This window comes from Dermacentor andersoni, chromosome 9 (genome assembly GCF_023375885.2).
Source record: "Dermacentor andersoni chromosome 9, qqDerAnde1_hic_scaffold, whole genome shotgun sequence".
Taxonomy (NCBI): Eukaryota; Metazoa; Arthropoda; class Arachnida; order Ixodida; family Ixodidae; genus Dermacentor; species Dermacentor andersoni.
Window position 1 is genome coordinate 51430336 of NC_092822.1, and position 105404 is coordinate 51535739.

General features: G+C 44.7%; 4 protein-coding genes across 4 annotated transcripts; all 4 read right to left on the minus strand.

Moving 5' to 3' along the window:
* Positions 1–2579: 2579 nt before the first annotated feature.
* LOC129383952 (uncharacterized) lies at positions 2580–18794 on the minus strand. Its single transcript, XM_055068992.1, has 4 exons — positions 18550–18794; positions 12425–12609; positions 10561–10736; positions 2580–3148 (listed from the first exon to the last, which is right to left on the minus strand). Exons 1-4 carry the CDS (start codon positions 18637–18639, stop codon positions 2760–2762), a joined length of 840 nt encoding a protein of 279 aa, XP_054924967.1. The 5' UTR covers positions 18640–18794; the 3' UTR covers positions 2580–2759.
* Positions 18795–28015: 9221 nt separating this feature from the next.
* On the minus strand, positions 28016–36451 carry LOC129383953 (uncharacterized). The gene is made up of 5 exons (XM_055068993.1): positions 36273–36451; positions 32823–32953; positions 31802–31974; positions 28804–29072; positions 28016–28702 (listed from the first exon to the last, which is right to left on the minus strand). Exons 1-5 carry the CDS (start codon positions 36288–36290, stop codon positions 28592–28594), a joined length of 702 nt encoding a protein of 233 aa, XP_054924968.1. The 5' UTR covers positions 36291–36451; the 3' UTR covers positions 28016–28591.
* A 5165-nt stretch (positions 36452–41616) lies between these two features.
* LOC129383954 (uncharacterized) lies at positions 41617–49294 on the minus strand. The gene is made up of 4 exons (XM_055068994.1): positions 49047–49294; positions 45661–45842; positions 44656–44828; positions 41617–42222 (listed from the first exon to the last, which is right to left on the minus strand). Exons 1-4 carry the CDS (start codon positions 49134–49136, stop codon positions 42041–42043), a joined length of 627 nt encoding a protein of 208 aa, XP_054924969.1. The 5' UTR covers positions 49137–49294; the 3' UTR covers positions 41617–42040.
* A 32722-nt stretch (positions 49295–82016) lies between these two features.
* On the minus strand, positions 82017–97233 carry LOC126528604 (uncharacterized). Its single transcript, XM_050176457.3, has 5 exons — positions 97101–97233; positions 95729–95882; positions 89799–90016; positions 85435–85721; positions 82017–82516 (listed from the first exon to the last, which is right to left on the minus strand). Exons 1-5 carry the CDS (start codon positions 97116–97118, stop codon positions 82213–82215), a joined length of 981 nt encoding a protein of 326 aa, XP_050032414.2. The 5' UTR covers positions 97119–97233; the 3' UTR covers positions 82017–82212.
* Between the last annotated feature and the right edge of the window lie 8171 nt (positions 97234–105404).

The window sequence follows — 105404 nt, forward strand, 5'->3', positions numbered from 1 at the left end:
TGCGTCTGTGCCACTAGCAGGACAGAGAATGGCGCTTTGGGTGACGGTCGAACCATCATGATTGGGCGCTGAGGGTGAATTCATTGTTTCCCCCGTAGCCAATAAATTAATTACACCGTAACAGTAAAACCGCGTTGCATTTTCTTTGAAAAGCAATTTTGTGATTTCTGCAAATGTATACACAAAGAAATGTATTGTGTAAGATGTACCCACATGTGCAATATGAAAGGGTACAAACCAACTTTCAGTAGCATGTCATCACCAGAGTTGCAGTTTGTGCGCGTTGGTAACACATAAGAATGCTCAAAAACGCTCACTGGAAAAGGTACATGTATATTATACACACAGCCGACTTTGTGTGTCAAGCGCCAGTGTGCGTGCGTGTGGGTGAGCGTGTGCGTTGCAGAGCATTGCACTGTAATTCAATTTTTGACCGCCAGAAAGCACGTATTGACGATCTCAAAGTAGTACTCTTTTGTAGCTGTCCCACATGCTGCCTTAAGAGAAAGCTTTAGCTCGGGGCGAACTGCGATTTCCCAATTGAAATACATGGAAAATGCATAAGTGATCTTATCTGACTACAGAAAGAACCGACCTTAATATAATTTATTCAGTATGACAGAAAAAGTGAAAATATAAATCTAAGCGCCAGAACTTTAAGGACCTAAAATTTTGTGAACACTACACCAACGAAATGTGATAGACTTACAGCTCACGTGGACATTTCACCGTGTTTACGAAGGGTTTGCAAAGTTCTACTCCTAAACCTTTGGCATATTAGAGAGTGGTGTACAGTAAATATTCTTTTTCGGCTTTAGGTGTATTATAAAGCGCAGTTTATGAAATTATAACATTGTTCTTTTACTACTGAGTTTGGCGTGCTAACATGAATCAAGTTTTAGAAGCCTTTCAAGCTTTAAGAACCCAAACAAAGTGGCGCTTTGACTAAACACTACACCGAATACAGTTACTAGAGCTAAACCTTATTTTTTTTAAATGCAACAAACCTCATCAAAATAGGCGCAGTAGTGGCCGAGAAGAACGATTTCTCTGATGTTTGTAGGGAGGAGCCACCGAATGAAAGCTGCCGCTTAAGAACAGTTATTCATACTATAGGTGACGGATATAAATACCATTCTGTTGAATATCAAGCATGACATTATATAAGCTGAGAAGCTCAGTGCGTCGAAGCGTTCAGTTTATTTGGAAATTACGCAGGCTTCATTTACCTTTTTTATTCTTTATTCAATGATTTACCCGCATAGCCCAACTGCACTACAGAAGAGGGGTTACAAAGTCGAAAAAAAAAAACCATCTTCATGACTCGATAGGTGATTCCGTTCGCAAATGGAACGAAAAAAAATTAATTAGCATACATATTAGTTCTAGTACGGTACTCTAAAATCTTGAAACGATGATCAGTACGTGCAGAGACATAATGAGGCTTATGCAAGTTTGTTTGCTTTCGAATGTCGGTTTTACGGTGAAATTTCTGATAAGAGTTTCAATCGTAATTTTTTTCGACGAAAGGGAGGAATTTCCCAAACTATTTCATTTTTCATATTGGTACAGCTATGAGTTCTCGAGTGCCAGCGCAACACAAACCTTGCTGCTCTGTTCTCAATTTTTTAAAGTTTATCATTTAGCGTTTGTTGCCAAGGGTCCTACACGGCACAAGCATATTCGGACATTGGTCGAACGTACGTTAGGTAAGCAGTTAATTTCAAACAAGATAGTCTGTGTCTCAGATTTCACCTTAAGTTTAAGGTCCTGGTGGCCTTAGCAACTACTGTTTCAATGTGAGCATTACATAAACAATCGGCTGGGAATGTCACACCTAAGTATTTGTACTGTAATTTTTGCTTCACTGCATTATTGCTGCTGACAGACTCCGAGGTTAGCCTATGTTTTTTTTACTTGTAAATTAGCATGAACGCATTCTTTAGTATTGTAGTTCATTTTCCATCTTGAGCAGCATTCAAGAACACATGATAAGTCACTTTGCAACAGAGCAACGTCATCTTATTTTCTAATTTTCCTATTTAAGACACAGTCATCGGCAAACATCCGTATACTAGAACCAATTCTTGAACAAATGTCATTTATTTATGTTAAGAATATATGTATTCTATAGTATAGGCTGTGTTACACCGAGAAAACAAAAGACGTGGGCACAGAAGCCACTTGAAGCACGCATCATTGGTTCCTAAAGCAACTGTGCTGACTTTTTTTCCTTCGCCATCACGCTGTAGAGAACATTTTGGCAGCTTTGCACACTAGAATTAGCATCGGCTTCCACCATCGCACATAAACCGTCTTCCTTCGCAGGCCTCATTCGTACCCAATGCTATCTTCTTATCTGTATATTTAGCCCTTCTAAATGGCATCAATGCTTCATAATTAGAATCCGAAATCGACCGAACCAGAACGAACTATGATTCTTGGACCAAATATATTCGTCATTCATTTAAGGGAACTGACACCATTATGGCTAACTCAAATTTGTGCCCATCGGTTTACGCTATCTCAATATTTCGTTTATGAACTACATCGAGACGGTAGTTTCGTGCGTCGCACTCATTTATTTGTCGAGAACGCAACCACAGGTCCTGGTCACCGCTATGCAATTTTCGTTTTTGGCTTTGTCTGGCCGCCTTACGCGTAAGTATCGACGCGAGTCCAACAGCCACAGAAGGTCACTGCTGGTCATCTCGCGGAAACGACTGAACCGTCTCCAGCACCTGCGCTGCCTCTTCCGGTTAGCGCCCATCAATTTGGTTTCTGGAAGGAAGAAGACGCGTTGTCGAAATCGTCGCAGCTCCGCGACAGCGGGGTGAGCTGGGGGAAACAGCGTCCGCGTCGTCCATGGGTTGTTCGTACACGCTCTCGGGCTCGTCCGAATCAATGTCCACCAAGCGAGCATCGCCAGGATGCTGGGGTCCGATGGTCGACCTGTCGTCGTGGTCTACGAGGGTGACGATTGTTGCACCGGCGTCCCTGTCCGTCCAGTCTGGCTCGCTCTGGGGGCGTGGAGGGTTGGCGCTGTAAGCCACCCTTTCGAGGACCCATGGCTGGAACTTGGCGCGGACCCAGCGCTGAATCAGTCTCGCAGCGACTGGCTTTGTCATGACGCGACCCTCGGCAATCCCTACGCGGAACAGAAAGAAACCGAGTGAACGTTGAACAGTGTGACTGTGATATTCCTATTTGATGCATTGTTAACTTGGGAGCGAAGCTAGTACATTTCTCGTATAAGCTTGTGCTGATAGAGAGAAAAATCCAGTGTTTGTTCATACATGTTATTCGGCACTATGGATACAAAACACCCACACACAAAGCGGTGCGCTACATCCAACTGTAGGTTTACAGCAACAGCTCGGCCTCTTTAGCTTTAGCTCGGGTGCTCCTGTCTAAATACATGTACAAAGAGAATTCTTTTTGCTTGGCAACCACTGCACCAAATTTGACGAGCTTTGTTGCATTTAAAATAAAAACGTAAATTCTAGTGACTGCTGGTTTCGATTTTTAATTTAGGTGGTCACTTCTTTATTAAAGATTGACCAAAATCGCAAATTTTCCGAAAACGAAACTATCAAGTTTAAAGCTCGGCAACTCAACAACGAAAAATTATATCACAATTCTGTGAATTGCATATAACAGTGCCTCTACATCGGACAAAATTGATATGTTACACACGAATAGAAAAAAAAAATAAGTATTATAGAAGTACGGCTTTTGCAGAACCCTTGTATATAACGTAACCTATTCAAGTAAGAAACAAATTGACATATCGAATTTGTCCGCTTTCAATGGTCTAATGGATGCCGTCTACAGAACCGCGATATCTATTCTTGATGCACAGCTAATAATTTGTAAACTTCGTGCTTCTATTTTTTCGAACTTTCGAATATTTCAAAATATTTTAAACGATGTTCAGGCCCTAAATCGAAATTCCGCTTCCAACAGACACTGTATTTTAACTTCCTCTCTCAAATGCAACAAATTTCATTAAAGCGATCCAGGTGTTATCTCAGAAAAGCGTTTCTGCGTTTTACGTGTATTTCAATAGGCGCATAGGTGTTGGGCCCGAGCTAAAGCTTGCTCTTAAAGAACTTGTCTAGGGATCAAATACATGAATAATAACTAAATTGTCATTGCCAAAGATGCTGCAAACGAATTCTTGAATGCTACGCACTGTCAGTACAAGTAAACTATGTATTTTTTCATAAAACAATATACTCGTCTGTGCCAAAAATGTGCCCAACATAACTGATATCAACGCTTCCATGTTTTTTGTTTATTTAATAAGTAAAGAAAATATCACACGAAGTTTAGAACTATATCAGTTCGATATCAGCAAAGCAGTGCATGCCGCTGATATAAAAATGTAAAGGCCATGAAATGAACAAGTTGAGGACGATTATGTTAATGAAACTTCGTCATTCAAAGTCCTTGTTTGCATTCTTGTACACTTGCAACGGCCAGTGAAAAATGTCAATGACGCTGTCATTTGTTCTAATGCATTACGCAGGAGCAGCTTTCAGCGTTCGTGTATCGTGAGTAATACCACCGAAATTATAATCGCAATAGAGAGCACGTATAGAAAGCCTGACTTCTGCAAAATATACGAGGGTGAGTCAAATGAAAGTAAGCCAATGCGAATATATGACAAACGGGGTACTTTATTTAAAAGTAGCTTCCATGAGTATCCCATTGACTAACAAGCTTCCATGAGTATCCCATTGGTCCCATTGACTAACGAGTCGCCTGATTCCAGTCTCATAAAGCTCCTTCGGTTGCCGCTTCAAAAAGTATGCAACTGACTCTTTCACGTCATCGTCCGACGCGAATCTGCTTCTCTTGAGCTGTTTTTTCGGTTGCCCCAAAATGTGGAAGTCGCAAGGCGACGGGTCTAACATGTATGGCGGATGTTGCAGCGTTTGCGCTTGAACTTTTACAGTTTTGTGTTAACCACATCAGCGACTTGGGGACGGGCACTGTCGTTGAACAAGATGACCCCATTTGTCAATTTTCCAGCAGTTTGTTCTTTATTGCGACATGCAACCGGTCCAGCGTATCGCAATATCGGAAACAATTGATAGTCTCTCTAGATTAAGCAAATTCTATCAGTAATGGCCCCTGACGATCGAAAAAAAAAAGTCAACAGCACCTTTCCGGCGGAAATGATAGCCTTTGCTTTCTTTGGCGGTGGTGAATTCGAATGTTTCCACTGTAGGCTTTGCCGTCGTGTTTCAGGCTCGTAGTAGTGACATGATGGTTAGTCCACGATCACAATCGCAAACAAGAAATCGTCACCCTCATTGTGATACCGGATCAGATGAGTAAAGGCAGCGCCAAACTTCTCCGTCTTCTGGCGATTGTTCAAAACCTTTGGCATCCATGGCGCACCCAAGAGCCGATATTCGAGATGTTCATGAATTACGGCGTGAACCGAACCGTGACTGATGTTCACACGCTCTGCCAGTTCATCGATGCTCGTCCTCCGTTCTTGTCTCATCAGCTCATCAACCTTTGCAATTTGTTAGGGGTGATTGCACGATGGCTATGGCCCGATCTCGGATCGTCTTTGCAACTTTCACGTCCTTCTGTAAACCGTTTGCTCCAACGCTTCACAGTGGCCAATGAAATGCAATGTTCAATGTACACAGCAGCCATACGGCGACTAATTTCTTTTCGGGAAACACCTTCAGCTGTCAAAAAGCTCACGGCACCACGCTGCTCAACTTCTGGAGCGTCCATTACGTCATGCAACAATGTTCAACCCAGTGTACGAGAGCATTAAATAACATTTATCCTCACACCTGCGTGTCACTTTTGTAAATGAGAGGTGCCTGTGTTCTACGCGCATGCCTCGCAGATAACGAACCGAACCATTATTGCGCGGGTGCGTAGGCTCACTTTCATTTGACTCGCCCTCGTGCATTAGAAATACGAAGATACAATAGAATATACAGATGCAAAGATAGAGCTTGATAAAGGGCAAAAAAGAGTCACTGGAAGCAAAGTTCACTGCACGTATACACAAAAGCTCGCAACAATATATTTAAATATATGTATAGGTCTCCAATAAATCTACGTATCTAAGAAAAAGTCACTGTATATAATGTGTCAAACAAGGCAAATAAACATGTTGTGAAATCCCAGATTCACAGAATCCTAGATCCCGTCCCCATTCTATCCACTCCCCCCGATGTATCTCGTGCGACGGAAGACGGCGCGCTTGCTCCTCCCTTTTCTCCCTTGCGCAAACAAGACTGAGCTGCCATCGTCGGCTCACCCATTTCCCCCTCACGCTTTCACTCGCACATACAGCATGCGGCGCGTGGTCACAATGTTATCACCCTTGGACTTTATGCGGAACATGAGGGCGACGGCGACGACAGGAATGCTCCTGGAGTGTCCATATAATTGCTGTCGCATTAATGTAATTAGAGTCTCCGGCAACTGAAGCGTCCCATGGCCCATTACTTTCCGCAAAAGAAGTAACAAAACCGAACTTTCACCATGCGACAATTCGCTGCGCCGCAACAATGTATTTCTTTTTTTTTCCTTTCGTGGGGCAGAGGCACCGAAATGAAGAAACGGAAAGTATGTTGCCCACAATCGAATGCCTACTTTGGACACCTAATGTGGCTACCAAAGGAATATCGAAAAAAACGCGAGACGCTTGGTCCACCAAAAACCATGTGTATAGTGCTCGTTATCCTAAACTGGCGAGACAAGACTTTCTGGAGAGGTTGCGCTCAAGCGAACGCGGTGCAATCCGTCAAGTACGCGCAGTGATGGTGGCGAGCGACCATTGTTTCTTTTTCTCGTCTGCTAGCTAGAAAGCGTCCTAAACTCTGCTAGGCGAAAATGCATTCTGCCAGAGAAAACCGAATGCGCACCGAAGTGCGCCGCGCAGTAGTCGGGGCAACACGAGAAAAATGGATGCGCTCTGGCTGGCTCTGGCAGCCTGTGAGTAGCAGTACAAAAACATTGAAGAGGCTCAATGTGTCCTCGCGAATAGAAGTCAAAGTAGAAAAAAAAAATAAGAACGTAGTTGCCTTGGCTGGCTTTAGTGTCTTGACATGGATGCTTTGGCGCAGGTGTAAAAGAAACTGTTGGTATTGTTTTTTATGTGACATGATGGCGCGAATGAACCACCACAACGCTTCGTCTCATGGGACCTCGCTGCGTGCATTGTCAACTTATCTGATAGTGTGTTGATTTGGCTTGTCTCGTTGTATATTCCGTTGTAAGACTGGAAAAGTCAATGCACCTTTGGCGTCAAATATTTATAGGAACATTAAACCGACAAATTTCCGCAATTGAAAATCTAAAGCATCGCATTTGGAAATGTCAATGCACCTTTCGCATCAAAAGGTTATGACAACGTTATACCCATGAAGTTTCGGAATTAACATCCACGCAGTCCGTAGATTCCGGGGCCTCCACGATATGTCGCGACGAGCCCGTTCGCCATCGAAACGTCCTTGAAACTTTGTGCTCGGAGGGGGCTGCTTGCGTTATATGACTCCCGGTGCATGGGCGTTGCCACGAAATCCAGCCCGAGTTCACAATTTCGGCGCTGAAATGTCTTTTCGAGCGTGCAAAAGACATTCTAGACAAAATGCACAATGATTTCCGACGCCGCGGGTTGCTTTGGTCGGCGGTGCATGGACTGCACGAAAAAATTTCGGGGGGCGGGCTGAAGGCCCATAAGCCCCCCCCCCCCCCTGGCTACGCCCCTGGTGCATGCGTGTGCGTCTAACCACCTGAATGTGCCGCGTCGGGACTGCTCGCCAAGAGATAAGACACCGCCTACACAAAACAAGCGTGTATACTGAGGTATTTGAGAATCCGTGTAAGCAAAACAGAGAATTTCAATTACATGTGCTGTTTGCAATCTGAGGTGACACGATGCAGCTTACTGGGCGTTCTCATATCTGCTCCGAGTACGAATTCTTCGCTGTACAATGAGCATTTTGGAATTGCGTGTTAAGTCTCATGTTTTGCAGTAATTCAACTTTTTCCCACTCATTGCCCGCCGCTTGAATGCCATAAAGGTGCCGTGCGTAATGGGATAAGTAAACAAATAAATAAATACATAAACAAAATTGTGCGACTCACGCACATATATTGAGGTAAAGTTTGTGCATATAATCCTATATTTGTGTGTGTGTAGAACATTTCACTCTTACGTATATTTAAAATCATTCGCTTTCAGGATGTACATTTTTCAAAAACTGAAAGGTCACCCGGTTACATTTTCAAAGAGACGTCTATTTAGTTTCTAAACCAAGTATCTAGTTTTGTCTGTAATTGTATTTAGGTGGTTTCGCTTAAACCATGAATGAACTCTCTATAGCTTCTTCTTCATTTGATCTTCGATCTCTTTTAAACTGTCGCCCCATAGGCTACTTACTGAGTAGAGGACACAACACCATCTATCACGACCCGTTGCTGTCGGTGGCCTTTAAGAAGCTGGTGAATTTTGCCTCGGGAACCATAGTCATGAAGAGTAGTTAACAATGTGTTGTGGTTAAGGGAATCGAAGGCCTTTCTCATGTCGAGGAAATCTTACACAGCAATGATATTGTTGTTCAGCACTTTGTTAACTTGTTGGGTTAGTACCAGAACTGCAGATGTGGATCTGTGTGACCGGAAACCATGCTGGTTTGGGCAAATTATACTATATTTCGATGCAAACGATGTAATCTGTGCTGAGAGTGTTCTTTTTTTCGAATGTTGTGTTAATCACACTTAATACAGATATCGGTTTGTAACTTGACGAACTTGAACTGTCTCCGTCCTTGTATGCAGGCACGACTTTGCCCAAATTATGTTCCTTTGGGTACATACCACACTCGTGTCAGTTATAGAACGAGCGCAACACGGGGGCAGCCAGAATGTCTATATTATTTTTTTTAATTATTTTACTGAAACATTGTCACGATATATATCATTTCTGTTTCAGACATGGCAAAACTAACAAAGACGGGTCTTGAGGGGCGCGTGAAATTCGAAGCGTCAGGAAACCCTGCATCAAAAGAGCGCGGGACGCCTGCAAAATAGTTGTTAAATCGATCCACGGTGTCTTGAGTTATAACATCAAGCAGTACACGTCTGCCCGAGTCAAGCACAACTGCCGCTTGTACTATCTCCGAAGCTCTTTTGGTGTTGCCCTCAGCCTCTTCGATGAGCATTGTCTTCCTTTTTTTTCGTTTCCTCGTCAAGGAAACTGACCTATTCCTTTTACGTTAGAATTGGTTTAAGTAACACATCGTTTCTATGCCGCTTCCATTTGTGGTGCAAGCAGTCTTTTTATTTCAATATTTCCAGAATACTGGGTGTCATCCAAGGACAGAGTGGGTTGGTATATTTACTGTTTTCTGTGGTAATGCTTTCTGATACAGCATATTTCAGAGAGGCTACGAAATTGCTAAATTCTATATTAGCATCCTCATCATACATAGCACAAAAATAAATTTGACTTATTTTGTCTCGTTGTCTCTTTCACTCAACCTTTGTAGACACTCTTCCCCTGGAAGGCCTAGTATTGAGCGGCTCAATTCTGATGGCAACAAAAATGTGCAATTGGTGTGCTACCGGAACGGAAAGCACACAAGCATACACACCATTGTCAACGTTGCAGAGGGCATGATCAATAAGGGCACTTGACGTGTTAGAGATACGTGCAAGCTCAGTTATTACCTTGTGCAAATTAAACGATTTTTAGGAGAAGCGTGTATTCATTCCAGGTATCGAAGGAAAAGTGAATATTAGAGTCCACGACAACTACGATATAACTGCACTCCACGCAGGAAGATCTCATAAGCACGGACTTAGATTTCTTCAGAAACGTTTTGATCGATGAACAGGGCCGGCGGTGCACAACAACACTGGCTGTCCTTCTTAGAATCTTGATAAATAGTGATTCTATAGTTCCATTAGTAATAGATGCATCAACCATGATATTGCACACAACATTGTCCCTTGCCAACAAAGCAACTGCACCCCCTCGCACACGCGAGTTCCGTAGTTATCGATAACAGCTTAAAACCCTGCGTACTGACTGTTTCAACAGCCTTCAATCACGTTTCACTCACAGCAATAATGCCGAAGGCAGCACCTAGTAGGTGACCAGATTGTTTAGGTCCTTACGCCGACTTCGCACATCGCAATGAAAAACCCAAAAATCGAGACTTATCAGGCTGCACGCAAAAACTACAGACCCTAACTTATATTGTCGGACTCATTACCCCTTTGTTTAAATTAGTATGCTGGTTGCGACGTTCGTGTGTGCCTATACTATTATCTACTTATCGTATTACACTCATTGGTGTTACGCGATAACTTTAATGTTCGCCTTAAGTTTCTGATACTACGAGCGTCCGCTGCTCCTTCTGCTGAAAAAGAAAGAGGGCTGTGGCGGCGTAAAGCTGTCTCGGACAACTTCTTCTTTTTCTGCAGCTCCTCTGTCTGGTAAACGAGCTGCTGCAAGTAAGTGATCTGATTAGACACTGGCATCACCGGTTGTACATGAGCGATTCTTACTCCTTGTGAAGCAGTGATCGGCGTCGTGCCTGGTGCCACACAGACGACGAGGGCGGCTCCGTCTAGCCAGCGTAAAGCGCGTTTCCTTCTCGACGGTGGTTGGTCGAGTGAGGCAGCGAGGTGGGGCACTGGCGATCCTGGTTTTCTCTGAGCGCCCACCTTTGTCTGTGCGCCACCTGTAGGGATTATTTATTTATTTATTTATTTATTTATTTATTTATTTATTTATTTATTTATTTATTTATTTATTTATTTATTCAACCTTCATAGCCAACACGGATCAGAAGTGGAGAGTGCTCAGCTGCACGGTTAAAAAGCTACTAGGAAATGAAGAAAATGTTCCTAAATCTAGAACGTTAACCGAATGCATAGCTTGAAGACCAGAAGTTATGGCAGTTCATAACGTGTGGAAAACGACAGTCGCTAACGTGATCACAAATGTTTCGTATGAAAGAGGGACCATTCTGGCTAATTTTTGACGTCGAAAGTGATGGGGATCAGCGTTAGCGGCCATTCAGTAATCTAATCAGTGAAACGAACGAACGCGATCTCTGGAGCCTCATTTGAAACAGGACATTTATTGCAGAATTATGAACCTGCACTGGAAGAGACCATTCGACGCAAAGCTTTCAGCGCGCCTGGCAGTAGAGCGGCTCTGCCGGCGTGGAACTTGTAAGTTACGTATCCCATGTATCAGTCGCACACTTCTTTGTGTGTCTGCTGTGTCCAATTTATTAGCACGAAATAATTATAAGAAATCCTTGAGCAATATTCATTGGTTAGGGCGTTCGAATAAATAACCCATGGGGATCTTACGAAACACAACTCCTGCGTATACACGTAAATGCTGGAATTTATGTTTGAGCAGGCAATACTGAATACATTCAACTGGCGAGGCGCAGAAATTAGGCAAAAATACAAAAAAACATTGTTTGGCAGCTTTATTTATTTGTTTATTCTTTCTACGTACTGCAGCCCCACTTTTTGGGCCTTTTTGACACACACAAAAAATATCGCACAAATGAACATAAACCAAAATGTGAAAAAACACAACAATGTACATTCAATAGTGGAAAAACATACAGCACAGGGATAAGCAATATTACGATAATTTCAGAAAGAAGGTTCTAAGGCTAGCATTCAACACGGCTGAACTGAAGAGAACAATAATTTAACTCGTAGTATGCCTTGGCAAACAATCCACGACAAATCGCAGGAAAACATCCCTGTACTGTCCATAAATCAGAAGAATAAGAATGGGCTGCGGTGCGTTTGGCAGGCATTCTCAGATCATGAACAGCAGGTTGCCATTATCCCTCAAGAGAAAAGTGTATAATAGGTGTGTCTTACCAGTACTCACCTACGCGGCAGAAACCTGGAGGTATACGAAAAGGGTTCTACTTAAATTGAGGACGACGCAACGAGCTATGGAAAGAAGAATGATGGGTGTAACGTTAAGGGATAAGAAAAGAGCAGATTGGGTGAGGGAACAAGCGCGAGTGAATGGCATCTTAGTTGAAATCAAGAAAAATAATTGGGCTTGGGCAGGACATGTAATGAGGAGGGAAGATAACCGATGGTCATTAAGGGTTACGGACTGGATTCCAAGGGAAGGGAAGTGTAGACGGGGGTGGCAGAAAGTTAGGTGGGCGGATGAGATTAAGAAGTTTGCAGGGGCGACATGGCCACAATTAGTACATGACCGGGGTTCTTAGAGAAGTATGGGAGAGGCCTTTGCCATGCAGTTGGCGTAACCAGGCTCATGATGATGATGACTGTCCATAATTGCTATGGTGACTGAACGAATGGGCAGCCATGTATTGTTCAGTTGAACTTCGTGCGAAACTCCATGGACCAAACGTACCTTCGAAGCACCAAACTCAGCAGCATCGGTACGAGAAGCAGGAAGATGGGCGACGACAGGTCCAGCCGGATCCAGGGGAGAAGGTGCCGCGCGCAGTCACCCAGCCAACGCAGGGACTCGATGCTGATCAGATCGTGCTTCAAACTGGCATGAAACTCGTATACAAGGTCTCTAATTTCAGACGTCTGCGCATGAAGAAACAAATGGAAAACAAAGAACGAAGTGTCCAAATTGCCCTGTAAATGTTTTTCTATAAGGCTGTTGGAAACGCCCGCCTTGAAAGCATAGTTTCCTAAAAGATTACTTGAAAGGACTATGGCAAGGCGACCGTTATGGTAGAAACAAAACAATGGTTAATATATGAACATGCTTACGCTGTTGCATTAGCCGTTCTTGTGGCGTTATTCATCATCAAATCAAATCAAATGAAGTTTATTCTTTACAAAAAAAGGAAACGGTCACATTTTTGTTTTACACTTGAGGGTCCCAGTGTCGAAGACTCTGACCGGGACCCTCGGTGGGTAAATGTAAGAAAAAAATTGCATAGGTGGCAGGGCAGAAATAAAATTTACGAAATGTACACTGAGAGAAACAAAGAGATGAAGTGCAACAACGAAAACGTGATTAGGACTATAATGTAGAGTACTACTATCAAAAAATAGAAACAAGATCGGCGTACAACAGAACCTTTCAATTATGTAAAGAAGGAACAGAACGAAATAGCAAAAAATATAATCGGCAGACCCAAATGAATATAAAGTAAAAATATCAGTTTGCTAAAAATATACATTTAAAAAATTTAAACAGGCATAAAAAGAAGCATTTATAAACAAAACGTCTAAAGGCAACGGCTAGCATGTAAATAGCAAAAGATAGGGGGAACTGTGATAAGAACAAATAAATAAAACATTCGGAGCCATAATTGCGTCAATGCGTCAAAAGGAAATCTTTAAGGGATTTTTTGAAGGCATAGAATGAAGTGAGCGATTTTATGTTTGATGCTAAGCGATTCTATGAATATACGCCAGCAAAAGATGATGTTAGTTTATCGTAATTGGTACGAACACAAGGCAGTAAGAAATTTCTGTTTAAGGCAAACGTAGTTCTATTTTAGTTATATAAATCATTTAGGTCAACGAATTCGTAAAGCAATTAGTTGTTAAGTAACTTGAAAAATAAGATTGTTAAGTTATGTCGATGCAAGTTCACGGTGCTACAATAAGGTTTTGACGGAGCAAAATGGATGCATTTGACTGGCGACCACGGCTGGCAATGATACGACTGGCTTGATTTTGTAAATGCTGAACTGCTGACAGGTGACAATTGTACGTGTTACCCGAGGCAGCGATTCCATTGTTAATATGAGTATGAATAAAAGCAAAGTGATGTGATAAGAGAGCTTTGTGTGAAAAGGCGCGTGCTTTTACTAAAGCGCGAATGCCAAATGCCGTTCTTTTTCCTAATATTCTCAATGCTGAAGTCAAGTTTGAGGTTAGCATCGAGGAAAACACTGAAGAATAGATCCAAGTCACCGGCTGGAATTTGACTAGCACGAAGTGTTAACGCTAGTGGAAAAGTTAGGACTCTGTGACCACTATTGAATATTACGTATTTAGTTTTCTCGGGATTAATAATTAGGTAATTACTGCGACACCAATCTGTAACGTCAGTTAGCGCAGCATTTAACTTTGATGTAATGAGATTAACGACGCGTCTGATAATGATAAGGTGGTGTCGTCGGCGTATAAAACGCAGTATGATGAATGTAAAAGATTGGGTAGGTCATTAATGTAACTAATAAACAGTAATGGACCGAGAATGAACCCCTGGGGTGCAACAATGTTAATTATTTTAGTTTGAGAAAGGGCACCCGCTACAGAAACCACGTACTGCCTGTCCAACAAATAGTTTTTAATAGAGTTAAGGCGAGACCAGTAATACCGTATGCTTCAAGTTTGGTGATCAAAATGCTGTCATTATTCGTGTCAAAAGCTATGGTAAAATCTAAAAAGACTGCGCCAACGAATTTACCACAATCTATAGATTTCTTAATAATATCGGTTATAGAGAGCAATGCTAAGCAAGTAGAACATCCGGAACGGAAAACGAACTGACAGGGATTATCTATATAAATTATTTCAAGGTAGTTACCTAAACGTTTAACTAATAAATGTTCAATAATTATACTTCAAGAGGAAAAAATAGATATTGGTCAGTAGTTAGAAATTAGGTCTTTTGCACCCCTCTTAAATACGGGAATAAGCTTAGCCTTCTTTAGACATAGAGGAGAAGTGCCGGATTCGAAAGTGCGAGTAGTTATGACACATATCGGTTATGAAATAATATTAGCAACCAACTTTAAATGATGTATGAAAATGTTATCTAAACCCAGGCTTGTGTTTTTCAGGCTACATTTTGTTAAATACACTTCTCGAGCAGTAACTGGGGAAAGAAAAAATGAGTGAGGTTATCTAGACAAGGTTGGCTGAGTGACTGTGTTGTTAGTTATTTGTGACAGAGCAAAATAATTGCTAAAGGCATTTGCAACATGAGTGGGCTCTTGGTATGTTTTACCATTCAATTTAATTTTAGAACATTGTTCAGGTACAGAAGATTTATGCATAAATTCGTTCAGACGCTTCCATTGCTTTTTTGGATTATTGCTGTGTTTATTAAATTCATTGTCATAATAGGGCCTCTTGGCCTGTTTAAGTAGCGTGTTAAGAATATAACAATATTTATTTCGAACGCAGGGCCAAATTAGAGTTGAAAGGTTGCCGTTTAGTTTTTCTGTATAGGCTTTTTTTTCCTTAAGATGGTCAGTAATGCGGAGGTCATCCACGGCTTGCAGGCAAACTTATATTTATTCTTACACCTAACAGTCCGAGTGCTTATTGAAACGGCATGTAAAAAAAACGTAGACAATTTATCAACGGCTACTACCGGATCTTCCAACAAATTGACCTGTATCCAATTAGTATTCGTAATGGTATAAACAAATGTATCTTGGTTATATATTCATGCTTTACCCTTTATATTTCCCAAGCAGCCATATATTTATATAACATATTTTTATATGTTATATACGTGAATATATTTTATACATTTATACGTGAATAATTGTAATTATTGCAGACTGTTGTATCTTAAACGCAATATCTTCTTCAATGTTATCAATTTGCAAGGTTACAAATCTGTTTAAAGTCCTAGGAACCACGTTTAGACAAATCAAAATACTGCCCATAAGCAGGCTGAATCATCATGGTTGGCAGCAGATACCGTAGAGAATAGCGCCAGCTTTCCTCTCCAACCATTTTCGAAAGGAATTCTGTGCTTTACGCTGCCTTGCTTAAGCATGTTTGTCACCGCAGCTTGTCGGTCATGTTGGAGCAACAAGGTTACCTAACGGATGATTTTCACAATTTTCAGAACGTTTCGCATGAAGGGTGTCAGGGTCTATACTATGCAAAAATATGCGAAACCTTGCAATAAACGAAGAAAACTCCCAACGATAGCAGTGCATAATGTAACACGCGCTGTGTCACGCTAAAATGTGCTTGGTAAGAACACCACTTCATCACTGAGGTCCTGAGACCAATGATGTACTGGACAATTTTTGGTATATCATGAGTGTAATTTGGAAATTGTAATGGCAAAGCCCTTTAGCCTTCTGCGAATGTCTTCGTCTTTTCTTCCTAATTCAGCCAAATGGCTGCAGTATTTCAGGATATTGGATGATAACAATTGCGCGCAAGCGCAAGACTGATAGAGAAAATATATTGGTGTCGTATGGTGTGATCAAAGCTCATTGTCAATTACATACTTGCGCATATAATACGGCCTTCTGTGACTCAAATATGTGAGTGTGCATGGAATGACACACGGCCACCGAATCTGTGTAAAAGTTCCCGTCTTTGAAACCTGTGCAAAGGTTCCGATCTTTGAAAGTTTCTTGTGGCAGTAACGTGGAGAGGAATGCCCGGCCTGGGAGCTTGCAGTCTGCGGGCGTTTGGTGCGTCGTCACACCACGACACGAGCAAGAAGGGGTCACAAACTTTCCTACTTGCACTTATGCGGGGAAAGGTGGATCCCTTTCGTAAACTGCTTAGTCACTGCCTTATTTCGTTTTCGGCTCAATTTAAACAGTAAACTTGGGCTGTACTTGTGCCGGCCACAGTAATATTCGCCAGAGTTATAAGCAAAAGAGAAATCTCCACAGTTACTGTACATGACCTATGAAAACGTACAGGTAAAATATCCACACAAAACGTCTTGGTAAATAATACTAACTTGTTCTAAAGGGGGTAATTTTCTCTTAGGACGCAGCGTAGTAACACCTGCAGTACCTTTAGATGGAACAACATATGCGTTTCGAATACTAGGGGACATTTCAAAACAGTTTCGTGGCGTCCTAACCTATCGCACAAGTCTCTTCAATAAAAGTAAATGCTGCGCTCTCTTGACATTGCGAGAACACCTTAAAGCGAAAGATAGTGCGAGCAAAAGTACCGTACACTTGCTCATTCTGCCGACAGCGTGGAATGCGTTCTCTGGCCGTCAATGGTGCGGCCACGTTCCTGGTAAGGCCAATTTTAGCCCGCCTGGCCAAGTTCACTAAACGTTGACGGTGAGCCTAATGTACGCGAGGTATAGCGAGACTACCACCCACAAGTTGGCTGGAACAGCGGGGCCAGACGCTTTCCACGTTTCTGCTCAGCGCATCTAGCTTTCGTAGATCAACTCGGGCCATCAGAGCTATCAGCTTGGAGCACTACCCCCTTTCCCATCTCTGTCACTTTTCGGCACCTACTGGTCCTTCCCCACTTTAAAGACCGATGTTCAGTTGTTAGCTGCACACTAGACATGTACGGTGTGGTCTATCCTCTCCTCTGGCAAGTAATCTCCCTGTATCTCCCTCTTTCTTCAAGCGAAACAAGAGCTGCCTCGAACGCCTTGAGATACTATCTTAGTGGAACAAACCGTAACAACCAGCGCACATTTATTGGCTAACTGTGAGGTTTTTCATGAATAAGGACTTGCGAGACCGTTTATATCAGCAGTATACTTTCACATACACTTAACGATCACTTTCAGTTGCTTAAGATCAGAAGTGCCACAAATGTCATGCATTTCGTTCAGTGTACAGTATTGTAGCATAGCTGTAGGCCTATACCAAAAAATTAAAATTATATCATGGGGTTTTAGGTGCCTAAACCATGGTCTGATGATGAGTAAAGTCGTAGGGGTGGACTACAGAATAATTTGGACCACCTGAGGTTTTTAACGTGCCCCTAAATCTAAGTAGACGGGTATTCGTGTCTTTCGCCCCCATCGAAATGCGGCCGCCGTGGCCGCGATTCAATCCCGCGACCTTGTGCTTAGGGGCCAAACACCACACCAACTAAGCAACCATGGAGGGTGAGGTCTATACTAGCTCACTTCAGCTCAACAAGGTTAAAAGGTCCCACGGGTCCTTATCTATCGCCTTTGAGACGTGACAGCCAAAGCCTTGTAAATGCTACTGCAGTTCGCCTTAATCCACCTTAAAAGACCTTAATGCACCCTATTTTACATAATTTTCCTTAGTACACCTAAATCCACCCTATTCCAACATAATCCTGCTTCATCAACCTTAATCCACCCTTATCCTCCTCAATACTCCTCAATACATTTTAATCCACCCTAATTCACCTTAATCCACCCTAATCCAGCTTAATCCAGTCAATAATCAAGCATTAACTTAGCTAATCATTAATCATCTCTTGTACACGTCTGGATATGCTTTGGTTTGCTTTTAGCCGTCCTTGGGTCAAGTGATATTTTCTACACCTCACAACGCGACCTTGAAACAGATCTAAAGCTTTCGCCTTAAAATTAGTGGCATGAAGAGACAGCGAGTATCCGACAACGACTGCCTGATAAAAAACCACCCTTCTAGGATATCAGCAGCCTTGTGTGGCCGCCCCTTTTTTTAGACGTCGAAGTCACTGCAGCATACAGAACATTTGGTAGTGCGTATGACTTGACGGTTAACGCAGAGAGGTATGTAACTACCGGTCCCCACGCACCAACTTCAGTTAAATACTTAAATAACGTGTAGCTACTTAGATATTTTATATACGCACCACAGAAATTGTCTTGTAATTCGTTGTCAGAGTTTGTGTTGCCTCCTGCAGCGCTGTTAGTGCGTTCGCGATTAGGTCAAACGCCGCCATTCCTGTTGCCTCGTTTCTTACGTAGAGTTTGGTTCTCGGTAGGACTTCCCGTTCGGGTCCCTGCAGCAGAGCACTTCTTTCCGTGTGTCCAGTACGACGGTCGGCAGCAAAATTTTGTTTATCTTAGTCCGTTGGCATCACGTACACATGAACGGCGCCAGCACGCCTTCTCTTCTACTTCTTCTACTTCAAGCCCAGTAAAAGAAGTACTATTTAAATTTTCTCAGTGTTTTTTCTACTCACTATGAAAACCAAACATTATTACTACAGGTTCTATATTATACCCCTAAACTTGATATTCACAATTAGTAATAAATTATTGTCTCAATCTTAATTTATGAAATGAAATTTAAGCTTTCTTCCCTCTTTGCATAATGCTGCCCGATTCATCGCCGGTCCGCCGTAGTGGGTTAACCCCTTACCAATGGGAACTAAAGCAAGCCAAATTAATTTCAAGCGCAAGCTCTATTGTTCAAGGAATACTCTGTTTAATGCGATTAGCATTCTTCGACAGCTTCGGCCATTTTGGAACCAGCCTATCCATCCATCTGTCCATCCGTCCATCCATCCGTCCATCCGTCCATCCATCCATCCATCCATCCATCCATCCATCCATCCATCCATCCGTCCATCCGTCCATCCATCCATCCATCCATCCATCCATCCATCCACCAACCCACCCATCCACTTACAAAGACCTAGTGGCCCAAGTTAATTGTCGACCAGGTTGGGCCACTAGGCATGTACTTGTCACCATGGTGCCGTCATGGTCATTCTATTGTTCTTTGCAGCTTCGTCGTCTGACCAAATACATAACGTTTCACTCACTCACTCAATCACTCGCCATCTGAATGTCATCATGCCATGGTCCTCTCACCTTCTACGCCGACCCTGTGGTCCAAGTTGTCTGATAGCTTCAGTAACTTCTATTCCGGCGTGGACGTGATGCCGTCGTGGGCCTTTCACCTTCGTCATTCCAAGTTTCTATTCCAGCACTCGTTATGCCGTCATCCTCACGCCATCGTCGTCGTACTGTCGTCCTTCAATCGCGATTAAACCGCTGTTTTCAGGCGGTTAATATCACACATCCGTTGTCAGACCGTCGTTGTAAAGTGCTCGTAATGACAGTCTTCATGATTCAGTCGTCATAACGCCTGTTTCATCATACTCTCGTCTTCGTCCTATTGTCCTGACACTGGTGTCATGCCATATTCGTCATTGCGTCATCGTTTTGTAGCCGTTTTCATGCAATGGTTGCCACACCGTGGTCTTACAGCCGTCGCGGTCATTCCAACGTTGTCATCCTAGATTAAACGACTGATTCCTTTCATGCGGTCGTCGTCAGCCATCGTCGTCACACAGTTGTCGTCATACAATTGTCATGTGTTGTCATCATGCTGTCGTTTTACCAGCTCGTCACTTCAGTAATGTCATCCCATTATCTTCATGCCGTCGTCGTCGTTCCGTCGTCGTCATACCGTCTTCGTCGTTCCCTCGACGTCGTTCCTCGTTCATTCTGTAGTAATCACGCTGCTGTCCTTAAATCTTGATTGCGTTGCCGTAGTCATGCCATCGTCCTGATGGCGTCGTCCTCCAACAGCCACTATCACGCATCCGCTGTGATATGGTCCTCTTCACGCCGTCGTCGTCATTCATTCGTCGTCCTATCATTGTTCTCGTGTCATCGTCAGGCTTTCGTCGTTATACCATCGTCATCATTTAAGAATTGACACATTATTCTTATCGTGCCATTGTCGTTATACCGCCTTTATTGTTCCATAGAGGTTATTCCTTCTTCGTGATTCCATTGCCGTCACTGCGTCGGTGTCGTACAGTCGCCGTTATGCCGCCATGTTCATGGGCGAACTTGGAAAGCGAGTACCTTAGCAAAGCACGACGATATCGGAGTATGTCGCATGTAACGGAAGCAGCGAAACTGTGAGCATGGCAACTTCACATGTTAAAAAGCCGTGGCTTCTGGAATACGGTTTGTCACTATGCGTTGCTCGAATCGTAAATAAATTGCCGTCGACAGTCATGCTGAAGTGAGTTATGCCACGGAAGAGCGCAGTTATAATCACTAATTCTTTCCACCCCCCCCCCTTTTTTTTTCGCACAATTAAAGAGCTTACCTTACCCATGTGGTTTTTAGCGGTATTCTTTTCAGTCGTCTCTTCAACAGTTGACACTTTCTTTTCTGATAGAAATATTTGAGGTTGAAGCGAATGTTGGTGTTGACGAGAGCTGACAGGCGTAATGAACTCTTTGCAAAAGCCATCGACGGCGCTATCGGAGAAGAAGAGAGAGAGAGAAGTTTAATGATGCCGAGAGGTCGGCCTGAGGTATATTCCTCTAGCCAGCTACTCGGCATTGGGGGAAGGGGAAGAGGGAAAGAAAGAGGGAAGAAACAGGTGCATGATGGGTGACGATGACGATAGAAGGAAGATGTAGAACATATGGCAAGCAATTTGGCATGCTCAAAGTCTGCAATCCAGGCCCCTAATTTTTAAAAAGTTCAGTAATGCCTGGATGGCATCGAGGAAGAAGTTTGCTCTTTTGCAAAATTTCTTCGTTTAATTATCAGCCAGAAAATGCAGATTGCTCGGGGGCAGAAACCTTGTTGTTTTTGCCTATTTTCATCGAAAATATACACTGGCGGAGTCCTGCAACCTCTCGAGTTCTATCCTTGCCTTTTTCGAGGACATTGCCACGTGTGCGGGCGTCAGCGAAACAGAAATTCCTGCTTCGGCCGTCCTCCGTTAGTGGCGCTCAACTCGGCCCTTGACGACTCCGGCAGGTTGCATAAACACGTCCGTTGAATCGATGCGCGTGAGTCACTCTCGAACTGCAGCAGAAATTTCTCTTTCGTTAACGCCCGCCCAGATGGCAATGTCCTCGAAAAGGGCAAGTATAGAGCTCGAGAGGTTGTAGGGCTCCAGCAGGAAGAGGAAAGAAGTTGTCATAGATAAACACAAATTTCGGTAGCGGCGCCAGCCCTCCACCATGCAGCCCAACGAGGGGACGCTGCATGGCCTTAAACACACAGGTCCTGCACGCACCAGCTGTACGACACTACTATAAACAAATATGGTGTAACCAAGATTGGATAGCTACACAAGGTTAATCTTTGCTGGCCCAGGAAATTGCAAGTAAAACGAAATAAAAATAAAACAGGAAATATTGAAAGTAAGGGAGAAAGACAAAGTTTGGAGAGCAGCGTGGGAAATGGGCCTTTAAGGTCCAAACTCCCGACATCGGCTCAACCTACGGGATCCACCTTTCCCCAGGCACGGCTATGCCACGGACGGCTACACGTGGGACAGTCCACGCCTCGTGTGCTCGGCTACGTGGTGTGGAAACACACCAAATGCCTGCTGACGCAAACGCCCCAAGGGGTGGGGGCGACTGCAATTACTGCTGAGCTTGCGTGCTCGTCTGAACGGAATTTATGTGTGTGTATGACAACTTCTTTCCCATCCCTTACTAATCATCCTCAAAAATGAGGATGCACCGAAAGAGTATTTAACTTTCTTGGCCTTCAAAATTAGAATTTCCTACAATTTCATGTCGTACGTTTAGAAAAACAGAGAAAGCACCATGAATAGCCTCTCCTCATTTAGTTTCCTAATCACTAACTTAGGCTCTTGGCCCAGGTTACAAAGTTTGCAAGCTAGCAAGCGGATATTTCCTTCTGGAACTCCTCGATAAGAAGCAATATGAGAGGCTGCCCAACTTTGTGTCTCTTGCGGGACGTTCCAGTGAGTGTAACCCAGCATCGTGCAAGGCAACATCACCCATGGTGTTGTATCCGATGGTGATCTGATGGTGTTGGCAAATGCTGAACTACAAGAGGGCTGCAGTGAGCAGAAAGTGATCAATTTAAAGCGAATAAAGGTGAGGCCTGATGGTAAGTAATTAAATACCAGGCATCTTATTCTGACATTCGGTTCAATTGTGCTGCCCCTTACAATCGAGGCAGGCTATACCAAGATCTGGGTCGGACCATATATTCCCAATCTCCTCCGATGCTTCAAATGCCAAAGGTTCGGCCACAGTTCTCAGAACTGCAGAGAACGGCTAACCTGCGCCAAATGTAGCGACCATAAACATGTGCCTGAATCACATGAGAATGCTCCACTTTTTGTCAATTGTGATGGTGAGCACGCCGCGTGCTCGCGGTCCTGCCCATGGTGAAAAATATCAAAAGAAATAGGGGCAATCAAAGTCGAAGAGAACATCTCGTATAAGAAGGCACGAAAGTGGGTATCATTCCTGCCGAAGAATATCTTTGCCGAAGTGCCGCGTCAGGGGGCGGCGCCAGAACGGCCGCCGGCAGCTGTCCGACCCGCATGCAGTGAATCGGCTGTGACGCCATCAGCACGCACCCTCCCCCTCCCCCCTCCCCCGGGTCCACAGTGGCTAGAGCCGCTTTGCCGCCCCAGTAGAAGGGGCCATCAACCTCTGGGCTGGTGGACTCAAGGGTCTCGTCTCTAAAGACGATGCCTTCTCATCAAACGCAGTACTCCCAAGAGCGCATGTATACCGCGACCCGAAAGAGGCGATGCACACATCAATCAGCTAGACGGCGCCGCCAGTGCATAAGGAGTGGTGAGACTCGCGATTCCTCCAAAAAAAGGCAAAACTCGCGTCATGCACTTGGTAAAAGCCCCGTGCGCTAATCTTCGTCTCTTAACTGACAGCATAAAACACTTTTCTCATAATGGAGGCACAAATGCTACGATGGAATGTCAGACGACTTCTTCATAACCTCGGCGATATTACGGAACTCCTACACAAATGTAATCCAAAGTTGATGCGTGTTCAAGAGACACATCTAAAACCTAGACACATGAACTTTCTTCGTCACTACACTGTGTATCGTAAAGACCGTGGCAAGGCGAATGGCGGTGTAGCAACTGTCGCGGACAAGTAAGTAGCTTCTCAACAAGTTGCCCTTAAGACGCCTATATAGGCAGTGTCAGTTCGGGCCATTCTTTTCAACAAATTGGTAATTGTATGTTTCATTTATATACTCCCGAATCATCATCTCGTGAAAACAGACTTCTATAACTCTACTGATTACCTTCCCAAGCCCTACATACTCGTGCGGGATCTTAACGCCCACAAGACGATGAGGGGAGGCTCAGGATGCGTTGTGAAAGGTTGATTCATAGACGACTTTTTAGTAGACTCTGGCGCATGCCTCTTCACTAACGAGGAGCCAGCGTATTAGAATCTTCATCATAATTATTATTCATCAATACACTTGTCTATTGAGTCTGCTTCCCTATTTCCCGACTTGGAAAGAAATGTGGTAAAAAATTCCTTCAGAAATGACCACTTTCCAATAACCCTAAGATTATAAAACAAGATGAGTCAATTCCTGATGTCCCCAGGTGGAAACTAGCCTGTGCCGATTGGAAAAATTTGAACGAATCGACTTTTTCATCACCAAATTTTATGAACATATGTAGTATAGATGATGCAGTAGCGTATTTTACCCTTTTTACTATTGACGCTGCAGATGAATTCAATTCGGAAACAAGTGGTAGCCCATACAAAAATGAAGAATTCCTCGATGGAATAAAGAATACAAGCAGGCGCACCAGAAACAGCATAGAGGATGGGGCATACTCAGTCGGTCTAGTCTAATCTAGTTCAAAGAAATTAAATTCCAGTGAAGGCTGACGCGACATCAAGCTAGGAGAACGAGCTGGGAGAGTTATTTCACGCATAAATTCCTACACGCAGAAAGCAAATGTTCGGAATGAGCTTAATAGGCTTCGTGAGCAGCAAGCCCATCCGTACCCCTGGTCGATGATCAAGGCAACACCTTGAAAGAGCAGACAAGCACCCTTGAAGAGCACTTTAAGCGCTTATCTAGTTCAATTAATTATTTTAGGTTGTTTCTTAAATATAAAAATATAGCGGAACGTATGGCACCAGATCGGAAATGCAAACCGAATGAATCTGATGACCGTCCTTTTAGGGTTGCCGAGCTTTGAGCCTCATTGAACGCGTGTCAGTGCTCTGCAGACTAAGCTGACAGGATGGAATACGGCGTAATATATCACTTGCACAAAGACACACAAATAACACTACTTGCACTCTTTAACAACATGTGGGCCTCCAATTACCTCTCTTCGACATGGAGGGAGGCTATTGCAATTCTAATACTTAAACAAGGTAAACGTCCACCTTCAGTTAATAGTTACCGTCTGATAGCACTTACAAGTAGTGCTTGCCAGCTATTCGAGAAGATGATAAATCGTCATTTGATACACTTCGTCGTCTCTACCAAAATCCTTGCCCCGTATGAATGTGGTTTCAGGGAAAAGTGTCCTACAACCGACCATCTGGTACGCATGGAGTCAAATATCCGCGAAACTTTCATTCACAAGCAGTAGTTTTTGTCTGTGTTTCCTGACATGGAAAATGCGTACGACACGACATGGCCCTACGGGATATTGCGAGATTTGTCGGAGATCGGTGTACACGGAAACATGCTTAACGTTGTAGAAAGCTATTTGTCTAACCGCGTATTCATAATTATAATCGCTGATGCCAGGCCGTTTCTTCAGGAAAATGGAGTGCCGCAGGGTGGTGTACTAAGCCGTACTCTCTTTATTGTAAAACATAATTCATTGTGCTCATCAATTCGACATACGATATCTTATTCGGTATACAATCATGATGTACAAATAGGTTTCAAATGGTGTATTCTCTCAATTTAGGAGCGGCAGGTTCAGTTTGACCTGAACATGGTGTCGTAATGAGCTAATCAAAATGGGTTCAAGTTAAATCCGCAGAAAAACTCCTGCGCCCTATTTAGAAGGAGAAGCGGCTTGGTTCCAGATGCTAATATTTCATTCGATAGGCAACGCATACATAAGAGCACAAATTTTTGGGTGTCATACCTCACTAATAATTGTCCTTCATATCCCACATCAATTACATTAACAAGAAATGTCGAAAAACAGTGAATATTCTAAACGTTATTTTTTACATGGCGTAGGAAGTGTCTGTCCATATCGTCTGGACCTGTCCATACTGTCTGGATTATGGGGCTGTGGTCGATCACTGTGCGGCACCGAATGCTCTAAAGGTGCTGGACGCTGTTCATCATTTAGGGACCCGCTTTTCCATAGGCTCGTTGAGGACCAGTCTCATACCAAGTCTCTACGTGGGATCAAAAGAGTGGTCACTTGAACTTCAAAGCTCATATTCTTACAAGCACGGGGAAAGGGGGTTTATTTAGGCGTGCGAGAGCAGGAACGGCAGGCTACGAACAACAGGAATGGCCGCTGCACAGTCTTCCTTTTCCTCTTTCCTTCTCTTCTTGAACCCCGCGTTCCTTTTACGCGCTTGGACGTAACAATATTCTAGTTTTACGTATTTCCCGAAAGTGCATTCGAACAACGAACATCCTAGCTGCGCAAGCGTAAATGAAATGACGTGTACTACACAGTTTAAAATCGCGCCACATTCAGAGAACACTTCTCGCTGCGTGTTAGGACACTTAGTGAAGAAGCATGCGTCTCGCTCCTAGAACACGATCAGAAGACCCTGGCATGGACGCTGACGCCATGGCACTGGGAGGTCGTAGAATGTGACACGTCATTTGTAGACGTCTCGAAGCACGCGCCACACGAGCACATTCGATTGCACTTTTTAGAACGCTGAGCGACGTATTCATGCACGGGTTTTTCCACAGATGCATCAAATTCACATGAAGGCGTGTTCGACGCCCCACTTGGAGCATCACTTTCGGAACCAGACGTCCTACAGCCACTAACCAGCATCTGTACAGTTCAGGCCTATGCGTTATTGTTGGCTGCAGAGCACATCATGCAATACATTTTGAGAAGGGAATTGTATTTACAGACTGATTAAGCGTACTTAGGGTTTTTGTTTCTCTGCAAACGCCCAGAAATCGTGTCATAATAGAACTCTAGTCGCTTTTGTGCACAAGCCATGCAGCTGAACAACTTCTGGTGATATGCTGGGTTCCTGGCCACAGAGGCATTATGGATAATATGCTGGCTGATGAGCGACCTACATTTACAGCAACGAGAACTCGCAACGCTCGCGTATCTGTCGCGGCTATGGATTTGAAACCTTTCCTGCGGAGAAAACTAATAAGTTGTTGGCAACACCTCAGGGACGCTGAAACGTCGAATAAGTTACGCCTAATTAGACCAAAGATAGGCATTTGGCCATCAAGGACAAAATCACGCAAACCCGATGTCCTCTTAACTCGACTCTACAACGAATGCTTTTAGACCATTTTACAGCCGCGTTACATGACAACTACATAAAATTCATCATACCATTAGGTGCCACTTATTGACTTTACGTGGCTCTTGCGCCATAAAACCCTATAATTCGTCATCATCAGTTACATGCATAAAGTTTGTTTGGTGATCTTTTTATACTCGTATCCCTAAAGTGGCAGAGCTTTAACGAAATATAATTGGGAATATTTTATTGGACAATATGTGCTCATCACAGTAATGACGTGGCCATGAAAACCGGCGTTTTATAAATCGCAGTATACCTTCGCCGAAGCGTACTGCAGACCATTGCGTCGTAATTCAACGTAGAACCGCCAAAAACATGTATTGACGATCTGAAAGCCGTATTCTGTTGGAGATATTCTGTATGCTACCTTAAGGGGAAGCTTCAGCTCGAGGCCAACTGTGATTTGCCAATTCAAATGCATTTAAATTGCAGCGATTATTTTTGTGACTACCGAAAGAATCGATTTTAACTAAATTTATTGAATGCGATTAAGAATAGTTAACATCTATTAACTCTAGGCACCAGAAGTTTCATTTAGGACCTCGAATTTTGAAAACTCTGCATAAAACAAACGTGATATGCTTACATGTTACATGGGACAACATGTTACAATGTTTACAAGGGTTTCGCAAATGTTCTACTCCTAAATTTTCGGCATATTATGGAATCTTGTGTAGTACACTAATTTTCTTGCTTTGGGTGAATTATTAAGCGTAGTTTACAAATTGTGGCTTTGATTTCTAATTCCTCAGTTGGAGTTGTAAACACGATTTGAAGGTTTAAAAACTTTTGATGTTTTAAGAACTTACACAAATAGGCGCTTTTACAAAAAAAAAATAACTTAATACAGTTACTAGAACTTAGGTTTTTATTTCGAATGCAACACACCTCATCAAAGTCGGTGCAGTAGTTGCCGGCCAGAATGATTTCTCTGGTTCCTTGTAGATAAATAGGAGCCACAGTGTGAAAGGGTCCGCTTAAGAAGAGTTCTTCATTCTATCAGTGAGGGATATAAATACCATTCTAGTGGACAGTAAGCATGATGACATGACAAGCATGACAAGCGAACAAGCTCGATGGGTCGAACCGTTCAGTTTATTTGGAAATCACGCAGACTCTCTGTTACGCTGCACAAAAAAAAAAAAACATGGAAAACCAACGTGGGCTCAGAAGTCACATTGAGCACGAATTATTCGTTCTTGAAGCAACTGTGTTCACTTCTTTTTTCGTGACCACCACACTATGAAGAACATTTCCGTCGCCTTGCACACTAGAGTTAGCGTAGGCTTTCAGCATCGCACATAAGCCATCCTCCTCCTCACGCTTCAGCGATATACAATGATACATTTTCCTTTATGTTTAGCCCTTTTAGAATGCCATCAATGCTTCGTAATTGCAATTTGCAATCGAAACAACAGACCAGAACTATGATTCCTGGATCAACTTTATTCGTCATTCATTTATGCGAACTGAGACCATGTTCGGGCCCAATGGTTTATGCTGTCTATCTCAATATTTTGTTTATGAACAATGACGACACGACCGTTTCGTGCTTTGTAGTCGTTTATATTTGTCGAGAACGCAACCGCAGGACCTGGTCAAGGTTATGCAATTTTAGTTTTGCTCTGTCGTGCCATATTAAGTGTAAGTATTAACGCGAGTCCAACAGCCACTGGCGGTCACTGCTGGTCACCTCGCTGAGAGGCCGCAATCGCTTCGAGCACCGACGGTGCCTCTTCCGGTAAGCGCCCATCAATTTGGTCTGTGGAAGGAAGAACGCGCGACAAGGAAGCCTTAGCGTCTCCGCGACTTCCGGCCGAGCTGTGGCTCGCGCCGTCGGCGTCGGCCACGGGTGCTCTGCACCCGGTGTCGGTGCTGGTCCAAGTGGGTTTCCACCAAGGAAGCATCGCCGGGTTGCTGGAGTCCGACGGTCGATGTGCCGTCGTGGTCCACGATGTTGGCGGATGTGGCACCGGCGTCCCTGTCTCTCCTGTCTGGTTCGCTCCGAGGGTGTGAAGGGCTAGTGCTGTAAACAACCCGTCCGAGCACCCGAGGCTGGACATTGGTGCGGACCCGATGCTGAATCTCTCTCGTAGCGAACGGCTCGGTCCTCAGGTTCGCCTCGGCAAGCACTATGCAGAACATACAGAAACGAAATGGACGTTGACAAAGTGACGGAGGTACTCTTATTCGATGCACGGTTAATTTGGCGACGACGCTAGTGCATTGCTCGTATAAGCTTGTTCTAATCGAGAGAAAGAAACGTAGTGTTTGTTCACACATGTTATTCAGTACTAGGTTTATAAAATAAAGCAGCAGCTTTCTGTTTTCTCTTCTCAAATTGATTATAGCGCCAAGGTGGCGACGGCGGCTCTCGTTCCACATGTTCGTACAGAAAAGATAGAATATAATAACAGGAAGAAAGTGTAATGACCCCAAGGTAGAGGTCTTCTGCGAAAAGTTGCAGTTGAAAGCAAGAACACGGATGTTGCAGGTAAATGAAACAGCCACAATAATCCGCGCAATCTATATGGACAAGCGCTACGCTGCCTTTACTGGCTGATATCTCTGCAAGATTACATAGTGTGACCAGCGAGGAAATTCGAGGTCGAATCCACAAAGCGTTTCACATACACAAACTGCTTTTTGCCAATATCTCGAGCAGCGACATTGGCTGGAATCTCACCTTAGAAACAATTATATTGTAAGGCCTTTTTGTGAGTACGGATCCGGCTCTTGTGGGAAGCATCAGGCATTCCTAGAGCCTCATGCGAGACCATGCCACGGAACTCACTGGCAAACCATCACCACTCGCATGATGCTCTTTGGCCATGTCTAGCCCTCACGCCATTAAACAACAAACGTCATCATGGCACGAAAGGAAGCAAAGGGTTTGACATGTAAATGCGCTTGTCGGTCCTTAAATAAGGCCGATCTCAAATGAGTCCATGTCGTCGCCATTTATGTGTCGTCGCTAGCATAGAGTAGGCAAGATACAGTGTAGATAGCACCGCAAAACGGGCATTAAGTTCACCTGTCGCGTCTTTCAACATCTCCTTTCGTTTCTGGAGAAATTCAAGCGTCTAACTTCAGTAGAACCTGTGGCAAGGGAAACTATAGCAATCAAGTGTGGCCAGCGAGGCGGCCTGCATGTGCGTCTCATCTTCTCAATGCGCTCACACGTTCTACACTATGTGGCCCAACCCGCCATGGTTGCTTAGTGGCTGTGATGTTGGGCTGCTAAGCACGCGGCCGCGGGTTCGAATCCCAGGCCACCACGGCCGCAATTCAATATGGGCGAATGGCGAAAACACCCGTGCTACTTAGATTAAATTACACGTTAAAGAACCCCAGGTGGTCAAAATTTCCGGACTCCCCCACTACCATGTGCTTCATAATCAGATCGTGGTTTTGGCACGTAAAACCTCATAATATCATTTCACTACGTGGCACAAGCGTACACTGAGGTTTTGGCGGTGGCGTGTAAACAAAAAAAAAGGGGGGGGGGGGGGGAATTTCAATTGCGTGCGGTGTTTGCACTCTGAGGTGATACGATGCGGGTTACTGGGCACTGTCATTCTGGGCACGTATTCTCTCTGTGGATGGACATTTTAGAATAATGTTGGCAATATTGCCTTTTGCAATAATTCCACTGCTCACCTTCATTTTATTCATTGCCCTCCACTTGAGTGCCATAAAGTAGCTGAGTGTACTTTGATAAATAATCAAATAAACTATGATTTAAATAAATATATAATTACATAAAATTGTAAGGCTCACGCACGTATATTAAGGTAATCAGGTATATTCAGGTAAACGATATGCATATAAACATACTGTTGTGGGTCTACGGAATATTTTACTTTCAAGTATATTTAAGCCCACTCGTTTTTAGGATTTATGCTTTTTCAAGAATCTGTAAAATATCGGGTTTCATTGTTAAAGAGAAATACTGGGCAGAAAAGCCTTTTTTCCTTCTCTGGCAGCCTATGCTTTGGGATTTTAATGGTAGTCTCTCAAGCGAACGACAGCGGTAATTCGCTTATTTTGGGCACAAACGTTTCACTTTATCAAGCAAAATCCCTCGATCCCTCGCAGATGCGTATATTGCCAAAAGTAGAGCTACTCGCAATGCTGATGAAGCCAACATCCACCACCTGCTGTGGGTTTGCCATGCGTTGCAACCATCGAGGCTCCGGCACCTCGTGGCAGCGGGACCTAGCCACTAGACCAGGCAGAATCCTAGCCACTGCACTGCTTGGACGCAAGGACCCCATTATCGATGCCTCCTGGACTTTATTAGATCCGCAAATCTTTTTTTCACCCCTTTTCTAATCCTTATTCGCGCGCACCCCGTAACCCTGTATGCCCTAAGGCGTTAACCCTCGCACTAAAGAAAAATGTCCACCTGATGAATATATAGATATCCCAAGTCAAGCTGGCACGCATTTTTTATACTCCTTGAAAAAAGAACTACATAAGAAACAATAAACACAGACGTGCTTAGCCACGCCCTATTTGCTTTTGTCTCTCAACTTATTTCAACTAAGGGGCGAAGAAAGCCCTATTAGTAGAGCACGAACGCTTGCTTCACAAGATACCTGATGTCTCATTATTGTAGGAGCTGTGTTATTGCGTACAATTGCGCTCAATATGTGTTGTAACACGGCATGAAGTTGCCGACACTAAATGCGGCCTCTGCTCCATCTTATGAAGAAGAGAAATAGGGCTGTAGCATCGTGGAGCTTTCTGGGACAACTTTTTTTGGGGGGCATCTCCCTTGTCTGGTAAACGACCTGATTGCATGTAAACGATCTGGATTTGACAGTTGTGTCACAGGCTGTACATGAGCAATTCTTACACCTGGTGATGCGGTGTTTCATGTCTTGCTGATTGCGGAGCAGACTACGGCAGTCGCGAATAGCCTGCGTTAACCATGGGTCTTCCTCGACACAGATTGGTCCAGCGAGGCGGCGAGGTGGGGCAGGGGGCATCCTGGTTTCCTCCGAGGGCCCATCTTTGCCTAACCACGAGCTGCAGAGATTATTCATTTCTTAATTTATTCATTTATTTTACCTTCACAGCCGACACAGATTATAACGGGAAAGTGCGAGGTTTCACGGTTAAGAACTACGAAAGGAAGAAAATGCTCCTAAATCTAGACCGTTAACTGAATGCATAGCTGGAAGACAAGAACTTATTGTGGTGCATAAAGTGTGAAAAGAAATAGTCGTTAACGTGATCAACCATGATTCAGTATGATAGAGTGACGATTCCGGCTTATTTTCGATGCCAACCGTGATGACAAAAAGCATAGGTTAGGGCGTTAGGAAAAATAACCATTGGTGACTGTCACGAAAGCGCACTTCTGCGCATGCTCGGAAAGGCCGGGATCTATGCTTGCGTTAGGAGTAGTGCATACAATCAACTGGCGAGCGGCGGAAAATAAACAAAACCATAAAAGATCGCGTGACAACTTTATTTACTTGTTTAATTTATTCATTTATACATTCTGCAACCCCATTCCTTTGGGCCTAGCAGGAGTGGTATGGATGTATTCAGAGACATACAAAATATCACCCGAATGAACAGAAACATTAATGTGATAGTACACAGCAAAGCACATACAATAGTCGCAAAATATAGCACAGGGATAGAAAATATAACGATGATTTCAAATAGAGCGTTTTAAAACTAGCAGTCAAAGCGACTAAAGGGAACAATAAACTGACTCGCAGTATGCCTTCCTAATGAGTCCGCGATGAATCGGAGGCAAAAAAAAAAAATCCCTGTACTGCTCAGAATTCCCACGGTGACTGAAGGAATGAGAATCCATGTTTTGTTATGCTAACTTCGGGCGAAACTCCATTGACGAAGCGCACCTTTGAAGCGGCGTACACAGCAGCACCAAGACGAGAAGCAGGAAGATGGGCGTCAGGACCGGCGCGATACAGTGGAGAAGGCTGCACGTGCAGGCATCCAGCCAACGCAGTGACTCGGTGCCTGTCAGATCCTGCGTCACAGAGGTATATTCGTATGCATGGTTTCCAACCTCGGAGGCCTGCTTCTAAAGAAACAAAAAGAAAACAAAGGAAGAGATGCCCAACTTGGTCTGTAAATACTTGTATAAGGGCAATAAGGGCTGTTAAAAAAAAAAGCGTAGCGTAGTTTCCTAAGAGATTACTTGCGACAACTATGGCTAATAGACCGTTGTGCTGCTAAGAAAACAATGGTTAATATATGAACAGGCTTATGCTTGTTGCTTAAGCCTTTTTTGTGGCGTTTTTCATCATTATCATTTCTATTCACCAAGCAAATACATTCTAATACACACGTGCGGAATATTTCACGAACATGCGTTAATAAGGTTAATTATTGCAAGCTGTTGCATGTTAAACGCAATACCTTTTTTTCAGCATGACCAATGTGTAAATTTACGAAGACGTCTAGAATTGTAGGAACGAAGTTTACGCAAATCAATATACTGGCCACCTGCTGGCTGGATCATCATGGTTGGCAGCATATACCGTAGAGAGCAGTGCCAGGGTTCCCTGTCGTATAGTTCCTGCAAGCAATTATGTGCTGTAGATAGCCCTGGTGAAACATCTTTACCGCCGGAACTAATTGGGCATGTTGGAGTAACAAGGCGACCCAACGGCTGATCTTCAATATATATAGAACATTTCGTGTAAGGGGTGCGGTGCTTTATATCTTGTAAGTATCTGCGAAACCTTGTATAAACAAATAAAACTCTCGCCGATATCAGTGCTTAATCCAATGCGAACTGCCCCTCGCCAAAATATGCTTCGTAAAGACTATGCTTGGTAATGACTACGTTTGATCGCTGAGTTCCTGAGACCAATGATGTTGTACTGGACAAGTTTCGGTATAACATTGGTGTAATTTACAAATTGAAATGGCGAAGGATTTTTCCCTTCGGTGCATGACTTCGTCTTTTCTTCCTAATTCACCCAAGTAGCCATAGTGTCAAAGCATATTGCTGATTAGCTAGTCCGATTAAGCGTAACAACGGTCATGGAGAAGAGACAGGGTAAGACATATGATATTAACATAACTTATTAATAATGACGTACCTGATTATAAAATACGGCGTTCTCTGTACAAACTGTGTGAAACTGTTAAAGACTATGAAACTCTGGGAAAGACGGGAACCTGTGCAAAAGTTTCGTTCTCCTGTTCCCTTCTTTGAATGTTTCTTTTGGACGTAAGATTGAGAGGAATACCCCGCAGGGGCGCATGCAATCTGCAAGCGTTTGATGCGCTCCGACACCACAACATGAACGAATAGGTGTCAGAACCTCCCGCGCTTACCAGGATGCGGGGGATCCCTTTAGACACTGTTGTTAACTGCTTTGGTACTGCATCACTTTGCTTTCAGCTCACTTTAAACACGAACTCTTTGCTATACATGCGCCGGTTACAGTGATCTTCAACAGACTTAAGAATAAAAAATAGCTCCTCACAGCTAGTGTCCGTGGCCCGTAACAAACGTCCGGACGAAATTGCCAGAAGAAACGCCTCGCTAAATGAAAATAAATTGTTGTACATGCGATAAACTTTTTTTTTGTTTTCTTTATAGTTTGGAGGCAGCGCGGCAACATACGGCCCCTTTATATGGAGCAACCTGCGCACTTCGAATACCATGAGACATTGCAAAGCTTTTGAGGCGTCCTAGCTAAGGTTACAACTCCTTTGGGTAAATGCAGATGCTGCGCTTTCTTGGCATTTCTAGGACACCTTAAAGCGAGAACCAGTGCGCGCCAAAGTACCCCACACTTGGTTTTTCTGTCGACAGCGTGGACTGCGTTGTCTATGGGTTTTGACTCGGCCGCGTTCGAGGTAAGACCGAGTGTAGCCTGCCTCGCCAAGTTCACTAAACGTTCAGTATTCACGGAGAGCCCAATGTAGGCGAGGCATTGTGGGACTAACTCCCCCTAGTTGGCTGACGCAGCGGGACCTGTCACATTCCGCGTTTCTGCTGAGCGCGTCTAGCTTCTGCTGATCACCTCAGGCCATATGCGCTATCAGCTCGGAGCACTACGCCCTTTACTATGTCAGTCACCTTTCCGTTCTTTCTCCTCCTTACCCGCACTGCAGACCGTGTTCAGTTGTCAGCTGCACGCCAGACACGCACGGTTCAATCTATCCTCTTCTCTGTGAAGCAATCTCCCTGTCTCTATCTCTCTTAAAGGAAAAGGCGAGCTGCTTCTCATGCTTTAAGATATTGTCTCAGGGTAACATACCGCCAGACACAGTATCCGCTTATTGTCTAACAGACAGATTATTTACGAACAAGGACTTGTGTTACGATTTTATATCGGCAGTATGTTTTCACACACACTTAATGATCACTTTCAGTTATTTAGGACCACAAATTGAACAAATGTCATGCATCTCGTTCAATATACAATACGAAAGCTGATCTCAAGGCCTATACTAAAAAATTAAAATTAAGTTCTCAGGTTTTACGTGCCCAAACCATGGTCTGATTATGAGGCACGATGTAGTGCGGGCCTGCGGAATAACTTGAACCACCTGGCTTTCTTTAACGCGCAACTTAATCAAAGCAGACTGGTGTTTTCGCATTTCGCCCCAACGAAATTCTGCCCCCATGGCGGGGATTCGATCGCGCAACCTCGTGCTTAGCAGCCTACCAGCATAGCCACTAAAGAACCATGGAGGGAGAAGTTTATACTGGATGATGTCAGTTCAAGAAAAGAAAATAGTTCCATGTGCTCTTAGGTATGGCCTAAGAGACGCGAAGGCGAAAGCATTGTAAAGCACACTGGAATTCACCTTAATATTTTGTCATCCACCTGAATCGACCTTCATCCACTCTAATTCGTCTAGACTTCTATAGTACACCTTAATCCACTTTAATCCACCTTGATCCTCAATACATCTTAATCCACCCTAACCAAATCAATAATCAATCATAAACTTTGCTAATCATTAATCATCTCTTATACATGGCTCGACATGCCTTGGTTCCCTCCTGGCGTTCCTTGGGTCACGCAGTAATTTTTGCGTCTAATGACGCGACCTTGAAACGCAGAGGTCTTAGGCTATACGCCTTAAAGTTAGTGGGCAGGAAGAGATAGCGAGTAATCCACAACAGATGCCAGATCAGAAATCCTTTTTCTAAAATATTAGCAGTCTTATGTGGTCACTGTTTTTCTTTAGACGTTGAATTGACCGCAGCGCACAGAACAATCGGCACTGCATTTGACTTGACGATTAAGGCACAGATGTATGCAACTGCACATCCCCACGCAGCCACTAGGTTAAATACTTAGACAGGTTATAGCTACTTGGTCACACGCGGCCATTCCTGATGTTTCGTTTCCTGCGTAGGGTTTGGTTCCAGGTAGGACTTTCGGTTCCGATTCCTGCAGCAGTGCACTTCTTCCCGGGTGACCAGTACGACGGTATGCAGCAAAATTTTGTTTATCTTGAGTTCTTCTGCGTCACGTACACATTAACGGTGCCAGCACGCCTTGTCTTCTACTTCTTCTACTTCAAGCTGAGTAAGAGAAATACTATTTTAATTTTGTCCGTGTTTATCTCCTCACCATGAAAACCAAACATTATTAGCACCTATGCTCTAATATACCCTATACTTGATATTAACTATGTGTAATGAATTATTATCTCAATCTTAATTTATAAAATGCAATTTGAGCTTTCTTCCATCTTTGCATACTGCAGCCCGATTCATCGCTGCTCCCCCGTAGTGGGTAACCCCATAACAATAGGTACTGAAGCAAGCCAAATTAATTTCAAGCTCAGGATCTATTGTCCAGGCAATATCGTGTTTAATGCTATTAGCATTATTTGGCAACTTCGGCCGTTTTTGAACCCACCTGCAAATCCTACAGCGTTTGGCGCCAAAAGAATGAAGAACATCGGCACCATAGCGGTCCTTTTCGAGGAGTGCAGGGTGCCCAATTTCGTCTCGTACGGCGGCACTATCGTCACGTGCAATTTATTTCGCAAGCGAATGGACGTGTGTTACAGCTGCGTTACATGACTAATAAAATAAATAAATAAATAAATAATGCTTTACTCACTCACTCGTCATCTGAATGTCATCACCCCATCGTTGTCGCGCCTTTTACGTCGACCCGGTAGTCCAAGTTGTCTGACAGCTTAAGCCACTAATGTGCGCGCGTGGGCGTGACGCCATCGTGGTGCTTTCACCGTCGTCATTCCAAGTTTGTCTTCCAGCACCCGAAATGCCGTCATCTTCCTACCATCGTCGTCATACTGTCGTCGTTCAATCGTGATTAAACCACTGTTGTCAGACAGTCGCTATCACACACCAGTTGTCAAACCGTCGACGCCACGCCAATGTAGTCACACAATCTTCATGATAGTCTTCATCACGCTTGTTTTATCATACTCTCGTCGTCATCTTATTCTCCGCACACTGGTGTCATGCCATATTTGTCATTGCGTCGTCGTTTTGCAGTCGTTGGCATGAATTGGTTGTCATACCGTCGTCTTAACGCCATCGCACTCCTTCCATCGTCGTCATCCTAACTTCGACAACCGATCCTTCGTATGCGGCAGTCGTGAGCCGTTGTCGTCACACATTGATTCATTGAGCTGCCATGACACAACGCATACCTGTGCACACAGAGCACAAATTTTTGAGTGTCAAGGTTGATTGCAAGCTGTACTTTATACCCCACATCAGATATATTAAAAATCAATTGCGAAAAACTATATATATTCTCAAAGTTCTTTCGCGCACAACATTGGCTAGGGATAGGAAGTATCTGATAAACCTGTACAAGAGCGTCACACAGTACCGTACGGATTGTGGTACTCTAGCCTATCACTCCCCCGCACCGAGCGCGCTAAAGCTAGTGGACGCTGTTCATCATTTAGGGATCCGCCTGGTGACAGGTGCCTTCAGGACAGGTCCTGGACCGAGCTTGTGCGTGGAATCAAATTAGTGGTCACTTGAACTGCAAAGTTCATATTGTGATTTGACGTATTTCGTGAAAGCGCATTCGAACCCCGAACATTTTTGCTTCGTAACTGTTAACGACAGGACGTGTACTACGCTGTTTAAGATCGCCCCACATTCAGAGAACACTTCTCGCTGCGTGTTAGGAAACTTAGTGAAGAAATGCGTGTCTCACTTCTAGAACACCATCAGAAGACCCCAGAACAGAGGTTACAGCCGTGGTACTGTCATATCGTAGAATATGACACGACATTTGCAGAAGTCTCGAAGTACCCTCTACAAGGACACATTCGAATACACTGTCTAGAAGGTCAAGCGATGTCCTCATGCGCGGAATTCTACACAGATGCATCAAATTTACGTGGGAGTGTGTCCGACGCCGCACTTGGACCATCATTTTTGGAATCAGACGTCCTACACCTACTAAACAGCACCTTTACGGCTGAGGCCTATGCGTCATTGTTGCATGAAATAAATTTAGAAAAGGCAATTGTATATACAGACTCAATTGGCGCACTTAAGGCTTTTATGTCTCTGCGAACGCCCAGAAATCCTGTAATAATAGCACTTTAGTCGCATTTGTTCCCTAGCTATGTAGCTGAACAACGTTTCTTCATGTGCTGACACCCTGGCCACAGAGGCATTTACAATAATGTGCTTGCCGACGAATTATCGACATTTACAGCAGCAAGAACTCGCAACGCTCCCGTACTGTCATGGCAATATATTTGAAACCTTTCCTGCGAAGAAAACTAATAAGTTCTTGGGAACACCTCTGGGATGCTGAAAGTCGAATAAGCTTCCCCTAAATAAACCAACGTTAGAAATTTGGACATCAAAGCAATATCACGGATAGCCGATATGCTCTTAACTCGGTTGAGAATAGGACACAGGTGGGTCACACACAACCATTCGTTGACCATCGATGAACCTCTGATATGTGGTAAATTTAGTGACAGGCTGACCGTCATTCACGTCTTAATGGAGCGTCAAGAAACAGACGCTCAAAAGAAAAATAAAACACTTCCTTCAAGCTTAGAGACAACCTTTTCCTATTCATCGAGCAATGTTCCATCGTAGCGAAGCACTGTTAACCACAAAAACAGTATTAGATTTTTCAGATGAAGTCCGCTTGCTCCACTTTATCATCCCCGAGGACTCGCAGCACGGCTTTTCTTGAAAAGCCGCTTTTGTGATTGTTGCGTTGGTACAGCGCATGCCTTCAGGCTCTTACACTCGAATTGCCCTGATGCAGCAATAGTGCGTCTGATAGTCACATATTTTATGATACCTCCTCTCGATAGCTTATCTTGTATTTTCGTCAAACATGTCAGTGTACGGTCCGTACATCACTGTCATATCTTAGTTAATTGTACATTTTACGCATTTCACAGACAATGCTTTTAGGCCACTGTAAAGCAGCGTTACACATACCACTTGACTTTGAACACTACATGGCATAGAACATACCATTATGTGGCATTCTTTAGCGTTCCGCATCTTTAGCGCCGTTAAACCCCATTAATCATCACCATCAATTACGTACGTAAAGGCTATTGGGTCTTTCGTTTTTACACTCGTATCCCTTAAGTGGCCGGGCTTTAACGAAATATAATCGAGAACATTTTATTAGGCCATATGATCTCATTACATTAACGATGCGTCCATGAGAAACAGCGTTATACAAATCACAATATAGCTTCGCCGAAGCGTAGGGCAGAGCAATCCATCTTGACTCAACGTACAACCGCCAAGAAGCACGTATTGACGACCTCAAAGCATATTCTGTTAGAGCTCTTCTGCATGCTGCCTTAAGAGCAAGCTTTAGCTCGAGGCTGACTTCGACCTGCCACTCCAAATAGATGTAAAATGCAGAAACGCTTTAATCTGACTACCAATAGAACCAATTTCAACGCAGTTGATTGAATGTCGCAGTATATGGTGAAACCTGTTAACTCCAGGCACCACAGCATTTCTCCCCAACGATTCAGGACCTCGAATTTTGGAAACTCTCCGCCAAAGAAATCTAATATATATAGAGCCCACGTGGGGCTCGTACAATGTTTACGAGTGTTTTGGAAAAGTTCTACTAAATTTTGGGCATATTACAGAGTCTTGTATAGTAGTGCAATTTTCCTGCTTTTGGTCTATTTTTGAGAGCGTGGTTTACAGAATTCTGATGTTCTTCTTTTAGGGCCAAGTTGGAGTTGTAAACACGAGTTGAAGGTTTAAATGCATTTTAAGTTTTAGGAACCTAAACAAATAGGCGCTTTCAATAAAAAAAATTGACTTAAGAGGAAGCTTTGGCTCGGGTGCTCCAATCTTAATACATGTAAAAGGAAAATTCGTTCTTCTCGGCAACCACTGCACCAAATTTGACGACGCTTGTTGCATTTAAAAGAAAAACTTAGAATGTACTGCCTGTTGGTTCTGAATTGGTTATTGTTTCATTAAAAATTGGCAAAAATCGAAAATTCTCAAAAAACGTAACTATCAAGTTTACAACTCTAAACCTCAGCAACGAAAAATGATAATAAAATTCTGTGAATTACATCTAATAATACATCTAAAGCGGACAAAATTGGTCTGTTACACATGAATCTCGAAAAAAAATGTAATATGGAAATACAGCTTTTGCAGAACTTCTATAAACAACCTAACAAATTCACTTAAGATGTAAAATGACATATCGAATTTGTCCACTTTAAATGATCTAATGGATGCCATTTACAGAACCACGGTGTCTGGTCTTGATTCAGAGCTATGAATTTGTGAACTTCGTATTTCCATTATTTTTTTCAAACTGTAGAATATTTGAAAGTTTTTTTAACAAAATTCATTCCCTAAATCGAAATTTCGCTTCCAACAGTCACTGGAATTTAGCTCTCTCTCTCAAATGCAACAAATTGCACTGAAATCGGTCCCAGGGTTATCTCAAAAAACGCTTTTGCGTTTTACATGTATTTGAATAGGCCACGTCGGAGTTGTGCTCGAGCCAAAGCTTTCTCTTAATACAGTTAATAGAACTTGACTTTTTTTTTTTTAATGCGGCCAACCTCATCAAAATCGGTGCAGTATTTAAAGAGAAGAACGATATCTCTGTTTCCTTGTACAGATAGAAACCACCGAGTGAAAGCTGCCACCGAAGAAGAGTTCCTTTTATTGTATTGATGGGGGACATAAATACCATGCTCTTGAATATCAACCATGATATTATATAAGCTAAGATGTTCGGTGCGTCAAAGCGTTCAGTCTATTTGGAAATCACGCAGGCTATGTTAGGCAGCGAAAAAAATATTGTAAAAATATCTTCCGCGGGCACACACGCCACATTGAACACGCATCATTGGTTCCTGAAGCAACTGTGCCCACTTTTTTCCGGGCCAGCACAAAATAAAGGACCTTTCGTTAGCCTTGCACACTGGAGTTGGCGTCTGCTTTCACCATAGCACATAAGCCATCTTCCTTGCGAGGCCTCAGCCCTGCCCAACGCTGTCCTTTATGTTTGGCCCCCTTAAAATACCATTAATGCTTCGTAATGCAATTCGCATTGGAAACAACCACCGAGAAATACGATTCCTGGACCAATTATATTCGTCATTCATTTACGCGAACTGAGACCACTGAAGCGAACTCACGTACGTACCTATTGGTTTATCTTGTCTATCTCAATATTTCTTTTATAACCTACAATGAGACGGTCATTTCGTGCTTCGTACTCATTATATTGTCGAGAACGTAACCAGAGGTCCTGGTCAACGCTATGCAAATTTCGCTTTTGCTTTGTCGTGCCATCTTACGCATAAGTATCGGCGTGAGTCCAACAGCCCCCGAAAGTCACTGTTAGTCTTCTCGCGGAGAGGCCGCAATCGCTAAGACCGCTGACGCTGACACTTCCAGCAAATGCCCATCAATTTGGTCTGCGGAAAGAATACGCGAAGAGGAAGTCGTCGCGTCTCCCCAACGTCGGCGCAAGCTGGGGGTCGCACAGTCGGTGTCGACCACGGGCGCTCCGAACCCGGTGTCGGTGCTATTCCAAGTGGTTTTCCACCAAGGAAGCATCGCCGGGATGCTGGAGTCCGATGGTCGACGTGCCGTTATGGTCTACGATGGTGACGACCGTGGCACAGGCATCCCTGTCCACCAGCCTGGCTCCCTCTGAGGGCGTGATGCGCTGGCGCTGTAAACCACCCGCCCGCGGACCCACGGCTGGAACCTGGCGCGGACCCAGCGCTGAATAACTCTCGCAGCTACCGGCTCGGTCATGGCGCGACCCTCGGCGATCCCTATGCAGAACAGAAAGAAACCGAATGAACGTTAAGCAATGTGACGGGTGTATTCTTATTTGATTCATTGCTAATTTGGGGATGAGGCTAGTACATTTCTCATAAAAGCTTGCTAGTGAGACAACTGTATTGCTTATTGGCGCATAATGTTCAGCCGTATGGTGACAAAACACCCACACACACGTACACACGATAGTGCGTGACATGCAACTGTATGTTCATTAAAAAAAGCGACAACTTTCTGTTTTCTTTTATCAGATTACTGCATTTAGCGGTACACTGACAACGGCGGCTGTCTTTTCATTTGTATGTACATAAAATAAGATAGAATACAATAAACGGAAGAAAGTGTAATGGCACAAGTGTAGAAATCTGCGAAACGTTGCAGTTGAAAAGTAGGACGTGGACGTCGGAGGTATTTAAGCTTGTTTCAAGCGGGTGCGTAAATGAGGCAACCACTATAGTACAATGTAATGCAATCTGAAATACAAAGAAATTCGGAAGACATTAAAACTCTACTTGAAATCACCGTCCACACATTATCCTCTGTACACACCTAAAAGCACGTGGCCTAACGAAATGTATACGGACGTGCTATACGCTTCCTTTGCTGGCGGATATCTTTGCGAGGTTACATAGTGTAACCAGCTAAGAAATTTGAGGTCGAATTTTCACATTGACCCATTGACAATGTTTCACATTGACAAAGTGCCGTTTGCCAACATGTCAAGCAGCAAGATTGGCGGTAATCTCACCTCAGAAACAATCATATCGTAAGGCCTATTTGTGAGTGTGGATCCTGCTCTTGTGGGAAGCATCAGGCATTCCTATCGCCTCGTGCCAGACCATGCCACGGAACTCGCTGACATTCCATCGCTACTCGCATTGATGCTCTTTGGCCATGTCTAGCCCTTGCGCCATTAAACGACAAACGTCATCATGGCACGGAATAAAGGAAAGGGTTTGACATGTAAATGTGCGTGTCTGTCCTTAAAAAAGGCCGATCTCAAATGAGTCCATGTCGTCGTCATTTATGTGTCGTCGCTAGCTTAGAGTAGGCAAGATACAGTGTAGATAGCACCGCAAAACGTGAAGTTCACCTGTCGCGTCTTTCAACATCTCCTTTCTTTGGTGAGAAATTGAAGCGTCTGCCTTCGGTAGAACCTGTGGCAGTGGAAACTATCGCAACCAAGTGCAGCCATCGAGGGTGCTTGCATGTGCGTCTCACCGCCTCAATGTGCTGCCTACGAACAGCACGCAAAGACATAAGACACCATCTGCACAATGTGGGAGGGACCAGGCCACACTGTGATTTGACCGCGCCGTGTAAAGAAAAAAAAAACGAATATTGATTGTGTCTGGTCTTTGCCACTGGATTGACAAGATGCACGTTACTGGACGTTCTCATATAGGCTCCGAGTACGCGTTATCTCTGCAAATAGGCATCTTGGAATTATCTTGGTGGTATTGTGTTTTGCAATGATTCCACTGGTCGCCTTCATCCCATTCATTACCCCACACTTGAGTGCCATATAGGTGCTCTGCGTGTACTTTCATAAATAAACAAATAAATTAGGATTTAGATAAATATTTTTATACATGAATCAATAGTGTTGTATGGCTCACGCACGTATATTAAGGATATCAGGCACATTCAGGTAAACGTTAATGCACATAATTATCCTGTGGTGGGTCTACGGAACATCTTACTCTTACGCATAATTAAACACATTCCTTTTCGGAATTTATGTTGTTTCAAAAATTGGGTAAACACAGGGTTGCATATTTACCGAGAATTACGGGGCACAAATAACTTTTTTTTTATTTTCTGGCACCTCAAGCTCCGGGATTTTTACGGTAGTCTATCAACCGATTCACAGTCATAATGCGCTCATTATGGGCACAAATGTTTCACTTGCACAAGCGAGATCCCTCACAGGTGCGTATATTGCCAAAAAGAGCTACTGGCAAGTTTATGTGACGAACATATCGATATACCAACTCAAGCTGGAAAACATAATTTGCTCTCTTAAAGATACTATATGAAAAACAACAAACAGAGATCTGCTTAGTGGCGCCCTCTTTATTTTGGTCCCTATATCAACTAAGGGGGGAGAAGAAGGCCCAAATAGTAGAGCACGCATGCATGTTTCACGAGAGACTTGATGTCTTTCATCATTCTACGAGCTTTGTTGACTTGTACAACGCGTTCAATATGTGTCGTAACACGGCATGAGGTTTCCGATACTATATGCGCCCGCTGCTCCATTTGTTCAAAAAGAAAAGGAGGGCTATATCATCGTGGAGCTTTCTGGGACAGCTTTATTTTTTTTGTGTGTCTGTGTGCAGCTCCGCTGTCTCCTACACTAACTGATGCGAGTAAACGATTTCATTTGACATGGGCGTCACAGGCTGTACATGAGTGATCCTTACTCCTTGTGAAGCAGTGGTGGGCGTCGTGTCTGGTGCAACGCAGATGACGGCGGACTCGTCTAGCCAGCGAAAGACATGCTTCCTCCTCGACACTGGTAGGTCGAGTGAGACTGCGAGGTGGTACACTGGGGATCCTGGTTTCCTCCGGGGGCCCACCTTCGCCTAAGCACCACCTGCAGGGTTTAGCTCTTTATTCATTCGTTTATTTACTTTCGTATCCAACACAGATTACTGCAGGAAAGGCGAGGTTTCATGGTTAGAAACGAACTAGGAAAAGAAGAAAACGTTCATAAACCTAGCCCGTTAACTGAATGCATAGCCAGAAGAGAAGGACCTATTGTAGTGCATAAAGTGTGAAAAAAAGTCGTTAACGTGATCACAGAAGATTCAATATGATAGGGCGACTATTCTGCCTAATATTCAATGCCAATATGCATTCGTTTGGGCGTTAGGAGAAATAAAAAATGGTAACTGTTACGAAAGCGCACTTTTGCATATGCTCGAAAATAGCCGGATTTATGTTTGCGCTGGGAATAGTGTATACATTCAACTGGCCAGCAGAGGAAAATAGGCAGAACAAAAACAGATTGCTTCACAAGTTTATTTATTTGTTTAATTTATGTATTTACACATACTGCAGCCCCATTATTTGGTCCTAGCTAGAGCGGCATGCATGTATCTAGAGAAACATAAAAAAATATCACCCGAATGAACTGAAACATAAATGTGAAAGTACACAACAATGTACATACAACCGTATCAAAATATAGCACAGGGCTAGAAAATACTACGACGATTTCAAAAAGAACGTTGTGAGATTATCACTCAACGCGACTAAGCTAAAGGGAACGATAAACGGACTCGCAAAATGCCTTCTGAAGCAGTCCGTGACAATTAGGAGTTAAAAATCCCTGCATTGCTAATAATTTCCACGGGGACTGAACGAACGTGCAGCCATGTTTTGTTTTCTTGAACTTTGTGGGAAACTCCATGGATCAACCGTACCTTCGGAACACCAAACTCAGCAGCACCAGTACGAGAAGCAGGAAGATGGGCGTCGATGGGAAAAACAGGATCAAGCGGAGAAGGCTGAGCGTGCAGGCAACCAGCCAACGTGCTAACTTGATGCCTGTCAGATAGAGCGTCCGACTCGTATACCGGTATACACGGTTTCCAATCACCAAGGTCTGCTTGTAAAGAAACAAAAAGAAAACAACGAAAGAAGTGCCTAAGTTGCCCTGTAAACCCTTTTCTATAAGGCTGTTAGAAACGCTTGACTTGAGAGCATAGTTTCCTAAGAGATTACTTGAGAAAACTATGGATACGCGATCGTTATACTACTATGAAAACAATGTTTATTGTATGAACATGCTTATGCTTGTTGCTTCAGCCATTCTTGTGACGTTATTCATTGTTATCATCTCTATTCTCCAAGCAACCACATCTTAATACACTCATGCCGTATATTTGGGGACCGTGCCATAATAATGATAATTATTGCAAACTTTTTTATGTTAAACGGAATATATTTTTCAGCATGACCAATTTGTAAATTTACGAAGCCATTTAAACTCGCAGGAACCAAGTTTAGTCAACTCACTATACTGGCCATCTGCTAGCAGAATCTTCATGATTGACTGCATATACCGTAGAGAGCAGTGGTAGGGTTCCCTGTCGTATGCTTTCTGTAAGGAATTCTGTGCTGTGTACAGCCCTGCTTAAGCATGTTTGCCACAAGAACTAGTCAGGCATGTTGGAGCAACCAGGCGAGCCAACGGGCGATTTTCGATTTTCATTGACGTCACTGGTTTGACGGTTTACACCTTGTAAAAAATTGAGAAACCTTGCATAAACGAAGAAAACTCTAATCGATAGCAGTGCTTAATCTAATATGAACTGCCCCACGCTAAAGTATCCTTGGTAAGGACACGGCTTGATCGCTCAGTTCCAGCGGCCAAAGATGTAGTACTATATATGTTTCGCTATAACATTAGTGTGATTTACAAACTGCAACGGCAAAGCTTCTTTGCTTTCGGCGCACGACTTCGTCTTTTCTTCCTAATTAAGCCTAATAGCCATAGTGCCACAGGATATTGTCGATTAACAAGTGCGAGTTAGCGTAACAACAGTGATAGGGAAGAGACACGGAAGGTCATATGGTGCGAGCAACAATAGATTATCAATGACGTACATCATCATAACATACGGCGTTCTCTGACTCAAATATGTGAGAGCGCATGGACTAACATACGGCCACATAACCTGTGCAAAGTTTCCCGTCTTTGAATGTTTCTTTTGGACGTCACATTGAGAGGAATACCCCGCAGGGGCGCGTGCAGTCTGCATAAACGTTTGATGCGTTCCGACATCACAACATGAACGAATAGGTGTCAGAACCTCTCGCACTCTCCAGGATGCGGGGAAGGGGGATCCCTTTAGACACCGTGGTTAATAGTTTTGTCACTCCCTCACTTTGTTTTCGGCTAACTTTAAATAGGAGCTCACGGCTGCATATGTGCAGGCAACACTGATCTTCGCCAGACTTACAAACAAAAAATAACTCTTACAAGTTACGGCTCATGGCCCATAACAAACATCAGGAGAAAAATTGCCAGAAAAAACGCCTCGCTAAATGAAAGTAAATTGTTGTACACGTGGTAAACTTTTTTTTAGGTTGGAGGCAGCGCAGTAACTTCTGCGGTGCCTTTATTCGGCTACGATATCCATTTGAAGTACTAGGGGTCATTACGAAACACTTTTGGGCCGTCCTAATCAATCTTACAAGTACCTTGAATAAATGTCAATGCTACGCTCTCTAGACATTGCGAGAACACCTTAAAGCGAAAACCAGTACGCGCCAAAGTACAGTTCAATTGGTCTTTCTGTTGACAGCGTAGAATGCATCCTCTAGGCGTCTTGATCCAGCCTTGTTCCAGGTAAGGCCAATTGTAGCCAGCCTGGTCAAATTCACTAAACGTTCAGGATTGACGGTGAGCCTAATGTACGCGAGGTATACCGGGGCTACCACCCGCAAGTTGGCTGGCACAGCGGTACCAGCCGCTTTCCACGTTTCTGCTGAGCGTGTCTGGCTTCCGCAGATCACTTCCCGCCATCAGAGCTATCAGCTCGGAGCACAACCCCCTTTCCCATCTCTGTCACCTTTCCGTTCCTGCTCCTCCTCCCCCACACCGCAGAGCAATGTTCAGTTGTCAGCTGCACGATAGACACTTCGGTGTGGTCTATCTTCTCCTCTGGCAAGTAATCTCCCTGTCTCTACCTCTATCTTCAAGTGAAACAAGAGCTGCCTCGCACGCCTTGAAATACTACCTCAGTGTAACATACCGCTACAACCAGCGTACATTTATCGTCTAACTGTCAGGTTATTTATGAACAAGAATTTGCGGGACCATTCATATCGGAAGTATGCTTTCACATACAGTTAATGATCATTTTCAGTTGTTTAAGATAAGAAGTGCCACAAATGTCATGCTTTTCGTTCATTGTACAATAGTGTAGCTGACCTCTAGGCCTATAGTAAAAAAAGTAAAATTACGTTATACGGTTTTACATGCCCAAACCATGGTCTGAATGAGGCACGCCGTAGTGGGGGACTGCAGAATAATGGGAACCACCTGGCATTCTTTAACGCGCACTTAACTCAAATTAAGCGAGTGTTCTTGTATTTAGCCCTCATCGAAATGCTGCAGCCACGGCAAGGATTCAATCCCGTAACTTCATGCTTGTCTGCCTAACACCATAGCCACTAAGGAACCATATAGGCTGATATCGATACTAGCTGACCTCAGTTCAAGAAAAGCAAAACGTTCCATGTGTCCTTAGCTATGGCCTAAGAGACAAGAAGGCGAACGAATTCTAAAGCACAGTGAAATTCACCTTAATCCACCCTTATCCACCTTAATTCTTCTTCCTTCATCCGAATCGACCTTAATCCACTCTAATTCACCTAATGATCTTTCGTACAGCTCAGTCCACCTTAATCCACCTTGATTCTCCTCAATCTATCATATCTCAATCAACCCTAATCCATCCTAATCCAATCAATTATCGATCATAAACTTTGCTAATTATTAATCATCTCTCATACACGGCTGGATATGCTTTGGTTTGCTTCTGGCCTTCCTTGGGTCATTTTTTCTGCACCCAACAATGCTACCTTGAAACAGAAATATCTAAAGCTTTCGCCTTGAAATTAGTGGGCGTGAAGAGGTTGTGGGTATTATGGCGAATAAAGAACCGCAGAATAAAGAACAATCGGTGCTGCATTTGACTTGACGGTTAAGGCACGGAGGTATGTAACTACACGTCCCCAAGCAGCCACTCAGTTAAATGTTGTGATAGGTTAGAGCTACTTATATAGCTTATGTACCCACCACAGAATCTCCGTCGTAACTCATGCTCAGGGCTTGTGTTGCGTCCTGCAGCGCTGTTAGGGCGTTCGCGATTAGTTCAAACGCCGCCATTCCTGATGGTTCGTTTCCTGGGTAGAGTTTGGTTCCTGGTAGGACTTTCGGTTCCGACTCCTGCAGCAATGCACTTCTTCCCGTGTGACCAGTACGACGGCAGGCATCAAAATTTTGTTTATCTTGAGTGCAGCTGCGGTACGCAGAAACTGCGCCAGGACGGCCTTCTCCTCTACTTCTTCTACTTCAAGTTCAGCAAGAGAACTACTATGTTAATTTTCTCACTGTTCATTCTCCTCACCATGAAAGCCAGAGCATTATTGGCACCTATATTATAATACACCCCTAAACTTATATTCAATATTAGTAATAATTTATTGTCTCAATCATCATTCACAAAATGCAATTTAAGCTTTCTTCACTCTTTGCATTATGCTGCCCGATTCATCGCTGTTCCCCCGTAGTGGGTAACCCCATACCAATAGGCACTGAAGCAAGCCAAATTAATTTCAAACTCAGGCTCTATTGTTCATGGAATATCGTGTTTAATGCGATTAGCATGCTTTTGCAACTTCGGCCGTTTTTGAATCTACCTACCTACCCCACGGCGTTTGGCGCCGGAAGAATGAAGAACACGGCACCGTGGTGGTCCCGTCGTAGGAGTGCAGGGTGCCCAATTTCGTCTCGTACGGCGCAGCAATCGCCACGTGCACTTTATTTCGCAAGCCAATGAACGTGTGTTACAGCTGCGTCATCTGACTAATAAAATAAATAAGTAAATAATGCTTTACTCACTCACTCGTCATCTCAATGTCATCATGCCATCGTCGTCGCGCGTTTTACCTCGACCCGGTAGTCCAAGTTGTCTGACAGCTTGAGCCACTAATGTGCGCGCGTGGGCGTGACGCCGTCGTGGTGGTTTCAGCGTCGTCATTTTAAGTTTGTCTTCCAGCACTCGAAATGCCGTCATTGTCCCGCCATCATCGTCATACTGTCGTCGTTCAATCGGGATTAAACCACTGTTGTCAGACAGTCGCATGATGCAGTCGTTATCATGCTTGTTTTATCATACACTCATCGTCCTCCTATTGTCTCGGCACTGGTGTCATGCCACATTCGTCATTCTGTCATCATATTGCAGTCGTTGTCAAGCATTGGTTGTCGTACAGTCGTCTTAATGCCGTCGCAATCGTTCCATCATCGTCAGCCTAACTCCAACAACTGATTCTTCTTATGCGGTCGTCATCAGCGAGCGTCGTGACACAGTCTTCATCAAACAACTGTCATCATACAGTGCATACCTCTGCACACAGAGCACAAATTTTTGAGTGTCATTGATGACTGCAAGCTGTACTTCATACCCCACATCAAATATATTAAATATCAATGTCAAAAATTATAAATGTTCTCAAAGTTCTTTCACGCAAAACACTGAATATTGATAGGAAGTGCCTGATAAACGTTTACAAGAGCGTCATATAATCCCGTCTATAAAGTGGTACTGTGGTATAACACTTTCCCGCACCAAGCGCGATAAAGGTACTGGACGCTGTTCATCAGTTAGGGATCCGCCTGGCCACAGGCGCCTTCAGAGCAGGTCCTGTACCAAGTTTGTGCGTGGAATCAAATGAGTGGTCACTTGAATTTCCGAGATCATACTCTGGTTTTACATATTTCCTGAAGGTGCATTCAAACCCCGAAGATGTTTGCTACGTAACTGTTAATGACATGACGTTTACTACGCTGTTTAATATCGCCCCACATTCAGAGAACACTTCTCACTGGGGGTTAGGAGACTTAGTGAAGAAACGTCTGTCGCGCTTCCAGAACACCGTCAGAAGACCGCAAAAGAGACGTTACAGCCGTGGTACTGTCAGATTGTGGAATGTGACACGACATTTGTAGAAGTCTCGAAGCATGCTCCCCAAGAACACATCCGAATACACTGTCTAGAACTTCAAACGATGCACTCATACGCGGAATTCTACACAGATGCATCAAAGTCCCATGCGGGCGTGTCCTACGCCGCAGTTGGACCATCATTTTTGGAATCGGGCTGCCTACACCCACTAACCAGCATCTTTACGGCTGATGCCTATGCGTTCTTGTCGCATAAATTAAATTTAGAAAAGGCAGTTGTATCTATAGACTGAATTGGCGTACTTAAGGCTCTTATGTCTCTGCAAAAGCCCAGAAATCCTGTTATAATGGAACTCAGTCGCTTTTGTGCCCTAGCTATGCAGCTGAACAACGTTTCTTGATGTGCTGACATCCTGGCCACAGAGGCATTTAGGATAATATGCTTGCTGATGAACTATCTACATTTACAGCAACAAGAACTCGCAACGCTCCCGTAGCTGTCGCGGCAATATATTTGAAACCTTTCCTGCGGAGAAAACAAATAGGTTCTTGGCAACACTTCTGGGATGCTGAAAGTCTAATAAGCTTCACCTAAATAAACCAAAGGTAAGAATTTGGACACCGAAGCAAAATCACGGAACGCCGATGTCCTCTTAACTCGGCGAAGTATAGGACACACATAGGGCACACACAGCCACTTGTTGACCGTCGATGAAGCTCCCATCTGTGGAAAATGTAGTAACAGGTTGACCGTCATTCACGTCTTAATGGTACGTCAAGAAACACGCTGCAAAGAAAAAGCACTTCCTTCTAGCTTACAGACAACCTTTCTCTCTTCATCCAGCAATGTTCATTCGTAACGAAGCACTGTTCAACACAAAAACAGTGTCAGATTTTTTTCACTGAAGTCCGCTTGCTACAAGGTATTTTCCCCAAGAATTCGTAGTGCGGCCTCTCTTGAGAAGCCTCTGTTGCTGTGGTTGCCTTTGGTACAGGGCACGCCACAAGGCCCTTACTCCTGACGGACCGTGATCAGGCAATAGTGCTTCTGATAGTCATATATTTTATTAAACCTCCGCTCTATAGCATATTTTTTCTTTCCGTCAAACACGTCAGCGTGCGGTCCACATTTTAGTGAAATTATATTTTACGCATTTTACAGCGAATGCTTACAGCAGCGTTACATGTACCACTTGACGTTGAACATTACATGGCATACATCATACAAATATGTGGTGTTCCTTGGCTTTCCGCGGCTTTTGCACCATTAAACCCCATTAATCAGCACCATCAGTTACGTACATAAAGGCTATTAGGTCTTTTTGTTTTACACTCGTATCCCTTAAGTGACCGGGCTTTAACGAAATATAGTCGAGAAAGTTTTATTTGGTCATGTGTTCTCATTACATTAACGATGCATTCATTAAAAACAGCCTGAACAAGCTCAACACTATGATCAGAAAGTCAAGGCTACTCTAGGTATACCCATCAGCACCTCGAACGTGAAGCACATGAACCTAGGCGTGCACAATACAATAGAAGAGATGGCGGAAGCGCAACAGATGGCACAGCAGGAAAGACTGACGAAAACACGAGCGGGCAGGCTTATACTCAAAGCGATAGGGATAGACCCCAATAGATTGTTGAACCGGAATGAATCCGAGGTAGAATTGAGCGCGGACCTTAGAGACGCGATCAGAACCACCCCCCTCCCGAAAAATATGAACCCGGAACACATTGTTAGCAGGAGAAAAGCGAGAGCGAAAGCTTTGTTGAAAGAAATTGAACAGGTAGGACAACAGGCGGCCCTTGTAGACGCTGCCTGGGTCAAAGGCAAAGAGGCCTACACGGCCGTGTTGGTCAACAGCCGGGGCGAGGTACGGGACGCCGCCACCATCTTCACTAAGGATTCCACGGTGGCGGAGCAAGCCGCGATTTCTCTAGCCATCAGGAGCCGTAAATGGTCTTTCATCTATAGCGATTACAAAGCAGCAATAAAGAGCTTTGACAAAGGCTATGTCGCTGGGACTGCGGCTAAATTTATCGACAAGGTCGAAACTATCAAAACTGAAATCCGATGGTTTCCTGCACATATGGGACAAGTGGACGAGACTCGGCCCAACCTCAATGAGGTGACGAACGACCTGGCACGAGGACTTGCTTGCCGTGCCGGTCAGAACCGAACCGACGCCCACTACCATTCCGGGGAGCATAAAGATCACTTACTAACTTACAACGACATCACTAAATATTACTACTTGCGGCGTAGGCAATTCCCACTGCCACACGTAAAATTGAACAGGGCTCAGGCAGTCACGCTACGTTTACTGCAAACCGGAACGTACCCCACTCCGTATTTCATAAAATTCACCCCGAAAGAGAAATTAGGGAAAGAATGTAACGTGTGCGATGGCATCATTGACATCAGACACATGCTGGCGGGCTGTCCCGCGACTCTCGGCGACCCCGAAGAAAAATGGCTTTACTGGCAAAAGGTGATGTCAAGCTCTTCATATCAAGATCAAATACGGGCTGTCCAGAGGGTCCACGATGGCGCCATAAGGCTCGGCCTGGCGGTGCCGACGTGGACGCGGCCCGCGTCGGTCTGAAAAGACCGGGCTTCAGGACTCTAATAAAGTTTTGTGAATGAATGAAATAATTAAAAACAGCCTTATACAAATCACAATACACCTTCGCCGAAGCGTAGTGTAGAGCATTGCATCGTAATTCAACGTAGGACAGCCAAGAAGCACGTATTGACGATGTCAAAGCAGTATTCTATTGGAGCTCTTCTGCATGTTACCTTCAGAGGAAGCTTTAGCTCGAGGCCAACTGTGGTCTCCCAATTCAAGCAGAAGTAAAATGCACAAACGCTTTATTTTACTACTGAAAGAACTAATTGTAACAAACTATTTAGCCTGTGATAGAAACAGGCATGATCTGTTAACTCTAGGCACCAAAAGTTTGATTCAGGACCTCGAAATTCGGAAACTCTCCGCCAAACAAATGATATACTTAAAGCTCACATGGCGCTCGTATAATGTACACGAGGATTTTGCAAAATTTCTCCTAAATTATTGCCATATTAAACAGTGATGTACAGTATATTAATTTTTCCTCCTCAGGGTGTATTGTTAAGCGTAGTTTGCTGAATTGTGATATTGTTTTCTCATTGCTGAGTTGGAGTTGTAAACACGACTTGAAGGTTTAAATGCTTTTCAAGTTTTAAGAACCTAAACAAATAGGAGCTTTTACTAAAAGAAACTCACCTAATACAGTTTCATAACGTAGTTTTATTTCGTAGGCCAGAAAACTCATCAAAATCGGGGCCGTGGTTTGCGAACAGAAAGATTTCTCTGTTTCCTAATATGTAGATAAGAGCCCCCGAGTGGAAGCTGCCGCTTAAGAAGAGTTTTTATTGCAATGAGGGATATAAAAAAATCATGAGCCATTCCACTTTTTGTAGGTGGATGAGCAAAGGGCCCTATTGTGAAACGACCCACTTCGGCGATACTATCACCTCAGCGATAATGTCGTCGTCAGGCGGCCGCTGATTGGCTGGTTGAACAAAATCGGATGACGTAGTGCTCAACCAGCCAATCACCTCGTCCAATTTTGCTAAAACAGCCAGTCAGCGCGCGCCGATGGCGAAGGCGTGACCAAGGCGATAGTATCGCCGAAACTAATGATTTGAGAATACGGCCACTGTTTAGCATATGACCAAGTGGCGGCACAGAATATTGAACAAAGGTACGGACACATTTATTGTCCTGATCGGTGTTCATCGTGAAGATTGGTACGCGCACACATTTTCGTATCAGAGTTGTTATTAAATGCGTAAGCATTTCTATGCCTACCCAGAGAGAATGTTGACGTCACGTAAGATAATGAATGACTCATATCCCCGTAAGTAAGCAAAGAATAATTATCTGCCAGAAGTTCCAGTGATGTTGAAAATGTGCCGACTGCCAACTAATCTACTGAAACTATATATCCAAGTGATGAGGCGTATAAGCTCTTGCAGAGAATTAAGCGATTTTTCATCAAAATCTGAATCTTAGTTTTTTTCTACATGCAAGTTTATTGACGTACGTAAAAAATCCATGGAATCCTAGCCATAAACAGCTTGTCTCAGATACCATTCTGGTGAACAGCAAGCATGATATTATACAAGCTAAGAAGCTCAGTTCATTGCAGCGTTCAGTTCATTTAGAAGTCACACAGGCTATGTTACGCAATGAAAACAACTTGAGAAAGTTTGCGTAGGCACAGAACTCAATTTGGGCATGCATTGTTCGTTTCTGAAGCATCTGTGTTCAAATTTTTTTTGTGGCCATCGAACTATAAAGAACATTTCACTAGCCTGACACACTAGATTTAGCGTCGCCTTCCACAATGGGACATAACCCGTCCTCCTCCTCAGGCCTTAGCGATATGCAGCGATGTATTTTCCTTTATATTTAGCCTTTTCAGAATGTCATCAATGCTTTGTAGTTACAACGCACAATTGAAAGAACCACCCAGAACTACGATTCCTGAATACTGTACACCTCATTAATTCATGCGAACTGAAACCGTCGAGACTAACTCGGGTTCACGGCTATTGGTTTATGCTTTCATATCAATATTTCGTGTATGAACAACAGCGTGGCGATCGTTTCGTGCTTCGTACTCGTTTACTACTCGAGAACCTAACCACGGGCCCTGGTCAACGCTATCCAATTTTTGTTGAGCTTTAGGCTGCCGTATTACGTGCAGGTATCAACGCGAGTCCCAACAGCCACTGACGGTCTCTGCTGGACATCTTGCGGAGAGGCCGCAATCGCTTCGAGCACCGACGCTGCCTCTTCGGGTAAGCGCCCATCAGTTTGGTATGTGGAAGGAATAAGGCGCGAAGAGGAGATCGTCGGGGCCTCTCCGCTACATAGGGGCGAGCTGTGGGTCGCTCCGTCGGTGTCGGCCATTGGCGTTTCGTACATGGTGTCCGCGTTCTTCCGAATGAATTTCCACCAAGCAAGCATCGCCAGGATGCTGGGGTCCGATGGTCGACGTGTCGTCGTGGTCTACGAGGGTGACGATTGTTGCACAGGCGTCCCTGTCCGTCCAGTCTGGCTCGCTCTGAAGGGGTGCAGCGGGGGCGCTGTAAACCACCCGTTCGAGGACCCACGGCTGGAACTCGGCACGGATCGAACGCTGAATCACTCTCACAGCGACAGGCTTGGTCATGACATGGCCCTTGGCAATCCCTATGCAGTACACAAAGAAACCAAATGAACGCTAAATAATGTGACGGATGAATTAGTATTTGATGCATTTCTAATTTGGGGATGAGGTTATAGTACATTTCTGATGAAAGCTTGATCTAATAGTGAGAAAAATGTAGTGTTTGTTGGGACATGTTAATCAGCCCTATGGTGACAAAACAAATACACACACACACACACACACACACGACGGTGCGCTACATCCAACTGTAGATTCATCAAAAGAAAAGCAACCTCTTTCTGTTTTCTGTTATGAAATTGATGTTTATAACGGTAAGCTGACAACGGCGGTTCTCTTTCCACTTGTTTGTACATGAAATAACCTACAATACAATAAACGGTAGAAAGCGTAATGACACAAGTGCAGAAATCTTCTGGGAAAAGTTACAGTTAAAAAGGAGAACGCAGATGTTGGAGGTATAGAAGTTTGTTTCAAGCGGGAGCATTAATGAGACAGCCGCAATAACACAGTGTGCTGATCCTTCCAAATCAAACGACCATGAAAGCGTCTTCAAAGAAGCGTTGGATCATTGCTTTGTGATTCAGAACTTCTAATACCAGGCTTACGGCTACAATGCGCATGTGTGGATAGATGAATTCCTCTGTCGCACTACAGACGGTGGGAAAATCCATTAAGCTGGCTTTTATCTACCGATCGAGCAGGGGCCGCAGAGCGTGGAGAGCGCTCGCTCTCTCCTTCTCCTGAGCGAAGCCGTTCGAAATATTCTATAAAAGACGGCCCCGCCAACGGACTTCAGCCCCTAGCAGACTTCAGCACAAGCTAGAGTGTGTGCAGCTCTCCCTCTCCGTCAGCAAGCTTGTGGAGCTGACCGCTCGGTAACGACGTAACACGTTACGTCAATCGACTCGCCTCTCAACCTGGGCACCTCTTTGAATCTGAAGTTTCCAGACCACCGCTAGGATCGCGTTGAGTTCCGTGTACTGGCTGCAACAGTTGTAATGCAGTCCATCACTACTTGCACGGTGCTCTGTGGCCATATCTATGTAAGCATATCGATTAAAGCGGCTGCCTTCCCTAGAACCTGTGGCAATGGAAGCTGTCGCAATCAGGTGTGGACAGCGAGGGCACCTGTATGTGCGCATCGCCGCCTCAATGTGTGCTGCCTCTGGACTGCACGCCAAGCGATAAGACACCGTCTAACGTGTGGGACATGGGTTCACTTATCGTTTCGACCGCGCCGTGTAAAGAGAAAAGGAAATTTCATTGGGGTGTGATGTTTGCAATCAGAGGTGAGACGATACCGGTCACTGGGCGTTCTCATAGCTGCTCCGAGTACGAATGCTCACTGTACAAAGAGCATTTTTGGAATTACGTTGGTAGCCTTATGTTTTGCAATAATTCAACTCCTTGCCTTCGTCCCATTCATTGCTCCCTATTTGAACTCCATAAAGCTGCTGTGGGTACTTTAACAAATAAATAAATGAATATACAGATGGATAAAACAATAAATAAATAAATAAATAAATAAAACTGCAATACTCACGCACATATATTAAGGTAAACGTTATGCATGTAATCATTTTGTTGTGGATCTGCAGAATGTCTTTCTCTTACGTATATTTAAAGTCATTCGTTTTCGGGATGCACATTTTTGAAGAAAAGGCAAAACATCGCGTTCCAGTTTTAAAGTGAAACACCAGGCAGAAATTACTTATTTTTTCTTCTCTGGCAGCCCGTGCTTTGGGAATAATAGCAGTAATGATTTATTTTACGGCCCGAGTGTTTCACACAAACATGCGAAATCCCTCGCAGGCGCATATATACTTTAAAAAAAGAGCTATTCGCAAGTATATGTGATGAACATATCGATATACTAATCCTACCTGGCAGGCATCATTTACACTCTTTAAATGAACCACTTAAAAAAAACAAAGAGGTGCTTAGTCAGATCCTCTTTGGTCTCTGAACATATTTCATGTAAGGCGGGAAGAAAGTCCAAGTAGCAGAGCAGGCACACGTGCTTCACAAGGTAGCTAATGTCTTTGAATATTTTACGAGCCTTGTTCACCTATACAATCGCGCTCAATATGAGATGCAACATGCCATACACCCATCAGTTATTTCAATAATAAAAATTGCAAGTGTCATTTTTCTCTTAACCAGGGTTGGTGCTACCAGTAAGCGGAACGATGCTCGGCCCATCTTATTTATTTATTTATTTATTTATTTATTTATTTATTTATTCATTTATTTATTCATTTATTTATTTATTTATTTATTTATTTATTTATTTATTGTGCAAGCACAGGCACGCTGCCATACGGGCACTGTAGGGCACCATGACAGCGCCTACACTAAGAGAAAAAAAAAAAAACAGAGACTCCTGTTGCGACTGACATTCAGCGCGTTAACTCATCATCATTCGCAATTTCTGCATCCGTGCGTCTATTTTATCCCAGACGGGCATTGAACATGCGTGCCATAGTTTTAAAAAAGAACGTCCTCTCAATGTCACAGTGGTGTGAATGCTGTTAGCGGCGCTTTGCTCTAGGATATATTATTAACACGTGGAGTTGTTTATCAAATACGCATACAGTTGCCACCGGTAGTTGCGCACTTCAACGAGGACGTCGATACCGAAATCCACACTGACGTCAGTAGCCTCCGCCTCGGTGCCATCCTAGTCCAGGGGAAAGACGGACTTGAACGAGTGATGGCTTACGCAAGCCGTTCGCTTTCAAAACCGGAAGGCAATTATTCCGCGGCCGAAAAGGAATGCCTCGCCGTCGTTTGGGCTACAGCAAAATTCCGCTTTTACCTATATGGTAGGCCATCCAGAGTCGTCAGCTACCCTCGCACGTTGTGTTTGCTAGTGAATAAAAAGAACCATTCAAGACGCCTGTCGTCGTGGAATCTACAAGTCCGGACGAAAACACTCTTATGCCGACTGCCTAACACGCGCCCCCATTGACCCGCCGCGGCAAGACGACGAGGATGACGACGCCTTCCTCGGAATAATAGGCGCGGAACCCTTCGCTGAACAGCAACGAGCAGACCGGGAGCTAGAAAGCCTCTTCGAGTATTTGGAAGGAAACACCGACGTTGTCCCTAGGTCGTTTAAGCGCGGATTGTCTTCGTTCACGCTTTAAAACAGCCTACTCGTGAAGAACTTCTCACCACTCCGTGCCAACTACCTTCTTATTCTTCCGTCAGCGCTGCGTCCAGAATTACTGCACGCCCTACATGATGATCCAACCGCTCGACACCCCGGATTGTCCCAGACACTATCGAGGATACAGGAAAGATATTATTGGCTGCACCTGACTGCCGACGTCGCCCGTTACGTCAGGACATGCCGAAACTGTCAGCGACGCAAGACACCACCGACAGTGCAAGCGGAATTACTGCAGCCAATCGAGCCTCCTTCCCGACCATTTCATCAGATCTGGATGGACTTGATGGGGCCCTTTCCGAAGTCAACAACAGGAAATAAGTGGATCGTAGTGACGATGGACTACCTCCCCCGCTTCGCTGAAACAAAAGCTCTGCCGAAAGGTAGCGCAGCCGAAATGGCGAAATCTTTTATCGAGAACATCCTCCTGCTACATGGCGCCCCAGAAGTCCTCATCACCGACAGAGGAACGGCTTTTACAGTGGAGCTCATCCAAGCTATTCTGCAATACAGTCAGACAAGCCAGGTGAGGACAACTGCCTACCACCCGCAGACGAATGGTCTTACGGATCGTCTGAATAAGACCATCGCCAATATGCTAGCAATGTAAGTCGACGTCGACCACGAGACCTGGGATGCCGTCCTGCCGTATGTTACGTTCCCTTACAACACGGCGGTGCAAGAAACAATAGAGATCACGCCGTTCAAGCTGGTTTACGGCAGGAACCCGACGACGACTCTCGACGCCGTGCTGGCGCACGTCTCCGACGAAGAGAATCTTGACGTCGCCAACTATGTCCAGCACGCCGAAGAAGCCCGACAGCTCGCCCGCCTGCGCATCAAGAACCATCAGAGGACAGACAGCCGACACTAGAACCTTCGACGACGCTACGTCGGGTACCAGCTCGGCGACCGTACGCGTGTTTGGGTTTGGAACCCAATACGCCGAGTAGGACTTCGCAAGAAGCGTTTACGCCGCTATTTCGGACCCTACAAGATGTGCATTTGTATTGACTTAGACGAGAGACGTCGATGAAGGAACGACCGACGTGGATTTTTCCAAAGGGATTTTTCCGCATCTAAAGGGATGCGGAAACCGAACTCTGTCGCTATGCAGTAAGATGATTGTCATCGATGTCATTGACATTTCTCTGCAACATCCTGTCTCCATTTGTGCTGATTTTTTCGCAATACTTGTCACAATATGTTGTGTTCGTAGTAGTACGATATATCTTGTCCAATTGTACAGGGAAAGCCAGCCGCAATGGTTGCTTTTATACCGGCGCCATTTCTTTCTTACGCTTCACGACAGGCCGCTGCTTCGGGAAAAAAATCGGGTGCAAGCCGAATGTCATGGAACCGTTTCCGGGATCAAAAAAATCCACTTATCATGTTTTATCCGGAAAGCAACGCACCTTAAGTAATATTGTCACACATACCCACTCATTTGCAACTTGCTTTAATTATTATGCTCGTTGCGAGACTTGCGTGCGCCAACAATATTACCTGTTCATTGTATTACACTTATTTTTTCTTTTAACTTTTTTTTTTTTGCTTCGCGTGAAGTTTCCGGTACTAGGAGCGTCCGCTGCTCCATCTGCTCAAGAAGTAAAACAGGACTGTGGCGTCGTAAAGCTGCCTAAGAAAACTTTTTTTTTTTTTTTTTTTTTTTTTTTTTTTTTTTGCTGCTCCTCTGTCTGGTAAACGAAGTGACGCAAGTAAGATTAGACACTGGCATCACCGGTTGCACATGGGCGCTTCTTACTCCTGGTGAAGCAGGGACCGATGCCATGCCTGGTGCCACGCAGATAACGACGTCTGCGTCTAGCCAGCGTAAAGCGTGCTTCGTCCTCGACACTGGTTGGCCGAGTGAGGCAGCGAGGTAGAGCACTGGGGATCCTGGTTTTCTCCGAGCGTCCACCTTTGCCAAAGCACAACCTGCATGGATTATTCATTTCTTCATTTATTTCAACTTCATAGCAAACACAGATTACAACTGGAGAGTGCTCAGTTGCACGGAGAAAGACCTACTACGAAAGCAAGAAAATGTTCGTAAATCTAGAACGTTAATGGAATGCATAGCTGGAGGTGAAGAAGTTATTGTGACGCACAAAGTGTGGGAAAAAAATTGTCGCTAACGTGACCACAAATGTTTCGTATGATAGTGCGACCATCCTGTCTGATGTTCGGCACCAACAGTGATGGGAAACAGTGATGCAAACTCTGGAGCCTCGTTCTAAACAGGAGATTTATTAGAAAACCATGAATCTCCAGTAAAAAAAAATGTGGTGTTTAACGTGCGAAAACCACTTTCTGAATGTGAGGCATGCCGTAGTCGGGGACTCCGGAAATTTCGACCTCGTGAGGTTCTTTAACGTGCACCTAAATCTATGTACACGGGTGTTTTCGCATTTCGCCCCCATCGAAATGAGGCCGCCGCGGCCGGGATTCGATCCCGCGATCACGTGCTCAGCAGCGCAACACCATAGCCTCTGAGCAACCACGGCGGGTGAATCTCCGTAGAAGAGGCCATTCGACGCAAAGCTTTCAGCGCGCCTGGCAGTAGAGCGGCTCTATCGGCGTGGAACTTGTAAGCTACTTATTGAGAGCAGCATTCCGGGTGGGTTGGTGATCTATCACTGAAATATTATCGCGCAACAGGAAATGCACGGACGTCAGAGAAGAAGAACACACACCATGCGCTTTGTGTGTGTTCTTCTCTTAAGTTGGTGTCCTTGCTCTTGTGCGATAATACTTAAGTAAAGTTACGCACACCATGTGTAAGTCACACGCTTCACCGCGTGGCTATTGCCTCTAATTTATTACCGTGGAATAGAATAGTTTGGGCGTTAGAATAAATTACCCATGTTGACTGTTACGAAACGGACCTTATGAGTATACTCGGAAATGGCGGCATTTAAGTTTGCGCTGGGAATAGTGTGTACATTCAACTGACAAGCAGCGGAAAATAGGCAAGAACAAACACAGATTGTTTGGCTGCTTTATTTATGCGTTTGCTCTATTTATTTATACATACTGCAGCCCCATTCTTTGGGCCTAGCAGGAGTGGCATGCATGTATCGAGATTATTATCCAAGATGTAAAAATCCAAAATGTGAAAATACGCGACAAAGTCCAGACAATAGCGACATAATATATAGCGCAGGGATAGACAATATTACGACAATTTCAAAAAGAACGTTGTAAGACTAGCATTCAACACGCCTAAACAAAAGGGAACAGTAACCTGACTCGCAATATGCTTTCCAAAACAGTCCGTGGCAAATCGGAGAAAAGAAATCCCTGTACTGCTCATAATTTCCACGTTGACTGAATGAATGCGAAGCCATGTTTTGTTATGCTGAACTTTGTGCGAAACTAAATGAACCAAACGTACCATCGGAATGTCAAACCCAGCAGCATCGGTACGAGGAACAGGAAGATGGGCGACGAAAGGGCAAACCGGATCCAGTGGAGAAGAGCGCGCAACACGGAGGCACCCAGCCAACGCAGAAACTCCATGGCGGTCAGATCGCGCGTCACACTGGTAAACTCGTATACAAGGCCTCTAATGCCAGACGCCTGCGTATAAAGAAACAAATAGAAAACAAAGAAAGAACTGCCCAACTTGTTCTGTACATATTTATCTAGAAGGCTGTTGGAAACGCCTGCCTTGAAAGCGCAGTTTCCTGAAGGATTACTCAAGAGAACTATGACTATGCGACCGCTATGCTAGTATAAAAACAATGGTTAATATATGAACGTGCTTATGCTTTTGGCTTCAGCCGTTCCTGTGGCGTTAAATATCATGCTTTATCTTTTCTATTCTCCAAGCAACCACATTTTTATATACACGTGACGGATATTTCGCGAACATGCGCAATTATAACTGTTGCAAGCTGTCGCGTCTAAAACGCAATACCTTTTTCAATATCACCAAGTTACGAAACCCTTTAAAGTCCTAGAAAGTAAGTTTAGGCATCTGCTATCTGCTCGCTGAATCATCATGGTTGGCTGCAGATACCGTAGAGATTAGCGCCAGGATCCCTGTCGGTTAGTTTTTTTAAGAACATCTGTGTCTGGTTAAGAATCTTTGCCATCACAAGTAGTCGGGCATGTTGATGTAACAATGCGACCCAACGGCTGGTTATCAAAATTGTCAGAACAATTGGCATGCGTGAAGGGGTGAGGGTTTATACTTTGAGAAAATTTGCGAAACTTTGCGATAAATGAAGAAAACCGTCAGCGATGTCAGTGCTGCGTCTATTACGAGCTGCTTCGCGCTAAAATACTCTTGTTAAGGGCAATGCTTCATCGCTGAGGTCCTAAGGCCAATGATGTTGTACTGGACAAGTTTATAACATGAGTGCTATTTACACATTGTAAAGGCACTGCCCTTTTGCTTTCGTCAAACGTCTCCGTCTTTTCTTCCTGATTAAGCCAAATGGCTATAGTATCACAGGGTATTGTCTACTAACAATTGCGCGCTATCCTGACAGTGATAGAGAAAAGACAGTGACGTCATATGGTGTGGTCAACAGCCGATTGTCAGTGACATACCTGCACATATAATACGGCGTTCTTTGACTGAGATATGTGTGAGCGCGTGGACTAACATACGGTGACTAAACCTGTGCGATGGTTCTCGTCTTTGAGAGTTTCTTGTGGGAGTAATACGGGGAGGAATACTCCACAGGGACGCCTGTAGCCTGCAGGCGTTTATGCGATGCCACACGACGACACGGACAAATAGGTGTCACAAACTTTAGCACTTACTCGGGCTGCGGGGGAAAGAGGATCCCTTTAAACACTGCGGTAGACTGCGTTGTCGCGGCCTCGTTGCCTTTACGGCTCAATTTAAACAGGAATCCATGGGTGTGCATGTGCCGGTAACCGTTATATTCATCCAGACTTACAAACAAAGCAGAACTTTACACATTTACTGTCCGTGGGCCACGACAAACATCCGGACAAAATTTCCAGAGAAACCGCCTCGCTAAATGAAATTAGATTGTTATAAAGACCGCAAGTCTTTCTTTGTCTATTTTTTTGTTTGAAGGAGCCGCAGTAACATCTGCGGTCCTTTTACACGGAATAAGATACGCATTTGCAGTACTAGGGGACATCACCAAAACAGTTTCGTGGCGTCCCAACCAATCTTTCAAGTTTCTTGGATAAAAGTAAATGCTACGCTCTCTTGACATTGCGGGGACACCTTAAAGCAAAAACCAGTGCGAGCACAAGTAGATGCTTCAGCATTTTGCTGCTGCGTTGCAGGGCGCTCACTGTCCCCCGCGTCGAGCGCTGTTGGTCGATTACCGTGCACCCGGTCTTCCTGTCGACAGCTCGGAATGCGTCCTGCGTGGCCAGGTTAGCCCGGTAGCGTTCGAGATAACGCCGATTGCAGCCTGCCTGGCCAAGCTCACTAAACGTTCAGGATTCACGGCGTGCCTCTTGTACTCGAGGTATAGCGGGATTACCACGGGCAAGTTGCCCGGCCCAGCGGGACCTCTCGCTTTCCAGGTTTCTGCTCAGCACGTCTAGCTTTCGCAGATCGCCTCAGGCCATCAGCGCTATCAGCACGGGGCACTACCCCCTCTCCTGTCTCTGTCATCTTTCCATTCCTGTTCTTCCTTCCCCACACTGTAGACCGACGTTCAATTGTCAGCTGCACGCTAGACACTTACGGTGCGATCTATCTTCTTCTCTGTGAAGCAATCTCGCTTTCTCTCTCTCTCTCTCTTAAGGGGAAAGGCGAGGTGCTTCCCATGCTTTGAGATATTATCTGAGCGTAAGATACTGCAAAACCAGGGTACAGTTATTGTCTAACAGTCAGATTATTTATGAACAAGGCCTTGCGCTACCATCCTATGTCGGCGGTATTGTTTCACACACACACTTAGTGATCACTTTCAGTTGTTTAAGATCATAAATGCGACAAATGTCTTGCATCTCGTTCAATGTACAATAGTGCAGCTCATGGCAAGGCCAATAATAAAAAATTTAAACTATGTCCTGGGGTTTCACGTGCCCAAATCATGGCTTGATCATGAGGCACGTCGTAGTGGGGACTCCGGAATAATTTGGACCACCGCAGGCGCTTTAACGGGCACCAAAGTTTAAGTACGCGGGTGTTTTGGCATTTCGCGTCCATCGAAATTCCCAACATAGCCACTAAGCAACCACGGCGATCGAGGTCTATACTATAGCTGACGTCAGTTCAACAATAGAAAAATCCGGAGGCATGAAGAGATAGCGAGTATTCGAGAACAGCTGACAGATATGAAATCACACTTCTAAGATATCAGCAGTCTTCTGTGGTGACCACTTCTCTTAGACGTTGAAGCGACCGCAGCACATGAAGCAATCGGTACCGCATTCGACTCGATGGTTAAGGCAGAGAGGCATGTAACTACAAGTCCCCATGCAGCCACTCAGGTAAATACTTAAATAGCTGGTAGCTACTTAGATTGCTTATAGACGCACCATGTGACCTGTCACGTAAGTCACTTTCAGGGCTTGTGTTGGGTCCAGCAGCGCTGTCGGCGTGGCCGCGATTAGGACAAACGCCGCCATTCCTGGTGCTTCGTTTCCTATGCAGAGTATGGTTCTCGATAGGGCTTCCCTCTCAAGTCGCTGCAGGACACCTCCTCCCGTGTGTCCAGTAAGACGGTCGGCAGCAAAATTTTGTTTATCTTGAGTCCTTCGGTATCACGTACACATGAACGGCGTCAGCACGCCTTCTCCTCTACTTCTTCTACTTCAAGCTCAGTAAAAGAAGTACTATGTTAATTATATGAGTGTTCTTTCTCCTCATCATGAAAACAAAAACATTATTAGCACGTATTTAATAATATAGCCTTAAAATTGATATTTACTATTAGCAATAATTGAATATCTCAATCCTAATTTACAAAATGGAATTTTACCTTTCTTTCCCTCTTCACATACGGCTGCCCGATTCACCCCTGGTCCCCCGTAGTGGGTTAACCTCATGCCGATAGGCACTAAACCGAATCAAATTAATTTCAAGCGCAAGATGGATGCAAGTTCGTGGAATATTGTGTTTAATGCGATTAGTAATCTTTGCAAACTCCGGCCATTTATGAACAGGCCTATCTATCTATCTATCTATCTATCTATCTATCTATCTATCTATCTATCTATCTATCTATCTATCTATCTATCTATCTAATATATATATATATATATATATATATATATATATATATATATATATATATATATATATATGTATATATATATATATATATATTTATTCATCTATTTATTTATTTATTTATTTATTGGTCCATTCGCCCACCCGCCTACTTATGATGACCCGGTGGCCAAAGTTAACTTTCGATCGGCTTCGGCACTCCCGCTTCGTCATCTGACTGTGATCATGCCTTCGTCGTCACACCTTTCACGTCGACCCGGTGGTTCAAGTTTTCTGACAGCTTGAGCCACTACTATGCGCGCGTTGACGTGGTGCCGTCGTGGTCGTTTGACCGCCGTCATTCCAAATCTGTCGTCAAACACACGTCGTGCCGTCATCCTCACGCCATCGTCGTCATACTGCCGTCATTCAGTCGTGATTAAAGCGTTGTTGTCGGACAGTCGCTACGACACATCCGTTGCGAGGCCATGGTCTTCATGCTATCGCAGTCATACAGCCTTCGTGATATGGTCGTCATTACGCCATTCTCATCGTACTGTCGTCGTTGTCCCATTGTCCTCGCACTGGTGTCACGCGAGCTTCTTCAATGAGTTGTCGTTGTATAGTCTCCGTCATGCAGTGGTTGTCATACCGTCGCGTTAATGCCATCGCGGCCGTCCCTTCGTCGTCATTCTAACTTCGACAGCTGATTCTGATCATGCTGTCGTATACTCAGTCGTCGTCGTCACACAGTGGTCGTCATACGGTTGTCGTCATGGCACCGTCATTTTGCCATCGTCAGCTTGCCGTCGTCGTCATACCGCCTTCGTCGATCCATCGACGTTGTTCCTTATTTATTCCGCAGTAATCACGCTGTTTTCATTCAATCTTCATTGCATCGCCCTCAGACTGTCGCTGTCACGCATCCGCCGTCATATTGTCGTCATCGAGCCGTCGTCGTCATTCATTCATCGTCATGTGATTGTTCTCATGTGGTCGTCACGCTGTCGTCATTATACTATCGTCATCGTTTAGGAATCACCATGTCATTGTCATCATGCCATTGTGATTATACCGCCTTTTGTGTTCCATAGAAGTTAACCTTCGTGATTCCATGCCGTCACTACGTCCGGGCCATACAGTCGTCATCATGCCGCCATGCTCGTGGGCGATCTCGGTAAGCAAGTGCCTTAGCAAAGCACGACGATATCGGAGTATGTCGCACTGAGCGGAAGCACCAAAAGCCTCAGATTGAGAACTACGCATGTTGGATAACCGCGAGTTGAGGTATACCGTGCGCCACTACATTCTTCGAAGGGTAATTGAAATACCGTTCGACAGTCATGGTGAAATGAGTGCTGGCACGGATGCCCGCGCTTATTACATTTGATTATTTCCAACCTCACCCCCTTTTTCTGCGTTTAGGGAGCACAGCTTACGAATGGGACTTTAATTGGCGTTCCTTTTGCAGCGGAGCTGTTAAGGGCTAGTTTCCCCACTATCGTGTCCCCCTGTAGAAGAATATCCCGAAGATAGTGCAAATCCGCGCCGACCCACAGTGGAGGTGACGCAAGCATTAAATCACTCCCCATACGTGAGCCGATCCCAAAATAGTGCAAAGTTGAGCCGACCCGCCGCGCAGGTGAAGCAGGCGCTGAGCACTCCCTCCCCATACGTGGCCCGATCCCGAAGATAGTGCGATTCCGGGCCGACCCGCGGGGGAGGTGCCATTCGCCATTAATTCGCTCACCCACACAGCTTCGCTGATCATACTTGATCGCTGAGTGGAAGGACACTGAATTTGTTAATGTCCCTTTCATAGCTGACATGTTCTTTTCTGATAGAATTATTGGAGGTTGAAGCGAATGTTGGTGTTGATGGGAACTGACAGGCTTGGTGAACAGTCTTGGTGACAGGCTTGGTGTCAAAACCGTCGCCAGCACTGTCGATGAAGGAGATTGAATTTTTATGAAGGCGCTTCGTTATCTATTGATTTGGTAGACGCTTTTATCTAAGTTATCAGTCAGAAAATGCACATTGCTCCAGGACAAATACCTTGGACTTGTTGTTCTTGCCGACTATCAACGAAAATGCACAGTGCTGGAGCCCTGCAGCATCTCGCGCTCTATCCTTGCCTTCTTCGAGGACTTTGCCACGCGTGTGGGCGTCAACGAAACGGAAATTCCTGATTGTGTTCGAGAACGACTAACGCACATCGATTCGATGAATGTGTTTATGCGGCTTGCCGGAGACGTCAGGGACCGGGTCGAGCGCCGCTCACGGTAGGTCGATAGCAGCTAGTCGACCAAAACGCTCGCTCCTGGAGTGTCGTGAGCGGTACCTCACGTTTGACCATGAAACTTATACTGTCACAGAGCGTGCAAATATGTTGAGCAAGAATTAGTGTGTTCCAAGTGCGCATGAATAGAAACCAAGCTACTCGTGAATGGATGGCCGATGTGACTTGTAGTTCACTTACTTTATTCTACAACGTTTGCCCGCACACAGAACGTGTTCCACGACACTGAATCCTAAAAGCAGAGAAGAAACACTGAAAATAAATAAATTTCGCCTTGACGCCAGCTTCTGCATCTTTCTTTTTTTTTCTGGTTTGGTTCGGTTTGGTTTGGGTGCCTATCGAAATGGCTCATCCCACTACGGGGGTTTGGCCATGAATCGGACGCCAGTAGTTTAGAACCGGAGAATGCTTAAATAGAATTTTGTAATCTAGAAGTTCTATAAACAGATAATAATCGTTATCAATTTTCAGGCTGCATTATTTTAATATATGGTGTTAATACTTTTGTGTTCATATTGAGGAGTGAGTGAGTGAAAACTTTATTCTAAGTATCCGGCGATTTGGGCGGGGTGGGGGCCTTAAGCACCCCTGCCTAGGTGACGGCCTCGAGTCCTTGTACTCGGGCGGCTTCCTCGGCGTCCCGGACGGCCCACAGTTGATCGGTGAGGTCGTGGATGAGCAGGGGCACCTCCCAACGCGCCCTTCAGCTCGAGACTGCCATGTCTACCCCGCTTGTCGGAAACTCCTGCTGCTCGCTACCGGAGCATGCCCACAGCACGTGCTGCAGCGTCGCTCTGGCCCCGCACGCTTTACAATCGTCGGACGAATAAATGTCGGGGTAGCAGAGGTGAAGGATCGCCGGTTTCGGATATGTGTGTATCTGCAATTGCCTCCAGGCAACCGCGTGTTGCTTGTTTAGTTTGGCGTGCGGCCGTGGGCATGCATTTACATCTGTTCAGTCTGTAGTGTTGCGTGATGTCTCTGAAAGTGGTCATGCAATCCCCCCACGTCGCCTCCCGCATCGCTCTCGCGGTGGGCGAGACGTCGGGATTGCCGGCGGGCGCCGCGGTTCGGCATGTAAGTCCTCGAGCCGTGGCGTGGGCCGTCTCGTTTCCCGGGTGCGGAGGGTCCGTGTGGGCGGGCGTCCATACGAGGAAATTGTCGTTTTTCCGGCAAATATTGGCCTGTTGAATTTGGAGAGAATGCGGGCCGCTTCCCGGGAAGTCCGGCCGCGAGCGTAGTTGCGTATCGCTGCCTGCGAGTCGCTTATTATTACCTCGGCCTCCGTGGTGGCTACCGCGAGGGCTATCGCAGCTTCCTCGGCCGCCTCCACCTTTTCCGCGCGTAGCGTCGCGCTCGCGGCCCAAGTTCCGGTGTGGCCCGTGATTGCGACCGCGAAACCGCGTTGCCGCTCGTAACGGGCCGCATCTACGTAAACGGTTTCTTCGCTGCTGCCGTATTTCTTTTGCAGGTCTCGCGCTCCGGTTGCGCCGGCCGGCATGATGCGTCGGGTGCACGTTCTTGGGCAACGGTGAAACGACAATGCGCTCGCGAATCTGTGCTGGTATCCCGACCTTTTCGCCCCGCTGCGTGTGGTAGCTGATGCCCAGCGTCTCGGGGATGTGTCGTACGGTTCTGGTTTTTGCCAAACGCTCGTACATGCGCGACGTTGTGCGCTTCTGTTATCTCGTCTAGGGTATTGCGTTAAACCCAGTTCGATAAATTTATCGGTACTGGTATTGATCGGCTATCCGATGGCACGCTTGTACGCCTTGCGAATGAAGCGGTCTAGTTTCGTTCGTTCGGCCACCTGCCACTTGCGGTAGGGGGTGACGTACTTTATGTGACTGGTTACGAACGCCTGTACCAGGCGGATCGTGTTGCTTTCTTTCATTCCACTATGTCTGTTTGTGATACGTTTCAGCAACCGGATCGTTTCATCGACCGCACGCTCCAGCCTGCGTAAAGTAAAACAAGTTAATTAACACGGCAGTCTCTTTGTTTCGCTTACAAAATTAAATATGACATCAAATACGTTCCTGTTGCAGTGTCTTAGTGCCCGCGCCCCAAGAGACCGTATCACAGGGAGAGTAGTGCCCAATCCAAGTTGGCGAAGGGGACCTTCCAGAAGTCGTTTTCTGTGCACGTCGAACCTGTGACACTCTATAAGGAAACGTTCCAGAGTTTCAGGTTGGTTGCAATAAGAACAATGAGGGAAACGTGCCAAACCAGACCTGTGGGAATAAAAATTAAGCAGAATCGATGTGCTCGGTTCTGGAAGAGATTAGGAATGCGATTAGGGACCTAAAGGACACGGTAGACAGCGTTAACCTTAAGGTGGATAAAACATGGAAGTGGAAGTTAATAGCCGAGAAAAGGTTGAAAAGGCTAGAGGCCCAAGGAGAGGATGAAGAATATATGCCCTTGGAAGCAGAAAGCGCTAGAATACCCCCAGGAGCGGTAGGTGGTACAGTCAAGCGAACAGTGACAGGGGGTAGCAAGTCAGGGGGCAGCGACAATAATAATGGATAATAGAAATAGACTTAGTGTGTGGCAGTGGAACTGCAGAGGATTTCAGCAAAAAAGAGCGTCACTAGCACAGATAATCAAAACGGTTGAAAATAGGCCGAAATTAATAATGTTGCAGGAAACTCTAGCGGAGGAGATCGGGCTGTCCGGCTTCAACTCAGTCTGCAAAGGCAAAGAACCAGGCAGAGGAATTGCCACCCTAATTGACAAGAAAATTCCCTACATAGAGCACGATCTAAAATTAGGGGCGAGTAAAATTGAATACATATTGATAGAAATGGTCCTAAAAAGACACAGAGGTAAAGCGCAAAGCTTGTTCTGCCTCAACATATATAGCAGTCCCAGAGCGATGAGACAGAGCTTCAGAGCAATTTTTAATAAGGCCATGAGGGTAGCCAAAACTGCGCCACTCATAATAGGAGGGGACTTCAACGCCCCACACCAATCTTGGGGTTACCGCTGGAGTAGTAAAAAAGGGGAAGGAATCTGGCATCTCGCCACAGATTTAGGCCTTTCTCTTATCACGGACCCAGCCTTTCCTACCAGGTGTGGCAGTTCCACGTGTAGGGACACTACCCCGGACTTATCCTTCACTTATAACTTACCCAGGGCAGACTGGATCAACTCTGGTACGGACCTAGGAAGCGACCATTACATACTACACATAATGGTCGAAACGACAGGGGGGGAGGTAAAGCATTTCACTTACATAGACTGGGAGCACTTTAGAAAAATCAGAGAAGACAGAGCAGACACAGATAGAAAGGGGCGCATCACACTACAAGAGTGGGTGGGTCAGCTTAGGGACGACTTGAATGCAGCAACTAAGACTATAACTATAGAGACAGAGGAAGAGGTTGAACAAATTGATAGTAGATTGGCGCATTTGATCGAAGCCAAGCAATCGATTTTACAAAGATGGAAATCACAACGCCTAAACAGGAGACTTAGAAAACGAATTGCTCAGCTCAATAAGAGTATAGAGGAACACGCACGATATTTGCAGAAACAAAAATGGGATGAGGTGTGTAAATGTCTAGACGGAACGATAAAACGTGGAGGCAATTGGAGTCTGCTCAGGCATCTGCTCAACGAAAAAGGCACTAAATCGAATAGACGTACGGCAGTGGCGAAACTGGTACACCAGGAGAGTCAGACTGCAAGCGCAGAGAGCATAATGGAGCGATTGGCTACTAAATACTTGCCTCTCAGGAAAGAAGATCAGGATGTGAGTTATCCCGATTACTTAGGGGTAGAATGCAAATATATGGATCAGGAATTCACCGAAAGTGAGGTACGCACGGCACTGTATGATCTGAATAGTGGGTCAGCAGCTGGCCCGGATGGCATCTCTAACAGATTGCTTAAGAATTTGGACGACGATTCAATAAAATATCTGACCACATACATTAATGACCTATGGAAAAATGGGGTATATCCAGAAGAATGGAGGACGGCCAGTACTATCGTAATACCAAAGCCGGGCAAGCAACTCAACTTGGATAATCTGAGGCCAATTTCGTTAACATCATGTCTAGGGAAGACAATGGAGCATGTCATATTGAACAGGTTAACGAAATATGTGGAGGACAATGACATCCTACCGTACAATCTGATTGGTTTCAGATCAGGCTTGTCCACACAAGATGCCATGTTGTTAATCAAGCATCAACTGCTATTAGCTAAACCAAAAAACACTCGAGCTCTCTTGGGGTTGGATGTCGAAAAAGCTTTTGACAGAATTAAGCATAGAGCAATACTTGAAGTGATTTCCGAACTGGGATTGGGGAGAAAACTCTATGAAGTGGTCAAAACCTTTCTTGGCAATCGTTCAGCTCACCTTAGATTCGGGGATATTAAATCAAAGAAGATGGATCTCGGTGACAGAGGGACGCCACAAGGGTCGGTCTTGTCACCTATGCTTTTCAACCTGGCCATGTCAAAAGTGGCAAAGGGACTAAAAGGGATAGAGGGCATTCACTTTACCATTTATGCAGACGATGTGACTATATGGACCGCTGAAGGAAGTATGGGATAGGCGGAAAGCAGACTTCAGAAGAGCATTTATGAGGTAGAGTCTATTTTAGAAGGCATGGGACTCAAATGCTCTGCTAATAAGTCTGAACTCCTTGTACTCAAGAACAGAAGAAGGGGTAGAAAACCGAGGGGATACGTTCCCGAGGAAGAACCCAGGTTAGTACTGACCACGAAGGCAGGCGAATCTATTAGGCAAGTAGAATCCATTAGAGTCTTAGGGTTATTCCTGGAGGCAAACGGGGCAAATGGAAGAACAATACGACACATCACAAGCAAGACTGTGGAGGTAATAAGACTGCTAAGGATAATCACTAACAGACACAGAGGGCTGGGAGAGGAGAGCGCCATGAGACTGGTCCACGCTTTCGCCTTGTGTCACTTCTCATATGTAGCTGGGATGCTCACTTGGACACAGACAGAGATAAACAAGTTGAACAGATTAATTAAAAGGCTAGTCAAAACAACAGTGGGGTTACCGATTAACACTCCGGATAACAAATTAATGAAACTCGGGCTCCACAACACAATAGCCGAGATAATTGAAGCTCAGCAAATTGCCCACAGAGAGAGGCTCTCTGGAACAAGGCCAGGTAGAGCAATGCTAGAAGAGGTAGGATGGTGCCCAACCGAATCCAAAATTTCAGGTGAAGGCACAGTAGAACTAAAAGATAGCATAAGAAAGGTAATCAAGACGACTCCTTTCCCCAGAAATATGCACCCGGTGCACAACCTGGAAAGACGCAAGGCAAGGGCCAAAGCTCTCCTGCAAGAGATAGAACACGACAGAGAACATGCGGCATTTGTAGATGCTGCGTGGGTCAGAGGAAAGAAAGCCTTTACGGCAGTAGTAGTAGATGCAGATGGTCTCACTCGGGATGCTATTACAATCATGACTAAAGACACGACAGTCGCGGAACAAGTAGCGATAGCATTGGCTTTAAGGAATAATAAGTGGACGAAGATTTACAGTGACTCTAAGATGGCTATTAGACACTTTACCAATGGCTTTGTAACCAAAAGGGCTGCCCAGCTGATCGGTGAGTTGGACAGCCAAGAGATCGAAATCCGCTGGTTTCCTGCGCACATGGGGTCTGTCGATCCATCTCGGAAGAATTTAAACGAGATGGCTAACGCAGCTGCACGAGGACTTACTATCCGTGCACTACGCGACCAGGACCTTAATAATATACAGGAGGAGAACAGGGAGCAATTACTAACATATAATGAAATCACAAGGCATTATTACATCAACAGAAGGGAATTCCCAGTGCCACACGCTAAGCTCAATAGAGCTCAAGCGGTGACTCTGAGATTGTTGCAAACAGGAACTTATCCAAGTCCAAACTTTATTAACAAGATATATCCTGAAAGAGAGATACCAATCAATTGCGAGAAGTGTAATGGCATCATTACTCTGGATCACATGCTTTGGCAGTGTCCTGTGACTTTCACAGACTGTGACAAGGAGAGAGACTGGTGGCAGCGAGTCCTACACAGTGGAGGTCTTTTCGATCAAGTACAGGCCGTACAGAAGGCCCATGATACGGCGGTAAGGTTAAACCTTACTGTCCCGACGTGGGAGCCGCCTGCGTCAACCTAAGGGTTGATCTTCAGGACATTAAATAAAGTTCATCATACCATACCATACCATTCGTATTCGACAACGCATTCTCGTGAATTAAAATTCAAATTTTCTTGTTGAACGCCACCTGCTGTGCCAATTAAGAGAATATAAGATGCTGGAAATCTGTATTATTTAATACACATGATTTATCATGGTCTTCTTCAAAACATGTTCTAAATCTTGCAGCCGTGATGTATACCGAAGGTTCCGGGATCCCCAGTACAGGGCCTGCTGCCACTAGTGCATCTGCTGACTCATTTAAGGTGAGCCCCATGTGTCGTAGTACCCATACCAAATATATGAGGCATAAATGTTGCGGGATAGATTAATAAACTTTTCGGAGAATGGTTAATGAATTTGGCACTGTTAGAGCAGAAGAAACGGTTTATGATTACGGCTGAATACATCGATGAGAGAAGCTTTCGCAGAGCTAGAATAATAGCCAATAACTCTGCCTGAAATATTGGTGTAAAGTCGGGCAGTCGAAGAGAGAAAAAGAGAGAAACCAATTTAATGATGGCGAAAAAGTGCCTTCTCCTGCCGTCTGTCCACTGACAGAAGCATCTGTGGCTATTACTATATAAATAGGGAGGTTCTCAAGGTGGTTACCTAACAAACTTGTTAGGCATCTAATAGGCAGAAGCTTAGCGTTATTACGAAACGTATTATCGAACACAACGCTTACTGTCTCAGTAGGTAAATTTAAGGAAACCAGATTACGGATTGATACTTGCAAATGTTCTAATAGCTTCTGCACCAAAATTACTTGGGCACGATGCCGTCAAGACCGTTGATTCGCAAAGAATGCAATCGGCTCTCGAATGAACACATAGGAGGAGCGTCTCTGGAGAGAAGCATAGATATTCGGTAATATCTGGACTGTCAGCATCCAAAATCGAGATGGAAGAGACAGCAGGGGAGTTTCACGATAAACCTATTATTCGCTACAAATTTTGGAAGGCTGAGACATAGGCGTAATCACTTGCATTCTAAAAGAACGAGAGGGCGTCCAGAACAACACCATACTCTAAAATGGGGTGGACATATAAACAATAAATCATCAGCAGAGTCTCCCTGCGTGTTCAAATATTACTGTTGCTGACTCCGTAATAAACCTACCACCCGTGCTCTTTTAGATGCTATGTATTCTATTTGCGTCCGCCAACTAAGTTTTTTTGTATAAATCATTCCCAGATATTTCATGATTGTACCTTTGAAATTATCTCCTGATCATACGTCAGTGTTATCCGGACGGGAAAAGTTAAGGGGAATACTATGATGGCACTTTTGTTGATATTTAGCGACATATGTATTCCATTAAGCCACATTTCAATCTGATTCAAATACGACTCTAATGCTTTCTAAAGTATATGTATATCGCTCTACATAAAAGAAATGTCATATCATCAGCGTATGCGTATACATGCACACCACGGTGTGCAGGAATATGACTTAGTAAAATATTAAATAATATGAGGGAGAGTACTGCGCCTTGAAGAAGACGCCTTGTCTGTTTGCAACATTGAGAAGAAACGTCGTTTTGATGGCAATAAAGTGCACGTCTGCTCAGGAAAATACGAATGCATGCAATTGTATACTGTGGGAGATTCACACTTTTAAGTACGTCGATCAAGATGGTGTGCTCGACACTGTCATACGCCTTCGCAATGTATAATGTCACTAAGGCCACGCACTGGTTATTGCGGCGAGCGAGTTAAATTCGACTCTCCAAGTCAACATGAGCTCACCAAATTGAGCACCCAGGCCTGAATCCTATTTGAGAGTCACTTAATATTAGGTTGTCAACTATCCACCTTTCGATATGACCACGAAATACTCTCTCGATTAGCCTTACAAGATTCGAAGTAAGAGAAATCGGCCTAACGTTATCTGTTGTGCATCCATCGCGCTGCTTTTTAAGTGAGCGAAAAAAACTTTATTTCGAATCAGACCGATTTGCGTCCGGCGAGTTAGTGGGCTGCGGCACCCGCCGAGGTTACGGCCAAGAGTTCTTGCCTCTCGGCGGCTTCCTTGGCCCGCTGGACTGCCCAGAGTTGGTCCTTCAGGTTCAAGCTGAGCGGCTTGCCATCGCGTGTGGAGGCTGTCGATGGAGGCTTTGCTCACATTGTCCTGTATTAGTCCCTGGCATTCCCATGGCATGTGTTCTAGCGTGGCTCTGGTCCCACACACTTTGCATCTATATGGTGTGCATATGTCTGGATAAATAGCGTGCATTAGTATCGGGCTCTTGTGTGAATTAGTTTGTAATCGTCGCCACTGGAGGGCTTGCGATCTAGTAGCGGAATTACTTTGGCAACTTCCCAATCTGGATAAAGCCATGCATTCTTAATTGAAAGATTTATAAATTTTAAGTAAATCCTAGGGAGACAATACGAATATTATTTTTATAATTGCTGTAGTTTGCCATCAGGATCTGGAGCTGAAGCTGGCAGTGACTTCACCACTAATTCTTCTAATGTGACTGCTGTGAATTCATCAGCTTGTTCAGGTGCCGGCATATGGTGGGGTAGAAGTGACGTAAATCGGCTCTCTAAGCCTTTTCCAATCTCCTCCAGTGACAGCACCAATTCTGTGGAAGTCAATCTAACAGAATCTGCATTTGTTGGTGCTCAAACAATATTTTTAGACAGTAGAAACCTAAATAGGGCTTTTTTAATACTAGACTGATAGATAACTGTAATGTTTTGCAATATAATTTTTTTCACTTTGTCAGCTGTCTGCCTGAATGTGACTGCAACAAACCCATAGTCATTCTTATTATGTGGACATTGCTTATGAGGCAACTTTTCCCACGCTGCTTTTCTTCTGTATTCGCGCTCACAGTCAGGATTCCACCAGTGAGAATAAGTACCATCTTTGGTTCACTGCATATTGAATCTGGATTTTTTATAACTGTCACTTATCACGTGACACAAGTTAAGTGCCTTTACTTCGTCATTTAGTTCTCCCTATTTATTTAACTTTGATCACAATGAATCCTGAAATTTGTTATAATTGATATGTACTGACACACTTATTGACCAAATTAGTTTGGCACGCGATTTCAAAAATTATTGGAAGGTGGTCGCTGTTCTTGGTCGAGGTGATAGCTGACCAGTACAAAATAACAGAAACCGAACTGGACAAAATCAGGTCTAGCACCTAACGCCATTTCCTGGATACATAGGTTGTGGTTCCCGAATTTAGAAAATTGAGGTCATTTGATGAAGTCCAACCTAACACTCGTTTGCCACAAGAATTGGACCAATAGCCCCATGATACCTGGTGAGAGCTGAAATCACCAGCTATGATTCTTTCTGCATGCTGCAACCGCGGCATCAAGGGAACCTGTATTTATAACTCCTGTAGGAAAGTAAACATTGACTAACGAAAATGGGGCACAACCAGGAAGCATTATGTCCAATGCTAGCACCTCACTTTCTGCACAGAATTACTGCTGACTAATCTTAGCTCTATGGCACATTTTCGATGACAGGAAAAATGCTAAACCCTCTTTACGAGAAGGGCGATCCAGACGAAAACTAGAATAATTATTTAAATGAAATCTCTTTTCTTTAGATAACCATGTTTCTTCCAAAATTATTAAATCAGGAGAAAGTTCTGCACAAGATATAATAAATCAGTGGCTACAGCTAAAATTTAACGACAGTTCCACCGCAGCACTTTTAAGGTCCATATGTTGACAATATACCGGCATTATTAAATACGGTCTGTAAAATACTATTCTTTAGGAAATCATCCTTTGATATGTTGTCATTTCGACTCTTTTTAGCCTTTAATTTACGAAGAATAGTACTTCTAGGGGAATACGGAGAAGCGCGACGTTGTTTACACGTTCAAGCATCCAAACCCATGTTCTCAACGTTTTCTGAACCTGACTCGCAACTATTACCACCCTGCCGTTCGAGATGAGATGCGGAACGTTCTGTGTCATATGCACTGCGGTGCGAGGTCTCTGCCGATAGGCCTTTGTCTATATTCTCATGAGAAGCTGTAATTTCAGAAACAACACTTGGTCGCGCAGCAACCTGCAGAAGTTGTGACATCTGAGCAGTGAAAACTTGCCCAGTGGTCTCACAAAGGTTCGAAAAAAAGACTGTCAAGGGCTTTTGCCATAGCTTTCTCCACAGCAGCTGCTACATCACCAAGGGATGCATCCATAGCTTTTGAGTGACGTGCAGAAGCTTCAGCGTACCCTCATGATTTCTCTAATACAATAGCCCCAGCCTCACGACGCGAACATCGCTTCCATTCTATAACTTGTAAAATTTCAAGTTCTTGGTCACTCACAGAGCATTTCAAACAGCCCTCAGGGTGGGAACCTTTGCGCAAGCAGCATTACTCGCTCTGAGAGGGACACGTTTTTGCATCGTGGTATTATCCGCAAATGCGGCACCAAAGCGCTGATCTATATCCCTTAATGCTATAGCCGTATCGCCAACACTGAAGTGCATTGCAGTGGACGGGGAGAAAGTGCTTCAACCCTGCATATTAATTCAATGCCTTGATCTCTGAGGGCCTAGTTGTGCCAGCAAAAGTGGCAGCGACCGACTCTGTGGGGACTCTTTGATTCTCAGAAACCCGTGAACATCGGTAGAAGAATACGGCACCTGCCGTGGAAAACATCTGCAGCACATCGGGAGCACACAGACTCGTGTCGATTCCCCGAACTAGCGCCTTAGCGCAAGCTAGGTGAGAAATAATAAAAGGGCTCAACGGTTGATTCGCGAACATTCCACAATTCAGAATGTCGGGGACACAGGTCTCGTCCGGCGAACAACATAGAATGCCCCCTCTGCCAAATTGTTGTACATCGGTTGTGCTCTGGAAGTGCGCGGTAGCTTTCCACAGCTCTTGTTGAATCGTATTTGGATTCTTGACGTGGATGAATCCCCCATTGGTCGGCACTAGGAGAACTGGAACGCTGTGAATGCCACTGCACAGGAAAACCTCTGTAGAGATGTCACTAGTGGGAAGGGAAGCCGTCCAGAGGAAAGACCGCTGGCTGGGAGACGAATGATAGATTAGGAAATCACTATCGCTTCAACTAGATTAGAAGAAGAAAATACTAAACAAAACCAAAAACCAATAAACCGCCCGATACTTGACCAATAACCCGCAAAACGAGGCCTGGGCAGGGCGCCCGTAGAACACCAAACCAAATCGTCGACCGTCTACGATGAAGGGGGACGGCCTTCCGATGTGGCGGCTTCGAACGGCAGCGCGTCTGTCGCGTTTGAATCGCTTCTGCACATATTCCCAAAGACAAATTCTACACGCTCTAATTTATCAGTTCTTTCATTTTGTGTGATTATTTGTTGTCATTCGCTAGGGCACATGGACACCTTGACACGTAGGAATCGCCGGAAATGAAGAGGCTGATCGGCTCGCTTCAATTTGCGCGCATAACAACTGTGACTGCCCAGAAATTTTGTGCAAGCTTGATGACGCTCGTCTCCTGATACGTCGCCACCTAGTTAAGCAGCATCCAGATCAGCGCGTCGCAAATGGAACGTTCCCGCCCCGTGTTCGTGGTCGAGGCTTGCCTCGTCGCGCTAGAGCACAACTGGTCAAGCTGAGGGTTGGTTGCGTGAACATGCACGAACGTTTATACAGACAAGGGCGTGTGGCAAGTCCATTGTGTACGTCTTGTGGCTGCTACGAGACACTTCAGCACCTCATATTTCAGTGTGCCGCTTTCAGTGCGCAGCGCATGTCGCTAGTGAGAAACTATCATCTCCTTGACCTGCGGTGTGCGACACTCGAGGAATGTTTATACCCCAGTGGTTGTGCATCTAAACGTGATCAGGCCCATCGTGCCCTACTAACCTTTCTAGAGTTAACTAACCTAGGTTCACGTTTGTAGCGTGAACATTCAACATTCTGTAGTAGCGTGACCTTCAGTGACCGGCCCTACTGTGTGCGATCTGTATTGTGTCCTAACGCTTCTTCCTTCGAAGATGGGAGGTAGCGGCTTCAAACACCTTGTAGTGTATATTGTGAACCGTCTACCGGTGAAACGGTGATTGCGTGCAGGTATGCTTGGCGTCTCTTCGTGGAGCGCACAATTAGCCGCATAGCGAACAAGCCATGGATGTGATTGATAATTGTGGAGGCTATTCGACGCGGCGTCACTCTAATCCCGGCTGCAGAGTCGAAGCTCGGCAGAACAACGTGCGTAGTGTACTGTGTTCTACTTTAGTCTTTAGATTTCTGCTGTTGCTCTTCTTTTCCTCTTTCCTCCTCTCCTTCCTATCTCCCATTTCTGTGTTGCTATCACCCCCCTTGAGAAGAGTAGGCAGGCGTTGTGCCCCTTCCGGTGGCAGTTGCCAGCCTGCTCCTCACTTTCCCTTTCCTGTTAACTGTGTATATGTGTATATGTGTTCAAAACAAATATTAATAATAATAGGGCACGTTGCTACTTTAGAGTTAGGCACTTACTTAATTTTAAAAATGTGAACCGGTTCCCATTTCCAATTTTCTTTATTACTAATAACTGACATCTTTTGACGACTGAAAGCTAGGCCTAGTGAACTGTAACGCCACAGTGGATCGAGGGCTTGGAATGGATGCCAACACTAGCGATTGTTTCGTCTGCAATGCAACCAGAAGAACAAGTTCGCTTCAGCGTTTTCTCACATGACGAATCTGTCGGTGAAGGCTGGGAATCAAATTCGCGATCTTATGCTCAGCCCTCAGTACCATGAGAACTGAAATCCTTACCAGTTCAAAGTCTTTGTGCGTCATTGTGTCAGAGCAATACAGTGATTTCCCTTGCAAAATCAATGCCTGAACAGAACCTTTTGTTTTATAGACGCTCGTCTCAACAAGGTGATTTTAATCGTGCGTGTTGTTTTGTGTGGCTTGTGCGATCTGTGAAGGGCACTTCACGCATCCTTTCATCGCTCATCACTCCTGCCTCAGGTAGCACGCTTCAGGTGGGCAGCCAAACAAAGCTGTTCAGCATTCATTTAAAGAAGGCCTGCAACAATTTCTGCAAATTTCTGCCAACAATTGCCATCATCCTTCGTCTGAACCTTCACTTCGAATGTCAGAGTACTAAATTTGTGACTGAGAGGGCCCCCATGCGCCTACCCCTTTCAGTGTCCGTCGCATCTAGAGGAAAACCTGCTCGCGCGAAACTGCGATTATTGCCATCGCATTTCGGCGACAGCTGCGTTTAAGGTCATCGTCCTCTGGCCACTGCGTTCACGACCGCTGTAGCCGGAGTGCTTGGCGCCCGCGGCGCGCCCTAGCGGCGGCGATGGCGGCGAGCTTCTTCTTGAACGCGTCGTCGGTGCGCGGCTTGCACAGCTCGGAGATGAACACGAGGCACGATACTCCGGCGCAAGCGAGCCAGAGCACGAACACTCCGAAGACGTCGGCGAAGGCCAGCGTGGACGCCACTTGCTCGGGGCCCGAGGAGGAGGACGATCCGCCGCAGCGGCTCACGTCGCCCGTGGCACGGGTCCACCAGTGGTTGACAAGACCGGCCTCCACCAGGCGTCGGATTCTGCGAGAGAGTGCGAGAGTGACCACGCTGTGACCCCTTGAAGGCTTGATGTAGAATGACCCCCATCATTAGCACTGTAATGCCCAAACACCGTTCCACATCGAGGAAAATTGGAAGGAATTGTTGACATTTACTTCTGGCCATGGAGAGTGCATTTGTGCAAGCAATTCAAAGCTTCTTTTTCCGCTTTGACCGAATTACTGTGCTAAATATTATTAACTATTAGCAACTGAAACATCACTCCAGCATATTCATAACGCAACTATTGGCTTTGCTTTATGCTTGCCACGCTTAAATCCGCATTTTGAGGGGTCAAACTTAGGGTAGGATATATCATGCTTTGGGCGTCGCAGGGTTAAGAGAAAGCTTAAGTTCGTGTCCGACTCAGATATTTCCTTATTCAAGTACGCGTAAAACGCAGAAATGTTCTCATTCGAAATTTTGCGACAAATGATTAAAATTTTAGTGATTTTTAGTAATTCTTTAATGGCGCATTTTAGTTTTTCGTGCAACTAATATGCGCCTCCTTGAGCGATCTAGCTCAACTGCTAAAATTGTGCTATCTGCTACAGGTGATTTAAAAAAATATTTGGTCGTATTTGCAGAAACATTTGGTATAGTTATAGTATAGTTACGTTGTGATTGCTCCGTGACTGGTCGCTCGAGGCACTTTACGCGTATTCGCGGCCTTCTTTCACGCTCGTAAAAAACTTTTGTCCAACGCGTATTGAGCAAGAGAAAACTGTATTGGAAGTTTTTTCATGTTGCTGTACAAATTTCTCATTGACACTTTTCATCTAATTATAACATTTGAGAAGTTGATTAAGTAATTAAGACTAATTACGTAATACGGGGGAATGAAAAAAAAATTATTTCAGTATCTCGAAGCGACGGCAAGCAATATTACCTTGGTTCTGTCCAGCTACGTGCACTTGCACGCTTTTAAATCGTGGTGCACGATATTTGCGACACCCTGTTTATAGTCCAGCAGAAGTTTTTGTTGGGCTAGTTGATGCATGTTACTGAAGTACTAAAGCGCCAAACAGACGACACAAAGAGACACGGACGAGCGCTTACTAACAACGGATGCTTTATTGTCAGAAATACACAATATATGCGCAAATCTGGCAGCGCAAATCACACGTTGTCGAAAATCACATGGTAACAGGCAAAAGGCGATAAAATGATTGTAAAAGATGACGATCGCGACAATGACACGTGGTGTACAGGACCAAAGGACCATAAATGATAATGGTTACGTGATACACAAAACACCGCTGTAAGGGAGTAACCCATTAAAAACTAAAAGATGAATATTTTTCTCAAAGCGCAGGCGGCGCAGGCGGTGCAGCAACGTGCTCAGTTCTGACTAAGGGCTTCTAAAAAGGACAGTTCACTTTAATACAGAATTTTTGATGGTTCGCAGGCGCATTCCAGGCCCTTCCTTTTAATGTGGAAGGCTTCCTTCAGCTCACGGGCAACGCTGTCTCGACTTCTGTCCAGAACAATGTTATCTCGTAGGGGAGGCTTGCACCCGCACTCTTTGCAATGGATGGCCATATTGGTAGCAGTTCCTTTTTCCTGTGAGCGTTCGTGTTCTTTTAGCCTTTCATTTAAACATCTCCCCGTTTGTCCAATGTAAACTTTTTTGCTTGAGAGCGGAATTTCAAAAACCACCCCTTCCTTGCAACTGACAAGCTGATAATAATAATATTATTATTAATAATAACAATTTATTGATAACTTGAGAATCATACAATGGAAGAAAGGTGCCTGCCAAAGCCGCAGTGGGCTTTAACGGCAGTGCCTGGCAGACAGCGACAGAGCCATCTGTAACACGTTATTAGTTTGTAGGCAACAGTGAGAAAAAACACACATACTCACGCATGACAGGCTTCCGACCACGCATTAATGTGTCTAAGAGCCTTTCTGAGACCATATTTCGTGTTCACATCTTGTATGCTTTGGGGAAGTAAATTTAACATTGCTGGGACATAATAGTTACGGAGTCTTCGACCATATCTCGCCTTACAGCGGGGTGTAACATAAGGATTCTTTGGTCTCAGGCAACGAACAGGCACATAAGGAATCTTATACTGGCTTATCCAAAAATGCGTCACGATAATAGTTTCTAGCAGCAAAGAATTGAAATCAGGTAAACACAAAGTTTTGAACACATAAGATTTGGGGGAGACATCATAAGCAACATGCTTCAGAATGCCACGAAGGACGGAGTTGACCCGGTTTACCAAATGTTAGCGCCATGACCATATGTAGATATCCCATACCGGATTACACTGTAGCATAAGGCATGTACTACAAGCTTTCGGACAGACAATGGCATGTAAAATTTAATATTATACAAAGCACAAGACACTGTGCGAAGTTTTTGACAAATATATGCGGAATGAGAGTTCCAGGATAACTCACTATAAAAAAAACACCAAGGTATTTATTTGAACAAGCCTATTGCACAGGGTCACACGAACAGGGATTGCAGGGATCGGTATGCAGGGAACAGGGATCGGTATGCTGGGTTCCGCAGGTCACGCGTTCTGTTTTCTGGTTGTTAACGCGAGTGCACAATGTAGCAAGTTTTGAAGGGGCTGAGAAAACAACCGGGTCTCTGAATTTACTCGCGCCTTTTTTTCAGATTGTGAGCTGCACGGTGAGAGTACGGTATGACTACGGGTTTTAATCTCCTGGTTTGTTCTTGCGTGTTTTTTCTTGCTTTACCTTTTATCTTCTGGAGCAGGCACTCTACAACTGAAGTTAAAAAGCCTCAGTTTTTAGTAAGCGCTCGTTCGTATCTCTTCGTGCGTCGTCTGTTTGGCGCTCTAGTAGTTCAATAACCGTTTATAGTCACCGTGCCAGCGTGGCCGGTGTCACTTCAAGACTTCGTTGACCGACGTACTTACACCTTGTTGATGTCCCTGAACAGTGCCGGGTCGATGTCCTTGCGGGCGAAGCTGTTGAGCGGGTGGGAGACGAGTCCCTCGCGGGCCAGGTAGAACTCGGCGCCCTCGTACGACTGGCACACGGACGAGATTCGGAACACAAGCGAGGTGCCGTCGCTGATGACGGCCGCGCGACCCCGCACCACCCGCCGCAACAGGGACTGGCCGTAGAGCACGGAGGCGGGCACGGCAGTGCCCCGGTCTCGCACCACTCGCCCAATCTGACGGAGCTCGGGATTGGTCGAATGCTGCGAGAGAAAGAGAAATTAGTGCTGCATTTACAGGAAGAGGAGGAGGAGGAGGAAATTGAGAGAGAGAGATTAACCAGTGAAAGTGCCGGCTTGCTACCCTGTGTGGGGTCATCATCATCATGAGCCTAGTTACGCCCACTGCAGGGCAAAAGCCTCTCCCATACTCCTCCAACAACCCCGGTCATGTACTAATTGTGGCCATGTCGTCCCTGCAAACTTCTTAATCTCATCCGCCCACCTAACTTTCTGCCGCCCCCTGCTACGCTTCCCTTCTTATGAAATTCAGTCCGTAACACTTAATGACCATCGATTATATTCCCTCCTCATTACATGTCCTGCCCATGCCCATTTCTTTTTCTTTATTTCAACTAAGCTGTCATTAACTCACGTTTATTCCCTCAACCAATCTGCTCTCTTCTTATCCCCTTAACGTTACACCCACCATTCTTTATATTGCTCATTGCGTCGTTCTCAATTTAAGTAGAAACTTTTTCGTAAGCCTCCAGGTTTCTGCCCCGTAGGTGAGTACTGGTAAGACACAGCTGTTATACACTTTTCCCTAGAGGGATAATGGCAACCTGCTGTTCATGGTCTGAGAATGCCGGCCAAACGCACCCCAGCCCATTCTTATTCTTCTGATTATTTCAGTCTCATGATCCGGATCCGCCGTCACTACCTGCCCTATGTAGATGTATTCCCTTACCACTTCCAGTGCCTCGCTACCTATTGTAAATTGCTGTTCTCTTGCGAGACTGTTAAACATTACTTTAGTTTTCTGCAGATTAATTTTTAGACCCACTCTTCTGTTTTCCCTCTCCAGGTCAGTGAGCATGCATTGCAATTTGTCCCCTGAGTTACTAAGCAAGGCAATATCATCAGCAAATCGCAAGTTACTAAGGTATTCTCCATTAACTTTTATCCCCAATTCTTCCCAATCCAGGTCTCTGAATACCTCCTGTAAACACGCTGTGAATAGCATTGAAGAGATAGTATCTCCCTGCCTGTCGCCTTTCTTTATTGGGATTTTGTTGCTTTCTTTATGGAGGACTACGGCGGCTGTGGAGCCGCTATAGATATCTTTCAGTATTTTTACATATGGCTCGTCTGCACCCCGATTCCGTAATGCCTCCATGAATGCTGAGGTTTCGACAGAATCAAACGCTTTCTCGTAATCAGCGAAAGCTATATATAAGGGTTGGTTATATTCCGCACATTTCTCTATCACCTGATTGATAGTGTGAATGTGGCCTATTGTTGAGTAGCCTTTACGGAATGCTGCCTGGTCCTTTGCTTGACAGAAGTCTAAGGTGTTCCTGATTCTATTTGCGATTACCTTAGTAAATACTCTGTAGGAAACTGACAGTAAGCTGACCCGTCTATAATTTTTCAAGTCTTTGGAATCCCCTTTCTTGTGGATTAGGATTATGTACAATGTGGGGCAACCTCCTGTGTGGGGTAAAGGGATTTAAATGATGATAGAAGGAGAGAAGGAAATAAAAACGGAGAGAGAGAGAAACGAAGAGGGGTAAGTAGGGAGGTTAACATAAACCTCCTTAAACTTCGTAAAGTAGCGCCACACTTTGAAGAATGCCGCCTCCTCGCGCTCTCTGGCCGAGGTCGACGTCCCGTCGCTATTGGCCTAATAGCATCACGTGGGCCCTCGCGCCGTGCTTCAGGGCCATTTTCGCTCGAGAAGCGTCTACGGAGTGGCGAGGAGCGCATGTTGGCGCCGTTGCTTCGCTCGAGTGGTGTAGGCGGCGCCACGGTCGAGGAGGGAGCGTGAAAGAGGAGAAACGAGGAGGAGTGAAGGCGGAGGAGGAGATTGTCGCTACTTTACGAAGTTTAAGGGGATTTAGGTTAACCTAGGACGTGGCAGGTTGGCTTCCCTATACTTGGGAAGGGGAAAACGGAAGAACATGTAAGGAGAGAAAAGAAAAATAACAGTCAGTCGTTCACCGTCAGCCGCAAAAAGAAAGAAAGGACGGAGACAATAACTGCACGCACTAACAAGTTCATGCAACGCGCAAGAATTTTCTGAGTCGGTCAGCCATTGCACAAGTCCATAAGAATCGTAGCAACGCACTCAAGGCCTTGTGTGCCGAACCCGGTCCCGACCAGTGTCCTTTAGCACTCTCGCCTCCGTCAAGAAGCCATCGTGCACTTTGTGAAGCACGGTCTAGAGGACTTGCCACACTGTAATGCGGAGAGTCAAAGAGGAGGTGCCTAATCACCTCCTCGCAGCCGCAGTTCTCGGATGCAGGATCTTCGGCTATTCTAATGCTGCATTTAAGGACTTTTGAAGCGTTATAGGGTGTCATAAATTTTACAGTTTCCCTTGTTTTCACAGCAAAACATTTTAACGTAGTTCCGCCAAGGTTATTGTGCCGCGTCGGAGGCCGTCGTGCGACGGCGTGGTCGATATGAAATGTCACTCAAGCTCTCAAAGTGTGTCGGAGTCCCGATTTCCTACTTGAAGCACAATAATAAATAATTGCATTGTAAAAGTTACCTTGCGTCTATTTTATTCGAATAGACGACATTTCTGCGCCACTTCTTTCTCTTTCTTTGTTACCCAGTAGTCCATTTTTCTCGTTTCACACGTCGCGCGTAATACCGGCTCAACCCGACCAACGCCGCCGACACCGACGCCGACGACACCGGCTTTTCTGCGACACGAGCTCCTTAACGCTGTCGCGTTAATATTTGGTGTCAACTAAGAGTCTGTACGGCTTCTGCGGTCAAAGGCTGTCATCATAATGCTGCAACGTCACTAACCGTCGTCACTAACCCGTGTATCCAGAAATGCATCTTAACTTTACGCCCCATGCTTGACTTGACCTAACTTACGCCTGGCGTGAATGCGCCCAAGTCGCTCATTGCGTTTCCTTCGGCGTGTTCGCGGCAGGCGCGCATTTTAGATGAAGTCAAGCATGGCACTCAAGTCAAGATGCGTTTAGGAATACGGGGTCAGGAGAGTTTGCTTCAAAATTGAATTGAGCTTCAGTGTAGGCCGAGTCTGAAGTCACGGGCTGCCTGACAGAGGTATCTGCAGGTGCACGCAGCAGCGAGCGCATACGAAACAGACTACAGGTGTACTTACGCACCAAATATGAGAGTAAAACATTCTGCGCGTACAAAACAAGTCAGCTTGACGACCGGCCTGCATATGATATAGATACAATGTTCAGATTTGTAAAATCAATTATATTTAGGACTCTCCGGCAGAAATATCTCAAGCCGCATATTAGAACAATTAAGCATTGCGCATTGCCCAACAGTCTAGTCAGTGCAGATAGCGCGCCCTCTGCTCGTGATACGGTGCCTTTAAAGCTGTGTATGTGTTATACATGCGTTACTGTACTCTGACGAAGGCTGGCCCACCAGCCGAAAACGTTAAGTGAGAGAAGTCTTCCAAAAAGTTCGTTGTCTCTTTCCTGCGTATATATATATATATATTGTCGCGTGGAGTGACGTATGAAGAACACAGTAGTAATACTGTGAAAGACGAAACTAACTTTTATTGGGCGAACCTGTGCCCACAAAAACAGGCTACACTTAAAGAATGGCGACCACGGCGAACACAGTCGGCGATCGTCAAAATCTGATCAGCTGGTCAAGCGCGTCGGCTTTTATAAATCAGTCGTCGAATGTTCCAGGGTAACCCCTAGGACCCGCGTGCCTTCCACAAAGTTCTACACCATTCGCGTCGCGCATACATACAATCCGATTACACAAGGTTCGGCGGCAACAGACAGCGGATAGAAGCATCGATAACATTCCTGAAGCTTCCGATACATGTAGACGTGTCCTGCGCCAAGCGATAACATTTCTTAGACGTTAAAAGCGCTCACCCGTAAAAGATAAACGAGTTCACGTGTCAATATATATATATATATATATATATATATATATATATATGAGAGAGAGAGAGAGATGCTCTTCTAAGCCCACATCTCCTCTGTATAGCTCCACCACGTAAAACCGGACGTCACCACACTTCATACACAAACACGCACCTTTTCTTTTCAGCGTTGATGCTCCTAAATGCTAAGACATTAGAAACCCGAGACTCACGGCCACCATGGCGACGTACGAGGTGCCGAGCCACATGTGAGGCACGGTGTGCGGCCTCAGCACCAGGTGGCGCACGCTCTCGATCTTCTCCACCTCGGACTTGATCATGAGGCAGGCGCGCATGTGGCCGCAGAAGGCGTTCATCAGCACCAGGGTGGCCAGCCACCAGGCGGCACTCAGCAGGCGTTCGCCGCCGTGCGAGGGAGCCTGCGCCGAAGCTGTGGGGGAAAAAACGAAATCAGGAAAGAAGCAATTTATGATAACTCATAGGGAAGCTCATTACTTTTCGAAGCGAGATCGGGATGTTTAGAACACGCACCTATAAAGCGAGATATAAGGAGGAGCAAGAAGCATGTGCTTGGGGCTGCGGTAAAGCTAGGGAAACTATTGAGCATGTTTTGTTAGAATGTGAAGACGTCTGCCCAGCGGTCGATTGAGGCACCACTGGCCTCCTTGAAGCCCTTGGGATCAGCGAGAGCAGGGGAAAAGTGAACATCCCCGCAATAGAGATTAGTAAGAGGCGATTGGAAGATTGGTGGAATTAGGGAAACGACAAAATACGGAGGCGTACAAAAGCAAAGTTCGCAATAGGGGGTCAGAAAACTTGGTTGTGGGAGTCCATAGTGTTTTCTTTTCTTTTTTTTTCTTTCTTTACTTAGGTAGGACATTTTGCAGTACATTAGCAAGAGCTTGGTGGCGCAACCCAGCACCCCGTTCCAAAGGGGACGCTCATAACATCCATCCATCCCTTCATCCAAAAGGATTCGTTTGAAACAGCGTCAGCTTTTATTGCGAAGCAATACTACTTTAGGTCGCACTTCAGCCCGTTCCGTGGCGAGGCGGTGGTAGGCACCATTGAGCTTTAGCGTGACCTCGCTGCGTGACGTCACACCACGTGACCTAGAGTGACGTCACACCAACTGTGTAAAAACGGGGTCCCATCTCACGCCGTCGCGAGGCGAGGCGGTAGCCACCAACGGCGGCCTAACTCCCGCTCCTCTCACCAGGGGCGCGGCGCGGCGCCCGAGTCATCCTCGCGTGTCGCGACATCAGCAGCAGCCTCCTCGCAGCCGCCGACGTTCGGCGGGTGTCGAGCATCGAGAACGTCGTCATGCGCTACTTGGACCTCTCGTCCTTCAGCTCGATACGGGCGTTCGCCAACGGCGTGCTCAAGTCCGAGATGCACCTGGACGTGCTGGTGCTTAGATGATTCACTGTAAGCCGTAACACTAGCATAACCCAAGTCTACCCCCAGCCATACTACCAGCTGATCCGAGAATAACACACTATTGCTTCGCAATCACCAGGTTTAACCAAGCTAAGCCACGGCCGTTTTTTTGGAACGCCTTCTTTATCAACGGCAAGAAAGGTTGCGTCAGCACGCACGTTTTGTTTCAGTGTCGCAGGCATTGTGGACTCGATAGAAAAAAATTGCCAGCGCCGGGAACGGGTAGTTTCACTGCCTTGCAACGAAACTCTTCTCTATCCCTCGTGAGGAAAACGGATTGAGAAGTCTTTGTGAATTGCATGTAGGCCCCCCGTCCGTCCAGCGTAAGGTGCGCAGGGGTGATGTTTAATCACATACGGACATGCATTTGAATAGGCGTGCGAGTTGAAAATTTACAGCTAGTGAGCGTAGGAAGTGTGCATAGTGTAGTGAAACCCTTGCTTTGCTTCTAATGGAATGTTGAAGACCATAAGTGTTGGCGGGCGCACTACGTTTAGCGCACTGTTTAGTGCACGCTGAGTGAACGTAGTCTTCACTTATATTCTACTGATGATGTCACTGGAGCAGGATGTGCCAGAGGTATTGTTCTTAAGGGCGATTACATACAATACTTATCGAAAAAGAAAATAGTCAAGCTGCCTTACTCTACGCTACCTTATGGATGTCCAGTGCTCAGCGGTTGAAACGCAGTACTCTGAGCGCGCCACATATACTAACAGCGAAGTGCATTCGCTTTTATATGCATGCGCTCGCGTGACAGGGAAATAAATATGTGCCTTCTATTGAAGTCTACTATATTCGGTGACAACCGAAGGATTCAGTACAAGCTGCACTCGCAATAATGCACTGCACGTGCACTTCACCTCAGAGCCGAGCCAGCCAGAGTCTTCTCAGAGGTTAATGGCTTTGCTCTTCTAGTCTAAATGCTTAGCTAATTGGAAAATAAAAGCTCGTTGTTTCGACCTCAAATAAGCACTGACATGAGGATTGCCCATAAAATGTGCCGAGACGTTCAGGATTCATCCTGAAGCCAGTGACAGAAATGTAGTTTTGTACGAATAAAACAGCCATTTTCAGCACGTAAGACCACTGGACGTCACGGAAATAAGCGAGTTGGCTGATGCACCTATGCAAATCGCGTTTGCGTTCGGCAGCGTACATAATTATAACCTTTTATTACGTTGTCGCCGACTATAGTTTGCCAAAACTTGGTTTATGCATGCACAGCCGCTTAAGGTGACCGCCAATACTCGGGCTCCTCGCTCAGCAATTGGCTTTCACAGCTCCCTCTTTATCAACGACTCCATCCTCTCTCTGCCACGCGAGCCTCAGTGGTCGACAAGATGTGACGAGAAAGTGCGCCTTATCGCCGAGCTCTCAAATCTTATCGCCCGTTGCAGTGACTGGCTTCGCTGCAGTACTATCATGAGGACTCTTTTCCCTCGATTCTCTTTCACTTCTTATCACCCGTCGTAGGTAATGACTGATAGTGACGATAACGAGGGCTTGGCGTCATGCCAGCCAAGGACGAAGGGCAAAACGAATAGAAGACGAAAAGAGCCGTTACGCAATACGACTCTGAAATACAGGGCGACCACCAACAACCTGCCAGCTGGGCGTCGTTAGCTGAGCAACAAACAGGTCTCGTAAAGCACGTATGCTAGAATTATTCATAAGAGAAGATTTCAGCCAATCCTAATGCTGCGCATACATTTAGCTAAGGTGGCCCGTCAGTGGCAAAGGGCACTTGTGAACGAAAGATCTTTGTGAATTCAACCCCAGAAGTTTGCCAGTGGACTACGTCAGATGGTGCAAGCGCAATATGCAGGCCGTACGTTCCGGCGCTCTGGAAAAAAATTTGGAGATAGTGGACAGGCCCTATACGCTCTGAACAGTGAATGCAAGTTTCGCCCCGGCAGCACACATTCAGGCACTAAAACCTGCGCGCCCATAATATTGTCATCAACACTTTCTTGATCAGCCTCTTTTGTTTCCATACCAGTTTTAAGTCCTCTCTCGGCGATCTCGATCACCCCTGTTTTACACCAGTTGACTCCTTTCAATTGCTTAAAAATTCTTACACCTTGTCACACCACCGAACCTCCAGCTCACTTTAAGTGCATTTGCTTCCCCTGGGCATCCGACCTGCTGCCCTATTACGTAACCAGTTGTTCGCTGTATGCGCGAAATACTTTGGGCAGCTCCGCTTCCTCTGCACTTCAACTTGAATATCTGTTAGGCACTTTTGCTTACTAACCACGAGGCGTCACTAAATTATACTACAGTCTTTATATCTCTTAACGTCAAACATATAATTTTCCTTTCCATCGCTCTCACCACCTTTTTTAGTTTCTTTTTCTGAAGTTTCATTGTTAACCTTCAAAGTTCAGTCACATAAGTTAGTTTTGGTAGAGTGCTCTGATTGCATACTACTTCACGTATAACCGTAAGATGCTGTTGATGACTTCAGAGTGGCTGCCGTACAAGCTGAAAGCTATTTTATTCGTCGCATAATTTTCATATTTTGGTATAGAAAACTGTAATAGAGTACAAATCTACGACGTAATTTTTCTCGTTGCCTGTTCTACGAGATTTTGCAGCGCCCATTCATTGATAGATTACGGGAAACACAGTATGCGACCCCTGCAACGCGCTGCATGACGCCCTCTTAGCCCTAATCGTAAGACCGCTGAACATTAAGCACTGTAGACAATTGATGCGTTATTTTAAGTGTGCAATCACTGTTTTTCGAAGTTTGTACCTGTTAACTGAGCATTGCTTTTACGAAGTAGCACTGCTGTATACGTTTACTCTACACCGATGTTGGAGCGTTCTTTCCAAAGCTTCAAAATTTAGTATGCAGAGTGGCTGACCTAACACTGGCGAAGTTGTTAAAAAAGACTGCTGCAATATGTGACTTTGATACCTACGGTGTTCGAATATCATTACTCCTCCACCGTTCGCATACTACTTGAGTGCTAATTATCCGGGGAACATATATGAATAGAGTTAAACGATCTTTCAATTCTTGAATTCACGGCACGACATAAGCTGGGAAAAGAGATCTAGCGTGCTACAGCCTCCTACTCCACATTTTTCATCTCGCTATGCCTTGCGAATAATTTATGCCGAGCTTTACTCATAGAGCATGATGTGTTTACTATTAGCGGCGAAATTCTAAAAATGCCATATGATTGCACACCCAAACGCTGCGACAGCGGTGGCCCCTAACGCGATTTTAAGGAACTAGTTGCGTTAAATCGGACACAGTCAACCTCCCTGCCATTACGTGGGCTGTAGACACGAACTTTACGCAGAAACAGGCCGTTTGCTATCATGGAAAGCAAACACTGACGCCTTGCCGATTCCAGTCGTGTGTACCGAGCAGACTTGTACACGTTACAGAAATATAGGTAACCGATAACAATCAAATTTACTTCATTGCAAAATGCAATTGAGTACAGTTACCAAGCACCGCCCCATGCACGAATGTAAATAAGCCATTACTAAAAGATAATTCATTACTTTCGCATTACTTTCCTCCATGGCTGCTTTTATTACCACTTAACAAATACAGCAAACATAACGAACTGCTCTGGATCTTTCAGTGCGTCCTTTTCAGCCCTTCACACATTTTTTTTATCTTCACTAAGGATTGCTTGTCAAAACTTTCTTCCTTTGTCTTCGCTTATGTTCTTGTGAAGGCATCTGCGGGCACAGACTGTAAACTTGCTTGTTGGGCGCGTTGGAGAGAACGGTTCTTGTGTAACGCCCGAACACCTCGCACACAAGATTGTGCGTGGTTACTCCATGCTGTGGTGCTCGGGCCTGTGTCCTCCATGAAGCGCAGCGCTTTATGAGTGTATACGAAAGTAGTACACAAGTACATATGAACATCGTTTTCTGACCTCACGCGCCAACAGCATTTCGAGTCTGAATAATCTCCTACCCTTTTATGACTTAGTTGCAGACTTAGCCGTACTGAAGTCCTCTTTTTTTAAACAAAGTCGTTTATGGAATTACTACATCTTCGGATCTACTAGCTACTCTTTCACTATGGTTTCCGCAGCAGATCTACCAGGCAACGTAGACGTTTTCTCGTTTCTGCCTCTTTCAGCAGACATCCGCCTCTACATAGTGTGTAAAGACTTTACAACTGACATTTTGGTATCTTTCAAAACTAGTTTTCTTCTTTCCAGCTGCGCTCCTCTCCCGACTTCTCATAGTTATTTCTCTCCTTCCGTGCAAGTTCTCTGTCCCTGTGCTATGTGCTATGTATTTATGTACTGTTGTTCATTACGCAGCTGTTTATCCAGTCATTTTACTGTTTTTATTTCATTTTATTTTTATACCGGATCTTTTAGTAGTAGTTATTTTATATTTCTACCTTTTTTATGTTTATGTGCCATAGCACCGATACAGTATTGTTTCTTGACAGATTAACGTATTGTTACTATTATTGGTAGTAGTAGTAGTATGTGATGTTTAAATATATATGCACTTGAAAGAGAGTAAAGGAAAAGGAAACAGCAGGCCTGCCTACTCTTCATAAAGGAGCAGCGAAAAACATAGATCTGGAAGAGCATAAAAAAAGGAAGCTGGCATATGGGCCTATAACGCACGTAGGAAAAGATCCTACAGCATTTGTGCAAATGCATGCAAATTCTTGATTTAAGGCACGCGAGGCAAAGTATCTGCTCACCTTCGAAAAAGAGGTTCTCCAGGTACTGCCAGACAGCATCGCTAAAGAAGCCGTAGAAAGAGTAGCTCCGTCCTTTTCTTGACGCATGCATTGAATTGAACAGAGCCGTGACCAGAGACACGATCACCAGGGCTACGCTCAGAAACATCCACACCTGCAACGGACGGAAGAGCGCAACTTAAAGAAAAGCCACATATTGGAACTGATTCTGCCAGCCATTCCATGACCACTCTTTTTCTTCTATGTGCACCTTGAGTTACGTATCCCTGGTGCTCATTTTTTTCGTTTTTTTAATGGCATTAAGACATTTGGTAGCACATGTTTGCCTTATGATCGTCTGATGCTTGTTGACTTCTTCCTAAGTATGCACGACGCTTCGGCACCCAGCTTAAATGTCTATAAACCACAATAAGTTTCCTCGTGCCGCTTAACTGTGCAGATCATTGCGTGGAATACGCAAATTTGTCTCCCGATTTGTAGCGTAATTACTGTTTTACACCTCACCACGTTCGCCCAGTTAAGGCTTTGTATGCGCCCGAGACGCCATAATTTACACCTATGCTTACTTTTTGACTATAGGCGTATCCATTTGCTTCTCTAGGAAAATTAATGTGGAGAAAAGTACAAAGTGCAGCATGGTTCAGCACTAGAGAAGAGACCTCACTGGTAAGTAACCAACACTTGCTACCGTGAACTAGAGTTCAAAATGTATAGGCCTTTTATACAGTGTTTCAATTGAAGAAAGTTAATTTGATATTGCGTACCAAGATTGGGCACAGAAGCACCTAATTTTAATTCCTTTCGCTCAAACAGAACCACCACCTAGGCCCGATGAAGCCAAAGCCCGCAACGGAAATGACTTCGCACCCAACACATTATTTTTGTCTGCATTGATACCGATCCACAGGCCGTAATATGCTCGCTTTATACACACTAAAAAAAAAACGCTTCCTGCATCTCACTACCGATTTGTCACTTCTGCCACGCTACGTCCTATTAGGGTTTAGACGAGCCAAGAATATTGTCCGCAATTTAAGCGAGATGGCAGTAGAACAATGAAAGTGGATGGGAAAAGTTCAGGAAGTAACCCTGGTTTTGCACTCCGCCAGACTAACTTGAACGACGTTGAACATCCTTAAGCATTGGACATGTACGCGAACCGAATCACGGCACTTTTTCCCGAACGTCGTCCACATCGAGTTTAACAGAAATTTGAGTGCGCTTAACCACGCAATGTGGCTACAAACCATGGGAATGCTTTGACTGTTTTCCTCCAACATACACTTTGGCTGTTTGGAGGAGACTGGATGCCATTTTCCACCTAGAATCGCACGAAATACAGATCAAACATGTTTGCCTGCCGCCAACGCACCATCCAATCGAAGGCCATGATGTATCCGAAGACGCTGCTCTCTTGAGCGGTCGTTCGGCCCGCCAAAATGCGTAGTTCCTCCAGGAAGAAGACGGCCGATGGCTGCGCTATCTCCAGACGCTCGGTGGCAGGAAAGAAAGGTCCCATGGCCAGGTCGCTCTCCTATATCGTGAAAAGCGATCACTCAATGTTTGTTCTGTAGGTTGAATGACACTCAGCTGCTCATGCTAGGTTAGAGGCGCAGTACGCTCAACAAACACAATCGTTGTAGTCAAAAGCGCAATTAGCTGCCGGGGCTTCTTCGACGTAGACTGACATATTGCGCAGCGGTATGTGTGTGATATACCGCCTATGAATGGGAACTGCCGGTGTTGAACCCTCAGTCTTCGAGTGTTGCCAACACGACTGCTTAGGTGTTGTCAACCGCGTGAACAACATTTTCTAGATCCTGAGATAACTACCTTGAAATGTTCTGCAGGACTTTTCAGGACGCTGCCAGATTAATAGTTATGCTTACGCCAGAACAGTCATACACGTGACCATTTGAGGACGTTTCGCTCTATGGCTAAGACGTACTTTTCTTTGTAGCTTCCACTCGCGAGGCGTTAAGAAAAAATCTCATAAGCACAAGAACTATGCTGCCTTTTACAACTTCTTGTCGTAACATTTGCGCGGCTTATATTTCTCTTTGAATACATTTCTTTATATTCATAGTTCAATGAACTTGTGTAGCACGTAGCCGACTCACGTTCCGATGGAGCATGCCCATGGAGCCTGTCCAGGAGCCGTTAGCCTGGGGGCTCCCCGTAGTCACCTCCCTTGGTACGCCGATAGTGTAACTGTTGCAATGAGCATTCCACTGAGCAATAAACTTCAATAATTTCCTTGAGAGTACGAGGATTTAAGTTTCGCAGGTAAACTGCCACTTCAGAAACTAACAAACCTGAGGAATAAATGCAGACGGGTAAGATACGTATGCTTCCTTCCATACAACACGAGCATTAATGCCCCATTCTTAAAAATTTCACCGGCATTTTGAACTGTCAAGTTTTTTTCAATGCTGGCGTTTAATTCTATTTATCAGTTATAGTGTACGGACGTATACCTGCAAGCACCATATTTATTGCTTTGCGCACAGCTTGAGAAAGTTAGGTAATGTTGATTGAGAGATTTCAGAAAAAATAGAAAAGACAAACACGTTTCAACTGCACTTGAAAAACCCGAACGCCATTTCATAGTTTTGCTATATACATTTGTATGGAGGTATTAATTGTGGTTCAACAGATAGTCCGAAGCAACCATGCCGCCAGCGAGAATTATACATTTGTATGGAGGTATTACTTGTGATTCGACAGATAGTCCGAAGCAACCATGCCGCCAGCAAGAATTACTTCAACGAGAAAATTAAATCATTTGACTCACTTGAAGCGTAGGACTGAAACCAGAGAGTTGAAGATGTTGCCAAGGGGGCCGGAAAGTATAGGGCGGCCATCAGGGCCTTGAACCATCGTTGTGTGCGGCTTGTACTGATCATAAGAACATGAGTAGTGCGTATTCTTCAAATGAAATACACTTTTTGTTTTACAACAGTGCAATAATGCACTTCATAAAAGAACTTCAAGAACGTATACAAAGTGCGCAGCATTTACTGATCATTTCTGAGCACATAAGCTTCAATACGTATACGGGCGGCAATATTTACAAACTGCGTCATATTGTTTGTATGTTTTGTTATATGGATGGGGGTTGAGTGCACTAATTTGGAAAGCGAAAAGTGATTATTTTATTGATGATTGCAAACGTGTGCAGCCAATTCATTTTAGGAACTCCTGAATGTACAGAATGCAAGACACAAAAACGTCAACGCCGTGCAGAAGAAAACAAAAATATGACGGCGTGATTTGTTCGCGTGGTGCAATTTACAACAACTCATCAAAAAATTGTGTTTTGGTCCTGTAAAATGTAGCCGCTCTTTTAAAATCCCTAGTATGGCTGGAGTACCCCAGCATAAGTTACTAATTACTAGTGGTGTGAGTCGGTATCTCCGGGTCACATTGCGTAGGGCCAGATCCGGTTCAAGCCAGCGCTGTTAATTCATAGTGTAGCCCGATCCTTGCAGGGTTGTGAACGCTAAACTGAAGGCTGCGAGTTGCACCCTTCTGCTTCAAAGTGCGGAGATGACTTCTAGTTATTCTGACAGGTTACAAAAATATATTAAATTACATAAAGTGGCGAGGGACAACATTTCATCAACTTTATTTGTGTAACGTGCCCTAACATTATTCGACGTTCTGGTCAACGTTAGTTCTGGTACTCTGTATAAGAGCTCGCGCAAGTATTAGACTTATCCCACACTTTGTGTAAGAAGAGAAGAGATAATGTTGAATGGCAGAAAGGTGGAGAGGTCGGCCTGAGTGAAGTGCCTCTAGCCTGCTACTCCACGCTGGGGAAGGGGTTTGGGGAATAACAGAGGTGGGATGAGAAGAGGAAAGAGGGTGGTGGTACGGCAAATACGATGAGGGCGGCACATCATACTGTATCTGTGCATTGTGAACGTGTACACTTCACACCACAGCACAGTCATCTTAGCGAGCAGAGTTAGAAGTTACTGCAATGTAGCCAGGAGACTGTCTATAGCGTTCATAATTTTAACCACTGTTAGCGCCACTGGCGTATTTAAAGCGGACAATAGCAGCTGCAGGGCGGCGATTATTTGTCGCAGCATGGGTTTGATAACAGAGTCCGATGATGCCATCTGATTGCACTGTCCTCACACTTTGTGTAATGTTTAGATAAAGCAAGCTAGTGACACAGCTTAGCTGTGTTACGCCACAAAGGTCCTTATTGCTGGATATTTGTATTTCTGTTAGTTGTTCAGCTACGATTATACGACATACGACTACAATGCAGTAGTTTTGTTTTGTAAAAACATCAAAGTAATGTTTGCAAGGAAATGACGTTAAACAGCACTTGCTCACATGTGTTTTCTGACATTCCATGCAATGCACACTAAAATATCAGCCAGTAATATAGAGATTGTGAAGCAAACGGGCACAGCAAAATACCCTGCAAACATGGCTTTATGATTATCTTGATGAGCACACTTCGAAGTAATACTTACTGGTATAATGGAGACCCTCAATGTACCTTTGTACATGTTGCTGTACAATTGTAACTGCCGTAGGATAGAAATAAATGGTGACTAGTGCTTGGAAACTAAGTTTTTACCAAATACAACCACTGTTCCAGAAAAGCGACTTCACTTTGGTAGGGCTTTCAAAGCTTTGTCATTCACTTTTATATCCTGTAAATTTTGGTCGCCGACACGCTGCAGCAGTGAGTGATGCAGTAATGTCGATTTTCCTTTGCGCCGCTTAGCGCAAAGATCTGCCCTCTCAAGCTCCACTGACGAATCAGAATGGCTGAACGTAAGCACGTGACCAAATGCAATTTCTGGTGTTTTCTGCGCTTACTAGAGTAAGCCAATGAGATAGAAATGGAGCAGCATTGGCATGCTCCCAAGAACTATGCGTAACATGAGAGGCGATAAATGAGGACTAGACCGGCCCCTCTTGATAGCATAGACAATGAATGGATGGAATACGGCGTTGTTACTAATTCAGCGCTGGGCAGTCAATGGATCTGGTATCGCACGAATGATGAGAAAATTATTTCAAATGTCCCTGTCGAAACGTCACACTGAAGGTCATAAAAGACCGCACGCTCGATACGACGCTATCCATAGTGGGCAGACACCGAAGAACGTCCGCGTTGCAGTGCTTAACTCACAAGCAAAATGGCTTTCATTCGACAAGGAAAAAAAAAAAAGCAGGCCATTATCCCAGTCATGCTCACTAATGCTGGCAACACGGTTTCCAGTCATGCGATTAGAGAGACCCGTGTCGTTACGAGGTGGGACAATGCGACGCACGGATTATTTATCATGCGGCATGCGGGAATCAAAACCGCGGTGACCCGCAATCGCAGGCTCCTGCTCCCACGCAGTCGCAGTCTCCCGTAGGTATCGACATCATATGGGGTAAGCGATTCACAAGCGAGTTTGCGACGTGCTACCATCAATCATCGACAGGATTCCTACAAATGACTTGCCACAATTTCACAGAAAACTATTCATCAAGAACTGCCGATCCCACCATCAGAGGGAAACATTAGGTATTCTTAGGAAGCATCAGTGCAGTCAGCAAGAAATAATCACCAACACAACATTGGAGATGTTGGTCATTATTTGTTTATTTATTTATTTATTTATTTATTTATTTATTTAGTCACAGTTTCGCCAGAAAGGCGAAGCATCGATCGCGATCGTAAATTAGCAGGCAGCCATACGAACTAAGAACAGTACTTTCATCGGCCGTACCAACTTGTAAACGTTCGCTCGCTAACTAAATTAACAAGCATGGTGTCAGCGCGCACAGCAAACCTGAACACATCTCACTCGATCACTGCGGACACTCACTATCGAAATGCTGGCGTAAGAAAACGCGGCAGCAGCAGCACGCGAAGTGACCGTCGTGCTGTCTATCGCTTCAACGCGAACTTAGCGCCGAGAACACACATTGCGCACAAGGATACGTGCCGTCGACGCACCTAGATTCCGCCCCCAACGCAGATCGCTCTCAAGACGTGGCCGCGCGACCGCGCGCAGCTTCGTCTATATATATATATATATATATATATATATATATATATATATATATATATATATATATATATATATATGTATACATACACAGTAGCAGCCGCAGTAACACGCCGCCGCCCCCCTCTCTCCCCTTCCCCCGGTTCCTCGCAACGTTGAATGCCTCGCGCGCGACGGAAGACGGCGCGCTTCCTCCCCGCTATCCTCCCTCTCACACGAGCGAGATTGAGCCGCGATCTTAGACTTTCCTAGCACGTTTTAACTCGCAAATACAGCGTAGGGTACGTCGCAATGGTGTTATCGCCCTTGGACTTAATACGGAACGTCATGGCGACGGCGACACCCACGGCAGAAATGCGCCTGGAGTGTCCATATAATTGCTATCGCAAGAAGATACCCTCAGGCTCCTGGAGGCATTGCTTAAGGTGATCATATGCAGAAAATATCAAGACATTAATGTACAAAACAAAACAAATTAATTAGTAGCAATTAAATACAAATTAACAATAATAAAAGTCAAGTAACGCACAATATTCACAAGTGGTTAGCATAACCCTGCTAGCATAGACGTAAGAAATAACATTCTGAAGAATAAAAAAAAACTAATATGGCAACAATAAATAAAATATTCGGGTATAACGCATGCACTTATCAGACAATAGAAACACAGCCGTGTTTTTAGAAAGGCAAGGAAGCTGTCTTAGAAACATTTATAAAACTGAATAAATAAATACAAATATTCCGAAAATACGAGAATAACGTAGCATTTTCTTATTACAAACAGATATATTAGCTAACACACAACTATATTACAATAAGTGCACTATGGCAAAGAAGTCCGACACGGCTGTGGACGACGCGAAGGACGCGGACAAGAAGACGCAGCAGCGTAGGCTTAGCCAGCCACACCCGGAACAGCGTCTAGCCCGAGCCCCACTTCAGTAGCGCTGGCGATCCGGCTGCGAAAGAGCTCGGCACGGCGCACTTCTTCTTCCTTACAGCACGAATAAGGGGCTCACAAAACAGCAGTAAAAGAATACCCGAAAAAAATTAAGGAACTGGTAAGACGTATAATCGTGAAGAGTCATTATAAGATACATGATCAGTAAATGACGGAATTTCCGGGTGTCACTCTTGGAGGCTATGATTTCAGCAAGGACTTTCCAAAGACGAATGGCTCGTGGGAATTCTGTGGAGTAAAATGCTAGTGTTGGGCCATAGACGCGAATGAGCGTAGATTTCGTTCTTTCTTTTTTTTCTTTTTTGTCTTACGTGCATCGCACGATAATCGCTAAAGAATGGGTAGCCGAAAAGCAGCACAGTACGATATATTCATGGTGCTGTGCAAATCGGTGAACTGCTTCAAACAAACGCAGACAGGACCTTCATAACGCTGGTTATAACAGCGAATCTGTTTAAATGTAACTATACGAAGCATATTCTCCTCCTAATGCTCAAAAACAAGTTCTCGGTTGTATCTACCGTTCACCTTCATCGTCAATATCTGAACTCTGTCCCTGTTTTCACCTACCTCTCGAGAATTTATCATTAACGCACAAGAACGTAATTAGTGTGGGTGACCTGAATGGTAATATACTCGATGAATCCAGTTATAACTGCACCGAAAACAGCCATTGCTCTTTCGAGATTTCAGTATGCATCGTTTACTAGCCTTCCTACTAAACATATTCCTGGACATACTAGTAGCCTCATTCGTCGCGTACTTCTAAATTTCGGCCGCCTGAACATTATAGAAGTGAATATCACTTATCATTGCCAGATAATCTTTTCTCGCGAACCTATTGCGCACTGCGCAATCACTCTTAAAAAACGGAGTTCCAAAAAAAATGTGAGTTCGTTAAACGGTGTCGCTAAACGAGCTGCTTTTCGTTGAAACGTATACAGACACTAACGTAGAAGTTGATAAACTTTCATCACTCACACGAAAATGCCTTTGTATTCTTCTTATGTTGTGAAATGTAAAAAAAAAGAAAGATGCACGTACTGGCTGCCTATAATCCTGAGCTAACAAATAACTTATTGCTGTGCACGGGCAAAAAAGCACCAATACAACAAACTCAAGCAGCGTTCTTTTAACATTAGATTGCAGTAACACCTCTCGCGGTTTGTACAAATGAATAATTAAAACGGGCGTAGGAGTAAGCTGACAGAGGATAAGTAGCTGTGTGAAAGGCGGTGGAAAGGAAGGACATTTGAAATGTGGTGAGGCGTTTGGTAAAACCTCTTATTATATACAAAAGCTAAAAATCTTACGCAGTAATGCAAATGGTTTCAGATTAGCCCTAGATTTAGGCACAAAGACACTGGTAAAACAAGAATTATTTGAATAAACTACGCAATTATGAACCGCCTCGAGCATGTTAACATGGTTTAGATTAGAGTGGATCCGAGATAGCAAGGTCGTACTCTATAGTTTAGGGCGAAGTATAATTGACTGAGCTAACATTTTAACTGAAAAACGGGCGAGTATTATGTTACGGCGTAAGCAGCCAAGTATACGGTTAACTTCATTCGTTACGAGAGCTACATGAGATAACTAAGGCAAATCATAAGTGGGGTTAATGTCGAGGTATTTCAAAGCGCCCAGAGAATCAGCGTCAGAGCTATTGATGGTGTACTTGCGTGATTGGTAGTGTTGCCTGGGGTGGAAAGAAACATGTCCAGAATTTTTCACCGTTCAAGCACATTAGCTACTTTTCATGCCAGGTTCTCCATGCAGTTTAAGTCAGAAAACACTGAAGAATCTTAGCTGTCGTGTATATGGCCACAAAGAACGCAATCGTCTGCGAATAGGCCGATGCTACGTATAGATTGCATCCAGGAAAGTAGGTCAGTTGTGTAAATCAAGAATACAAAAAAACTAAGGATCCTTCCCTGTTGTACACCTGAAACAGCTGGATAATTTGTCGACGATTAGTTAGGAAAGGTTTTATCCAGTGAAAAACAAGGGGGTTTGAATTCAGACGGGAAAATTTCACTGGAAATAGAAGAGGTGAGTAATAACTATGAAAACCATTTGCTGCCGATTAGTTAGGACAGCTTTTATCCAATCAAGAACAATAGGGCTGAAATTTGGACAGGAAAGTTTCAAGAAGAGACTTTTGTGAAGGATTTTATGAAATAGTTTGTCAGAGACAAGGAACACGACATCCACTGGCGTGTTTATCTAGGCTATAGCTAATGTCCTGAACGAAAAGTGCAAGCAGTGACTCCCAAAGGAAACCCGAACGTAAACTATGCTTACCAGACTACTGAAAACTTCTAAAATAAATTATTATGGTGCTATATTAACACAAGCTGCTGATAACTCCAACGAACTATGGAAAACAATAAAGTTATTGTTAAAAGAAAGTACGTCCGAAGCGACCGTCACTGAGCTTCAGACTTCAGGCCACTTTTTCATTGGCCTTCACATACGGCAAAGGAATTCAAATTCTGCTTTTGCAAAGTTCCGCAGTCTTCTCATTACTCTTGAACAACCTTTCAAGCATCATTTTCAATCGCTCTGCCTTTATCAACCGGCTTCAATGTAATACTTTGCTTTGTAATTTAGCTAAACGTTACTAACGAGCCTTGACGAAATTCATTTGTCTAACAATAAATTAGCTGCTGAATACGTTTCC

Bases quoted from the DNA above. Each gene is read 5' to 3' on its own strand.
- LOC129383952 (XM_055068992.1), bottom strand. From the start codon at position 18,639: ATGGCGGCGTTTGACCTAATCGCGAACGCACTAACAGCGCTGCAGGAG. The intron at 10,737-12,424 runs GTACGTTTGGTC...TAATCCCTACAG, and splicing joins CTGAGTTTGGTGCTTCGAAG to GTGGCGCACAGACAAAGGTG. The intron at 3,149-10,560 runs GTAAGAATCGCT...TGTTCCGCGTAG, and splicing joins CGATCACTGCTTCACAAGGA to GGATTGCCGAGGGTCGCGTC.
- LOC129383953 (XM_055068993.1), bottom strand. The intron at 29,073-31,801 runs GTAAGAATTGCT...TGTTCTGCATAG, and splicing joins GAAACACCGCATCACCAGGT to TGCTTGCCGAGGCGAACCTG. The intron at 28,703-28,803 runs GTGCAGAGCACC...TTCCTTCCACAG, and splicing joins TGGACCAGCACCGACACCGG to ACCAAATTGATGGGCGCTTA.
- LOC129383954 (XM_055068994.1), bottom strand. From the start codon at position 49,136: ATGGCGGCGTTTGAACTAATCGCGAACGCCCTAACAGCGCTGCAGGAC. The intron at 44,829-45,660 runs GTACGGTTGATC...TAAACCCTGCAG, and splicing joins CTGAGTTTGGTGTTCCGAAG to GTGGTGCTTAGGCGAAGGTG. The intron at 42,223-44,655 runs GTAAGGATCACT...TGTTCTGCATAG, and splicing joins CCACCACTGCTTCACAAGGA to GGATCGCCGAGGGTCGCGCC.
- LOC126528604 (XM_050176457.3), bottom strand. The intron at 90,017-95,728 runs GTGAGCAGATAC...TTTCCCCCACAG, and splicing joins GGAGAACCTCTTTTTCGAAG to CTTCGGCGCAGGCTCCCTCG. The intron at 85,722-89,798 runs GTGAGTCTCGGG...TTTCTCTCGCAG, and splicing joins CGTACGTCGCCATGGTGGCC to CATTCGACCAATCCCGAGCT.